Below are 144,179 nucleotides of genomic sequence, written 5' to 3' on the forward strand. Positions count from 1 at the left end.
CATCACCAATAAATTCTACTTAGAAATCCTCTTTTTCAGCTAAGTTTCTTGACCAATATATAATATTTCACTGATTTTATTTTTCACTATAACTGGCTAATAAAATATCAACAAATTTCTTACATTCTTGGCAAAGTCTTGAACTCCAGCATTGAACATCTAATCAGACAACATCTTTGACAACAGTCACATTTGAGCTATGTTTGGGTAATCTGAGTTAGGACTAGGGAGAAACAAGTCTGCAAAAGAGAGATAAGCCAAAAGCCCTGAACAGAAGTAAAATTTTATTTTTGATTTATTTCTAATTTATTCAGGGCATAGTTTTGTTGTTTTTATACAGGCTCTACAAATCCCTCAATCAAATAATTATGACTGATTTAATTTAAAGGCACACTATCATTTGGTTGGTGAGAAAGGAATACACTATGTCTAAGTGATATTGGCATGGCATTTTGGATATGGTTGTCATGCGGTAAACACCTGTCTGCAAGGAGCTGCTGAAGTGAGGCAGCCAACTCCTGTCATATCAATTCTGGAATAGCTGTCAGATGCCGCTGACATTTAGCTATTGCAGTGACTTGGATTAATCTAGAACTGGCATGGAAGCCCTGCTTGAAGACTAGGTATGTCATTCCCAACAGCTAGATTCATTAAATTCCATTTTTTCTTGAAACTTGATATACTCGTAATAGAATTTGTTTGTAGAGTTGTTTGTTTTTTAGCGAGTACAATTCATTCATTTTCTGTTTCTTTTCATGATCTGCTATTAGTATTGTCTAAGTTGTTTTCAAAAGAAGAAAAATGCAGGCTCATACTTTATGAAAACTTTTAACTTCCTTTGCTTTTCAGTTACCCACATCTTAATATTTCTTTTTTCACTGTCCTTTTTCCATTACAGTTTCCATTCAGTATTATTCTGTGTTAGTTTCAGATGTACAGCATCATGGTAAGACCATCATGTACTTTACAGAATGGTCCCCCTGATATTTCAAGTGCCCACCTGGCCCCGTACATAATTATGATATTGTTGACTCTATTCCCTATGCCAGACTTTACATCTCTGTCACTATTCTGTAACTATTATTTTGTATTTAATATCTTCACCTTTTTTACCCAGTCCCTCCAACCCCCTCCCTTCTGTCAATTGTCAATCTGTTCTCCGTATTTATGAGTCTATTTCTATTTTGTCTGTTTGTTTTGTTCTTTAGATTCCACATATAAGTGAAATCATATTGTATTTATCTTTCTTGGTGTGATTATATCACTTAGCATAATACCCTGTAGGTAAGGTAATAATACTACATTTATTTCATTAGTAAGATATTTTTTTAATCTGTTGTTATGCTAATCATTTAATTCCTTATTTAATTTTTAATAATTTAATTTATTTTTAAATGTAATGCATTTAAATAGATATTTCTAGGTTAACAATCTGCAGGGACATAGTGACACAAATGTTTCAATTGGGTATATTCTAAAACAAAATAAAATGTTAGGGTCTATGAGTAACTTGAGAGTAGACACCCAGTCTAATTATATTTAGATCCCCAAATATTTCCAGCTTTATGTTTGCCAAACAAAACATGTTTATGGGTGGTATTAGACAAGTAGGCTGGCACTTTTTAACATTTGAATTACATAGTCCCCCCCAAAAGTTCAAAGCCTAATTTATTAGGTGTTTTCTGTGTGTGTGTATACGTTTGTGTGTGTGTGTATGTATTACATTATCATGTAGATAAAATTTTTCATCTTAAAGAAGTGACCAATATTTTTACCATTCTGGTGATTATATATTTACAAAATTATTGTTGCATGAACAGTCACTAGCATTTGATTTTGTTTAGTTTTCCCTCCTATTCTTTGCAGTTCTAATTGAAATTATTCTTTTTCCTTTGTTTTTAATTTTCAGTTTTACTTTTAAAAAGAATAATTCCAAAAAGTGAAATTCTTGCATCAAAAGATGTGATTCTTTTTAAAACTCTTGAAACATTTTGCCAAATTACTTTCTAGTCTGTGAGGTATATGAGCCGCTACTTCAATATACTCTTGCCAAGCTTTGTGCCTTAGGTTTCTCACTTACAAAATGAAGATAATGATATGACCTTACAATAACCGTGTCACCGCATAGGGTCACTGCATTAAATGAGGTAGTAATAGGTAAGTTACAGGAATGCTATGCACATTTTTGCTATTGTTATTTGCAACTTTAGTAGGTAAAAATAGTTTTCCATTTTATTGCTTGTTTGATTATTAGAGAGATCGAACACATTTTCATATGTGTATGAGCCATTTTTGTTTCTTCTTTGGTGAATTGTCTCTTTGTATTCTTAGAACAACTTTCTAATGGGTATTTCTTATTCTTATACATTTTTGTGCACATTTATATCATAAGGGTGTTAACCCTGTATCTGTCCTAAATGTTTAAATATTTCCTTCAGTTTTTTTTGGCTCTTTATAAACTAATGTTGAAGTCAAATAACCACTTTTTTTGTTTGTATTTGTCCTTTTTTTAAAAAAGGAAGTGCATTCATTTCCTGTGGCTGCTTTAATGAGTTACCATGAAGCAGGTGATTTAAAATAATAGAAATGAACCTGAATAGACACTTCTCCAAAGAGGACATACAGATGGCCAAGAGGCATGTGAAAAATGCTCAATGTTGCTAATTATCAGAGGGATGCAAATTAAAACCTCAATGAGGTATCACTTCACACCTGTGAGAATGGCTCCATCACCAAATCAACAAATGACAGGGCTGGTGAGGATGTCAAATGGCATGTGCTTGGTGAGGGAGAAAAGGTGAACCCTAGTACACTGCTGGTGGGAACACAGACTGGTGCAGCCACTATGAAAAACAGTATGGAGGTTCCTCAAAAAATTAAAAATGGAGCTGCCTTTTGACCCAGTGATCCCACTTCTAGGAATATATCCTAAGAATCCTGAAACACTAATCAGAAAGAATATATGCACCCCTATGTTCATAGCAGCACAGTTTACAATAGCTAAGATCTGGAAATAGCCCAAGTGCTCATCAGTAGATGAGAAATCTCAGAGGGAAGGTGGGGGTGAGTGGGAAGAGATTAACCAAAGAATTTATTTGCATATATGCATAACCCAGGGACATAGACAATAGTGTGGTGAAGGCCTGGGGCAGGGAGCGGGTGGGAGTTGAAAGGCGTTAATGGGGGAAAAAGGGGACATCTGTAATATTTTCAACAATAAAGATAAATTAAAAATAATAAAAAAAATAAATAAAATAATATAAATGAGTTCACTCATAGTTATGGTGGCTAGAAGTCCAAAACATAGTGTTGGCAGGTTGGTTCCTTCTGGAGCTTCTGAGAGATAATCTGTTTTCTTACTTCTCTCAGTTTCTTGTGTTTGCCAGCAGTCCTTGGCATTCCTTGGTTTGTAGATTTCTTGGCATCACTCCAGTTTCTGCCCCCTTCTTCACATGGCCCTCTCCCCTGTATCTGTTTCCAAATTTCCCTCTTCTTACAAGGACACCAACAATATTAGATTTAGGACTCATCTTAAGTCATTATGACTTCATCTTGAGTTGATTACATTGGCAAGACACTACTTCCAAATAAGATAGCATTCATGGGTCTGGGTGGACTTGAATTCTTCCAGGGCACTATTCAATGTAGTATCATAATTAATTTCATATTCCAAGGTCACAAAAATACTCACCTAAATGTTCTTTATGTTTTTGTTTTGTTTTACATTTATTTAATCCATCTGCTTCTCCAATATATTCTAACATAATTAGAAATTCATCCTTTAGACTGAAGTATATTACCTTGAAATTTAAGAATCTTTTTATTTTTTTAAAATGTTAATAGAAAAGTAAAATACCAAATGTACCATTTAAATCAAAACTTAGGAATTTCACAGAGAGAGGGAGAGAAATAAGAAAAAAATTGAAAGGCAATTTCATGATTCAGCACTTGCCTAAGAAAGAAATACATTTATTTCCATTGTTGCAAAATAAATACTCCTTACTTAGAAATTTTACAATTTACTAGATGATCTTCACCTCTCCCAGTCTCCCTAATATTTACACAGTTTTGTTTTTTTCTTTTTCTTTAATCCTCACCTGAGGATATTTTTTCCATTGCTTTTCAGAGAAAGTGAAACCGGAAAAGTTTTTTAATGTGTTAAAAATATATAAAATTTACTCTCTTAACAAATTTTTAAGTTTACAGTACAGTATTACTAACCATAAGCACAATGTTGCACAGCAGATCTTTAGAAAGTTTTCATTTATCGTGAAATTTATAACCATTGAACATCAACTTGCCATTTCTCCCTCCAACCAGCGCCTGGCAACCACCATTGGACTTTGTGCTTTGATGAGTGTGACTACATTACATACCTCGTATTAGCTGAATCATGCAGAATTTCTTTCTATGACTGCTTATTTCACTTAGCATAATGTCCTTCAGCTCTATCCATGTTGTAGCATATAACAGGATTTTCTTCTTTTTATGGCTTAATAATATTTTATTATATATACAACACTCTCCTGCCAGCTTTGATGCATCTGGTTTCATGCTTGTTTGGGGTGCAGGAGTCTAATAATTCATATCTGGATTTCTCATAAAAGTAATCAGTCCTTAAATTGTTGTATTATCTTTTTTTTTCTTGTATTGCCCTCAGTGTATCCATGGGAGGAAAGAGAGTCTGGGGCTTCTTATTCTGCTATATTGCTGTTGTTACCCTTCTTTTTTCTTCTTTTGCACAAATTACACACTCAACATGTATGAACATTATAACAATTGAATCCACACATGTGCTCAAAATGAGAAAGAAAAAAAAATATTTTAAATGAACAATTTAAGACTTAAAAGATTGACATCTAAGATGCATCTCTTCTGTCTTTTACTTTAGTATCTCTTCCTTAACATTGCATTTCTTTGTTTCACTTCTTTCAGCCTCCTAATTTTTACTGGAAAATTCATTTTTTTTTGTTTCTTAGCTCTAACATTGCCTACAGAAGGACTCACTTTTTCATCTCTTGTGTCATAAATTTCTACCTGGATGTTTCCACCTTGATATTTCAAGGTACAACAAATTCAATATGTACAAAATTGAAATCTTTACCTTTACCCCCATATGCTCTTTCTAAATAATTTCCTCTTTCATTTAATGACATAGTCATCTCTTCCACAAACTGAAAACCTCTGAAAACATCTTTAGTTTCTATCACTTACTCTGTAGTTAATCAGTAACTGAACCACATGGATTCAAGCTGTTAGGTTTCTTTTGGAACGTGAACACCTATTATATTCACTACCATTCTTTCTCTTTCCCTGTAATCCATTTTCTATTATTCTAGCAGTGATCCTCCTGAAATCCAAGTTTTATTTGCTTAATCATCTATTGAAAGCCATACCCCTGCAACTATAAACCTTTGTTGGCCCTTTTACCTATATTAGTGCCACACTTATAGTCCAAAAATCATTAGGATGACACACAAAGCCCTTTTTTTAATATTTTGACTTAACCTTCCAGTGTGGCATTCGCTGCTTATTGGGACACATGCTGTGCTCTGAACACACGCTGTAGTTTCCATTACCTACTGAAGCCCCTGTTCTTGTTCACACCTCTTTGTCACTGAACATATTCTACCCTCTGATTGAAATGTCCTATTTGGAATTCTTTGCCAAGAAAAGTAAGGAAATAATTTATCTACTGGAGTGTATAAGTATAGCCTTACTTCTTACAAAAATAATTTTAGGTCATTTATAAAGATTTTTAAAAATATGTATTTTTTTAATTATTATTGATTTCCGAGGGAGAGGGAGATAGAAGCATCAATGATGAGAGAGAGCCATTGATAGGCTGCCTCCTGCACACCCCCTACTGGGGATCGAGCCCTAAAACTTGGGCATGTGCCCTAACCTGGAATCAAACCATGACTTCCTGGATCATAGGTTAACACTCAACCGCTGAGCCATGATGGCTGGGCTAGGAGCTGGGCTAGGCTGTTTTTATAATATTAGAAATAAAATATGATACCTGAGAGGCTATGGATATCTGTCTAAGAAATGTGTCAGTGAGTTCTCCTTGGAATTAATGTCCTTTCCTAGCCCCCTCCCGCTGAGTATGTCCTGGACTTATTGACTTAATTCCAAGGAACAATATATTGAAGAATTGACGAGATGCCATTTTCAAGATTAAATTAAAAATATTATAGCTTTGGCCTCGAGTTCTCCCTTGAGCTCTCACTCTCATTTGGATTGATTGCCTGGGGAAAGTCAGCTGCCATGTAATGAGGCTCAGAAGGATTAGTAACTTGGAAAGAAGCTTGTAAAGTTAGGGGAATTTTGGGCCTTTATTAAGCCCATAACCTCTGAGACTATTCACCATGTTCATCTAACAGACAGTTTTGAAGACCTGCCAAAGGTCCCGAGGACCAAGACTCCTAAATATTATCAGCATCCTTGAATTGACCATATCCCAGTTGAATTCCTAACCCAAGAATGAATACTGTCTGACATCAAGCCTTCAGGGCACCTCAAAAAACTACTTCAACTGGCCAATGATATTTCTGGGGCTTGTGTCAGCAAGAAGTCAGGAGGTAGTTCTTTTCTCCTCCATTCACACTGTTCCTTGCCTCAAACCCTGAAGACACTTGTTGAAGTTTACTTGGCTCACGTTGCATACCAATCAGAACACCTTGCAAAGGGATTGACAGATAAGAGTTTCAAGTCCCGTCCTGTAGAGAGAAAGGAAGTCTGTTGGCCTGTAGGATTCACCCATCACCCCTTTCAAAATGTGGGCAACATTCCTTTACCTCTCAGCACAACTACTACAGAGGCCACTGTTTTTCAGCCCTTTTGCCTTTTATTTTCTTATACTTGGCATTTCTCCTCCATCCACAAAAAGACTAAAATTATATCTTTTACAGCATTTCCTTTTCTTTCCCTGCATTTAGGGTACATTGCCAGCATTTTACTAACAGGCCCACCTCAGACATTTTTAATGGGCTCAAATTTTGCCTTATAAGACAAACATAAGCCAAACCAGTTTTGTTTTCAAAAGTCATTTATTCTATCTTCCTTTCTCCTCCTAGTCTCAAATTCCAGTATTGATGTGGGACCGGCAGCGGCACTGCTCTGTCCAATGTTGGGTTGGAGGGCTGACATAGATTATTCACTGGGCATCTGTAGCCTCACTTAACCTTTCTGTTAGCTTTCCTCCATCCAGCTTGGTTGAGGTAAGCAACTCTTCCTCCTAGCAAAGGTTTTACCTAGTATATGAAATTTAGAAGAATCCCTAAGGTGCTGGACACCGAAATCTAGAACTCCACATCAGGAATCTAAGGTGGCCAGCAGGAAGAGATGTTCCCAACCCCACCACCCCACACACCACTACCATCAAGCCAGGTTTGCCACACCTGGCTCAGTTTTCTACTTTTAATATAAATAAAGTTGGTCCAATGCATGCTTTAGAAATCCATCATGTCACTACAGTTGGTTTTGGCTAAAAACTAAGTCTAGTTTATTCTCCTCTTACTAGTGAAAATGAATTAGCTCATTCTCTCTGTGCATGTCTCAAAAATATATTTTATAAAAATTTTTTTTATGTAGGAAAAATGTATTTCTATTTGGTTATATAGCCAAATTGCTTGAAAAAATGTTTGAAAAACTTGTGTTATGTCAAGATGCTTCTCTATATAGTCAATAAATATATAAAATCTACAATGAAATACAAAAGGTAAAAAGGTAAATTGCCTTTTTTTTGGCATCTTAAAATCTTCAAAGAAAATTGAAGTATTTATAAATCCTTATGAATAGTGCACTTCACACATACACATCAAAAATCAGCAAAGAATAAATGATGCTCATAAAAAAAGGCTTTTAACATTTGTGTATTTGAGCACTAAAATGGAGTGACATGTGAGAATTTTATTCTTGGATAATTCTTTTATCAATTGTTTGATTTAATGTAACAATTATTCATGACATGATGCAATTGGAATGGGTTCACTAGACAAATAATAGCCTACACTTCTGCTTTTTCATTATAATAGATAAAAAATTTATTCAGGGATATATAAGAGGCACAAAGTGCTTTGTTGAATGGAATGTAGTATAGAAAAATTGCTCTCTGTCCAGACTCTATTATCTACAAAGACACAGTAATGGAGGGAATTTTTTAAAATCCTCATTGAGGATATATTTTTATTGATTTTTAGAGACAGAGGAAGGGAGAGGAAGAGAGAGAGAGAGATATCAGTATGAAAGAGAAATGTTGATGTTTGCCTCCCATATGTGCCCTGACTGGGAATTCGAACCAGCAACCTAGGTATGTGTCCTACTCAGGAATCAAACCTATAACCTTTTTGGTGTATGGGATGACAGTCCAAACAACTGAACCACCCAGCCAGGGCAGGAAAATTTTTTTGTCTTATCAATAAAATAGAGATTGGAGACAGGAAAATACTATTTTTTATGTGCCTCTTACCTGTTTTTTCTTCTTTATGTAGGCATTGTTAGATATCCTCTATATTCCATGTTCCTAGGGAGCATCATCTCTATTTCTCAGTTCCTATATTAGCACATTTTCATCACAGTTGGTAGAGTTATTTTTGCTATATCAAAAATTTATCTATCAACTCAGAGTGCTTACCAGAGCACAAGTTGTCCACACTTGTCTGGGCCAAATCAACTTTACATATGCAAACATTAAAGAGATTAAAATGAAATTTAAAAAGTAGCAGGACAGGATATAACTGTAATATATAATAAATGCATTAATTGTTAGGACTGATAATGCATTAGGAAAGCATAATCTCCCACATCCAGGTTATATCAGCTATTTTTCTGTCATTCACTTTCCAGTCTTTAATTTTTCTGTATCCTACTCTTAATCATTGGTGGATTTCAAATTACTCTAAATAATTGGGAATCATATGATACAGAACACATAGAATTTGTATGAGTATACTACATGTCATGAAATGCCTAAATTAGAAAGCAAATAATTTTTTTACAGTATACTTAGTTATTTTCTCCATTGTTGAGAGAGCTTGAGAGTTTTTTTATTTTGTACTGAATTACTAGCAAAATAAAATTCAAAACATATTTACGCCTTTGAAGTTAGTGTCTCCAAGGTAAAATGGGAAATTTAGAACTATTTTTGGTATACCGTTATTGCAGTTTCATTTCCAGTTGTAACCATATATCGCCTATCTATCACCATCCCTATTAGCTTGCAAATGAGTATGCTGTCTTTAGTCATAAATTTAAAGGAATATTGGATAGAAGTTGTGTAAAACAGAAAAAAAAAATGAAGATTTAAAATAAATTTGATGGCTATATTCATTGGTGCAGCATGGAAAAATATAATGCTTGCTTTATTGCAAAGTTTTCTTCTAAAGACTTGTTAGAGCTTTTACCTTGTATGGTATTATATTACTATACTTACTTTCAGCATTTCCATAATAGTACAAACTTGTGGGGATGTACCGGCTCTCCTTTTGTTCCCTAGATCTACTTCCCACTCAGGATGTAGATTGTTTGAACTATAGCAGTGAGCTGCTTTGCCCTCCAGCGTCTTGTTTGGTTTGACTAACCAGAGAAACCAGCAGGAGATGGCTGACACTAAGGAGAGGGAAAAGAATGGGTTTGGGGTCATTTTTCTGTTTTCCTTTCTGGTAGTTCAAACCTGGTTGTTGTTTTTTGTGTTTGTTTTGTTTTGGCTTGGTTTTGGTTTGGTTTTGCTGTTTCCCTCTAACATAGTTTGTATAGGGCAATCCACCCCATAAAACCGGTGTAAGCCTTTGGGAAGCACAAGAGTAATTGGAAGAGAGAGGGCAGCTAGCAGAGAGTCTAAACTTAACCCCAAACCATCATCAGAAATGAAAGATCACTTAATATGTGAAAATAGAAATTACACAGCTAAGATTTCTAAGGACATATCAGATGCAAAGATTATGCCTGAGTTTGGGTGGTAGTGGGGAGAGAACAGAAAGGGAGAGGCATCCTGTGGAAGAAGCAAGATGAAAGGAAAAAGAATAGAGGGAAAATTTGAGATATTTCAAGGTAAAAAATTTTTTAAAGAATATTTTCAAACGCACAACTCATCTCCCCATTCTTCACTTCCCCCTTAAGAAAAATCTAGTAAAGAACCACACTTTGTTACGGAGATAGATGTGGGTGCTTTTCAACCAAAGTTCTTATAAAGCAACATTTTGTCAGCCCTGCGCACAAAGATGCAGAGAATCAACGCTCTTCGAAAACTGTGACAAAATTAAAGTGGAAATGTGACGTTATACTATTCAGCCGGCAAACTGCCCTGCAACAAACAAGCAAGCAGTAGTGAGGCAGAAGAAATTAATAAAAAAGCCAGAGAAGTTCCTTAGAATGGAAGACAGGAAAAGAAAAAATCATGTTTAATAGGTGTTATTAAACAAGAAAAAGGAAACGGCAGGTTTAATTTTTATTAATGTAATTTATTTTGTATATATACCTCATACCCAGATAATATAAAATGCAATTTTCCACAAGTGCTCATGATACATTCACAAAAAAATTATTGTATAATAAGGTAAAAATAGTGTTTAGCACCATAGAGTAGAAATATTTCAAACAACATTCTTGGATCAAAACACTGTAGAATTAAGAATTCTTAACAATATAAAGAACAATTAAAGAAACTAACCCCTCCTTTTTAAACAATTTTTGGGTAAAAGGGAAAGTACAAGATCAAAGTAAATAATTTCTAAATAATAATAATAATAATAATAATAATAATGAAAACACCACATATTAGAATTTGTGCATACATTTAAAGCTGTGATTACAGAAAAATAATAATACTAACATCTTTTATCAATAAAACTTTTCAAAATTGAAAATAAATCTATTCCCAATTGAAAAAACTAAATAAATAATCAAAAATTAAATGAAAAAGCAGCAATCAGTAATAAAACATAAACAGTAATTGTGTAGATAGAAAATAGATATGAAACGGAAACTTTTAAGAAATTTACATATCGAATATCTATTTGAAAAAAATAAAAATATAAGCTAAAGGGTAACAATAAAGAACATCATGAAAGAAATAACAATTATATAAAATAAATAATGACAAGAAGAAATAACCATTGAAAAAGAAGAAAAAATATCAGAAGAGTCTGATAATGTCGATAAATATTGAAAATGTTAAAATGAAATCTATTCAAATACTTAAAGTGCTTTTTCTTAAGGGGTACACTTAAAAGTGCCATTTCCTGGATATGATGACTTACACCTAAGACAGATATTCAAATAGAAAAGATACATTGATATTTAAACTTGTTTTTAATACTAGTGTTAAGAATAATTAATACTGGTTGTTGTAATTACTACTAATATAGTGTCTATACAGATCATTTACTTGTCCTTGCTATATTTACATATATATGCCTTGGAAGGTATGGCTTTCAAATTAGACTTATATTCTTTTTTTATTTCATCTGTGATATAAAGTTAAAACATAGTAAACATCCAGAATAATTCAATAATGCAATATTTTATTGTCTCCAAATAGATTTCATTAAATATCAAATATAGTTTGTCAAGATGTCCCCTTCATAAAAGATTAATTAACACATTATTCTGTAATTTAAATATGGATCAATATTTATCACTTACTTTAAAGATCAGCAGATGGTCACTTCCTTGATTGTCTTAAGAACTGTGCAATAGAGAACAGGTTTGAAAAACTGACTGTGGGAGTTTGGCGAAGCTTCCATATCTGGCTCTATGGTGGTTGCTCCTGTTGTTACCATTTCTCAGGCAGTTGAACATAGAGGGGAATCCAGTTCCTTTTTAGAAAAGCTGACCCATTATTTCTACTCTACTTTCATCTCAGAGCCTAGTCGCACAGTCACACCTAGCTGCAAGGATCATTGTATTCCTAAGAGGAATAAGTGGAGAATAGACTTTGGGGTGTCTGTCAGATAACTCTTCCATAGAAAATCGATTTACCTATGATTAGAGTATATGATGATTGATGACTTATTGTGAAATGAAAATGAACCAATACAGTGATTCCATCCATAGAGTGCCCCCGCTTATGCTAGGGGGACTCAACAGGATTCCCCCCCCCCAAATGTATTGATGGCGTTGTTTATGTCAAAGCAGTAGTGGGTGCACTTCTTCAGCTTGACTTGAGTCAACTGATTTCACAATATAGAAAAAAAGAAAATTATTCATAGTGTTATATTAATTCCTTACCATAAAACTGATATTCTGAATGTAAATAAAATGATTTGTTATTCTGTAATGGAGGTAACCTGCTAACTTTGCATTGATAGAATTTAGTATCATGGCTACACCTGGCTCCAAGGGAAGATAGTCAATGTTATTTTCATTTAAGCTGAGCATTGGGAGTTCAATAACCAAGAAGAAAATGGCAAACATACCCAAATAAATTAAAAAGAAGTATCATCTGGTAGCCTGTGGTTAAATTAGATTAAAAGTATATCTATGTAATCCCAGAAAGAGCTGCAAAACCTTATACCCAGCTTGCCATTTGATTCACCATCTAGTGCAAGTGTTTGTCTCTTTCAAGAATAATGTAAAAATACTTAGAATATTTTTAAATTATATGCTACAGTATATTATTGTGATGCAATGTAAATCAAGTGTCAAATTAAGCTTTAATAGCCATATAATTTTTGAAAACCCCTTCTACTTGTCTATAAAACTATGATTTCATTTTCAGTTCTTTAAACTTAAAGGTTTAAGGGGACAAAATTACTATGCCTTGAACCTGCAAGTGACAACGTCTAGCAGCTAGGGTACCCATCAGTGTCACTGATGTCTTTTAAAAGAGTGAAAATGTTGACCTGTGTTCCCATGAATGCTGCTCAAGACATCCAGCTTCATGTGAAGAAAATGTACTTCCAACCTGTAAAATTATTTCTGATAAAACAGCAAACCTCCAGGGCTCTAGTTGATCAAAACAGTTCTTTAAAGATGTTCCTGAGAGAGACCATTGGATCGTCTGTCTTGATATCATCACCTATTAACCATTTCTAACTGGGTTCTTCACATTTTGGTATGTCAGAGGGAAAAATACAGATTTCAAGTATATTTGCAGTTTTTTCCCCATGTTCAAAGCATAAAGATGCACCCTAATTAAGCAATTGGATTTGTATAAATTTAAAAATAAAGCCACTTTTAGTTCTTTTGCAAGATAGGTATTTTAGTGTTTTATCCTTAATGAATAGAAAGGATTTCACTACCATGAAAACATCTACAAATTTAAAAAATGGAAAGGCAGGGAAAAAGAAACCTCTGCTATGAGTTTGTAAACCAGTGAGTAATAGTAATATGTTACAAAACAGACTTATGAGTTCTGAAGCAATTTTTCAATTCTTAAGGAACACTTTTCCCATTACTGTAACTGTTTTATTTTGCTCTGCTGAATTTGAGATTGAAGTCACTTTTGCTTCTTAGTAATTAACAGATAAAATCTGTTATGATATGTCATTATAGATCATTGCCAAATGAAAAGCAAGCACCAGATGGTGTGCTTTATGTTAAGCTACAGTGCACATGCATTAGGACTTATTTTTTTCTCCCAGGAAAATTGCAATTTATTGTAGAGAGATCCTTTACACTGTGGAAGCTGTAGGGCAAGAAGCTGTTTTTACTCGCAAGAAAGCCATAAAAAGTATGGCATCCTCTCTGGCTTTAATGCTCTGTGATGGGCTACTTTAAGAAACAATATGCTTCATTTATTGTCTTGTCTTTTTCTTCTTTCTCATCTTTTTATCATATGGACAACTGAAAGGGACAACTGAAGTGAAGTTATAGGAAGTCTAATTGCCTATCAATTGTTAATAAAAATATCAGAGAATCTAAAAGTCACAGAAATTCTTATTAGCCTTTCCTTTATTGACATTCTGACTATTATATTCTGAGAAAAAAATTCCCCATTTCTTATTCCCCAACAATGATGTGTCTCTTACAATTTGCCTCTCACACATGGTGCTTTCATCAATATCCAAGCTCTTCTTGTGGCCTTTGAGCCACATACTGAGAGGCCTTTCTCATCACTCTTTCTTTATCATAAACACTCTTCCCTTTGTCCACCGCTGCCCAGCTTTACGGACCTCCTTACTATTCCTCAGGGCCAGCTGTCCCCCCAGGTTAGGTTTTATACTCATGACATTTCCCTCAGCCTTGTCATCTCCTCCAGTGTCTGGCTCCTTTTCTTACTTTCGATATTGCTTTAAATATCAGAGTCCACACCCTTACCTCCTCTCTGATCCTGACACTGAAACATGTTCCCTTGATTTATGCTGGTCATATATTTATATTCTGATAATTTATTGTATGTCTTCCTCACTATATTTAAATGGCAGGGACTACATAATCTTTATTCACTATCACATACCCAGGCCCTGTGTGCATCTGAAATTCAATAAATATATACTAATTATAAATAGCTAAAATCAAAAACATAAGAAATAATAACTATTTGACCGACTCTCAAGTAAATTTTATATATAGTAAGTACTTAATTATCAATAGAAAGACTACCACATCTACTTCGAAGGTAATTCAAATTGAATGGAGTCTCTTTTCCACCCTCCAAGTCCTTGGCCATTAACACAAGCAACAGAAGTGTATAGAAGGAGTTATGATACTTTGCATTTGTGGAAATGGTTCATCTGGAGAGCTGATTAACTTAATTCAATCAGGTGAACCATTGCTTACTGCCTTTACCCAGGACTCAGTAGAGTAATTATTTAAAATTTATCAGAATGGATTGTGGTTAAAAATGTTACTGAAATGAAAAGCTATTCAGTAAAGGATTTTAATTTGCTTTTCAAGATGTTTTTAAAATCATTAATAACTATGTAAATAACAACTATTTTAAAAGTAAGAAAAAAGCAGTATTACCACCCCAGAGATTTTTGGGGATGAACATTAGTAAGCAAATTAAAATAATCCAGTAGAGTAAAACTTTTATCTCCCTTTCTCTCATTCAAAAGGGTATCTTAATTTCTGCATTGTGCTTAGACACAGGTTTCTATCATTTAGTCTCATTGGATACATGATACTGAGCAATACTAGAGGGCGTCGTCTTAAAAACAAATTCAGAGAAACAAAACTCTGTGTACCTTGCTTTTAATTTGAGAGTTGTTTTAGCCTGCTAGGGTTACCATGACAACAACAACAACAAAACCCAAAACAGACTGTGTGGCTTAAATAACAGAAATTTATTTTCTCACAGTTCTGGAAGCTGGAAGTCCAAGATCAAGGTGCTGGCAGGATTGGTTTCTGGTGAGGCCTCTCTTCTTGGCTTGCAGAGAGTCACCTTTTTGCTGTGTCCTCACTTGGCCTTTTCTCTGTGAGTGCACTTCTGGTGTCTCTTCTACTTCTAATGAGGACCTATTGAATTACGGCCCAACCATATGCCTTCATTTAACCTTAATTATCTTCTCCAAGGCCTTATCTCCAAGTATAGCTCCATTGGGAGTTCAGGCTTCAATATATGGATTTTGGGGGACACAATTTAATCTATAACAGGGGTGTTTACACATTACACTTTCTAATCATCCATTCAGAAATATGAGATATTTTGAAAAGGCACAACATGAAAATATAAGTATGACATCTCAGAGACCCTTTACTCATAAAGTATTCATGATACTAGTTAAGTAATTGAAACTTAGAGAAGGGGCAGTAAAATCCAGAAATGAGACGTATAAAGAATATAAGGACTAATGTGAAATCCTTTTATACCATTGCTAGTCCACCATATCACAAAGTATGTTCAGATGAATAACAGTCTGCACTGATTCTGCTTTAAAAAAGGTATTTCTTCTTTAAATAAGTTTGGTGAATGATGCTTACAAAAATGCTCTTTGTGAAGGTTCACAATACGGAGTGCTCTGAGAAGTGCTCAAAGATCCCAGAAAGTCTCATATTAATCTAGGTTACTGTTCTCACTTCTTGTTGAATTGTGTGAATCCCAAAGATATTTCTGCATAAAATGCACTGAAAAAAAATCCCAACTTAAAGTACCATTGTTCTAAAGCCCAGAAAACAGATAAGATCTGTAATATTAAATGTTAATCTTCTACTTGCTGACTTACCTGCACTATAAGGAAGTATGATGCTTAAATGTCCTGTTTATTGTATTGTGGCTATTTCAGAGCTTTTGTCTGTGGGGAATTTTAAATGCAAACCTTTCTGTAACTCAGCTTTAAAAAGTAAAATGAAAAAGGAAAGTTTAATACTATAGAATGAATAGAAGTGTCAGAATGGAGATTCAGTATTTATGGTGAATTATCTTGCTTTTACTGGCTGCAGTCAAACCTTTGAGGTTAAATAAACAGTTTTCTGGGATCGACTGAGTCTGCTTCATTTGTACATAAACATGCTCAAGAGCCATAACGATATTAGAGGTTTTGGAGTATTGTATACATCGAACAAATGTGCACATTGTATCTGTAGATATTATTTATTCAACATTTGTCATGCATTTCAATGAGTAAAAATCATATGTGCATAGAAATCATTTCCCTTGGAATCAGCCAGAGATTCTTGTCTTCTTTTGAGAAGAGACCTGGCAAGAGAAAGGAGTATCTGAAGCGTTCAATGCCATTCAAGTTCAGATAGTGAATAAACTTGCTGTCAGTCAAAAGTTAGATATATTAGGAAAAAACAACTTGTAAGTAAACATCAGTTCAGTTAGGTTGGGGAAAAAAATGAAAACAAAAGCACAGCCGACTCACAGGGGTAGCCATGGACTACTCCTGGCCCTACTCCACCTCAGAGGGCAGAGAACAGTTTTGAGTAGGAAGGCAGAAGAGTATGGCCTGCTCTTTGACCCTGCTGTCCCTAGATATCTAGAATGCCTTTATGCTAACCTCAAGGAAAAAGTTTCCTTTTTTAAATTTTATTTTATATTTTGTAGATGACTTGAAACTCTATTAAACAGTTTTTTGCACGGTACAAATATTATGCATGTTTTTAACCTTCAGTATTCAATTTTTATACCTGGGCTTATAGCAAAAATTATAATAAGTGATACAATAAGAATTGATAAAATATTTTTTCAAATCACTAATGTGTTTTTAGTAATGGAAAGCTAATTGTTAAATGCCAGAGAAAGCAAAATGAACTGTCTTATAATCCTTTAATTGTTTTTGTATATTTGTAATTTGCCATTTGTATTTTCTTTGTTTAAGGATTATTTTAAAGTTTCTACATTAAGTAAAACAGTATATGGAAAAAGAAAAGAGAGAAAATATTGTCAACCTACATTTATACACTTTGAATAGCATAGCTAAAATTTACTGAGCCCTGTCTTATTTTAAATATGAAAGGATTCTTGATCATTCCATGACAATTATTTGAATATGCCCCTATGGCTGAGAAATAACTATCTGAAGACAAGGCATCCTGGCTGTAGTAGTTAATTTGTGGAAATGAATTAATAATTTTTTCAATAATTATCACATTTTATTGAACTTTTCTTAGTTTAAGATGCAATCAAACATTAAAAATATGAAATATAACTTATTTCTCTAATGTATACTCTCAAGTGCTTCCCTGCATTTCCTAATTAAAACAATTAAACTGTTTTTTATCATTTTTATGATTTTCTGCCAAATTTATTTCAAAGTTAAAAAGTAGTAATAATAAACCCAAAACTTTTTTGTAGAGTCTCAAAATAGAAAATTTTAAATAGAGAATTTTTTGATCATCAAAATGACTGTTTTCGTTACTTGTTCATTCAATGAATATTTGTTATGTACCTGAGAACCAGCCTTTTCCTTGTAGACCAAAGATACTGTTACAGTTCTTTTTTTTTTTTTTAAATATATCTATTTATTTCAGAGAGAGGAAGGGAGAGAGAGATAGAAAGATCAATGGTGAGAGAGTTGTCACTGATCGGCTGCCTCCTGCATGCCCCCAACTGGGGATCGAGCCTGCAACCCGGGCATGTATCCCGATCAAGAATCAAACCTTGATCTCCTTGATCTTAGGTCAATGGTCAACCGCTGAGCCACGCCTGGCTGGGCACTGTTATAATTCTTATATTTCTTTTTCAAAAATTATTTTAATCAATTATTTTAGAGAGAAGAAGGGAGAGGGAGAGAGAGAGAGAACATCCATATGAGAGTGAAACATCAATCGCCAGCCTCCTGAACTGGCAATCCTTAGGTGCAGGAGAATATGCCCAACCAACTGAACCACACCAGCCAGGGCCAATTCTCATATTTCTATTTGTTAAATATATTCAGTTGAAATTTATCATTTATCATTTGGAATGACCAGTTATAATTTTAAAATTATTTTGGTTCTTACTATATTTAAACTGAGATTTTCATAGCAAGTAGCAAAAGCAAATAGGTATTTCCCCCTATAATAATGCCTGGGAATATATTCAAAATCACATTTTGCTATAAAATGTTCTTGCAATTAAAATGGTTTAAATCTTTAAATTTATAATACTTTAAAATGGGAGAAAACAAAGATCGATTGGCTTTTACAGTTCTGAAAATGCTAAACAAAGTTTGCTTTTTCTGATAAACATTGTCTTAAATACTAATATTCTGCTAAAGAATATTTTTCAAAAACACTTGCATTAGAATGAGCTATTTTCTAAATTCCCACAGGAGATTCTTTAATTTCTAAAATATTAATGCATATCCATTGCATCTATAATGCAGGTTTTTACCATCATACTCATAGGCTTAGGGATTGCAAACATATATTCTAGGCACAGACTCAAATGAACTTATAGGATTTATATAATCAAATATTTAAAAAAAAGATATTTTTACTTGAATCCTCTCAGTTTCAGAAGATAAAAAAACTTCCAATATTTCAACAGTTTAAAAAGAGCTCTTAAGTGAACTTTAAAAAGAACACCTTGTAATATTTAATGGAATACCTTACAAAAATGTGACCTCAGACTTGGTCATATTGACCTTGAACACATCATCAGTTCTTTCAAGAATAACCTTAGGGAACTGATGCATTTTAAGTGAGTTGCCAACATCTGTGATATAGTCCTTAGATATGCCTGTTTCTAAACTCCCCCCCCCCCCCCGCCCCCATTTACTTAAGACAATCAGACTCTAGGAGAACTCCTTGCTACAGAGAAATTTGTGTTAGCAACCTGAGTTATAAATTGTGAGCTGGTGGTGGGGGTGGGGATAAAGAGGGAGGTGAAAGCAATGGTTTTCCTGAATAAGGACATCAGTTGTCTCCACAGAGTAGTCCTTTTCCAAAGGACACATCAGAATGTTGTTTGACGAACAACAGAATTAGCACCAAAGAGTTGATCTTCATTTTGGAATGGAAGCATCAAGTTTTGGTAGCTGAATTTCTTTGCTTTACTTGTATGAAAGGCTGCAGGTTAGAACAAAAAGAGCATGTTATTTCAAATATGCAACTTGCTATCTAGGCAGCCAAGGTCTGTCACTGTAAAATAATAACAACAACAACAACAACAACTAGTAACCCTAACCTCAAAGTATTCTGTGAGGAGGATATATGTTAAATTCTCCCCCTATAAAATGCCATGCTTATAAAATGCTTTAGCTATTTTAAATGAGAAAAATAAAATAGACTGCATGTCAAGAATGAGAAACATGATTAATGTAGAAAAATTATTTAGAACAGCATTTTTCAAATACATTCCTATTGAATAGAACTTTCTGTGGTGATGGAAATATTTTATATCGTTTATGTTTAATATGGTAACGACTAATTCCATGTGATTCTTATGCACTTGATACATGGCCTAGTACGACTGTAGAATTGTTGTTCTAATTTAATTTAATTTAAATTTAAACCCAAATAGCTCCATGTGGCTAGAGACTACTTTATTGGATAATGTAGATCTAACTATTTAAAAAATATGTGTACTGTTCCTCATTGGAAGAGATTATGAGAAGGGTGTAGTGGCAGGAATTTTGAATACTTTTGCACATCTCACAGAAACAACCAGAGCAAGTAGAGTAGCAAAAGGACAATCCCATAGACAACATTTCAAAACAAAACAGTTAGGTGACAAAGAGTCTCCCAGAATCTCAATATGTGATCCCACAGGGACATACTACTGACAGTTACACAACCCATATAACGCCAATGATGGAGCATGAAAATACACAGGAAATAAATGTGGCAACAGATGGACTTGAGATCTCCAATACTATTAACAATTACTTGAAGGAAAGCATGAAGGAGTCATTTAAGAACAGCTAAAATCAGAAGACTTCGCCATGCCAACAGTAAGGGAAAGTAGGGGGTCCACAGTAATGTCTAAGTTGTATGAAGCAGTCTACACCCCATGAAGCTCAAATTTAATAAGCCAAAGCTAACTTCTAAAATAGTCCTCACTAGGGAGAAACTGGAATAGAATCTAAATTAAGCAAACCAGGACCAGCAGAGACAAAGGAAAGAGCCTGAATAAAAGTGAGGAAAAGGGACAAATCTTAGCATTCTTACTAATAAGAGTAAAAATGACTCATATCCCTCATTTTAAAACACATTTATTTTCAATATTTAGTATGTTTCCCTAGATGACAAATATTTAACCTCTGATTTTTTTCAACCTCAGCACTCAGGGTTTGGTTGAATATATGCTTTATTATACTACATTTTTCCTAACCACATAAATTTCAGCTAACACATCATATTTTTTAGATATCATAGGTAGAGATTCTTGTCCTGTACAATTTGAAAATTGAATTTTTCTGCTATTTTTTTATTTCATCTAATAGTTTCAAATTTATTGGTAAGAAGTAGTGAATAATATCCTCTTAGATTTTAAAAATATCCATACATTTTATAATGATGCCCTCTTTTACTGTTTCCTTTTGAAATTGGTATTGTAAATTCTTCTTTTAAAAATTAGCCTTGCCAAGGTTTTAGCAATTTTATACAAAGACATGAAGATAAGAACTAACTTTTGCCAGTCCTCCATCCTGTTGTATCTCTACAGAAGTTAGGTCTTTCCTTGAATTTCTTTGAGCTTTATTTGCTCTCATTTTTCTGTCTCATAGAGATAAATGATTATGTAATGGAAACTGTTAGTCTAATTAAAAACGTTTAAGATCAAATTTCTGTCCCACTACAGTTCTAGCTGCATCTCATAGGTTTTGATGTGTCATAGTACAATTACTGTTTAGTTAATTATTTTCCATTTGGATTTACTTGAGCCATGAATAATTAAGGAATAATTTCCTGATTTCCAAACATAAAAAGATTTACTAGTAATCTTATTTTTTACTGATTTATAGCTTAATATGTCTAGGATATTTTAAGATTTAAGCCTTTGTAATTTGGAGAGGTATACTTTATGTTTCAGAATGTGGGTAATACTGTTAATATCATATGCACTTGAAAGTAATGTGAGGTTTTTGCTTGTTTGTTTTTTGTTTTGGTCTGGTTATTTTTTTACTAAAAAAAAAAGTGCTAACATCTCCCACATTGATGTAGTCTTGTCTTTCTCTGTTGAATTCTAATTCTTTTCAATCAAATATTTCTCATTAATTTGTTTCTTTCTCTCCCAATGCATTTGGCGACACTGTTTATTTTTCCTAATGTTCACATAGTGGCGCCCAATTTTCTTTCCTTAATATATACTCAGAGGATATACTTTTGAATACTTTTTCATTTCAACTCAATTCAATAACATTGTTTTTATTTCAGGCAGTTAATGTTTGTTTATAGCTATCCTTATATATGCTCTTCTCTTATTTTGTTCTCTATTTCTTCCCGTATTTACAAGTTTCCATCTGAGATCATCCATGTGCTTGAGAAACACTCTTTAATATTGTATTTAGAGCAGGTAAGCTAATGATAAATTATCTCAGTTTTTGTTCTGAGATTTCTTTCAGCTTCTTTTGTGGATGATATTTTTGGTGTCTATATGGTTCTGAATTAGCAATTTGTTGAATATGGAATTCCAAATTGGAAATTGTATTCTTTTTTCTCCTTTTTTTATGGAATTTTTTGGGGTGACATTGGTTAATAAAATTATATAGGTTTCAGGAGTACATTTTTATAATACATCATCTGTATATCATATTGTGTGTTCACCAGTAAAGTCTAATCTCTTTCGGTCACTATTTATCCCTCCTTTACCCTTTACTGCCTACCCCTATTCCCCTTTCCCTCTTATAATCACCATAATGCTTAATTATTTTCTTTCAGCACATTGAGTATATCATCCTCCCATCCTTGCTTTCTGTTGTTTCTTTTGATAATAATACTTTCAGTCTTATTATTGCTCTTATGATATTTCCTTTTCTTAGGTTTTTCAACTGTTTTACTATGAAGTGCCTGGGTATGGTTTTCTTATTGTGATTTTTAAGAACTTGAATATATGGGTGGATGTTGTTCATCAATTTTGTTATTTCCCTGCCATCATCTCTTTAAGCCTGGTTTCTGCCTCATTGTCTTTCTTATCTCTTGGGATGTATTTACACATTTTTTTTATGCTTCTCATGATATCCTGCATTTCTGTTATAGTATTTGCTTTATTTTCCATCCTATTGCATTTCTGTGTTTCATTCTGGATATTATATTTTTCCTGATCTATCTTTAATTCTAATTTTCTTTTCAGCTCTGTTTAATCTTTTATAAACAACTCTATATTATTCTTAATTTCAATTACTATATTTTTAAGTTATCAAATTTTTTTTATTATTATTTTGCAGTACTCTGATGAAATTTTTGTTGTTGTTTTTCAAGGAATATTTAATAAGGTAGATAACATACGCTTTTCTAACATGTGTTTTTATATCACTGAAGCTAAAGCAAAATATCCTGTTCATTGGGTGAAAACAGCCTGCTTTATGTGTATACACTGAATGCAATTTAAAAATACAGTAATTATAATTTCAGATGTTGGAATTTGAATAGGTGCCAGTGTTCTCTCCTTTCTTCACATGGGAAGAGAAAATTTCTTTAAAAATCATTTGTAGGTTGGACAAAAATTCTATAGCTGTATTTTTAGAGTCACTCTGTAGGGTGTTCATGATTCAGATGGTAGAAGGGACAGATACATATATAAAATAATGCCTTGGTTGTTGTTGATTATCACAAGCGTTTTGTCACTAAGCAGAATAAATGTTTTTATGAGATTTTAGTTATTTCCAGGTAAAAAGGTAAATAACTGTTCACCATAGAATTTTGACTGCATTTCAGAGTCTGTACATTTTGACAATTGGTATTGCTTTTCGTACAGGTGATCACAGCACAAATTTTTTAAAAACATCTTATCATTTAGATATTGTTTTATTATTTTATATTTATGTAATGCATTCTTTGTGAGTGATTTCTAACTATGCTTTTGCAATAATTATTTTTCAAGAAATTAGACAGTTATTTTGACACTATATTTGCAAAGATTGGCAGTTAGGAAGGGTATCTTTCAAATTGCTCAACTTCAATAGTCAATCATGTACATATGAGATGTCAGCTTTATTATTTTGCCTCTTATAATTACACTCTTTCATAGAAGACACACCTCTATAACTTTCTAAATAAAATACACCAAACATTCTATGAATAAACTTATCTAATACAGTAGTAATTTTTCTTCTATATTTTTTAAATTAAAGAAATAATTTACTATACAATAACAATATTGCTGAATTGTTATTAAGTCTTCTAGGCGATAAAAATGGAGGCACTTGATATTAAGTATATTATATTATATACTTATATTAGTGCTGTATATGATATATTATTATTGTAAAACATTTCCAAATATACTTTCTAAAAGAATGAGGGCAAGTGTAGTCCACTGCAAGTTGAGAGAGGCTCAGAACACATGTCCACTGGACATAGACTCACAAGCAGTTAGACTTGACAATTCCACTGCTGACAACGAGACAGGCTGACCTTAAAAAATTAATTGGAAGTTACACCACATTAAAGACATGTTGACTCCTTTAATAGGTATTGTGAGGCAGAGAAGCATCTATCAGCCTTCCAGCCCTAACGACTCTGTGGGTCGGTTAATGAGATGTAAACCCAGCAGCCAATTCAGAGAGGCAAAGGCGAATGTGCTGATAGAAAGAGGAAACATTATTTTTCCTTTTCTTATTCAATTTTCCAACTAAGTAGTCTAAATACAGATTATTTACCCAGATGTATTTTATAATTGTGCTAAAAATGAATTTTCTAGGTTTCAGCAAATAGTTACTAATTTCATTAATGGCTTGTGTTTTTCACCTTCGCTGTCTTGTTCATAATTTCAGGCTCATTGGTATTTTTTAAAACAAATGATTATTTCATTGACTACTCTATTTAAATATAACCTACCATAAGATAAGGAATGTCATATTGCTTTGTCTCCTTTTTTTAATTTTTGCCCTCATTGTAAGAAAGCTTCTGGACTGAAGAATTTAGGGGGAAATAATCTATATATGCTTTTCAGAAAATAAAAGCATGAGTATTATCTGAAGTTTAAATTGGGGAGAATATTCACCCAACACCTTCAATACCTCCTATAATGACCTGTTTCAGTGGATATTTTTAGGCTGCTGGCTTTTTTACATAACATTCGGAACAACCCTTGAATTATCATTGTAACATTCTATGTGCTTTTTAGGGCATATGAGAATCTCATTGAGCTCATTAAACTCGGACCAAAATGTTCATTTTTTTACCTTGAAAGCTATTCATATTGACAGTCCATTAAATCCTGTCAATAATTTCAACAGGTACAGAACTCCAGCTATAGCACACTTTATTCAGCTGAAAGTGTTTCTCTGTGACTTGAACTTATTTTGAAATTTTCTTTTCTTTTAACTCTTCAAAAACTATTTATTTGATAGAATTCAAACATTTGACAGCAACCGAATACACAAACTCAAGTGTGCTAAATGCAAGATGTACAGAGAGCCTTGCTTCTCTCCAGCAGCTCTGGGCAATGCTGCAGGATGGCCCTGCCTCTTCTGTGGCCTGGCTGACCCAGCAAGTTGGAGTTTCTGCTGAGGCCAGGGCTGCGAGGGCTTGAGCTCTCCCTCTGCTTGAACAGTAGGGCCCAGCAGCGAGGAGAGGCTCTGCAGCACCCCAGTCACCTCTACCCCACACCCACACTGTGCCTGGGAAAGCTGGAGGGAGTGAGCCCTGGAGAGCCTTGGTAGTTCTGCTGTTCTTTCATTTCTAAATGCATATCTGTGACAAGATGTGACAAGTTAAATGTAGGGTACTTGTGTTTGCTTCATTAACACAAAGCATCCAACAAAAATGCTACTGTACTTTCTTTGTGTTTTTTCACACAAACTGTCTATCATGAGATTTTAGGACTCTTAACTTTTATTAGCAAGTACACTGCGACATCAAAAAACCATGGAGATTTAAAAATTCTTTGTTGATGTAGCAGGTTTTCAAATTTAAAGTATGTAATTCATTTTAAATTCATAGTGTACATATACCAGCTTTACCCGTGCATTTTGGTTCATTTTAAGAAATGTGTGAGCGTCCACATTGAAAGATGGGTTGAAGGAAGAGGGACACAGAAAACTTTGCTGTTTTACATTACAGTGCTTCTCTATATCTTTGTGGCATTTTGGGACTAGTGGAAAAAGAAACATTTTGAATCCAGTGGTGTCTAAAGTATATTATATATGAGTGCGCGGCACAGGGAATTCTGGTTGATTAGCAGAGCATGCCGGTTTCAGACAATGGAAGCATGGATGCACCTGTTATTTTGCATGGCAGATTCAAGTGTATTTCTATGGACATTTTTTTCTTTTAGACCATTGGAATCAAGTAAAACCATAATCAGAAATTATATTTTTACGAGGTGGCTAGTTTAGACTCTGGACAGTAGAAAAAACAGGCACAATTCTTTGATTACATAGGATCTGTAAAAACATTATAAAAGATACAATCAGTTGGCAAATAAGATAATCTAGAATGGATAAAGGTTAAAACATACTTTTAATCTAAAATGGATAAAGATTTTTAAAAAACTGTGTGTGTGTGTGTGTGTGTGGACTAGAAGTGAATTGATATGTGGAATCTGTGAGTTCAGAGTACGGTGATGTATTTATAGTTGCCGGAGATGTCATATTTACAGCTCCATAGCCTTCATTGGTCTGGATTGGAGAGGAGAGCAGAAGGATAATGCCTCGCCAGTAAACTGGTTTCCTTAGGGCCGTCCTCATCGCAGTTATTATCATCTTTTTTGAAAATTTGACTCAAGTCCTTACGAATATATGAGACGGTTCTGTCCAATACAACCTATTATTAAGACTTGGGGCTCTCTTTACCTTTTTAATTGGAGAGGATTCACCTTTATGATAAATATGAGACTACTTTGGTGAAGGCAATCAACATTCCGAGGCATCAACTTTTCCATGAAATAAGCAAACATTGGCATTCTTCCCATGTCATGTTCTGTTTCCCATTTTTAAAGCAGTTGCTTTTTAAAAGAGTTTCTTTTTAACTGTTGTTTTTCCTTTTCTATATCCTGGAGGGAAGGAGAAAACAAGCTTGTATTTTTCTTTCAGTTTGGAAAGAGAAAAGTATTCCCCCCAAACAAAAATATTGACAGTCAAGAGGTCCAGAGAAGATCAGTAAGCCAGAGCCGTCAAAGACATAAATAAGAGTCTTTTTTTTGGCCCAAGGGATGTAAGCAGATATATGCAGTACGCGCTCCATTCTCAGTTTTATTTTCCTGGGGGTGACATTTCTTAAAGTGATTGACAGAATTTTTTTTATCACTTCTTTTATTATCAGTTAGTGGTTTACATGTGGTTTCCTCCACTATATTTGTAATGATAAGGTTATCTGGGCAATTTATTAATAAAAAGAGGCAAATTACAAGAATTGCTGGATTAATTGTCTCTGTCTTTCTTAAAAAATATGTTCTCACAAATTAACAGCCAATAGAGATGTGGGTACATGGTTGACCAGTATTTACTTGGAGTTTGTTTAATATAAACTAATAAACAATAAAGAAACAGAAATACAAAGTAATTTGGGAACCACTTAAATGATATAATGATTGTTCCAAAGTTGCTTAATACCAAAATGATACAATTAGTCTATAAATGAAAATTAAACAAGTGGTAACTGGGCTCCTCTCACTTATGTTTGCCTAAATGTTTAGGGTTAGAGACAATGACTAAAAGAAAATAAGATCTGCTACATCTGTAGGACATAAGAAATTTAACATCCTTATCAAGGCTTTGGTGTTTAATACAGGAATAGAGAACGATTTTCTTAGAAGATAGACTCCTTTAATTCAATGTTCGTTCATTGATTCAGTCACTCACAAAAGCAAAATGTTTGTCAGGCACTAGAAATACAAAGATTAATAGTCAATATAGCTTTTGCTGTCCAGTAGCTAATAGTTCAGTTGGGAGAAATATAATTATCTATAATAAAATAAGAAAATACTAAAAAAAAAGTACAATGTACCATGGAAATACAGATGTCATGTTTGGCTTTGTTTCCTCAACTTGGTGCCTCGGATGAAGGAAGCAGTGAATGAACTTTAGTGATATTGTGTTCAATGTGGAAGGAAAAAAAAGAGGCCCTGCCATTGCTAGCTGCTTATTATCACTCATATCTTATCAATATGATTATTATAATATTTTCTAAGTGTCTGGTATGAGGCATTATCAGTGAAAAATAAGGGTAGAAAAACTCCTACCACTCACTTTTAAAATTGTCTGTTGGCATTGGGAAGAAAATGTTCTTAATGAGATTATATGCTGAGAAAAAAAAAAAATAATAATGTTGGCTCTCAGGAAGAAATGTACATGTAATTAGAAAACAAATAGATTTATATAGAATAATTGTCAAAAAGATCTATGTACTTTAAAAACAACATTATTTGTAGAATTTTTATATATGATTTTATATCTATACCCATGTAGTGATTTGGTAAAATATCACTACTTAGCAAAGTCCTGAATGAATTTTAAGATTTTATCATAAATAAAAGAATAATAATAAATGACAATTTTATTTTAAACTGAGCTATAGTAAAAGTCTGATAAAATAGAATTAAGATTAGATTTATGCTCATTTCACCACTAATATCTTGCATAGTATCTACAGATGATACTTGCATAAGTATGCATATATATCTTTATAAACATTTAAAATTTTATTAAATCTGTATACTTATAAGACATTTAAATGATGTCAGAAATAAAATACAATGTCCAGTTCATTCCTAAAATAGCAATCAGAAGAACTAATATCTAATAACCTTTTGAAAAAACTGTAAAAACAAGAGGAAGAATAAAAAGTCATATTTTATAAAACAAAAAAAGTACTTTTTCTAATAAAACCTGCAATGTAGAGGAAATAAACTAGGAGAAAACTCAAGTCAGCACCCCAAAAAAGAGGTGTATAGAAGCATATTTTATAATAACTTGGAGTACTTTATCTTTCCAAATTAATTATATTTACATTTATATGTTTTCTATTTTTTAGAGTTTTTTTAAAAATTCAGTTTTATCTTTTTATATTACAGTATCTTTCCATGTCGTTAAATAGTTTTACAAAGTATCTTAATAGATGCATAGAATTTCATTCAAAGAAAACCATAGTTTATTGATATTTAGCATATTTCCCAATGTTTCCATGATATTGTCTAGTTGTACTTTTTCTGCTCCTCCGATATCAGCAGAGTCTGTGTTGTTTGTGTCTAGTGATGTGATTCAGTAGCTAAAAGTTTTTCTTGATAGATGCAGGGCTCTCTTTTGGGAGTAGAAGTGCTGAGAGGAACAGAAAATACAAGGGGCAATAGCCAAGAAAGAAAGGTGGAGTTACCACTAGAGGAGCCTCGTTTCATGCCACAGTGGTTGGTGTGGCGGCAGAACAGGGTTTAATGAGAATGCTGAGTTGTGTATCTACTTCATACTATTTTCTTTATGTATATCATCTCGCTTAATCTTCTCACAGTCCCATGACACATGCACAACAGTTACCCACCATTTGTGACTGGAGAAGCTGAAACTCAGAGTCTTTGGAACCCAGGCCCTCTGAGTCCAAAGCTTGAACTGTAAGTTATTCTAGCAAGCTACCTGACTATGCCTGTATTCAAGGAACAGCAGAAACAAGTATGAGAGTTAGTGGTTCCTGCCCAAGTTTCCATTTGGGACTGCTGGTTTATATTGACATCGTAAATCCTGGGATGGAAGTAATTTTGAAAGGTCACCTAATCCATTCACCCCGCCTTAAACTTTCCTGACAGATGAGGAGCTACCTTAATTCTCTACCCCTTCAAAAAAAAAGTACAGCTCCCTTCTGTCTTTTATTCCTGGATTTAACTGCCCCTAGTACAGGAAATCTCATCTTTTTTTTATAGCATAAATCCCACTCAATGCTATTTGAGCTTGTTGCCTTTTGCTCTACTTCTTGAGAACACATAGTGATGTCTAAATAACAGAATTTCCTATAGTTAAAGGTGAATACTGAAAATGTCTCCTTTTTCAAACTATATAATTTATGTGCTTTGAACTTATATTAAAAATACTTATTTTTCAACATTAGTTGTCTTTTATTTTTCTTCTTGGTGTTAAGAGTTCTTTTCCTCTTTTCTGTATTAATGGGCTCAGATCAAAGAGTTCTAGAGGGAGTCTGACTTGGTTTTGCTGGCTTTTCTAGGAGACCTAGGTTTAAATCCCTTGAAAAAAATTCCACAGCTGCCCTGTCTGTGGTCTTCATTGACAATGTCAAAACACTGTGAGTATCTTTTTGTATTTTTTCCCCTTTTTTTTTGGTGATTCTCATATGATCACTTGTTTTATTTTAAAGACTTTCAAAAGCTTAATCAAATATGAGTATAGATATAGCCATTCTTAGTGGGTAAGGGAGTTCTCCAATGCAAATGACCTTCTAGCTGGATATTTATAGACTAATGATATCTTTTAAAAGTCTGCTTACCATTCCATTTTTCATCTTCAGCCCTGTCTGTAGTCTCATTTGATTCACATTGTGCAGCTAATAGAGCTTCATCTCTAGTCAATGTTTCCATCTTAAATTTAAATGGGAGTAATGCAGTGAAAAGTTCTTTTTAAATGATTAGGTTAATAATCTGGAAATTATGGCTTTCCAAATAAGGCATTCCCAAAGCTCTTTATTTCATTTTTAGGACTACTTTTTTTGTCTTATCTTCAGATTTCCAAATACCTAATATAATGTTCACATGATTAATAATTCTAAATATGATTTACCTTCTCTGTGCTTTACTTCGAAAACAGTGGAGACTATCTTCTCAAATGATTCAACAGCTGTAGATCTTTCTAGAGGTCACATTGCAAGTTGGCATTTGTCATCAATCACGGCTTTAATTAAAACTCAGGCTATAGCTGAGTAAACTTTCTCCTCTGCTGTTAATTTTTCAAATATTTTTACCCTTGTCTTTTTCTTCTTAAAATACATTATTATAATAATAATATAGTTTATTATATATTTTGTATTTTACATTTCTTGGCATACTTAGTATTAACATTTTAGAGGGAAAAAAAAAGTATTAAGATTTGAGTGTTTCCCTGTAGCCAGAGGCAAAGTTGATTATATGTGCAGTATCAATCATTGTAATATGCAAAATATCCTGAGCATTTACATACAAGTTAGATTCTGAATTCTGTGTATAAGAATAAGCTACCACTATCTTTGTATTTCTATTATTTCTTGTTTCCAAAACAACAACACAACAAACTGCCATTTGCTCATTTAAAAAAACAAATATTATTTTATTTTTACTGTATAGACATGTAAAAAGCAATGAGATTTTAAAAAAGTATTTATGATTAATCAAAAGTATCCTATGAAAATTGACTGAGGGTAGTTTTTTTAGGATAGTAGCTCCACTTTTTCAGACAATAATATGCTCAGTGCCTATGAAATATGAAAAAGCATGCTATAAAAGAAACCTAGATGATCTGACTCACAAACTGACCCACTTAAGAGAATACCATAAATCTTCAGAAAACCGGAATATTCAACAGGTGGTTTTTAAGCACCTCAGAGATATTTCAGATTTGGTTCCAGACCACAACAATCAAAGGAATATTACACAAAGCAAGTTACATGAATATTTTTGGTTTCCCAGTGCATATAAAAGTTATGTTTAAGCTATACTTAGTATATTATGTGTGCAATAACATTATGTCTAAAACACAATGAACCTACCTTAATTAGTATTTTATTTTTAAAAATGTCAACAGTCATCTGAGCTTCAGTGAGTCGTAATCTTTTTGCTGGTGGAGAGTCTTACCTCCATGTTGGTGGCTGCTGACCTATCAGGGTGGTGGTTGCTGAAGGTGGGTTGGCTATAGCAATTTCTTTCTTTCTTCCTTTCTTTCTTCCTTTCTTTCTTCCTCTCTTTCTTCCTCTCTTTCTTTCTTCCTCTCTTTCTTTCTTTCTTTCTTTCTTTCTTTCTTTCTTTCTTTCTTTCTTTCTTTCTTTCTTTCTTTCTTTCTTTCTTTCTTTCTTTCTTTCTTTCTCTCTCTCTCTCTCTCTCTCTCTCTCTCTCTCTCTCTCCCTCTCTCCCTCCCTCCCTCTCTCTCTCCCCCTCCCTCCCTCCCTCCCTCCCTCCCTCCCTCCCTCCCTCCCTTCCTTCCTTCCTTCCTTCCTTCCTTCCTTCCTTCCTTCCTTCCTTCCTTCCTTCCTCCCTCCCTCCCTCCCTCCCTCCCTCCCTCCCTCCCTCCCTTCCCTCCCTCCCTCCTTCCCTTTCTTTCTTTCTTCTTTCTTCTTTCTTTCTCTTTACCCAAGGCTATTTTTTCCATTGCTTTTCAGAGAGAGTGGAAGGGACAGAGAGAGAAAACATCCATATGAGAGAGACACATCAATTGGTTGCCTCCCGCACACAGCCCGACCAGAGCCGGTGATCAAGCATGCAACTGAGGTATGTGCCCTTGACTGGAATCAAACCCAGGACTCTTCCGTCCACAGGCTGATGCTCTAACCACTGAGCCAAACTGGCCAGGCCAACTGTAGCACTTTCTTAAAATTAAGCAGCAATGAAGTTTGCCATTTCAATTTACTATTCCAAATGCTACAATTTCTCTGTAGCATGCAACACAGTTTGATAGCATTTTACTTACAGAAGTTCTTTCAGAATTGAAGTGAATCGTCTCAAACCCTGCTGAAGATTTATCAACTAAGTTTATATAATATTCTAAATTCTTTGTTGTCATTTCAGCAGTTTTTACAGCAATCTTACCTAGAGTAGATTCCATCTCAAAAAAACCATTTTTTTTTTTTTTTTTGCTCACCCATTAGAAGCAATTCCTCACTTATTAAATTTTATTAGGAGATTGCAGCAATTCAGTCACCATCCTCAGGCTCCACTTCTAATTCTAGTTCTCTTGCTATTTCTAACACATCTGCATTTGCTTCCTCCACTGAAGTCATGAACTCCTCAAAGTCATCACTGAGGGCTGCAATCAACTTCCAAACTCCTGTTAATGTTGATATTTTTACCTCTTCCCATGAATCACAAATGTTCTTAATGACATCTAGAATGGTGAATTTTTTCCTGGAGGTTTTCAATTTACTTTGCCCAGGTGAATCAGAGGAATCACTATCTATGGAAGCTATAACCTTATAAACTGTCTTTTTAAAATAAGACTTGGAATACAAAATAATGTCTTGATCCATGGGCTGAAGAATAGATGCTGTGTTAGCCGGCTGAAAACAACATTAATCTTGTACATCCTCATCAGTGCTCTTGGGTGGCCAGGTGCATTGTCAGCAAGCAGTAATATTTTGAGAGAAATCTTTTTTCTGAGCAGTAGTTCTCAATAGTGGGCTTAAAAGGTTCAGTAAACCATGTTGTAAACAGATGCGCTATATACAGGCTTTCTTGTTCCATTTATGTAGTAGAGGCAGAATACATTAACTTAATTTTTAAAGGCCCTAGAATTTTGACATGGTAAATGAGCATTAGCTTTAAATTATATTCATCAGCTGCATTAGCCCCTCACAGGAGAGTCAGCCTGTCCTTTGAAGCTTTGAAGCCAGACATTGACTTCTCTCTAGCTATGAAAGTCCTAGATGACATCTTTCAGTATAAGGCTCTTTTGTCTACATTGAAACTTGTTTAGTGTAGCCATCTTCATTCTTCATTTGATTATCTCAGCTAGATTTTCTGGATAACTTGCTGCATCTTTGCCATCGGTACTTGCTGTTCACCTTGCACTTTTATGTTATGGAGATGACTTCTTTCCTTAAATCTTATGGACCAGCTCCTGAAAAGTTCAAAATTTTCTTCTGTAGCTTCTTAACCTCTCTTAGCCTTCAGAGAACTGAAGAGAGTTAGGGCCTTACTCTGGATTAGGTTTTGGCTTAAGGGAATATTGTAGCTGGGTTGATATTCCCCATATTCCCCCCCTTTGCCCACTTCCACCCAGACTCAGCCCTCCCCTCCCCCTGGCCTTCAGCACATTGTTGTCTGTGTCCACGGGCTATGCATATACATCCTTTGGCTATTCTCTTTAATCCAGACCATTAAAACTTTCTCCACGTTAGTGAAAAAGCTGTTTCACATTCTTGGTCTTTGTGTGTTCAGTGAAGTAGCACTTTAAATTTCCTGTCTTAGCTTTCAACATGCTTTCTTCACTAAACTTTATCATCTCTAGCTTTTGATTTAAAGTGAGAGATATGCAGCTCTTCCTTCTACTCAGACACTTAAGAGACTATTGTGGGATTAAGTGGCCAAATTTCAATATTTTTGTGTATGAGAAAATAGGGAGGCCCAAGGAGAGGGGCAGACACAAGAGACCAGCCAGTCAGTGGAGCAATCAAAACACACCCAACATTTATTAAGTTCACTGACTTATATGGGTGCGGTTCATGGCACCCCCCAAAATTACAATGGTAACATTAAAGATCATTGATCACAGATCAAAATAAAAAATATAATAATAATGAAAACCTTTGAAATATTGCAAGAATTACCAAAATATGACACAATGACACTAAGTGAGCAAACACCGGTTTAAAAAGAATAGCACCAATAGATTTGCTCAATGCAGGGCTGCCACAAACCTTCATTTTGTGAAAAACAGTATCTGTGACATACAATAAAGTGAACCACAATCAAATGAGGTATGCCTTTATAAGTGGAGACTAGATTAACTCTACCCAAATATGAATTTTAAAAATCACATGTTTTGCTAAATATTGGAGTAGTAATAATTTGAGATAAACATCAAAGGGGTTAAACCCTTTGAAAAAACTATATAACTATTTAAAATATGCATAATATAAAATTTTAAATATTTTATGAAGTTAAAGTAAATCCTTTTTTATGAGTCAACTTGATAATTTTTAATTACATAAAATTATATTTTATGGTATTATATATTTCCAGTATATTGTCTTATTCTATTTGGGCTGCTATGACAAAATAACACAGACTGGGTAGCTTATAAACAATAGAAAATTATTTCTTACAGTTCTGGAGACCAGAAGTTGAAGTCCAGGGTTCCAGAGTGGTCGAGTTTTGGAGGAAGCAGCCTTCAGGGCTGCAGACTGTTGACTTCCTGCTGACCTTGTAGAAAGGTAAGGGAGCTCTCTTGGGCTTCTTTTATAAAAAAACAAAACAAAACAAAAAATAATTCATTAAGGTTCTACCCCTAAGACCTAATCATTTTCCATAGGTCTCACCTCCTAGTACTATCTTCTTGGCAGGTTTTCAACATATGACTTTGTGGGATAACACAAACATCCAAACTATAGAAACCATTTTCTTTTTAAAAATTGAAATTAATTATGTGTCCAAAAACAAAACTGCACTCAAACAAATCATGTTTTATGTAAAGTTTCATAGTTCTCAAGAAAGTTAAGAGCAACAGCTCTATCAACACGTTAAATTGTTTATAAAAATGTATAAAACTACCTTATATTGCTTTTTTAAACTTTTGCTGAAGCTTTAGATCAGCAAGTAATTTTATTTTATTTTTTTCAGTTCAGTGATAGTTCATCTATTTTAGAAATCCTGCCATACAGTAAGAACATTTAAAGAATGAAAAATGCTGAAGTATTATCAAATATTCTTTACTTTATATCCCAATGATTTTTATAGGACAGTTAGTGACTAGAGTCTATTCTAATGAAATATTTGAATTAGATTAGCCAATTTAGAATAAATAGTCAGTCGTGTTTCTTGTCAATGATTTCCTCAAGAGCATTCAAAATAGCAACATTCTTTTGAATTGACACAACAAACCCAGCATAATTTTTCTTTTATTGGATATAACCCAGGCTATAGAGTTTTTATATGAGGAAAACCTGTAAGAATTTCCTTTACTTGTACTACACTACCTATATATACAAATAGGACTTTCTATTTCCAAATATTTTAATTATTCTCAATAGGCTCAGTTTCCCACACAATTTTCATATCTAATTACCTTTTTCTTTCTTGATAAATTATTAAAATAACCTGTTTCTCTTTTTAAGATTTGTTAAATAAAAGTTCAGTATGTTTCAATTATCTTTAGGTCAAATTTATTAATATTGCCTAATGACAGTAAAAGGTAAGTTGTAAATTGGATGGCTTTGAGTCACATCAGTATTTAAAGTCCAGATGATGAAATGTTTAATTATAGATCTGGTGACTCTTACATAAAAGCCCATATAAAAGGAAATAGCTATACCACAAGGAGTCAGTACTGATGGATGAGTGCATTGGTAAAGCAAAGTAAATGGCAAATCATCAGGATCCATTCCCAAATGAGATCTTTCATTTTACCCATATGAGACCAAGCTGATGCCATATCAGGTAATGGTCCACATGAGGAGGCAAATGTGATATTGACATTTCCCATTGACTCAAAATAACACAAATATTCCACTCACTGCCTATCCCCTTGCTCAGTTCAGTGAGTGGCATAGGGAGAACTAATTCTCATATGTTTTTCATATATAAAAAATAGAGGATGTATGAGAGATTTGTACCGGAAAAAGAAAGCAAAATAGTGAATTTTTCTCAACAACTTAAAAAATCTTGTTATTCTTAATTTGTTTAGGAAGTCACTTCTTTTAAAAGGTAAGAAAACAAGCAAAAGAGAGAAGTAATGTACTAATTCTCACCCGATACAAGAGGCTAAACCATCAGGAGGAGAGACTAGAAAGTTCTCTATGGATTGCGCCATATTGTTATTTATAAATGAAAGGAATTGATGCTGTTCTGGAATTTAGCTTTACTTTATAACCAGTAACATAGGTTCTGATACACTGTGTGGATCCAAACCATTTTGATTTGAGTTTAACTTTTGAGCTAGCTCTTACTCACTTTAGTTACGTCTAAAATGAACCTGCATGACATATTTTAGAAGTATCTTGGTCTCAGAACTGAAGTAAATTCAAGTTTTCTTAAAATTCAGACTCTCACTACCCCATATTAATCATTTTTCTATAACTTGATATTTATACTGAGCACAGATTTCTGTTTCCATGAATATAGAAAAAAAAAATAAAGCAAGCAAGAGGCTTTCAGTGAAATGTAAATCAATACTTTGGCAAAAATATAACCTGTTAACTTTTCTTTATTCCTATCCAAACCCCAGGCTAATAGCACTTCAATATTTCAAGCATTAAGTAAATCTTCTATAACAAAACCATACTTTTGAAACCAAGCATATGTCTAGTTATGATTTGTTGTTCCCACATAAATGCAGAACATTAACTACTTCCCATTGCTATGGCTTTACCACAAGCATGCTTTCTCTAGTCTGTGAACCTAAAATATGAAACAGGCTCTTCTCATAAAGGAGGAAACCAACTAAAAACAGTCACTGTGGCTTGGAAACTTTACCTTTCCTATCCCACAACCACATACAAGAAGACCGTCCCAAATCAATGCTTCTGTCATTTTATTTTATTTTTTTACCTTAAAGAATAGTAGTAAGATAGCATTTTTCTTTTCTAACTTTATTGTGGTAAGGTTCTGTTATACAGTAAAAATTTAATCAGAATTCATACCCACTAAATCTCCATGTCTCTGATGGTACCGATTCTCTGCTAGACTATACCTGGCGTTCTTTCTAAAATAGCAATGAACTGGCAGGAAACCTGTAAAGGCTCAGGAGACTCTGAGCAAGTCATTCGATTCCTATGTACCAGTCTATGGAAAATGTTACAATCGTCTCTTTTCTTTAAAAAAATGAAAATAAAAATGTAACTTTTAGACAGAAACCAACTTTCCCACATAATATTGTTTGTATAGAAATCAAACAGTTTAGTCAGATACCTTTAATATATGAAAAAACTTGAGGTGCTCTGATTAAGCGATGATTGGGAACTTATGGGCTGTGCCCATGTAATTTCTGCATAATCCATTATGTAGAGCAAATTGAGTTAGTTGGGTGCACTCTATCTATGTATTTTCCGTCAATATTCTGCATTTGAGACAAAGAACTACTAATACTGAGAACATTTAATGCCTTCCAACTATGTGTTGGACAAAATAAGAAAACCTTTTCTCTTGCTGGATTTAAGGGGTTTCACTTGTTGGATGGATTTTTGGTTTCATCATTATGATGGGAATTCCTGCTTGAGTGTTTTATTTAGGAGCAAACAACATAATTTTCCATAAAGAATATCTTTCATTTTGAAACTTCTTACATAGAAATGCAAAAACAAAGGGGGGAAAAGCACCTGGAATAAAATCTTGCAATCATGAATATTTTATGAGGTCTTTTAGAAATTCTAATGTAAAAATCAATGAAATTGATTGATAACCATTTTTGTATATTTCAAATGGTTATGTGTACTTTTGTCACTTTCAAATATGAATTGTACTCAATGCATTATTTTTATATTTTGTGCCTCTATATGTCAACATAACTGTAAGCATTAAGGGAGTCTTGGTGATACTTTATCTAATCTTATTTTATTTCAGTGTTCGTACTTTGTCCTCAAACCTCTTCTCTGCAGGAGGTAAGAAGGTTAACACAAGTGCCAGGCTGGGCATCACATCAGCAGGCTGATTGCTGTCTTTTCTCTGAAGCATTAAGACACTGCTTGCTTGATTGGCAAAGCAGGACTATGTCACCATGTCCATGCTTGCTGTTCATTTTGTTTTTCGTTTTATGTGATTAAGCTCCATCAGGAGGATTTTCAGGTCACCCACAGTTAAATGTTATTCCAGCTGATGGGCACTTTGATCAGCTTGTCTCACAACTTTTCTTTGAAAATTGCATGTTCTTTTTCAAAAGATTTCTCAGGAAAAATGGTTTTAAATTAAGTCATCAAAGAAAAAAAATAATGCACAGAGGCCAATTAATATACTCACTGACATGGCTTGTGCTCTCTCTTCTTTCTTTCATCCTGACCCATATAGTTAATTTAGAGGACACGTATTTAATATGTGAATAAGAGGAAAAAGAGAAGTCCACTAATCTAAGACTACCCCTGCTCTGGCCTTAGAAATTATGGTCATTTCACTGATAATGATTTTTACTGTACAGAGAGATTTTATTTTCTTACCCTGCTTTTTGCAAATATCTATAAGTAAATATTATTTACTTATCTTAAAGGTGTGTAAATGGATATTGGTCTTCATAGTTATAATTACATGCATTCTTACTTTTGACTCTTTTAATATATCACCACTGTTATACTTTAAATAACAGCACAAATTACCAAACACCCCAAAGGCATTGGTATCCTTTCAATGAGTTGAAGATATAGTCCCAGGTTAAAACACACTTGTAATGAATTCTACACCTGCATAGTTGAAAAGCATTTTCTGTATTGGGGTCTCCAGGGCTTTTCAGGTCTGTATATTATAATGCAGCAATTAAAGCAAGGTGTGTAGTAGAGTAGCATTCTCATTATCTGAACAGAACACCATCTTCTGAACTTGACAGAAAATGTTTAATTCTAGACATTTAAGTATACTGTCTGGGACATTTGCATTAATAAAGGGGAAACCATACAGTGGGTCATGTTACTTTCAAAGAGATTAAAGAATGTATAATGACAGAGAAACTCGGGGGACTTCCTTATTACAAGAAAAGAAGGTGGGAGACTCTTACATGGAGCTTTCAAATGACTGTGCCGTGTTAAGCTGGCATGTGAGGAAAGAGATTAACTGATGGAACTGACAGCATGAAGCTGCCAGAAAACTAACCATGCTATTTCCTGATCCTACTACTGCTCATCAATGTCAAATCATAAGTTATAACATCCTAAGGGAGACAAGAGAGTTACAAACTATTAAAATGATGATGTTGGGAAAAATCTCTATTAACACTCAATTTTGATACTGTCCCTATAAGGAAAAAAAAGTAATGCCTTTCTAAATTCCTGGGCTGCAGACATAGAATTGATAGCGATTTCATTATTATAACGAAGATATTATTATGTACCTCAACATGTGATCACCATTTCCAGATTCTAGTGCCTAACTGGATGAAACTGGCTCTTCACAGCATTCCTCAAAGAACTTAAAGCTAAATCAACTTATTAATAAAAGTAAATAATTGTGTGACACCTTATAGTGTTTTCACTCTAGATACCTAATTTGTGTTCCATAATAAGTCTCTTGGTAGTTAAGTCAGGTAGTCCTATTGTATCCATTTCTTATTGCTCAGAAGCTGGGACTTTTATCTACTAAATGACTTCCTTAAGGATATCAGTAAGTTATGAATGCAGGTATCAGATATAAGCCTTCTCATTTCCAGTTGTTTGCTCTTTCCTTTGTATGATGCTGCAACTTAAGTAACTCTTCAATGATATGATGTATATGCATCTAATGCCAGACACACTTGATGACGTGTATGCTTTGAAGGCTGTCCTCACGTGCACCTGGGTGTGAAAGGTCACTCTAACATTCTCTGTTTGTTGTGGTTCACAGTGATCCCCTATGCAAAATGGCAGTGTGCTTCAGAAAACAGATATGCCATCAAAATCAGTTTCTAATGAGAATTAAGTTAAAAGCTTCTGGCTTAAAATGGACTGGTCCCTAAGTTCAACCCTCATTATCCACTAAAAGACCTGTGAATACCTAGGGAAAAAGATGGCTGTTCACAGCATAAAAAGATTGTCTATATTAATGTCAGACAAGCTAGATTTCAGAATATAAAATAATACTAGTTATAGAAAGAATACTTTCATAATGATAAAGGGGTCAGTTTACCAAGAAGGCACCCCAATCCTAAATGCCTCTATACCTAACAACAGAGCTTGAGAATACAAGAGGAAAAATCTGATAGAATTGAAAGGATAAACAGAAAAACTGAAATGATGGTTGAGACTTGAATACTGCTCTCTCAGAAAGCTGGCAATAAATCAATAATGTCATAGAAGAATTGGCCAACATTATCTACCAGATTGATGTTTATAGAACACTTCATTCATGACAGCCAAATACATATTATTTAAAACATTAATCTGTAGATATCGTCCCCCAGACCCCAAATAAACCTCAATAAATTTAAGAGAATAGAAATCATTCAAGGTATGTTTACAGATTATAACAGAATTAAACTAGAAATAAATAACGGATTAATATCTACAAAATCTTTAGTTATTGGGAAGTCTCAAGGACATTTAAAAATATTTGAGCTGAATAAAAATAGAAAGTCATTTCAAATTTTGTGGCACTCCTGAGAATGAACATTTTAGCATTCAGTGCTTATTTAAGAAGAGAAGAAAGGTCTCACACCAGTAATGTAAATCTTCGCTTTAAGAAACTAGAAAAAGAGCAGATGAAAATGAAAGTAAATAGTAAATGGAAAAAGAGCAGTATGGCACATACATTTCTGAAAGCACCACCATGAGCAATGGTCTGGACGTTATTTGGTACAGAAATTAAGAACGACATGAGGAGTAAATGGAGTAAAATAGGGATTATGAATAAAACATGTTAAACTTCTGTATGCTCGAGAACTTCTTGAGTTTTTTGCAACTGTTATCCCCCATCGACATCAGTTGTAGAAATTGTTGTCAATTTCTTCTTCACATATCCAGATTTCTTCTCCTGTCCTGCTGGATGTCATCCATACATGGCAGTAGACTGTAGATGGAGCATAGTGGAAAACCACCCAAACAATAATAATCATGTCAAACAATGGTATGGCACCCACTCTGTGCCATAAACAGTTCTAAATGCCTCCTGTATATTATGACACTTAATTATCTTAACAACCCTGAATGATTATTGTTATCACCATTTTACATCTAAGAAGCTGAGGCACAGAGGATTGAAGTAATTTTCACAAGGTCCCAGAGCTGGTAAGGAGCAGTGTAGGATTTCACCCCAGGCAGTTTTTATCATTATGCTAAAAAACAAGAGTTACAATTCTTTGAATTTTTATACATATTTTTTCCATATTATTTTTCTTTCAATCAACCCTTGAAAGCTAAACCTATTTAAATTGTGCAAAAATACACAGCTCTGGTCTGACAGTGAGCTCACTGAATGTTATGGCAGCAATTGGCTGGCAGGAGGACTTCTCATTTGGAACAGGATATGGACCACTGATTAGTTTGGGAATCCAAATTACAGAAGTTCCCCTTATCTGTGGTTTCACTTTCCACAGTTTCAGTTACCCTCAGCCAATTGCAGTCCAAAGATATTAAGTGAAAATTTTAGAAATAAACAATATATAAGTTTTCCGTTGCACACCACTCTGGGAACTGTGCTGAAATCTGGGGATGTCAGGCACCGTCCCTCCCAGAGTGGGACTCCAGCGCCTCCATGCTGTACGTGCCCCCACCCTTAGGTCACTTAGCAGCTCTCTTGATATCAGATCCACTGCCGGGTATCACATTGCATGTGTTCAAGTAGCCTTTATTCTATTTAATAATCACCCTAAAGTGCAAGAATAGTGATGCTGGCAGTTCATATATGCCAAAGAGAAGTGACAAAGTACTTTCAAGTGAAAAGGTAAAAATTCTTGACTTAATAAAGAAAGAAAAAAAGTTGTGCGCTGAGGTTGCTAAGGTCAAGGGTAAAATGAGTCTTACCATCGTGGCATTGCAAAGAAGGAAGAATAAATTCCAGCTAGTTTTGCCATTCCCCCCCAAACTTCAAAAGTCAAGGCCAATGTGTGTGATAAATGCTTAGTTAAGATGGAAAAGACGTTGAATTTGTGGGTGAAGACATGAACAGAAAACATCTTTCACTGATGGCAACACCTTGTGCCAAGAAGCACTGAGCCTATAAGAAAACTTCAACAAGGGATCCTGAAAGGAGTGACGCCAAGCTATTTACCTGAAGTAAGGGAAGGTTACACAGGTTCAGAAATAGGTTTGGACTGAAAAGTATAAAAATTACTGGAGAGAAAGGCCACACTCACATAATTTTTATTAAAGTATATGTTATAACTTGTATTTCATGTTATCATTAATGTTACTGTGCCTAATTTATAACCTAAACTTTATCTTAAGTATGTATGTATAGAAGATAAGATATATATATATAGAGAGAGTAGTGTAGTACTATCTGTAGTTTCATGCATCCATCAGGTGTGTTAGAACAGAAACCTGCAGATACTGTACTTGGATTTTAGATTTTTAAAGGTAGATTTGATTTGATCTCCACATTTTTATGTTTTCCTTTTTAAACTATCATTTACTTTTATAACTTTTAAATCCTCCAAAATTTTAGTAAAAACTGGTTTATAAAAAACTATCAATAATAATTAAAACTAGTTTAATTTCACACAATATATGTTGTAATGATAGATGGTGTCCACAAAGTACTTTATTTTGCTATCTTGTATTCTTCTTTTAAAATGCATCTTTCATATAACTTGGCTTTTTATTGCACAGCCAGGTTATATTGTTGTTTCACCTATTAGTTACTTACTATTTGAAAATTGACAATTCAGAAATTGTAGTACATGACATATGAAATTGGTGTTGTGTGGAGATTTGGACATGGTAATAAAACACTTTAGGAATAAAGAATCATATTGCCATTCATATATGAAATAAGTATAGTAAATATTAATAAAGTACATATGAAAATATATTTATGCACTTTGGAAATATTTTGCAAGGATCTCATTAATCATTTTCCCAAACTACTTGAAATATGATTAAATGTGGCACAAATCCACAGTTTTCTGAAGAGTTACTATTTAGAACCATTAGCAATTGGTGACTTTGCCTTAAGCTGTTAACATTGAAAATGACCCTTCAAGCTAGATATGATTGATATGGATGACCTTAATGCATTAGTATTGTCAGTGTAACATTTGTCAAAGTTACTATAATCAAAAGACAGCCAACTGTTAGAACTGCAAGAGAGTGGTCTTATAAGTTACATGTGAGTATGTCTTTCTCTGTGTAGGAATTTGTGGTATATGTTTCAAGAATAAGGTCATTAGTGTATTGTTATAGCAAAATTAATCAGTACAGGTTGTTTGATATTCCAGATTGATTTCAAATGAGGATACTGGCTAGCTAATTCATGCTTCCTCGTGTTCCTATTGAAATATTCATGAAATTATGTAATAGAGATTTTCCAACTGCAGTGCAGCTGAGAACTAGGAATAATATCTGGCAATCTTGCAGATCTCAGAAACAATTTAGTAACTTCTACAATGAAAACACAAATAACACGCTATAACTCAAAAGGGTGAAGCATAGGCTAAGATTTACTTAAATATATGTTTAAGTTGTAATTATAAAATAGTATAAGAAGCATAAATGGCCAAAAAGAAAGAGAATGAATAAGTACATTATGACACATCTGTGTGACAGATTCTTATGCACTCATTAAAATGGTGATTTTGAAGGACAATTTGAAATAATGTAAATAGAAGCTTAATATATATAACATAAACCTATTTGTTTACATTGTGAGCGAATATATGAGCATAGAAATAAACAATAGAACACATATCAGAATATTAGTGGTTATGTTAGTTTACTAGTGATTTTATGACCTTTATATTTTTCATACCTTTGCAAATGTTCTATGTATATTTTCATAATTTCTTGTATGTATGATAAACATAAAACATAGGGTAAATGTCATACTTTAATGTAATATATTTTGAATCCAGTGTTAAATTATTGCTATGTCTCTGTCCATGGATTTCATAAAGAATATTTTCTGCATAAATAAAAATGTTTATGTCCACAGGGTATCTTGTGTTGCCCTTGGAAATATATACCCTTTCTCAGTACTGGTTCCTATTTATCTTTATTTTACCTCTTTTGTCAGGTTACTGCTGACATCTAAATACTGAGAAAAACAGTAGAATAATAACTTAATTTTTCTAATAGATGGGAATATGGGAGTAAAAACAAAATGACTATGGCATAGTTTTATAGCTACAGTTTGCAAAATAGCTTGACATGTGGAAACTAAAAGCCAAAATAAATCGCTATGCAATTTTAAAATGGGTATTTATAAAATTATTTTCCCCAAATTATATAATGAAGTGAAATGTGAGTAGCATATTTGTGCATAGTTTAATTAAGTTCAGTAGGAAGTTTTTATTATTTCCCCAGAGTGCAGCAGGCAAAGGGTATTTTTTACTTGGCTGCTGTGAAAATATTGTTTAAAGATTTATTCTCCACATAACAAAACAAAAGACAAGATTATTTGAAGGACTCTGTTTCTCTGTGTTGCAGTGTGATTGGGCAAGGTGATGTCACATGCCCATAAACAATTATAATCAGGAATGTTTACAAAACAAATTAAGAAAAGAAAAGCTGCCACAGCTTTTGTTATAACTGAGGTGACTTACCTCCTTTTTGAGAAACTAAATAGGCTATTTATTCCATAGAGCAACATAATGGAAATTTTCACACAAGAACAAATCTTGTGAAACATACTGTACTTTTTAGCGTATGGTTCAAAAAGCTGAAGGTGAGGACTTGGCCTTTTGCATTTGAAGTCACTAGGGTAAAAATGAAAGGAGACGCTCTGGGGCAGGGTGATGGGGGCAATCAATGCATTAGGAAGACAGAGTTTTCATGCCACTTTTTAAATGCTGATTTTCATCATTGCTCTCCCTTGGAGACTAGAAATCAGTGTCAATGAGAGGGTTATACTCTGTGGCAAAGGGAGGGATCACAGGTGTTAAAGTTTATTGTAGGAATATCTTCAATATTCAACAAAAAAGAGTTTGTTCTTTGTTTTACTTAAAAGACCTATTGCATAATTACCCAGGTTTGAAATCTGATTGTTCCTGGCTCCTGCCACTTGAATTTTGATAGGATAAAAGACCACCAATTGAGATTTTAGGAGCTTTAATCTTATCTATAGCTACAAAGATTACTTGGCTCATAGCTATTATCAGAAGTAAAATAGGGACACAATGGATACAAATTTTATCTTTTCCTTTTCTCCTCTATTCCTCCTATTTACCATTTGGGTGGCTAATCAACTGATTACTAGACCTAAAATACCCAGATCACCAAGTTGAATTTTCCTGGAAAGATTTTATAATAGAAAGAAAAGTACCCACTAAATCTTTAAACTATGTTAAAAATGCTACAGAAATGTAGGTGGTAACCCGAAGCAATCACCCCCCTGAAATTAATGGCCTAGCAAGTCTATGGATCTGAGTTAATAGTGGTTTTCAAGGGTCTGAGAAGTCCCAGCAGTGTTTGAGATCTGGTGGGCTTATTAGTTTGCTTAAAAAGTAATTTGTAAACATCTAGAACTTTTTGAACCTTGAAATTTGAAGCATTCTTTTTGTAAATAAAAATATAGTAGCAGAAAAAGATAAGGAGTTTGGATATTGAGAGAATAAAAAATGAAACTGATTCTGAAACTGATTCCTGATTCTGTCGCTATATTTCTGAAAGTTTGAATATTGTTCAGCACACTGAAACAAGGATTGCAGGTCAGAATTATTGAGCCTGGTATCTAAAATCAAACCAGAATCTGCAATTATTAGAAAACCTATGAGAGAAGTACTATATATTGAAATATAAAAATTTATGTGGCAAACTTTTATTGTGTACCTGTCGTGGCCACGTGCTTTACATCTGAAATTTTAGACCTGGACACTGAGGCTCAAGAGATGTACGTGTGTATATATTTATGTATCTCGAGTCATACATTCTGGAGATAGCAAAAATATATGAGATTATGCTGTTATTCCTTCCCTACATCAATTCTTTTCTTACCACTAGTCTTCTATTTTTCCAATATTGATTTGTTTATTTATGTCAAGAAAGAGAGAAAGAAGAAATAGAAAACTAAGAAGCAGCAAAGGTACATTTTCTGTAGTGTTGTGATCAGAATGACAATGATGGTCTAACTCAAGAGGAAAGAGGAGTGAGAGTAGTGTAGGGCAAAGAATGCTTTATTTCCTCAACATAACATAATTATAATCATAATCTAATTGAAGTCATTAAGGAATTTCAAAGTGAAAACTATTTGCTAGAATAAACTACAAAAGAGAGAAATGATGAAAAAAAGTATTGATTTATTTTTTCTTTTGATTTGTTTTTTGGTGTTCTCCCTTAAAAACTAAAGTTGCTGAAGGAAAGGGCTTTTTTTTTGCTTAAATTCATTTCAACATAAAAGATTAAATACTTGAAAATCAATGGCCTAGGGAGAAGATATACTTTGTCTTCTCATCTTTGTCAATCAGTCTTTCCAATGCAAGTGTGGCTACCAATGGTATATGTATATATACAGATATATTTAGTTAGGTTACAAAATAAAGAGCAAAACATGAATTTTCAAATGTCTGAGTCAATCTCTGAAGCAAGTAATGCATTGGTTTTCAGGGAATTTATTCTCTGGGAAGTATTATGGATGATGGTATCTTATGGATGCTGTCCAGGTAATATCCAATGAATATTTTTTAATTATGTGAAGAACAATTTTATTTGTAATGTAATGTTTCCATTTTAATTTAGTTGTAAACTACTTAGTAAAATACTTGAATAAATTGACAAGCTTTTACATTAAATCACTTAATATGTTGTGAAATATTTAATCTTTTCTGGCGTAGGGTTGGGAATCAACATAGAATTAATGCCTACCTGAACTTCTGTTACTTGGAAACCAAATTTGCCTAGAGCACATATTCAACTTAATGGTATTGAGAATCTAAACTGTAATGCTTTGCCAAAACTCAGTTAGGGACTTATCAGAGTCTACCATTTATCAGGGTTACTGTGTATGTCTTTGTTGTTTTGATGAAGTTGTGGGCGGTTCTAGAGCAGATTTCCATCTCTGATTTATCTACAAAGCTTTTCATTCACAGAAGTAATTTAATATTTATTTGTTTAATTACATTTAACAATTTAAAAGAAAGGATATAGGCATAACATCAACAGTATTGTTTAGCTTTTCAATTTTTTTCTTGATTCAGCAATTTGATTTTTAATGTAAGAAATTATGTTTTCAGACCAGGAACATATTCCTTTTTGCTCTCCTTTGCCTTCTATGCAATTCTTTGCCATCCTAGCAGGTATCTACTGGTTGTTCAACTTATGGAGATTTCATTTTATATCATTCTGTATGTTCTGCTAACTTTGGAGAATATTCCAGTTTATATTCAGCTCAAATGTGCCTTTTCCCTGGAGCTCCCAAATATTTTGTTGCTTTATTCTTGGGTCTCTCATAATATTTTGTTCATTCTCTGTCAGCATTTGTGTCACAGTGTTGTAGTGATATATTTACATGTCTACCTTCATAAAATGTGTACTTTCGGGGGGCAGTTACTCCATTTTTATTATTTCATGTCCTATTGTCCTACACAATATAAGTGAAAGTTTATTGAGACAATGAATGTTTATGCTTAATATCCCATATTTCCTTTTCAGCATTTATTGCATTATATAATAAAAATTCATTTTCAGCATAATGATCTCAAAGCACTGCTTGATTATCAAGGTAATTAAATAGAATTAAACAGTTCATTGACTCAACTATGGCAGTAAATAAACAAATACTTGAAAGAGATCATTAGTGAGACTGAGAGGCAATGGAATTGTGTTTTGGGGAGCCCAACCTCTGCAACCAGATTGCCTCTGGTCACAGCCTGCCTCTGCCTTTTATTGGATATGAGCTTGGACAGATTATAACCTCTCTGTCTCGGCTGCTTCATCTGCAGTGTAGAGCAAATTGTCCTCAACACTAGGGCTGCTGGGAGGTTCAAATGAGTTAATACGTGTGAAGCCTTTACAGTTACGTTGGACACAGAATAAGTGCCATTGAAGTATTTTCCATCTCATACTGACAGGACCATTCAATTAATCACGCTGTCCCTTCCCTGAACATTTCAGTTCACGAATATTTAACCATATAGAGTCGTTCACCTGCTTTCTTTGTGTTATGTGTACGTATTGTTGGCATTGGAAAGAGAATTTCAATGGATATTGAAATCACTAGAAAGGAAGAATGAAGACAGTGAGCCAAGGAGAGAATAGAGGATGGGGGTCAGCCGAGGAACTGGACCTGCAGGACAAAAACTGTCTCAGACACAACTACCCAGATCCAGGAAGGAATCAAAGCCAGGTGGCAGCTGATGTGGCATTTGGAATGTGATAGCAGAACTCAGTTGCAGTTCACTAGTCTCTTCCTCTTAAATAACATCATGCATTTTAATGGTTTCGTACTGAAAGTTTAAAGGCACATTTTATAAGTTGAAACTGCCATCTTCTCAATTTCATTTGTCATTTGAATGCCAGAAGCTCAAAGCTTCCTTTCACATAATTCCCCTGAGAAAGCAGCCTTATTGGAAAATACTTGTTTTCATCTGTTCCCATGAATATATACATTAAAATTCAAAGGAATAATTTCCTTTGCCTCCACATTGGCAAGTTCTACCCCTCTGATTTTAACAACTGGATTTTATATGAGTTTTGACACTTTACTTTCTCTAGATCCTGAATTTGAAGGAAAATGAGATGCATTTGTAATATTAGTTTATCTTCGTTACTTCATTACTCAAAGAAATATAGAGCCTCTGTTTTCTGTTCTGAAAAACAGAGTATTCTATTCTCTAGATTGTAAGATTTTATAAGATTTTGTAAAAATGCTTTATAGTAAATTTATTAAAAATAAAATTTAGCCCTGGCTGGTGTTGCTTGGTTGGTTAGAGCGTTTTCTTGTGCACCAAAGTGTTGAGGGTTCAATTGCCAGTTAGAGCATATGCCTGAGTTGTGGGTTCGATCCCCACAACTGGTGTGTAAGGAAAGGCAACTAATTGATGTTTCTCTCTGGTTTCTCTTTCTCTCTCTCTTCCCCTTTTCTCCTCATTCTAAAAAATCAATACGCATACCTTCAGGTGAGGATTAATGAAAACAATTAAAAAGATAAAATTTAACTGGTATGTATTGCAATCTCAACTTGATAGGGAAACAAATAATAACCATCAACCATTATTTAATTAGTGCTGCTGTACCCTTCCTAAAGGAAATCCCTTGTGTTTCTGGCGTCCAAAGATGCCCTCTGTTATGAACCATACATTTGAATAATGTGAAGACCTCAGGAATATTCTGCTGCCGTCCCAAACCCTTTTTGCCTGGGGTCTTCTTGCCTACTCAGCAGCCCTCTTCACAGGCGTTTCTTGTACTTCTTTTTTTTGTACGGTCTCCCCCTGCTCAAATAGGAACAGAATATAGAACAGTAATGTCTAACTGCAAAAGGAGGTAAACTATGCCAGCCTTCCCTTTTAGCAGGTATCCCTGATATCTGCCCAGGGGCCCCTGTTTCCTTAGATTTTTCTCCTGTCAGGTGCGTAGCTCCACTTCTTCAGATGCTACTTACCCATCAAGTCGGTATTTTTTTTTTTTAAATCTCAAAAGAAGGAAGAAAGAACTCTCAGGACGTTTTGTCCATTAATGTCCTAAAATGTCTGTTTCCCGGGTATGTGCTCACACAGACGGGGTGGATGTGCTCATGTCCATGCATCAGCTGAATCATCTCTTACCAGCCGTTGCAGGGGATGTCTTTTTCCTGTCCTCTCGAATCTGGGATATTGATGGCACACGTTGTCTTCAGCTTTGGGTCTATAGCTAAAATTCTGAGCTACTGGAAAATGTCCCTTCAGAAATTGTGTTCTTACTATTCCTGAAGGAATTTTAGACAAGAACGTAAATTGGAAGAGATGCATTTGAGACAAGAGGCAACTCTGCCTATGGGCGAGGGTGACTCTGGCTGTGATTTACATGTGCTGATAATAATATAATAATAATAATAGTAATGATGAAGATGATTATGTAATATTTACAGAAGACTTATTCTTTTCCAGGAACTGTTTTAAGTGCTTTGAAGATTCTTGTTTAATCCCCAAAGTAACTCTATGCGGAAGTCCTATTGCACATATTTTACACAAGAAAGTGAGACAGAGAGAAGGTAATTCCTCAAAGTCTTACAGTTAACAACTGTGGAAACAGTCTTTGAACATAGAAATCTGGCTCCAAAACCTCCTATCTTACTAATATATTATTATGTCTTATTAAATAAGATATAACTAAAATAATGAATCTTTTATATTGAGCATACAGTATGTTCACTTTTTAATGAAATAATCCAGGTTACTGAGTGTTAATAAAAGTGTAGTTTTACCCATCCGTTTATTTTTGCATAAAGTATATAGATAACATTTGCTAGTTATCTTTGAAACTGTATATAACATAAACTTATAAAACTTAAACCTTAAATAATTTTTTAAAAAAATATATCTTTATTGACTTCAGAAAGAGGAAGGGGGAGAGAGAGAGAGAGAGAGAGAGAGAGAGAGAGAGAAACATCAGTGATGAGAGAGTCATTGATTGGCTGTCTCCTGAAAGCCCCTGATTGGGGATCAAGCCCGCAACCCGGGCATGTGCCCTGACTGGGAATCGAACCTGGATCTCCTGGATCCTAGGTTGATGCTCAACTACTGAGCCACGCCCATCTGGGCAAACTTTAAATAATTAAGGAGAGTTGAAAATGCTGTAGCATTTTAGGAAAACTTCAATAATGGTTATTGAATGGATTAATTTAAGTATGCAGATTTAAAAATAAAAGATTAAATGTGTGGATTTTATCTTTTTATTGCATCTAGCATCTGTATTATACTTAGCTATGTTACAAGTATTTTCCCTCTACCCAGTTAAAACAGCTTATCTTCTTCCAATTCAATAATTAAAAAATCTGTTGTATATTTTCAGATGGCAAATTCTTAATACAAAAAAACCTTTTTGATTTATTTCACAATTTTATTTCTTTCTTCCTAATATTCTAATCCATTTACAAATATAGTATGTGCACAATTAGTCAGTGGGATGGTAAACTGAGAATCACTGGGCAATCCTTTGAAATAAATATGTTGTTGAGCACAAATATTCCAAATTAATAAAACTGCTATGATCACTTATGTTCATAACATCCTTAAAAAATGCATAACACACATATTGAAAATCCTTCACAAAATATATTATCATTAGACTCAGACTATCCCATTAAAAAATGTAATTCATTGTGCAAGATTAATAAGAAAGTAAGCTAAAGGAAAGAAAACATTTTCTTAAAGTATTTACTAAGATACAGACCCATTTTTTAGGTTTAATTTTTAAAAACCTGAGCAAGTATATAGGAAGTAATTTTTCTAGCTGCTGAAATTTTCCTAGCTGCTAGAAGTCATCATCCAAGAGTATTTTATTAGCATTGCTTATTTATTAGAAGCCAAACTATTTGGATGGCTTTGGATGGTTTGATACAATTAGTGATTCTTACTGAAAACAACAACAAAAAATGCATCAGTCAAGAGTAATAAAGAAAAGTAAAAAGAATCTCTGATACATTGGTTTTTTTTTTTGTATATTTTGTTTAATCCAATATACCCAATATGTTATCATTTTAGCATATAAACAGCATAAAATTAATAATGAGATACTTTACATTCTTTTTAAAAACACTTAGTCTTTAATATCCAGGGTTTAGTTAGCAATATGGGGATGTGGCTACCACAACGAACAGCACTGGTTTTATTATCTTTTTCTTTAAGCTTTCTGGTATAATTGTAAGTAGCCACCCTATCCTACAGTCTTGAAAGCCTCATGCCTTACGTACTTTTGTTGCCAGATTTCCACTTGTGGTTAGTAACAGATTTTCATTCCCCTTTGGCAAACTGTAGGCCACAACCAATCCAAGAATCCTCTTTGCTCTAAGAATCTGTTGTCTCTAATCTATTCCCAAATACTAATTTCTTCAAAAGAGCTTTTGTCGTAAGAGACAACACCAAATCTGGAGAAGTTAAGAAGAAATTCTTTTCCTGAATGAATAATGATTTGTTCAAGAATATATAGAAAAGCTGGAGAATCAGTCTCAGAAAATAAGCAGGCATGAAAAGGGTAGGAATCAGGAATTACAGTCAAGTTCATGCTCAGGATGCCACTCTTGGCACCTCTGCAAGACTCTCAATACTGCTCTGCTAAAGTCTTTAACTGTACCCGCATCTTTGCAGATTCAAGGTCAAAGCTGAAGAATTTCATTGGTCAGTTATCATGAGTTGGCACTCAAAGGGATCAGGGAAAGGGGATACCTGAATCTTTCAGTTTCTGTAGCAGAAGATAAACCTTTCTCATCAGTTAAATCAAGAAAATTCTTTCCAAATAAGATAGGCGGTAGGATAATGGATGATAGGGTAATGAGCAATAGGATAAGGAAGTCAACTGTTTACTACAAAACCCCCAAGAATAAATGAAATAAGTACGTTGTCTTGTTTATGGCAAATGAGTTTATGAATTCTTGTAAGTGTACTTAATAAAAACTAAGGCTTTAACGTACTTAAAGTGAGACTATTATTTTTCATGATCAAATTTATGCTGCTAAATATTTTAAATTTAAAAAGTAATTTTTCTGGCTTTAGTGATTAAAAAAAAAAAGTCATAATTCTTTCTGAGGTAGCCATTGTTAATAGTTTGGAGGGTATTTTCTGTGCCAGGAGTAAAATTTTGGAGACGTCTCTGACTGAATTGTTTTGTTTTCTTTTTCTTTTTTTAAAGTAATTTTTTATTTTTTCAATTACAGTTGTCATACAATATTATATTAACGTATAATCCAGTGATTAGTTATATGACTTACAGAGTGATCATCCTGATAAATCTAGTCCCCTTCATATGATACCATACATAATTATTACACTATTTATTGACTATATTCCCTATGCTATACCTTACATCTTCATCACTAATATGTAACTACCAATTTGTACTTAATCCCTTCACCTTTTTCACCCAGTTCCCCAACCCCCATACCATCTGACAACCATCAAAATATCTCTGTATATATGAGTCTGTTTGTATTCTGCTCGTTCATTTATTTTGTTTTTTAGATTCCACATATAAGTGAAATCTTATGGCACTTGTCTTCCTCTGACTTACTTCACTCAGCACAATACCCTCTAGGTCTATCCATGTTGTTGCAGATGGTAAGACTTCATTCATTTTTTATGGTGAGCCATATTTCATTGTACATATGCACAACTTCATCTTTATCCATTCATCTATTTATGGACACTTATGTTGCTTCTGTATCTTGGCTATTGTAAATAATGCTGCAAAGAACATATGGGTGCATATATCTTTTTGATTTAGTGTTTTGGATTTCTTCAGATAAATACCTAGAAGTGGAATTGCTTTTTAGTCTTTTGTTACAGCCTTTGTTTTAAAGTCTATTTAAAGTCCACTTTTATGAAATATCTTTTTCTGTCCCTTTATTTTCAGTCTGTGTGTGTCTTTCGATCTGAAGTCTCTTGTAGACAGTGTATATAAGGGTCTTTTTATTGGAGCATTTAATCCTTTTGGAATTACAGTAAGTATTAATAAGTATGTATTTATTGCCATTTTATTATTTATAATTTTTATCTTTTTTGTTGTTTTCTCCTTAAAGAACACTCTTTCACATCTCTTATAATACTGATTTGGTGGTGAGAACCCCTTTAACTTTTTCTTGCCTGGGAAGCTCTTTACCCATCCTTCAATTCTAAATGATAGCTTCGGCAGGTAGAGTAATCATGGTTGTAAGTCCATACTTTTCATCACTTTGAATATTTTGCTCCAGTCCCTTCTGGCCTGCAGAATTTCTGTTGAGAAATGAGCTGACAGTTTTATGGGAGCTCCCTTGTAGAAACTAACTGCTTTTCTCTCACTGCTTTGAAGGTTCTCTCTTTGTCTTTAACATTTGGCATCTTAATGATGATGTGTCTTGGTATAGGCTCATCTTTGGGTTCATCTTTTTTGGGATGCTCTGTACTTTCTGGACTTGTATGTCTGTTTCCTTCACCAGGTTAGGGAAGTTTTTCATCATTTATTTTTCAAAAAGCTTTCAATTTCTTGCTCTCTCTGTTCTCCTCTGGTATTCCCATGCTGTGAATGTTAGTAAGCCTGATGTTGTCCCAGAGGCTCCTTGACGTATTTTCACTTTTTTTGGATTTTTTTTTTCTTTTTGCTGTTCTGATTAGGTGTTTTCTGCTACTTTGTCTTCTGAATCTCTTTTTCAATCCTCTTCTTTATGTACTCCACTGTTGATTCCCTATAACGTATTCTTCACTTCAGTTATTGTATTCTTCATTTCTGACATTTAAAAAATGTTTTTACCTCCATTTTTATGTTTTCTATCTCTTTTTTGAAGTTATCACTAAGTTTATCTACTCTTGCCCTAAGTTCACTGAGCATCCTTATAACCAGTGTTTTGAACTTTGCATCTGGTAGATTGCTTGTCTCCATTTCATTTAGTTCTTTTTCTCGAGTTTTGTTTTGTTCTTTCATTTGGGACATATTTCTTTGTCTCCTCATTTTGTCTGCCTCTTTGTGTTTGTTTTAATGTATTAGATAGAGCTTCTATGTCTCCCAGTCTTCATAGAGTGGCCTTATGTAATCATTGTTCTATGGGGCCCAGTGGCACAGTCTCCCTGTTCACCCAAGCTGCACTCCTAATGTGCCCATTGTGTGAGCTGTGTACATCCCCATGTTGTAGTTGGTCTTTATTGCTATTGGCATCTCAGTGGGGGGTATTTACCCCAGTCTGATTGGCTGCAAGGACCAGCTGCAACTATTGTGGAAGAGCTGCTGTGCTGTGGCTGACCCCATAGAGCAGAACTCACTTCAGTAGAGGTCTTGTGCTCAATGAGTCTGCCTTTTGAGTGTGTCGCCCATGGAGATGGTTTGATGGTGCTCTGGCATGGTCTGAAGCTGTCCACTCAGTGTGCTGGCTCTGAAGCCTCCTTGCAAGTGCAGGCCAAGGTCAGTCACAACCTGTGCCCTGCCTTGAGCTACCCAGCATTAGCTACAGAGTAGTCTGCAGATGGTTGCTACCTGTGCTGGGCTTGGAGGTGCCCGGTAAAGGCCAAGCTAGAACTGAGACTGACTGCTGCTAGTGCTGGGCCTGGGGTCACTTATCAAGAGGTACAGGGCATGCTGTGGCCAGATGCTGCTTGTTTGGGATTTGTAAACCTTTCAGAGATTTTAGAATCGTGCCCAGTATGAGCCAAGAAAGGCAGTTTGTATTAAAAAAACAACACTGAAAGCAGTTTGGGTGGGCCCAAAAGTTGGATGGGGCACGGGCCATAGAGAATCACCAGGACAGGGTGAACAGTGTTTGCCAGGTTGATGGAGACTCAGATATGACACCCTCTAGCACCTGCTGGGGAAGAGTTCAGGAAAGAAACAAACAGTGGCTTCTGCCAGCACTTCTTTCTTGGAGAAAGCTGCCCCTCCACTGTCACGCCAAAGACAGACAATTCAGTTCCTTTCCATATGTCCCTGGTGCCTTTCTAGCTGCTGCTCCAGCATTGGCACTCAGAGCAAATGAATCTGAGTAATTCTCTGTGCAGGTCATTTAACAGAAATGCCTGGGACTCCCACAGCCCTCCACAGTCCCCACTGGTTTTCACATGCAGAAGTTGTGAGGACTTCTCTTTCTGTCAATTGAATCCTGGGCTTGGGAGCCTGGCATGAGGCTGAGACCCCTCACTTCTCAGGGCATCCTCTGCAGCTGATATATTGCTCTCAATGTTTTTGCATGGGTGTGGGGCCAGCCCATTCTGTGTCTCTGCTCCTCCTACCAGTCTTGGGGTGGCTTCATCTACATATCTTTAGTTATAAGACTTCTGTTCAGCTAGATTTCAGGTGGTTTTGAATGATAGTTGTTGTTTCATAGTTTAGTTGCAATCTTGATGTGGTTCTGGAAGGAGGCAAGTACCATGTTTACTTACTCAGTATCTTGACTAAAAGCCCTACATTGGTTTTCTTATAAGTTTGAATTTGTAGAAATCTGAGGATTCTCATGCTAATGTCCTATTTGGGTTATTTATTTCTGTGTAACAAAATACCCCTAAGGCATATGGCTTAAAACAATCATTTCATTTTGCCAATGACTTTAGGTCAGAAATTTGGGAGGAATTAGGCTGAGTACTTAGTCTCTCATGTCTGTAGCTCCTTTGGGGTGACTGGCCCTAAAGATTCTATTTCCAAATGTGACTCTTTCATAGACTTTAGTCTTTTTCTTTCACTTTCCACAAGGTAAATCATGCTTTAGATCCTCCAGTGGATTAGTCTTCTTAGAGCATGGCAACCTCAGGATATTTGGGCTTCTTACAGTGTGTGGGTCAAGGATCTCAAGCATCGAAGTAAAATGTGTCAGTCCTCTGAATTCCTCAACAAGGATGTGGCATCATGTCCTTTCTGCCACATTCTATTGGTCAAAGCAATCTCAGTCTACCCCCGATTCAGGATGAGGGGCAAAAAAGCCCCCACCTTTTTGTGGGAAGTCAAAAGATCTGTGGCAATGTTTCATTTGAGATATATAATTGTTTTATATATTTTTATAATATAAAAAGACAGTTATTTTTTTTAAACTTCTTAGTTTTGCTTTTTTTATTTCAAACCAGTGTTGCATTGGTTAACATATGGCTCACCATACACTTTCTAATTAGAAAGCTTTAAAAAGCTCAATCCCCAAATGCTAGTACAAACAATAGCCTGGCAAAATGTCACCTGAATTCCTCTCTCTAATACACAGAAACTAAGCTGCGTGGACGTGTTTTCCCAACACAGAAAACATTATAGTAAACAAGGGATTTGAATTTCGATATTTATCCAGCTTCTCTGAATCCTGGGCTCGTTTTTGCCTCAATCCTCTGCCAGGAGTTCTGCTGTTTTTCTTACACTTTGGCTCCCCACCTCCCCTAAGCTAATATGCACTTCCTGGAAAGTTAGAAGCATTGAAAAGTAAATTTAATTCTACCAACTGAATAGTTTCCCCTCTTCATCAAAATGTGCATTTGCAGTTGACAGTTTAAAATATCTATTTATAAACACACACACACACACACACACACACACACACACACACACACACATTCTTAGCTGTCTAAAAGAAAAGCTAAGAGTAAAGTTTTCATGTATGAAAAACTTTAAACACCCCATACTTTTATGTACCACTTAGTCTGTGGTCATTCCTGCATTTGGCCTTTGCTCACTCTTTGAAATGCACTGTCTCTTCCCTCATTTTTCAGCTCTTCTATCTGTTGAACGTTCTTACTAAGAGCTATAGTAAGCTATCATTATTCTTTTTGTGTTTAAGTAGTCTCTCTTTTAGTCTCAACTGTTCAAATATCATTCATGTTGCCCATGATCCATCTAAGGGTAATAGTAAAGTGACAGAGTATGCTAGTGAATATCATAGCATACCATTCTTCAGAGGGCTCTTGAAAGCTACGTAAGAAAATATGGTGAGATTTCATATATATATATTTTACATATATATATAATATATATATATATTTTACCCATTTAATTTAGATGTCTTGCTACTGTACATTACAGTATTTTAGAGAAAGTGGCATTTTTCATGATTTGCTTGGCCAGTGCACATTTTTCTATCCAGTGGCATTGGTGTGTTGTTCCTTTTCTGGATGTTGTCACCTGTGCTAATTGAAATGTTTATAAAATGCTGATTCTGAAATATTGCAGCTTAGCAGTTCAATAGTTCTATAATGGGCCCTCTGTTTTATTAATAAAATGATTTATAGAAATACTTAATCTCACTGATTTACCATTAGTATTAATGAGTCTAGTTATTAAGCACTCTATTTCCAAAGGCTGTGAAAACAGGTCTGGCAAGTGTGTAGTATTTCGCGATGAGTTATTTGTGCCGAGATAGAATCAATGCTGTGGGAAGCTTATTTCTCAAGTGGAACAGCATTATTTATGAACATGTAACTTGATGACTCTTTCTGTAATTTCCGTACCATTGCTTTCTTATTTACAAGAAATTTAATACCAATTATGAGAACCATCCCATAGATCTTTTAAAGACTTTTAGATGATATACAAATATATTTTTCATATTAATTAAACTAAGCTCTGACAATAAACCATTTAAAAATACTTAAACTGGTCCTTGCAGAATACACAGCTTTATTCTTTAGAGAAACCACATTTGTAGTTTCTATACTCTATGGCAAATGTTTGAGATAACTATTACCATTTACCTAGAGATTCTTCTTTAAATAACAAAATGAACCCATGAAACACATTTGTGCTATTTAACACAGTTTTTTGCATATTGAAATATTGCAGGTTTTATGGGCAGAATTTAGTTAAATATCATAAATATATTTGTGTGATGTCTCTTCAATATATGATGGCACACTTTAGGTCCCTAAAATAGATGGATGTTGAGACTTTTTTCTCCTTTGCCAATCATGAACAAAATTATTTTAATTAGTTATCTTGGATATTAAAGAAAATTATTTTTAAGGTTTCATCTTAAAGCACTGATGATATTAGAAATGTTAGTGCCTCTTTGAGATTTTAGTGACTATTTTGAATTAAAAATTTGCTAAAATAAATGAAATTGGGGAGGGGGGAGTAAAAATATGTCTTTAGTTACGAACTGTCAAAAAATGAGATCCCAGACTATTCAATAGCTCAAAATGGCATCAAGTAGCTTTGCTGCTATTATTCTCTCTTTCCAGCTTGTAATGTTGATATATGGTATGTCATAATAAAAAACTGGCATCATCCAGTGACATAAAATACCAACATTATGTGGTTTAGCCCACTGAAATGGTATATTTCCTCTTTCTCTTGTTCTGTTTCCTCCTTGGAGCAGAGTTTGTCTTTGTATTATTTGGCAGCATGTGGATATGATTTATGTTCGAGAGCTTGATGATTAACCAGAAACTTGGGTATTTTATGAAAAATCCCTTTCTATTAGTTAAGCAAAATGTGCTTACTTTTTTTCCTACAAGTAAATTAGTGGTAGCCCATGTTTTATGACTAATTTTGATTTCAAAGTTTTTATTCATATTTTAAAAGGTATTTAGAAGAAAGAGATTTGATACTTTGGCCACAGTTCAAAGAAATGAGATATGATTCAGGTAATTTTTGGAGAAGACAGTTGTACATCTTCAAATTTTATTTTGCTTTTCAGTAATTCCAAACTACCCAAATTAAGGGAGCAATATAAGTTTACAAAATTTATATTTTGCTGGTATTGTAAAATGAGTTCTTTAAAGATGTTTGCCTATATAGTTTCAAATTTGTCTGAAGCAATCAAAAGGGCAAAAGACTTTTAAATTGCAAATATTTATTGTGCAAAGGGATCAAAATGAACCCAACATTCTTAGGGGCCCGTTTTGATAAGGAATGAACATCATTCCTTTTATTAAGACATTTATAATTTTTATGAGGTTTTACAAGAAAATTTGAAACCTGAACAGATATAAATTAGTGTATTACTTTTGGGAATCTATATATGAGAGACAGACCTATAAAGTAATAGAAGAATTGACAGAACTTGGACTCTAAATAATATAAAGTCAGAATTTTTAGACGAACCCCATACTGACATTTGTTGGTATAATTTTTGAATGAAATTCTTGACTTTTACTTCTCTTTTTTCTACTTACACAGAATGTAGTTAAAAGGAGAGCCTGCACAGTGTTACATACAAAATGAAATAAAACTAAATAAAAATAAAATGAGTAGTAATTTAAGCTCACATTGCTTGGCTATTGTTTTAATTTACAGAAAAAAAGGAAGTATAGGCCTATAACTTCTTACCTACAATTCTAAAATGTATAGAGCTTTATAAAGGAAAGCTCTTTTAAAACTTATTTTGTTATAAATCCTGACCTGAACCAACACAAGTCTATTTAGAGTCTTGTTTAGTCCACTCAATGTGAATGTTATAGAATTTTCTGAAGAAACATTAAGGTGCTATATAATAAATAGATATACCTTGTGACATTTGTGAAATATTGAATCCAAATTCTGACACACTTGCTCCAAGAATTTCACTCAGGATAACTTGAATGTAGTACAAATTTTACATGTTATGTCAAGACAAATCTCTCCCTTAGTATCTCTTCATTCTTAACACCACTTTGCATTTTCTATAAGGGGTTCTGATGGTGAATCTGAACATCATGATATGGGTTAAAAGCTGGAGAAAGCTGATTAGTCAGCCCATGCCTTCTACAGGACATGTTTTCTTCTTTTTTATTTTTTCCTTTAAAGGAAATAAAATGTACAGTTTCAGAGCATCAGCCCTAGAGGCAAACTGACTTGAGTTTGGCTATGTGTCTTTGGGCAAGTCATTTTAACTTTCTAAATCTCTACTATCCTTTCCATGAAATAGTGATAAAAACAAAATTATATACCTTGTAGGTTTGATATAAAAGCAATGACATATTGCATAGAGAGAATTTAGGCCAGTGCCTGGTTCCTGCATGCATTTAATAAATAGCTATCAGCATGATAAATAAATCTGGTCTGAATCAAAACAAAGATACTTTGATGTATCCTGGATGCATAGGGTTGTAATGTCGAATAACCTCTAAAACTATTTCCTAAAATGGGTATTTCTATGACTGCATTCTGAAAGAAAAACCTGACCTTTCCTCCATCTTTTAACCTGTGGTACTTATGCTTAAAACTTTAACCATGTCTTAAATTAGCTTATTTTGGGAGACACAGAGAAGCGATATGATGAGCAGCCTATACTATTGAGTAGAATCGCAAGTTACAGAGCATTCAAAACACTTCGTAATGGTTTCCAGTCCACAAACTCCAGAGGCCACAAATTCCCCCAAATCCCTGGCTGTGTTTAAACTAACTTACAATAAAAGTGGCTGATTCTTGTCACAACTTGTCACAACTCTCAGGGAGAAAAATCAGGTGAAAATTAAAGAAACAAATCACTTGCTGAGTAATTTATTCATAGATATTTTGAACTCAGGAAGGCCATATAAAATTAGATAATGTAATACACCCACCAGTTTATTTTATATATGGGAGAACAAGACCCAAAGATGCTAATATGTTTACCTAATGTGGTACATAATAAGTAGTAAAAATAAGCCTAGAATTATTTTGCCAAGCTAGTTTTCCACCCTTTCCACAGTAGAACTCTAAATGTATTATTTTTTTAAATGTGTAAATGATAGACTCTTCCACCTGAGCAGGAAAACAGTGTGGCATTACAAGAATAAAATGAATGTTATTATTTGAAATTTGGACAATTTCTTATTGTAGCTCTCTCTTGTGATGGCATATATCATTGCATGGAAACGGACTTCATCATGCTAGAGCCCTCTAGCAAAGCTTCACATGAAAGTACTTTACGTTTGGTTGGCTTGCTTTATATCTCAGCCTGCTTTTATCAACAAAAGACAAAATAATAGAAAATATACTGCATTAACATCAAAATTCAGATATTGCAAAAATGAAATTGGAAATATGAAAAGTGTATATTTTCAAGATATAGGACTAATAAAAATTGTAAGACTAAACACATAGTATTAGGAAAATGTCAAATCTATATTTGTTTATTGGATCAGAAGGTATATTTATATATAGTTTTTTATAATTTCATTACTTATAGTAACTTCTTGTATAAATATTACTTTAAAAATAATTTTTTTATTTTTTGTTATTAATTAAGTAAATTCCAAGGAAGATTTGACACACACACAAACACACAGACACACACAAATCGGTAAAGGTAATTTTAGATATGAACTTATGTTTTCAATGTTACTGTTAGGTTGTTGAATATGTTTGTATTGTCTTGTTAGGGTTCAGAGGCCTCCAGAGTAAACTGAGTCAGACTGTTCATGATCAGATGATATTTATTCCACCTTCTATCTGTTGGACCTAGAAAAGGTTAAGCAATACCCTTACACCAGTTTTCTCATCTCTAAAATGGGAATAATATAGTACTTACCTCTTAGCATTGTTGCGGGGATCAAATATGACAGGGCATAAGGAAGTAAGTGCTCCATACATACTAAATATTATTACTATCATTACCAACCTAAATATGTAAATTTTCCAAGTTATGTCAACTAGACTAAGAATGAATTTAATTTTGTTGGTGAGATTGCAAATTCAACAATTTTGGTGGGTAATTGTGAAAATATATCAAACACCTTAAAATATTTTAGACCATTTAACTCTAGGAATTTACTAAATTTGTAAGTTAATTTATATTAAATTATATGTGTGCATGACAAAGGATCTTGTAAAATGTTATCCTGAAAGCATACTTTATAAAAAGTTAAATAACATGTGGAATGTACTATTTTGAAGCCACAAAAATTTTCTTGAAGTACTTGAAAGAATAAGCAAAATATTCATATTCACTGAATCATAATTATAATTATAGGAATTTATTCCAAATATTTAATCAAAGAACTGCACTGATACTCACTTATAAAAATGCTCATTGGAAAACTTTTATAAGTATTAAAAAGGAGATAAAAACATGTCCAAAACTAGGGGAATTGTTCATGAGAATCATACCATATAACATTATAGAGTCACTGATAAATTTTTATAGAATATTTAAAGATATAAAAGACATTTTTACAAATTGTTAATTGCGGGGAAAGAAGAGTATAAAATTATCACACTTCTGGTCATAAACATATGTATACATAAAATACATATTTATAAATTATATGGGTGTTTCTGCTTCCTGACAATATTGGGAACTAATGAGAGCTTTAACTCCTGACTCCCTTCTTCTAAATCACTGTTCTGGAAAATATAGTAGTAATAGAAACCATTGATTTGAAGTTAACTAGTTTGGCCAGAGGGTCTCACTGCAGGATAATTTTAAGCTCTGATTTTTTTCTGGCGGTAATGATCACCTGCCTTTCCCAAGAACATTAGCACAGCAAAGGCTCCTGTTGCAGTAAAACCTAGCGGACTGCTCTGCTGTTCTGTGCATCCTCTCTGCTACCTCAGACCTTCCAAACTTCAGGGCTGGTAGATTACAACCCAGGCGGATGCCTTCTCCAATGAAACTTTTTTTTAATTTCAATTACAGTTGACATTCAATATTATATTAGTTTCAGGTCTACAACATAGTTGTTAGATATTTATATAACTTACAAAGCGATCCTCTCATAAGTCTAGTAGCCCCTTGACACCATACATGGTTATTACGATATTATTAACTATATTTCCTGTGCTGTACTTTATTTCCCTGTGACTGTTTTGTGACTGCCGATTTGTACTTCTTAATCCCTTCACCTTTTTCATCAAGCCCCCATCCCTCCTTCTACCTGGCAACCATCAATTTGTTCTCTGTAACTAGGCGTTTGTTTCTGTTTTGTTTGTTTATTTTGCTTTTTAGATCGCCCCTGTAAATGAAATTATATGGTATTTGTCTCTGTCTGACTTATATCATTTAGCATAATACCCTCTAAGTCAGTGATTTTCAGCCAGTATCCCGCTGCACGAGGGTTGCTGCAAGAATTTTTAAGACGTGCAATACCTGGCTGTTTAGTTAGGGGCACTCACCTCTTTTCCCTTAGATTGTCAAATTTTAAAAAATTACAACAATCAATACAACAATAGCTGTCCAGTGTAAATTAATCAAAAGTGTACCTTTTTTTGTCAGTCATATGGGCAAACAATATACATTTTGATGTGCCACAGAATTTTAGTAATTAGTTTATGTGTGCCATGAGATGAAAAAGGTTGAATGTGCAAGATTTGGACAAACCAAGTTTACTGACTTACTCCTTTCCTGTGCACGCAAAAATATTGCTTGGCTTGACTTTTGTTGCCAGAAAGAGATGGGTGAAGTACTAGGAAATTACACTAAAAGTTATTTGAATTATTTATACTGATAAAACCCAAAAGGTTTAACTTTCAATACTACCTGAGAGGCAGTGTGGGGAAAGAAGAGGACAGATCTTGGATACATAGTGTCTAAGTTTGTACAAGTGCTTTACTATCCTAGCTGTGTGGGGATGTTTATAAATATAACTAGTTGCCTCAATTTCACTGTGTAAAAATGGGGATATTATTATAGCTAATACATCCTCTCATTATTAGAATTAATTGAATTAGTATGCATATCAAACTTCCAATTTTGTTCGGCAAGTTATTGCTATAATATGATAAGTCACATTGTTTTATTATTAATCAAATGCTGATACATACTCACATCATTGAAAGAGCTCTATACCTACCACCTCTGATTATTTACTTGTCATTTTATTTATTTGAAAGGGGTGATGTGGATAAATATATGGATTTATATATTTCTGAGAAATTTTTGTATTCCAAGAAAATTCAACACTCCTCATTTAGAGGAATCACCACCCTCCTAGCCTAAGTGCAAAGAACCTATATATATTTCTCAGTCATTGGCATCTAAGTTCTAATTTTTCATCTTATGTCAAATATAAATAATTTTATTATAAAATATAGAAAAATGATTTTATCATTTGTGTAGAGGAAACCATTGAATGAAACAACTACTGGGTAAGGTCTTCAGGAGGTTCCTATCTGATTGGGTCAGCTGCAGCTATTTTCAGGTTTGTTATTTTTCTGTTCAATACTTATATGCACACGAGACAAGGAATCGGGTTAATATTGGTTGTGTGTTCACTCTTTAGTCAGGGAAAGGTTGAAAACTTGAAGGACAGCCCACCAATCTCTATGTGCCATGGAAGTGGAAGCTCTGAAAGACGATGGAGGCACAATCAGAGGGGATGTTGCACTTGTACACAGCATCCTTAATCGTAGTAAATTATATTACTAAAAGTTAGGTTCCTTAAAAGCATAATGTAGTGTTCAGATACTCAGGTATCCAGTGATCTAGTTCAAATCATAATGGGAGTATTAGAGCAGATTTTTTAAATTTTTTAATTAAATTTATTGGGGTGACATTGGTTAATAAGATTATATAGGTTTCAAGTATACAGTTCTATGATACATCATCTGTATATTGCACTGTGTGCCCACCGCCCAAAGTCAAATCTTCTGTCCCCATATATTTGACCCCCTTTACCCTTTACTACCCCCCCTTCCTTCTGGGAACCACCATACCATTGTCTGTGTCTATGAGTATTTGTTTGTTTGACACTATATCTCTTTTAGTAAGAATGTTATACCTAGAGTTGAGCCTTCATCTTAATTTAAACTATATCAAACTTCAGACATTTTTCAGCATGCATAATTCTACTAGTTGTTTTTGCATTATAAATCATGCGCGCAAATATAAATTAAACAGAATGGGATAGAAAAATACAGGTAGGAATTCTAATATTTTCTCTCTGTTCTGTCTTGAGTGCCTGTTTCTTCTGTGTTGGACTCTGATAGAAACCACCGCATGCATAATATATCAGGTATCCTATGTAAATGCTAGATCTTCTTTCCATCAACATTGTATAACATCACGCAGTCACAAGCTGGAGGTGCACCTAAGAGCAAGCGTTTTGCGTTAGAGTGCGACGGCAGATGCCTGTGCGTGGGTGATGGAGGAAGCCGCAAGCTATGTGCCTGTTCGACACGGGGCGTGCTGCTCCAAGCTTGTCCTTCGACCTGGGAGCTGTGCCTCAGAACCTTCCCTAGGACCCCCCTGGTGATTCTCTAAGACACCGCTTAAGGGGGTAGGGCAAGGACTCTTTCTTTCCCAGAATGCAGAATCCTGTGGTGGGCCTTTTTATTTCCCCTCAGAACAAAGGCACTGTGCTTATTTATTATTTATTATTTGTTTATTGGGTGTAGCTTTTGCCTCCTCTAGAAAACCTTCTTTTGTGTCGTTACCAGGTCTGTAACTCGCCATTAGCATCAGAAACAATGTGCTCTTTTCTTTAGGCGGGGGAATGAACAATGCCTGTGCATCAGGTACAATTGCTCCAGTTCAGCGGTTAACAGGAGGGGCGTCCTCATAAAAGAATGAACAAATTTTGCACAGACTTGGGTTTCTGAGGATCTCAGAAGCCTGACCTGAATAGGTTTTCTTACATAAAATATGAAATGCTGTTCAAGCTGTTGTAGATTGTTGAGTAAACAGTTAAGTGAGTAATCTTAGGTTTTGCAGGTTTTTGAAATGTTGGAAAGATCTATTTAGTTCTGATGTGGTACATGATAATACAGTTAAAATTCTTTTTGGCAGATCTATTTTTAATATATCCAGGGATATATGATTTTATATTTTTAATAGCTCATGAACAAACATCCGGAGCTACTGTTACTAAACTAAACCAGTACCACAAACTCCGAACATTAAATTTCCTGTTCTTTTTTAAAGATATCAATGGAATATTCAGATGTTAAAATATTTTAAAATTACACAAAGAATATACCAAAAGATCAAAACAGCAGATGTTTTATTAAATAGATATACAGTTAGGGATGAGTGCTTTTTAGAATTCAAACAAATAATAGTTTCACCAATATATTGGACAAAAAGATAGTTTTTTACTATTTTTAACCTATAAAAATAGTACTTTCACATGGTCCAATCAAATATATTAACAAAGTTTTGTTAGTAAAGCTTTCTGCCAGGACTTCTAAATGGACATGTTGTATCATATCAGGTATTATGAAATTATGTGATAAACTGGACTTCATTTCAAGTTGTTATTTTATGTTTACTAGTTTTGAAAGCAAAAAAATCAAAATGTTTTGTGCTTTAAGCAACTGTTTAACATGCATGAAGATAATATAAACCTATTTCTTCAAGAGTTGTGAAAGGATGAAACCATAATTCAGATTCTACCTAAATTACCATAAATTCTAAATCTGTGCAGTATAATGGTGACATACCTTATCTATGTAATAAAAAGGTGGCAATCCTTTTTGCAGGCAATATGTTATATCAGCATTAAGGCTCTGCAGCATTCATCTTAGTTAATTTTTTTAAAAACTGCAAAATAAAGATATTTGTCATATTAAAAAGTACAAAGCTACTACTCTGCCTCAGCAAGACTATGCAACAAGCTCTGGAGCCCATGTTGTCACATCACTGCCTATCCAAAATGACAATGGATAGATCAAATAAAATCAATGTACATGCTGCTATTCTTGTATTTTTCTGTGCACATTTTATAGCTTCCACTATTCTTTCTTCATAATCCTCTGATAAGGGATTGAGTTGCTATTAAAAGGATTTTTGTGACTTTCTGAGACGAAACAGGTTGCCTACAGATGCATGAGCATGGGGGGGGCTCATGTTGAGTGAATTCCCAGGACAACCTTTAAGGAAGTCCCTGAGGGGAGTTTCCTTTAAAGAAAAAAAAAAAGAAAATTGCAGTTAGAAAAAGGAACAAAAGTTTATAGCTTTTATACACAACCTGTAACAAGTAAATAGGAAAGATTTTTAAACCAAATTGAAAATGCAAAATAAATTGTGGCGATTTAAAGCTATTCTCCTCTAAGGCTGCCTTGTATTAATTAGATGTCTGATTTCATCGCATAATGTATCACAGTGATCAATAGTCCCTAATTTATTCATCTGTCTTTCCTGCTAGAGTATTAGCTTATAGAGGGCAGGTTTCATCTCTGATTCAGCACGGTATATTTCCAATCCCGATCAGAGTGCCTGGGCACTCAGTAAATACTTATAGAATTAATGGAATGAGTAAATATATTAGTATTATATTTAAACAAAGGTATGTATATAAATTTGAATGTGTAAATACCTTTTCTTTTTGCTAAAATTAATCCTTTGGGGGAGTTATGGTCTGGCTTATTGGTGTGATTTCTTTCTCTCTTCCCCCTGTGTAAGAACATATGAATTGTAGGCTTGAGAGTGCCAACAATAAAAGCCACTTCAACTTTGTATTATAAACAGAAAAGAGGTTTTGACGATTTTTGCGATGATAATGTTACTCCTTATTTTTAACAGCTGTACTTGTAATGAGCTGGAACAAAAGACTCATAGGACCATTGAAAATTAAACAATTTGATAAATCATACCACCTTAATCATATATAGGAAAGGCTTTCAAAATATATTTAAAAGTCTATTGGCCTTTTGTAACTGTGGCTATGCTTTAAATATGAATTTTCTTGCTGGAGTTTGAAATTATATTCACAAAAATGTCAGCAAATGAATGTAGCAATATTAAGATTCAATGAAAAATTATTTCTGATAATCTTGCTTAAAATGATTTCAGAACATTATATTTTAATGAGCTTTAAAGATAATTTAATTTGATGAATATTTGCACTTATTTTCAGTGATTCTCTACCCCTTTACCAAGTTTTAGTATAAAATATTGCTCAAGGTATGTGTACTTTATATTAATTTAATTATTTTGAGAATACATGACAGAATAAATTTAAAAATCTGAAATCAAATAAAATGTCTTTAAATTTATATTCTATTTAGATTGTCTAATTTTTACTATTATAGCATAATAAATGCTATCATAGGCTCGATTTGTTCTGTTTCTATTTTTGAGCCCTCATAAATATCAGTAAAATAATTTTTTTTAATTGTATGAAATAAACACATTATTTTCTTTAGTAGTGAGATGTATGTGGTACACATTTATCTTTTATTTTAAATATGATAAATTTAGGTTAGTTTCTTTTTCCTAGCAGTTTCTTTGAAGGCAGCTGCACTCTTATAAGACCCTGGACCCATATAAGATAATGTGAGTAAAATATATCCAAATTCAGTACATTATAACTCTCCATTTAAAATACAGAAATTCAAAAGTAATTCATTTTACACAACTTGCTCCCACCATCATCTTTTTTTTTCTTGAGTTAATTTTGATGATGCCTCTACAGACTTTGGTTCAACAATAATAATTTGAACTGAATTCTGTAACTCTCTTAGCAATGAGATTAATTTTTGAATAGTTAAACCCCTAAGCAATAATTTCATAGATATAATTGCAATCAACCACACCTATGCTATTACTATATTAAAATTAATATTTTATCCATAACCCAATAAAAGTAAAATAATTCACTGAGTTAAAGAACTCAAAAATTCCTACAAAATATACAATATTGTTCATAGATGGCCATAAAAATCTATATGTCCATAGAGTTTTAAAGCTAGAAAAGACTTCTGAGTTTATATAGTTTGTAAATTTTCTTTTTTCCTTTTTTAGTTGAAAAAACTGTGGTTCAAGAATGATAAATGACTGACAGACCAGAGCTATGTCTCATTTCCATGATAATGCTCATTCTTCCAGCCTACAAGTGTTTTACATTACTTTATTTCTGATACTGAATTTTCAGCTAAAGTTTGATTTTCAATCCGCAATTGTATCTCAATAAATTCTGCGCAGATGCTCCACTGTTACCATACACTAAGAACATACAAAACTAAATCTACTTTCTTACACTTTCATATATGAGTCAATTGTACTGAGACTTGAAATTTGAAATCAAGTCCTACTCTCCTTTCCTATATAATTATTCACCAAGTAATATACTAAATATACATGTATAATAAGAATAGTTCTAAGTACTTGACATGGATCATCTGATTATTTCTCACAGGAATCTATAAGGTAGGTAGTATTAGTCTTCCCACTTAAATTATCTTAGATGATGGAACTCGATCATAATCACAGTTAATTATTAGTTTATAAAGCTTTTAATTAAGACAATCTGATGTCACAGCCCCCTCCTATGACTACTATAATAACTGCACCACTAAAGAGTTTACTTAAAATTTCTGCTTTATCTTCCTTTCTTTCATTTCTCTATGGTGACTGATTTCACAATTGAGTATTATAAGATGCCTGTGGAGGGAGATGGCTGAAAAAGATGTTCAGAGTAAGAGTTGATATACTAGGAGTCTGTTCAGGATGATAGATGAGCAAAGGATAGAGATGGATCTCATTTTGAAAAGCTGACAATTTCAAATTTTAAAAAGTAGTGAAGTAAAATAAATGTGGATTACTAACAAGATATACTCTTTTCTGGAATATCACATTTCACAGCCTTCAACACTTATATACAAAGAAGTCATTGACCTTATTTTTTTATCTGAAATATCTCTCTCAGCTAAGATATCTAGCTAATTAGCAGTTTTATTCAATATTTTTACCGGGTTTTTTACATCTAATTAAAATCCTAGGTAAAACCATAGGATACATTTAGGGAATTTATGTATGTATTATTAAACAAATCTAAAAGTAGATAAACCAACACGTTGAGTTCAGGCATCACCTAGTAATGATGTACAATATGTATGATGTAACAAACAATTAAAATTTGTCTTAAGGAAAGTGCTAACATTAGTCCACAGCTAAAAATGTCTCTGGAAGGTTAATGCTTTAACAATGTTGGACTATACTTCTACAACGATCTGTGTGGGGAGTTATTTGTTTAATAAAAGCCACTATTATTATTATTACAAATTAATTAATAAGCAAATAATAATAATTATTAAGCAAATCCCCAAACTTCCCACTCTGGCAGCTATCCCAATGCTAGTTTTTTGCAGACCCTGCCCACAGCAGGGGCCTTGAGACTTTAACATAGGTGCAAATGGAAAGGAAGTCTCCCAGAGGCAATACGTACCACAGAGAATGCTTTGGGCAAGGTACACTTTGATTAACTAAAAACACAAAATGATTATTGCCAAAGAGGTGATATTATAATAGTTTTTATACCATTATGTGTTCTATATTTTGGCTACATTATGGATTAAGTTGGATCTTACAAATAATCTTTATAGTTCTGAGTTATGAATCAAGTCTTGAATTCTGTCCCTAAATTGCAACCTTTCTGTATTTGGAGTTTTAATGATAATAATAATAATTTTATATATAAAATGTAGCCTTACTCTGAACAAATTCCTGAAATTATAACCCAAGTTTATCATAAAACTAGATAATCTACATCTAATATAGAAATTCCGTATTACTGAACTAAATGAGTCAAATTTTTAAAATTCAGTTTCTTAAATGTTTAAAATTTAGATTATTTTAACCAAGTTAATTATATGGGCTGCAAGGTTAATAAATGAGTGAATATAATTTCATAGTGTAGGTGGTAATCAATATACTTTCCATATATATGGGTCTGGCAAATATAATACTATGCAGTTGTTTATGGATTTTAAAATATGTAATATGCTCATTTGTCTACTAAGTATAACAATTTAATATTTATATCTAGTAAGATTGTTATATTCATGTACTAAATGATACTGTTTTTGTTTTTAGTTTAAAGATTTAATAAAATCATCTATCAAGGCTCTCTTCTTATATTCAGTTTCAATATATAATAGCTAAGATCTGGAAACAGTAGATGAGTGGATAAAAAAGCTGTGGGACATTTACACCATGGAATACTACGCAGCTGTAAAGAGGAAGGCTCTCATACCATTTTGGACAGTATGGATGGACCTGGAGAAAATTATGCTAAATGAAATAAGCCAGGCAGAGAAAGACAAACATCACATGATCTCACTTACATGTGGAATCTAAAGAACTTAATAAATTAATGAACAGAATAGATTCAATGACATGGAAGCATAGATCAGACTGACGAATGTCAGAAGGATGGAGGAGGGTGGGTGGGTGGAGGAGAAGAGATTAACCAAAAAACTCATATGCATATATGCACAACCCAATGGAGTGGAGAGGAACTGGAAAGGGCGATGGGATGGGGTGGAATGGGTCATTGGGAGGAAAAAGGGACATCTATAATATTTTATTTAATTAATTAATTTATTTTTATTTATTTTTTATTTTTTTAAATTATCTTTATTGATTTCAGTGACAGAGGAAGGGAGAGGGAGAGAGAGAGATAGAAACATCAATGATGAGAGAGACATTGATCGGCTGCCTCCTGCACGCCCCCGGCTGGGGATTGAGCCCGCAACCCAGGCCTGTGCCCTGACCGGGAATCGAACCCCGATATCCTGGATCCTAGGTCGATGCTCAACTTCTGAGCCACGCCCGGCCGGGCTGTAATATTTCAAACAGAATTAAACAAAAACAAAAAATAAATAAAATAAAATAGTTCACTGACAAAAGAAAAAAATCAATATACAATCACTATCATACATGTTTAACTATTTTCCTTTTCTCTTTTACTAAAAATGTAGTTATACATATTTTTAAATGCCTGTTATCCTTTCTTGGATCACTTCAGTTTCTACATACAGACATCACCATTTTCAGGTGAAATGCACACAGAAAGATGCCAGGTCATCTAGAACTTGTATTCCTGAATTTCAAAAATCAAAGATCCTGCCATTTGACTTGACAGAGACTCTATATAAGCTGTCACTCGCATTAAGACTTTTATCCTCTTACTAGACCAACTCTTTAGGCTTTGAAAATATAGGAATATGTGGTTCTGGTTTGGGTAGCTTATTAATGCCTGCACACTAGTGGAGCAAGACCAGAACTGTAAATTCCGAGAATTTTTAAGATGCTTAAAATGCAAATATTTATTTTAGTCAACAGTATTCCTCCTGAAATAATATTTAAACTATAAACATTAAAACTAAAGAAGAAGCTTTGAAATCATTGTAAACATATCCCTTTAATATAAAGAAAAAATGAATTCGGTGAGAAGGAAAATTAGTGGTCTTTGGATACATATTGCTCTTTCATTCTGACATGTATTTTTATTTATTTTTTATTTTTTAAAATATATCTTTATTGATTTCAGAGAGAGGAAAGGAGAGGGAGAGAGAAAGAAACATCAATGATGAGAGAGTCATTGATCGAGCCCACAACCCGGGCATTTGCCCTGACCTGGAATTGAACCCAGATCGCCTGGATCCCAGGTCGACGCTCAACTGCTGAGCCATGCCCGGCCAGGCCTGACATATATTTCTGAAATTCCTGAATTAGGTAAGGGGATTGCTATAACCTGTTTTTATTTAATATTTCTATTGGTAACATAAAATGTATTTCTTCTCAATGCATTCATTTCTCTGGACTGCTGTAACAAAGTACCACAAACTGGTGGTACACAGAACAACAGAAATTTATTCTATCCCTGTTTGGGAGCCAGAAGTCTGAAATCCAGATGTCAACAGGGCTGGTACCTTCTAGAGCCTCTGAATGAGAATCTGTTTCATGACTTTCTCCTGGCTTCTGATGGTTACTGGCAATCCTTGACATTTGTTGGCTAATAGCTGCATCACTTGAATCTCTGCCTCCATTGTCACAAGGCCTTTCTCTTTTTGTGCTTCCATGCATCTGTCCTTTTCTTACAAGAACACTAGTCCTTGAATTAGGGTCCACCTTTATCCAGTCTGATTTTACCTTAATTGACTATATCTCCAAAGGCCTTATATCAGAATAAGACCACAGTTTGAGATTTCAGGTGGACATAAATTCAGGGTGTGCAGGGCATTGTTTAACCCATTACACTTAGGATTTGTATCAGAGAGTTTAGTAATTATTGATGGTATAATCCACATGAAACTTGGTGCACAAATATGTTATTCTGTGTTCTGGGATGTGTTATAATATGTTAAAGTGTTGGGTTTCTGTTTATAAATATGGAAGCTGATAATTTTCAAATACGTTATAGGTCTTAATTAGATCATGCAAAATAAGAATTGATAACTATTTTGGACTAAGGATGTTCAATAACAATAATATCATTAGAATAAGAATAATTATCATATTTGCTAATAATCTGATGTGTGATCTTGGGCAAGTCACGTGCCTATCTAAACGTTGTGTGATTCAGCCCAGCCTCGGATCCAGGAGATTGAGGTTTGATCCCCAGTCAGGGCATATGCCTGGGTTGTGGGCTCAATCCACAGCAGGGGGCATGCAGGAGGCAGCCGATCAATGACTCTTTCATTGATGTGTCTATCTCTCTTTCCCTCTCTCTTCCTCACTCCCTGAAATCAATAAAAATATTAAAAAATAAAGTAAAATAAAAGTTGTGTGATTCATATACAAGAAGAAGATAAACTAGAATCATAGATCAAAAAAACAGTAGCCTATGGGTCAATTTGAACTATGTACATGTTGTATTTGGCCAGCAATAATAATGTAAAGCAATCAATTTGATGGCCTTTAAACAAGATTTGTACACTTTAGTTAATCACAGTTCTTATCCCTTCTTAAAATGCCATATTGGCTACTTCATATTTAAAACCTTAGAGATCCTGAAAGCATCTGAGTTTGTGGCTCTAGAGTTTTCTAACTGTATAGTCTCATGATTCATAAATCATAGGTTACTTTAAGTGAAAAGTCACATTCTATGACTAGTTTATCACATTCAAAAAATGCTATAAATTTATTTCATTCTTTAAAGGACAGCTATTTAATAGGTATAAAATACTATTGTGCTGCAATCTCTTTCTTGGTTGAAGTACCACAGTGTATTAAGTGGACATCTGCATTTAGTTTTTTATTATGACTTCAAGATTATTTCTTTGAGAGGTTAAAACCAATTCAGCTCCTATCAGTGGATATGAGTAGTCACAATTGCCTCTGCCCAAGGACACTCATGTAAATCAAATGTTAATTTCATCTCTGCAAGGTGCCATTAAAACAGCAATAAACTGTCTGCCCACATTCCAGCTTTGTGAGACAACATGCATTTAAATATTTATTTTTATATTACTGGCCTTCTGCTCACTTGAGAAATTTCTATAGGAACATTTTTACTGCCAATGTCTGTCTTCTTTCTCTCTCTTCAAAGTGGTATCCAGTACCAAGAAAAGTCTTATTTAGGACTGACACAGAGGCCAGTAGTTGGATATCTATATTCTAAATGCTAATATAATTGAATATCCTATTTATAGATAGGCTTTACATATAATGTTATAAGATGTAGAATTCTCCCTTAAGGAGGGAATGAATCCTTCATGACACAAAAAATGTTTTGGATCTAGCAGAAAAGACAAATAGCTATAAAAAATAGTCTTTTAATTTATAGTTGTTACAAATGCTATGATAAAAATTATGTTATTCATTAGAAGGCCTTTTCTAGGAAGAGGGCTTAAAAGAAGCCCTTAAAAAAAGGACACTAATTTTTAAAAATTTTATTTAAATAGAGAGCACATACCCAATGTAAGGATGAAGAATCTCATAAGTCATCCTCATATCTCAGACTTCTCTTTTGCACTGAGCCTTTTGATTGCCTATATCCTTGAAAGTTTTGGTAAAGCTTGACACTAGGTTAAGAAACTGGATAATACCAATCACAATGTCTGTCTTTTAACTCCCTGATAGAATAAAATCTATTCCTTCTTGGATATAAGTTTATAATCAATATTTTATCAATTATCTAAATATGTATCTTAATAAATTAGGAAAAAGCTAATAAATCACTTCCCCTTAAAATAAAAGGAACATTAAAAATAAGTACAAAAATTCATGAAACTATACAAATGCTCAATGTAGAAAATCAACAAAGTCTAAAGATTTACTTGGAAATATTAACAAAACTGATCAACCCTTAGAATGCTAAAGAAAACATCACTATAGAGCCTACATATATCAAAAAGAAAAATAGGTATGGAGAATATTGTACTAATTAAAATTTAGATAAAATAGAAAAGTCTTGTATAAACACAACTTACCATAATGGAATGAAGCAGGAATAGGAAATTTGCACATGATATACTTAGGAAAGTTGTGAAATACATAATAGAAAACTTTCATACAAGGAAAGGTGACTTTTTTAGAGTTTTCCCAAACATATAAACCTAAACCCAGATGACTTTTTCAGTGGATCTTATAATGTTAATTTAGGAAAAACTTTAAAAGAGGAAGAATTTTATAACTAATTTTATAAGCCAGCATAACCTTGATTCCAAATTTTAACCATAATATATAAGATTATAAAATTACAGGCCAGTCTCTTTCAAGAAATAGATGCAAGAAGTCTTGGAAAATATAGCCATTTGAATTCAACAATATAGGAAAAGGGAAACACCTCAAATGAAGTTAGACTTATTCCTGAATCACAATATTAATCTACCATTTGAAAAATCAACTAATTTAGTTCTTTACATTTACAAAATTAAGGTGAAAAATCCAATAACCTTGCTAGATACAGAATTTTTTTATTATTATATTCACTAATCATTCATGATAAAACAAATTCTCCTAGAAACCTAGAAGTAAAAGAAAATTTTCGGAAGGTGATAGAGTACCTATACTGAATTTATAGCAAACGTCCTACTCTATAATCTTTCCCCTGAGATTGGAATAGAGACCAGAATGCCCGGAGACCCCAATCCCATTGAATGTGGCCTGGAAACCTTGGTCACATTATAAAGAGGGGTGAGATTAAAAGCTGAAAAACAAACTCTGAAGTTCTAAGAGTAACTTTTCTAAAAATCCCAATCTGGTTAAGTCATTTCCTTGTTCAAAATTACTCAGTGGATAAAGCTAAGTGCCTTAGCCTGCTGTATAAGGTGCTTCCCGAGCTGGTAATCATTTACCTCTCCTGACCCCCTAATCAAACCCTCAGCCTCTGTAACATCTTCCTAACTGAAGAGGAAGTTAAAGCAGCTGGAGTGTGATCCACTTCTGTGATTCACTGAGTCTCTTAACAGCTTATGTTTTTGAAAGATTTTATAAAGCTTGATAATAGCTAGCATCTGTGATTCATATAAAGAATTATTTTACAAACCAATCTATTATGTTAGTATACAGCCCTTTACTCATTCAATGTAGGTGCTGTTATTAACACTTAGGATATTTTATTAACACAGGAGGTAAGATCTTTGTCATTTTTTTCCATGGATCTTTAAGGTAGAGGAAGTGAACATAAATAAGTTAACTAAAAATTATTAAGATTTCAAATGGTGTTAAATATTAGAATATAATTAAAAAGAGAGTACTCGCGGCAAGGAATATATTAGATACGGAGATCAGTGAATGGACATTTCACCCCTGAACAAATATTTCAGTAACATGTATGTGAGATACTTAAAATGATGTGAATGAAGGGTGAAAGGGGTGACAGTTACAGGAGAGTTGGTAAAGGTCTCTGATGAATTGAATAAGGACATGGAAGAGTATCCAAGGCTAATTCTTGGGTTTTAGATTGAGCGGTTGTGTAAATGATAAGATTATTAATTGAAATGAGTTGATCTAAACAGAAACATGTTTGGGAAGTGGGATTGAAAGGGGATCACAGTTATTTGGCAATAAGTTTGAGATACCTAACCACCATATGAGAGGAGACCTTGAGTCAAAATTCAGATGTATGTGTCTGGAGTTCTGGGGTATATCCTGATCTTAAGAGTCATCAGCATATAGATTCTGTGTGAAGCAGGGAGCTGGGTAAAATTGACCAGGTACTAGTGTTTAGGGGAACAAGGGAGGAGAGCAAACACTGAGTCCTAGGCCATTCAAATATTTAAGATATGAGAACAAAACAAGAGATTTTGGTGTGATAGAAGACAAATAAGAGACATGTTTTAAGAAGGCAGAAGATAAAATATAACAAGTTACTGAAATTTTTTAATGAGGACAAGGAATCATTAGACTTGGCAAAGTGAATGTTGGTGACCTTGCAGAGTCCTGAGGAAAAAATATGTAATTGGAATGTGATCAAGAGAAAATGGGCGGCAAGGCAAAGAAGGCATTAAATATTATATATTCCTTTAGCTGTAAAGGGCTGCAGAGAAGTGAAGGAGCAGCTGGGGAGAGCACTTGCGTTACATGTATATGTTACTAGAAATGATCCATCGAAGTGGGAATATTGTTAGTAGATTAGAGAAGGTGCACATTCTGTTCAGAATAATTAGAGTGAGCTCCTAGATACAAGTTAGAATTTAGATTTGAAGAGAGAAGGGACTGTTGGTTAATATCAACCAGAGAAAAATTCAAAATAGAGACATACAAGTACACTTGTTGGTATGAAAATAAGGTAGGTATGTTCTGATCACCTTCATTTTCTAAGATAATTAGGGAACAAAGTCCTCATTTGAGGGGAACAAGTACACTGGGGTATTGTGGAAGACTAGTGACAAAAGAAAAGACATTTAAAACATATTTTGGTTAGGTGGAACATTTCCTCAGAAACTCTATTAGTTGTCAGCTAGTACCGAGGACAAATTTGACATTGGGAAGACAAAATAAAGTGAAAACAGTCATCTTATTTGCATGTTCTCTTATATGGTACAGGCAAGGAATCAGAAAAATCTGGTTAAACCAGAATTGTCTTTGCCAGCAGGGTGCAACTGAGGAAGAGGCGGGTAAGAGAGCAAAGTGTAGGAAGTATTGAAATGAGACGTGATCAAGATAAGGAGACAGTGACAACATGAAGGAGGTGCTGAACAGGAAAAAATTAGAGTCATTAGATACTGATGTGGAGAAAGGCCGGATGCAATAGGTTCTCTAAGATGATCTAAAAAATAACCTGTGCTCAAAGAGTAGGATAGTTGTTACGAAGAATTTAGATATGGTTCTCCTACTGGAGACAAGGACTGGAACAGGGATGCTCTTACAGGGCACCACTAGTGTTTCAGATTGGAAAATTCTCCATCGTGTGCAATTTACCAGCATACTGTAGACTATTTAGCTTCCCTGGCCCGACATACCAGCTGCCAGACAGATCCCTCCATTACAATAGCTAAATACCCTTAACATATGTCCAAACCTTTCCTGAGATTATCTTCCAGGTGAAAGCCTCTGGTGTGTGGTGGCAGATCTATGGATCCAGCTCATGGAAGCAGCAGAGTCATTTCTAACTACTTCCCTCCTTAGGCTTGCCATGCACTCTTTTTGCACCTATGTCTATTAACTATTAATTTTAAAATGCTAAGGACCAAATATGTCTTTTCCATTCTATGTCTAGCACAATGTCTATTCCACAGAAATCACTCAAAGGTATTTCTGGTAAATTTAAAGAACGAATGAACGTATTTGCCCTTCTTTCCTTCTAAGTTTGGCTGGATATCTTGCAAATGCTTTTCATGAATGATTGAATATTTTACTTTCTTAATAAGGAACTAATAACTGTATAATTTCCATTTTTGAATGATAAAAAGCTCTTTTCTATCTTGTTATCCAGTGTAGACCTTGAAGTATATTGGACTTAAATTTTTTTGTCAGGTTGAGTGCTTTCAGATGAACACATACCCTCTTTCACAAGGTCCGGCCAGTCCCTGTTTCTTTACCTCAGTCCTGCTTCATTCATTTACATGACCTCTATGGACCTTGCAAGTATTTGAGTTTGAGGTTCTTAATATAATCTAATTTCAGTTTGTAGTATACTTATATTTGGCCTAACTAAAAAGAATATCTGATACATGTGGTCACAAAATAAATATTAATTGTAAATAACATCTATTTGATTTTCTTTACTTTTCTTATATCTAAAGAAAACTATATTAGAATATACTACTATTTAAATTCCAGATTCATAGAAATATGTGTGCCTAATTTAAAAAAAAAAAACTTGTGCTACAGTGCATAATATGCTTGACATATTTTATTTTTAAACTATAGTTTCTAATTATATGAATATAACCCCTAGTTAAAGACTTCAACATATTAAATATGCATTAGAGATGTGTTATTAACTCTCGTTTGCTTTTTATTAAGAACATATTTTTAAATTCTTTTAATGTACTTAAAATTCCATAAACTAGAATAACTTGCATTTCAACTTCTATTACTTTTAGATTTTCCCAACTTTATTTTACTCTATTAAGCTACCATCAGGTTCTATCTCGCTGATTTCTACTTTTAACTTCAAAATGTTATATGTATAATATAACCTACAAGAATAAAAAAAGCATCTGGTCTATGTAATTCCATATATATCGCTGGGTAATAAGGTGCCTTGATAGGTTTATCTAACTAATGGGGTAATTTTTCCAACACCCATCTCAACAATTTTTCACAAAATACATTTGATAAAGTAAAGGAGATTAAGAGTGAAAATGAAGACTGGAAAAAAGTATTAAGTTTTATCCTCACATAATGTTTTAATTTGTACTCAATGTTTTCAAGACATAATCTTAGGTGCTTTATTATGGTTAAGCAATTCTGTTTCCAACCTAGCTTTTTAACATATGAAATCAAAGAGTTTTTTATTTAAGTCATAAAATTATTCTCTAATTAATTGATGGAAAAAATGAATAAAGTGATTTAAACCAATATGAACTTTTATGAATTTCACTAATTATTGCAATAACTTTGGAATAAAATAAAATTATCCATGCAGTAGGCAATGAATTTATACTTAGTATCGCCATGACTTCACAGGTGTTAAATTAGCCACAAAGGAACTCTTGGGAGCAATCCAAACTTAATAAGAATGGACAAGAATGCTATTTTAAAAGGTACATGAAGCCAAATATCTGGTATATAACCCTGATTCAGTCTACAATAATGTGTCAGTATCTCTCTGCTATTTTTGTAGGTAAGAATTATATTTTTGTCTCTATTTTTAGTCTTCTTTCTTTCTCAAAGAAAGCTGAATTTTAGAACTGGGCTAGTTTCTCTCTTCTTTCTCTTTCTCTTTCTGTCTCTCTCAAAAAACAAACTATTTTTAGGCTTCAGGTATTTGTATCATTAAACCCATGTGACAAAGCATATTTTGAAAGGGAACATGTCTGATAAAATGGTTTCAAACTGTGAGCATGTGGGTATATCTTTAATTCTGGAATAACACAACAATTCGGTCTCAAAAACCTCTCAAAGTGGCTGACTGTCAGGCTTTAGCACACAGCCGCTTAAAGCTGTCCCTCGATAGTCAACGATCGCTGTCTGCCATAACCAAGGGGCTCTTGGCAAAAGATTCTCCCAACGTATGGGGCTTTGGGAGCCACAGCCTTGGGCTCTGTTGAAGTAGTAGTGTATCTACCATTCCAGAAAGCCCAGGATTTCCACTGACAAGAGTATATCCCTCCCTAGGCAAGCACTGTGGCCTGCAGGAGTGCCAGCAAACTCCCACAAGGCTGTAAGGCTAGGACACCAGTTGCCAGGTTGACAACTGTGGCTACCAGCATCAAGCAGTTGATGTTAAGCCAGGACTGCAAAAATATCTTATGAAAATCTGTAAAAATATCTGCATTTGAAACATCTTTGTGCCATCAAGTAATCTTTACATAACCTCTGGGTCATCAAATAGCCAGAAGAACCCTAAAGAAATCAAAGTTCTCAGGATTTAAGTTGAGGATTAACTGGTCCTACACTAGACCACACCTGAATTTCTGTTCTATTCTCCTTTTAATATTAGCTACTATTACTGATTTTGTATCAAATATCAGATTCTATATTAAATGCCTTACATACATTGCATTTTGTATTCTTTACAACAACTTCTTATGCAAGGCAATACCACACTCAATTTAAAATTTGTGAAGTTGACTTTAAGACAGGTTAAGATATTTGCTCAGGGTCAAGGTCAGTAGGTAAGAGAGCTGGAATTTGAATGCATGTTTTGTAATAACTGAAGCTGCTGTGCCATCCTGCTTTTCTAGTGGCTTTGCAATTTTTATTCTGATTCTCAGGACTCATTGGAGGTTTATAAGACTTTCTACATTGTTCTAGAAACTCTGGGTCTAGGCTTATTAAGGAGACTTGGACTAGAATCACAATCAGTTCTGATCAAATTTTTAATAATTTTTGGAACATCAAGGATGTTGGGTTTCTATTACTTGGAATCATTTTCTTTGAACTCTTAACTTTGGATAAGCCTGCCAAGACCACATATTATGTGTCAGGACTAGACATTAGGAAAATCAATTGCTTAAGAGAAGGATTTAGATGAACATGGTGCAATTACATGTACCTGGCAACTGGCTTTAACAATGACATGAAAATAACATTTGGAATCTACATTATGTTTGTATAATACTGTTTACCCATGAAAAATATTTACCCATGAAAAATAGTTGCTATTTCATGGACATAGCCTGTATCATGAATATATATAGCTATATAATTTTCATTACTTTGAATGTCAACTGTCATATGTATTAAGAGAGACACATAGCTGAGGAGCCCTGTTATGATGCAGACACACAGAAAGACTCATACCGTGGCCCAGGGAAATTTCTAGTTTTCTATTCCAGAATACTAAGTTAAATAAAGTGGATATTTTTGAGAAAGTTAATTTTATTGTGGAAGAGATTATTTATAAATATATGATAGTTCATTTACTCATTTCTTAGTCTAAATGTGTCTTTTATAGCACATCTTTATTCATTTATTAAATGTATGTTAATGAAATATAATAAAAACATGTATAGGAAACAGACAGATAAAATGCTATCACCTGTACACCCAAAAGCATAAATGTTCCCCTTTTCAGACATCAATTACTTAAACATCATGACACTTGCAGAGAAGGAAAAACACAACTATAATAAATATTTGCATGTTTCGAGATCCTAAATAAATCAGGATTCTATATTCTGCTCTCCTCCAGAATTAGTTGTTAATGAAATGACAGGAAACTATAAAATAAAGGCAACAAATGCTTTATTCAGAGATTTTTTTCTAATCTCTTTGTCTTGTGTTGAGCAACTGAGAGAAGCATTCTCTGAGCATTCTACTGAGAAGAAAAACAAAACAAAAAAATAAACTGAGAAAAAGATATAACATAACATAAAACAGAAACCTTCCTTTGTCCTCCCTCTTATGGTGCCATTTCCAATTGCTTCTGTGTCTCACGGCTTTTGCACACATTTCCTCTCTGCTTTAAACTCTCACTCGCCTCCAGTTAACTCTCTCATGTCCTTGCCTGCAGCATCACTTTGGAGGGAAACTGGGCTGACTGCTTCCAGTCTGCACCAGGCTCTCTATTGCAGACTTTCATAGAGTTGTGGAAATTTCCTTCAGAGCCCTATCTAAGTCTGTAATTGAATAGTCATTGATGTGATTATTTGAATATTTTTCTCACTAATCTGGGACAATAAAGACCATGTCTATTTATTTTGATCCATTTTATTCATATCATTAGCATACTGCCTGGCACAGAATTGTCAATCAATCATCCTTGATTGAGTTAATAGATTAATGAATAACCTAAACTGTTGTCTATATAAAACAAAAGAAAAACTACCCAAATTATATGAGAGAATTCATATACTCATAGTTTTGAATATACTTTTTTTCTCTTCCTGGGATATTATAGTATTTATCCTTTAAGATTCAGATTAAACATTATCAATACTATATATACCTTTTGTGAAATATTTTTTATTACCCAGGAAGTTTTAGTTGCTCTTCCCCCAAGAGCTTTGGTTTTTGATTATCCTGTTATATTTCTGCCATTAAGACACAGTCACTGGCCTCAAAATGAGAGCCATGCAGAAAAGACCTGAACCCAATCTGTACCTTGAAGCTGAGCCACCCAGACAACACAAGAGCAAGAACAGTAACCATATGCTGTCGTAAAGCCACTGGAAGTTTGGAGTCTTTTATTAAACAACACTACTGTAGAAATGGCTGTCTAACAGAACCATTAACACTTTAACCCAATCACACATCAGAGTAATCAGGTTTGGTTTATACTAATTGTTAATATTAATACATGTGAATGATTATTTTCCTACAGTTACAGAAATACTCGGTCATATAATGAAATATGCTCTAAAGTAATTTAAAATGATTAGAACAAATTTTTAAAAATGGAAACCTTTGGAAAATTGGATAACTTGCTTTGCTTTGCCTCCAGATACAACTTCAAAACTATTTATCCAAGCCCTATCGAAACTCAAGTCAGAAAGAAAGGACTGTTTTTAGATTTTATAGTTTATGTTTAGTGATAATTTACAGACTTAATGACAGACATTCAGAATTATGAATCACTGTATTCAAGGCTCTTTGATATCACATATCACTCAAGGTTCTGTATGACCTAGGTTTTGCATGACTAATTTTTTCTTTAACTAATGCAGCTAACCCTTTATCTGCATAAAAAGTAAATAGAATTGAAGATCAAATGGTGTCATATAAAATGGTCTCAATGGGGTGTAATTAGTAATAAATTTCTGATTTCCATCTATCGTAAAAATGGTTTTGCTAAGTAAGGTCTGGGTTCTTGGTGGGCATTAAATAGCCATGATACTATGAAACAGTATAATGCCACATTGATGTGGGTGAGATGGCAGTGGAGGGATCCCCAAAAAGTGACCACATACCATACACTCTGGCTTAGTTGGGATGGGGAGTGTTCTTCCACTTCTCTCTGTCCTTGGGTCATGAGCTAGGAGCCTGTAGCCATCAGCACTCAGAAGAATATTGGCTTGTGCTAACGCTCTTTCACCTTAGACATTTGTGATTTGTGTATTCTGGCATTTATTGATTTCTCATAGGCCAGACACATCGGCAGTTTGATTATTAGCTACTGTATTGTTCCTTATATGAGTCACATTAATATTTCTTCTCAACAGTGAGTAGAATTGAAAATGGATGAGCACTCCTTTAATCATAGTATTTTGGGGGGTATGATAGTCTGATTTTCCTATTGCTATCATCAACCTGAGATGAAGGAAAGATTAAATTGAAGTAACAGTAGCATGTTCCTCTGTAATCAAAGCTCAGTTGCTAGCAAAAGACTTTCAAATTAAAACTGGTATTTAATACCCCTGAGTGATTAGGAATGAGGAAATCAGAATACATATAGAGAGATGCTGGATTAATTCTGGCTGATATTTTTTATGTTCACTTTTAAGAGGGGATGCAAAGCAGTGCTCTCATTTTTTGAGGTATGTGGGAAGTGTGTGTAAGGGGTGAGGGAAGAAATTGAGAAACTGAAGAAGAGGGGTAGCTTTCTAGTTTCTCTTGAATATATTTTTCATAGCGTCTTCAGGAACTGCTCAAGGGGTAATATGTTTCTTTATTTTCTTTATTTAAAACAGTTTCTTGTCCAACATCTCTTTTTGGGCACAGTTGACATTGAGGCCAAAGAATTTGAGAGCAAGTGGAGGATTATTTTTGTGTATAAATTGTTCTCTTAGGATAAATACAAATTCCTGCATATTCTGTGATACATAGTCATCGCAGATATTTTTATTTTTATCTTAACCTAGGGTCAAAAAGAGAAAAAGTTTATAGGGCTTTTTTGGCTTGATCAACCACAGACTTATTTCCATCTACACAATAAAAAATTCCATTAAATTATCTATTCAAGAAAACAATCAATTAATGGGGGTATTTGTGGCTCACAGATTTTAAAAGTATCATTGATATATTAACGAATCAAAAATACCTATTGTCTAATAAATTAAATGGGGGCTATTTCACTACCTAGCCAGTCTTGTTTTTGACAAATATATATGATCAGTTTAAGTGGACACTATTGTCATTTCTGCCTGTTCACTGTTCTCCAAGATAAATCCCTTGCTAATATAAATGATTTCTGTCTCTTTTAGACATACAGGTGTTAGAAGATAAATTTACATTCAGCAGCTTTATGGAGTTGAATATTAGATATTTAATTTTAAATTAATTTAATTGAATATTCAATTTACTAAATTTTCTTGAAGATAACCAAAAGTTCAGGACTGCAAATGCCTACTTTGCTAGGGAGATAATCGACTATTGTTGAAAATCAATTCCAAGGAGTTTGTTATAGTGAGAATGAAGATTATGAAACAAAGGAGATATGGAAAAAAACTTACTTAGTGTTGTCAGAACAGAATGAGCTGTACAAATTCACAGTCTATTGTGGAAGTAGAAAATGATTTTTTGGCAATGTCCATGAAGGTCTGAACTTACTATGCTAAATTATGCCTCATTATCATTTCAGTGTACCATATGAGTGTTCTAAATCTTATATGGCATAGACCAAAATAAATGAAGTCAGGGAGAGGCCAATGTAGTCAAGAAACAAATCTATTTTATTCCATGTAAATATATATATTTTCCTGTATTCAAAACACTGCCTGTTGTGATAATCATAAATAAAGAGATGGTTGAATTAATAAAGAGATGGTTGAACTGACTTTAACTTATCATGTCTTAAAAAAAAGAGCATCTTCAAGCTGTAGATCATCCTGTCTACATGAAAAGTGGCCTTATTGTTAACCAAACACATGACTTAACAATATTATGTACGGGGCATTTTTTAGTTTATTTTTACTAAAAAGAATTATAATGACAAAACTATGCAACTCAATAGTATAAATCCTAACATCATTTGGCTTTTTAAATTTAAATTAGTTAAAATTAGATACAATTAAGAATTTAGTTCCTCAGTCATACTAGCCAAATTTCAAGTACTCAATAGCCTTATTTAGCTAGAGACTATATTATAGAACATTTTTATCACTCTAGAAAGTTTTATTGGACAGTGTTGTCATAGCAAGAGTTAAACTGAAAACACTCTGGTATTAAGCTATGTGATAACTCCTAAAGAACTAGGTTATTATATTTTATGGTTATTTTCCAATAAGGAAGTAACATGTATTAAGGAAAGTTACATTGGTTGAAAATTCAGAATAAATTTTCACAAAGATGAACAACAAGAGTTACAGGTGTAAGTTAGATTCTCAGTCTAATCCAGATAGTTTATTTAACTCTAATAGTCACTGAACTATATTAACCATCAACAACAGGACTCTCAAGTTTCTCTGAGCTTTTCAGGCTTCTGGCAGAGTTTGTGAGGAGTGAGACTGTATATACCACTGGCATATCTCTACATTTAAAACTATACAAGGAAGCGGTAAATAATCTAATGTATAATTCAGTCTGATGAGATTTATGGATTTGTATACTAAGCTTACATACAACTAACAGGAAGGAAATTCCCCCCAGAACTCAGTGGTTACAGTAGATTGTGTTTCCAAGGAAGACAATAATATTGACTCTCTCCGTTTATTTATTTAATTTTTTAATGTAACATTTCCTCTCCCTATCAAAAGTGGAATCTCTTTTCTTCACTCTTGAACTTGGACTGTCTATATTAACCAACCTTCCAGATTTCCCCAGGAATGCCCAGGTTTTGGCATTGAAAGTTCTGGGTCCGAGGAAACACCTTGACCCCAGGCAAAGAGGGGTGGTTGGTGAAGACAGCTATTCCTGACTCCCTTTGACCAACAGAATGCCACATGAGTCAGCATCAGTGTGGCTTCTGAGGCTGAGCTGTAAGAGATCTGTAATTTTCTGCCTTCACTGCTTGGAATACTCTCCCTTATACCTAGTTCCCATGCTGCGAGACTATCAAAGAAGTTACATCAGGAGGCCCACAAAGAGGAGAATAGAGGTCCCTGGCCAACAGCCTCAGCTGATCTCCCAGCCAGCAGCTAGTCTAAACACACAGCCCTATAAATGAGGCCATTTCTAAAATTTTAGCCATTACTGTGCCCCAGATGACACCACATTAAGTAAAAAGAACAGCTTGGTCAACCCACAGAATCATGAGAGATAATTAATTGTGGCTGTTGTTTTAATCTTCCAAGTTTTGGGATGGTTTATTATGCAGTGATGGATAATTGAAACGAGTGACAAAAGGTCAGCAAGTACTCAGAAGTAAATGTCTAAACATTCAATACTGTGTGGGGCAGAAAAAATACTAGACTTGAAATCACTATGTTGATTTTAAGCTCTAGATCCTAATTTGCTAGCTGAGGAATTCTGAACAAATCACTCTAATTTCCTCATCAAAAAACTGGAGGTTACAGTGCCTTACAAAATATTGGGAATTTTCAAATAAGACGATGCATATGAAAAAAATGTTAAACCGTGAAGCACTGCATAGAATACAAGATAATTTTAGTATGTCAGTCATAACAAACAAATCAGTTATCTTGTTAGTAAATTTAATTATAGCAATATACTTGTTTAGAATATGAATCTTATTAAAGGGAAGGCCCAACATAAAGTGGTGGTTGGTGAAGAAAGCTATTTCTGACTCCTTTTGACCAACAGAATGCCTCATGAGTAAACTTCTGCGTAACTTAGAGGTGAAAGTTGCAGTTGGTGTTCATAATAGCTTATTAGTAAAATCTTTGACTTCTATACCAGTAGAGAAGAAAGCAACAAACCCTATTTCTAGCTTAGCCAGGTACACTAAGGTACTTTGTACATTATCAAAAAATATCCTTTAATGTTCACTGAGAACCTATAAAATTATTTTAGATCTGAGGTTTTGCCATGCTATATTTCATTTTGCTATATTAAAGTTTACTTTGGTCTTACTGTGAAATTCTCATTAGTTTTCTGGGTTTCATTCATTTTCTCTATGATATGGATAATGTAAAGATGATGATGAAACAGGGAAAAGTGACTCCCTTGGCAGAGCGGTCTTTAGGAAAATAATTAAATAGGAAGTGTTGTGTATTAGAGAGATTTAATGAACACGAGATCTGAAATCAGTTGGGTCTTTTATTGGTCATGAAATTTACTTAATTGTTCTTATTGGTTAATATACAGAAATATTGAATCATAAAAAATGAAATTGAAAATTCAATAAGCCTTTAATAAAAAAGTTAATCTTCTAACTTCCAGATCTTTCTAATATAAAAATGATGCTAAAAACAGATCACAAGAAAACCATAATGTTTTGTATGTCAGAGGGCATTTCAGAGCATGGAAGACATAAGGCTGAGTTTTTAGCAGACAAATGTATTTTTTATCTTTTTCCTGGTTAGTATAATGCTGGACATTTTTAAACTTGTTATTGAGGATGCATTAAATTTTACTGCTGAAATTGAGAAAGGAAAATTACACACACAGAGTTTTTAACAGGTTTTTGTTTCTAACAGCTTTGACACTATCCCACTGATTTTTGTCCCTGCCCTGATGAGTAGCCTTGAGAAGAGCCTGTTGTCTGGAGTCTAATGTTGCAGCAATTAAATTCCCACAGGAAGCAGCAGCTTGAGGAGATGTGATTAGATTGGAGACACTGATGCTTGTTTTGATTTTGAAAATGCATCATCGATCAAGGCTACTGATTTCAGCAACTGCTCTAGCTGAGGGGAGGTGTGAGCTTAGCTTCTGGCTTTATATTTAATGTCAGGAAAAAATGAAGTCTTCCCCTGCCTGTCAAGCCTTTAGCAGATAATCCCAAAAATGTCAAATAACCTTTATTTCCCAGAGGTCACCTTGATCTTTTTCTTCTCATTGTGACCTCAGAACAGACCTATTTATTTTACATCTGACAATCAGACCATGAGAAAACAGCAAATTTTAGCTTTTTTTCCAGGGCTTATTGGGATTTTTTTTAGTTGTTACTAAGCCCGCCTCCCTGCCAGCAATCGCATGTTCTTTGTGTGTATCTATGTATGTGTATGTGTGTGTGTGATGTTATCAATAGTTCAAGGCATATCAAATGAATTGTAAGTATGTCATTAAAATCAATTGATTTTTATTAGCAAAGGAAAACATCATTTATATTAGACTTCCAAATGAGACTACCTAATCAGCACATTTGTAGTTAACAGGCAAGACTTTCTCCAGCCATTTTGGAGCAGATTCCCATCTCCCATAATTATCAGCACCCTAAGTCCCCTAAGATATTCTTCAATGACTGCACATCAAAAATGAAGTTGAATGAGTCCACTCATGAAATTGACTGTATAATATCTTTATTAACATGGAATTGTCCCCTAATACAGGTGCCTCTACAAGTTAGTAATCATGTATTGAAATTTAATTCACAGAATAACATATATAATGAATATGCATATAATGTAATTGTGGAACCTACTGATTATCTGACCAATTATATAAATAAAGTTAACTAATCTATACTATTGAAAATCCCCCAGCTTTCCCCTAAAATAGCCTCAATATTATTCGTCTACTTTAACTGCCAAATTATCTATTCTGAGATTGATGTGTCTTTCAATTTAATTTCAACATTACTTTGGAAACAGAAACTCAAACAGTTAAAAACTCCTTTTTTGTGTTGTTTTTTTTTTTTTATAATACAGAATGTTGAAATAAGTCAGGTCTTACCATTAATATTTATATTACATTGAAATATATGTTCTTTCTTACATGAAAACAATTCCCTCTCAAAAAACAAAAAGGGTAAAGTACTTTAAAAATTAGGATAACACAGTGATCAAGTGTGTGTATTCTTGATCCATACACAGATGGATTCAGTAGCTGACTCTGCCATCAAGTTTTGTTATTTTGGGAAATATACATAATCTTATTAATACTCAATTGCCTTAACTGCAAATGGGGATTATAATAATTCTTAACTCACAGGATTGTTGTGAGGATATAATTAGATAATGCACGTGAATCACTTCATTTGAGTGAATGGTACACAATAGGAGGGCAAGAAATATTTCTGACTGCTAGGCCAGCTGTACAAGCATAATTTATAGGAAATAATATCTTTAAATGTTACTTCACTGTAAGAACTAATCCTTGTTCATTCATTTGTAAATGTTTTCTTGGGTGCCAACAGTGAGTCAGCAATATACTGGATGATCAAATTAAGGTAAGACAAATTAGGAACAAAGAACTTGAAAAGGGGCAAAGAACAATGATGCACACATACATATAAACATACACACAAACACAGAGGAGCAATGGAGAGCTTCACTAGGTAGGCATTGTGGCAATGTCAAGAAAGGGTACCCAAAGTGACCTGGTCCTCTAGACCTTCCTAGACAAGTGATGACAAGCTATGTCACGAATCAGTGAGACTGACTTGAGAGTATATTTAAGACAGAGGGGCTACCAGTGTTATCAAATAACAGGTGAGAAACAGCATAGTGTGAGACTGTTACTAAAAGCATGAGACAGAGAGTGCAATGGATGAGATCTGGAGAGATAAGCAAGATCCTGCCACTGAGAGCCTTGAATGTCCTGTTAAGATGCTCTGAATTGTTCTCTGGATGATGGGTATCTAATAAGCAGCAGAAAGGTAAAGTCAAACTTCGCATTCTAAATAGGTCATTCTAGCAACAATGGGATGGATACATTTATAAGAACCTCTGAGGCTGACTTAGACCAGGTCCTTAATATTTGTAGCAGAAGATGACTTATGTCAAGAACCTCAGTCAAATAAAGAGGTTAAATTAGTATGCCTGACCTATTTTTTGAAGGGAACTAAGACAGATATTCCCTTCTCTCATAGCACATATACCATGACTGGTCCTCCTACTCATCAGATGCTACTTCTAATTCACTCCATCCAGCCCTAATTAACTGGTTTCAATGATACCACTGCAAAAAAATGAAATATATATGTATTTTTAATTTCTCCAACTCTCTTGAAGTGCATTGATATTGTTTTATTGAAACCTGGCTACAATTAGAGACAACTACTTCTGAGTGGGAAGGGTTTCCTCTGTGTCTTCTCTGTTACAGAAACAGAATCCTTTGCAGCCACAGTTGGCTTCAGGGAGTAGATTTTAATAGTAAAAGATCTGAATGTTCCATTTATGCTGGTTGGTAACAGATCAGATTTAGAAGATAAAAGGCAGGTTCTGTAAAAAAGTCAAAAATCAGAGCCAATCCATGGAATGTTAACTCTGTGGAAACATCCGCTAAAATTCGAGCTAATGTCGGCAACATATTTTTTTATTTAATGAGGGAAATTCAAGCCAGAAAGATGGAAAACATCTTTTGGAGGTGAGGGAATGAAATAGAATTTATTGTGCCTCTGATTATGTATACATGAGATGTGGCTGGCCAGGCCGGCAGGACTCACAGAGTTTGCTCAATACTGTAAATATATCCATGGCCAGGCAGCACCTGCACGGGTGGCTTAGTTCAGGTTTTCCCTGGGTTCTCAGCTTCATGGGACCCTTGCCTGCCTTCTTCTCAGTGCCTTTGGCCTCAACCTCCACCAATGCTCCTTGAGCTTCTTCTGAGCCAGAAAGGCTTCCCCTGCCAGCAGGTGTCCAGGATGCCCGTGTTGGTTTCACCCCAAGATTCTGGTCTCTGCTCAGTATTCTAGAGAATATTGCTTACAATAACATCACACATGCACACATACATAGATAAACACAAATTTATAAACAATTGAAGTTCCAACTAGAGAAGAAAGACACTAAGGATTTTATGTCATGAAAAAAAATCAGGGTGAAGTGAGTTGATAATGGAAATCATTAAATTTGCATTGATAATGGAAATAGACTCATCCATCAAAAACACATAGAGGAGTCATTTCAACATGTGGTCAGGAAGCTCTCATGGGTATGGTTATAAAATTTTGATCAGTACTAAACACTTATTTTTTCAACCACTCAGTATACAATAGTTTGCAATGATGTTTGCCATGTATAACAGTGAACAGAATGGTTTGAAATCAGAGACATAGCTAATGATCTCAGGATTAATGGTCTCAGGATTCTGTGAGAACTTTACCTCCTGGGTTTAATAGGCATACAATACATACATGAAATCAAGTATACAATCCTAAAATACTGACAAAGGGAATTGTGTGATATTGTTGAATATTTTATCTGTTATTCAAAAGGTATTCAGTACTACTATAGATATCATCCGTGGTTGTGTTGGATTATGCCAATCGGACTAATTTTTTCCAGAGTATCATCCAATACACAACATTGAAAAAGATGATACATCACACACACATACATACACATATATATGTATACATATATACATTCTCAGTATATACATATATAAATACTCAAATATGTGTCTATGTGTGTATATACTCATATATATATGCATACACACACACACACAAATGTAAATATATTGAGAATTTTTTCAAATAACAGGCAATTTCAAATTGGGATATCTTGTAAACAACAATAAAAATTTTAAAGAAATGTTTAACTTTCTAATAGAGTGAATACGAAACAGAGGTATATTCAAACTACTGGATTATTTCTCATGATTTAGGAACATTGAAGTTATTTATTTAGATACAGTAGAAGATACACCTACCTGAAGTTTAGGCAAAGCATATAAGAGGGTAGTGAAAACTTTATTAACAAATAAAGCTATTAAGTAGTATGCATCTGAAGACAAAGGATGATTTTATTATGTTGACTAATAACTCTGCAAAAGCAAAATTAATTTTTCCTTCTGGGCATATGGAGACAATTGATTCAAATACATTATTTGAAATTTTAAAAACAATGCCTTTTATTTTATTGTGGCCTTTTTGGGTATTGTTTTCTTTTGTTTTATTGAAATTTAGATGATATTAATTTTTACTTAAATGTCATAATATTTTTTAGTATATAGGTCATGTTTTGCATCAAGAAAAGAAAGAAAAAAGGAATAAAAGAAGGAGGGAGGAGAGAGTGATAAAGAGAAAGTGAAATTGTAAGAAAAAAAGGAAGAGATAAAAAATATGAAGATGACATTTTCCAATAAATAACATTTAATTGCAATGCACATGTTTTTATGTAAGTACTGTTTCACAGAAAAAATACTGTAAGCTTAAGTACAATCTCAAGAGTGTCAGGAGACCTGATTAATTTTGCTCTCATTCCCATTTTCTCAACAATCTTTGTCTTCAGAGTGGATAAATGCAGTGTCACTCTGGGTTCGCTTGGCAATCTTAAAATTGTCACAAGAATGGATTGGGTGCCGTTTTCTCTTCTTGTTACAATCTTTGTCATGAGCTCTCACAGACCTTTTAATGCTTGATATGCTCTCATTCTCATTACATATTCTCATTCCCATAACAAAGATTATAATGAAAGAAGAAAATGTCATAAAATTAATCCATTCTCATAACAGTCTGTAACGAGGGCAGAAAATTGAGCAAAATTAATCCGTTCTCATAACAATCTGAAGATTGTAATGAGAACAGAAAATGGCATGAAATTTATCCTTCTTGTGACAATCTTTAAATTGTAACAGGGCAGGAATGGGACACAAGATTAACAAGCCCTTGGGACAAAGGCTTTAACTAGAACTGAAAATCATAAAAAATTAATTTGTGTGTGTGTGTGTGTGTGTGTGTGTGTATGTGTGTGAGACAAAGGCCTGAAAGCCTGAAATTAGAATGCCTGGCTCCACTGAAATGTCATAATAAAATCGGTAACTATAATAATTTGCCTTAAAATACGAATGCCTGACACCTTTTTTTAAATGGTGAATTAAAAACAAATACGGATGGTCACTCTTCAAATAGACCCTTGAGGACAAGGCTGTTTTAGTAAGTAAGATAGTAAAGAAAGTGGCATTTGTTGAATTCATAAATAACCTATTTGTTTCCCAATAACTTTAATTTAAATATCTTATTTTAAATGAATAACATAATATATTTAGCCTAATGTAGAGCAGTAGTTGTATGACCACAAATCTTAATACATCTGTATATACAATTCACCCATGTATTTATGCGTGTGTGTAAAATAAACTTTAGCATATTGTGACTTATTCCCACTAGCAAACATTAGTAATCAAATTTCCAGGTTTTTGGTTTACATTAACCATTTTTTTATAATTTACCTAATGTACAATTTCTTCACTTTTAGTCACCTAATGAATTGGTTTCATGATTGCCTTTTAAAATGCTTTAGTTTTAAATATCCTTAATTTCTAGAAAAAAACTAAGGTCAGACAACACTTGGCATAGGGCTGCAAATCTATTCAAGCAGAACATGAACAGATTTTTATTTACCTCTATAATTGAAGTATAAACAATGTAATGAATTAATGCACTAATTATTCTTACTTATGAGGGCACACATATTTGTGCATAGAATGGATTTTTAAAAATACTTGTTTAATACTTATATTAAAACATCCACTATAAATTCATTTATGAATATGTGTATACTTTGTAATAATTATAAACTTTTCCCCATAAATACAGGGCTTATTACAAACAAGTGATAATTTAAATTGCTTAAACAACAGCTAGTCATTTTAAAGATCTATATTAGGAGTTAATCATGAATGGCAGTAACATTAAATACTTTTTAAAAGCTTTATTTTTATACATCAAAATAAAAAGCTTCACTTATATTGTTGTTTTTCCTCTTTTAAGGCTGTACCTCCAATGACATTGCATAAGATTGTGAGTATATCAATGAAACTGTAATAAATTATTGGGATAAAAATCAATTTTGTGGTATTTTCCTGATACTTTAAAATATCTATTTGAAAAACCTCACTGTTATATATAATTATATCAGTGATTGAAATACATTATTGAACATCAATTTTCTTAAACATAAAAGATAATATTTCAATAATTTGGAGGTATAGTTATCATATTTTTGACTTGGGGTGGTGAACACACAATACAATATACAGATGTATTATAGAATTGTACACCTGAAACCTATATAATTTTAGTTACCAATGTCACCCCGATAAATTCAATAAAATGTTTAAAAAATAGTCTTATTTTTAGTTGCCGCTATTAGGTTTTTCGTATCTGGAGACTAGGCCTGAATAATTTGCTAAACTATATCTTCTAGTTTTTTTTACAAGAATATACAACTGTAACTACAATTAAGAATGCTTTTTTGATAAAAGTAAAATTAGAGTCTAGGTCAAAATAAGTAAATCTGGTCATGGCCATGGCTCTGTATTTTGAGAAACATGCAAGGCCTGGGCTTAAATTGCCACCCATTTTTCTACATCCAGAGGGAAGATAAATATAGTCATTCATAGCACTTGTGAAACCTTCAGAAAGTAAACCTTTTGCTTCATGGAAAAGTGAGAAATTTGGGAGGTTGCACTTTTCATCATCAACAAAAGCTATTTTTGCAGACCAAAGAAGAAATGAAAAACTTTTCATTTATTTAGCTTTTCCTGGAAAGGTTGTAAAAGGTCTTATCATGAAAGTCGCAAAGGAAGAGCTGTTCATAGAAAGCTTTTAAAGAACAAACATCATAAGCACAGATTTATATGGTAGGTGGAATATTGTAGGAATTGTACAGGGGGCAAACACCAGGATATGACCCCAGAAAGAGGAGCCTCTTCTCTGTACTTCTCCCATCATTCTCACCTTTTATGTACTTAGCTATAGGTATGTTCCAATTTAATGTACTGGTCTGCGTGGAAATCCAAGTTTTCAAGAAACATATACACGAGTGGAAGTTCTTTTAAAAATTAGCTTTACTAACTAGTACACCATGGGGCAGCTTTACAATATATACTAGCATAATTCCAGTGTGATACATGCTATTATCAGAGTGTGTTCATCATTCAAGATGGGCTCCTTCATACGGTATTGGTATGATGCTCTGAAGCCTTTTTATCTGAATTTATTGATAAATACTACCAAATAACAATACATCCTATTAAGAAATACAAATAGCCATGCCCGTATAGGCAAAATGGAGTATTTTTATTAAATAAGCATAATCATTAAAAAACTTTCACATGAAATATATGGAGAATGTTTTATGGTTTTTTTAACTGTCTTTTAAAAATTGCTTTCTAATGGGAGAAATGCAAAGATACTTGTGGTAATTAGAGTGGCAGGTGGAAGGGAGCCTTCAGGAAGGAAGCAGGGACTTGATCACACAGGAGGGAATAGAAGGTGGGGCACTGTGCAAGGAAAGGTGGACAGAGTCAAAAACCTCCAGATGAGAGTGGTGTTAAAGAAGGAGCTGTGGACTTGATTGAATTGTTTATTCTGTGTATATAATAGAAATATTTTCCTCTGTGTCATATATAAATTATTAAATTGTTTATATATTACTCTCTAATTCACTTGCATGAATGGAATTTTGTTTCTGGAGCTTGAAGAACAAAATAAAATTATATTGGTGACATTGAGTTATACACATATATAATGGAGAAATGACAATAGTCAGAGGAAAAATAAATTAGCATTTAGTATTCAGCTAGTGAATAGAAATTTTACTAAAATAGAGACAGACTTGGAATGTATCTATGTTTCTTTAGTAAGGGTTACCCCTCCAAAGTGTGTCTGCCTGGGAGTACAGATATTGAAATAATGAATAGATTGAGAACTTTCCATCCAATTTCTATCTAAAGGACCTCTTACCATTGATCCTACTTTTTCATTTCCTAGGCATAAGGAAACACTGTATCATCCTGAGAAGGCTCTCCAAGTGGCCCTTCCCCTTTTGCCATGGCGAATGTAAGGGGTCGTTGTCTGTAGTCCTAGATAGTCCTTGTACTCCACTGGATTTTTTACTCTGAGAGTGGTGTTCCCTGGGAAACACAGTCTCCCTTCCTTAGTCCAAAACTATGGATCAGTTTGTCCATCTGCTTCAAATTTTACTTTTGATGATGATTCCGTCTGTCATTGTCTTTACGTATAATAGGGATGTTTCTCAGGGACCTAATCTGCTAAGGCTTGGGCTCTAAGAAAACTGTTTTCTGATTCCTATGTTATTTTGACATTTTTCTGTTTTCCACAACATTTTGCCTACCATTTTGATGACAGTGGTGGAGGTTCCTATTGAGTTCCTTTAGTTTATTCTGTTCTGTCCCAGAATTTTCTTTTTCTTTTTTTCTTTTTATCAGCTACATTTTTTATTACAGTGGCTTTGTAGTGTAACTTTATATTTGGTATTGTCATTCCTCCAACTTTGTTCTTTCTCAAGATTGCCATGGCTATTCGGGGTCTTTTATGGTTCCACATAAATTTTTGGAGTGTTTGTTCTAGATCTGTGAAATACACCATTGGTATTTTAATAGGAATTGCATTGAATTTATAGATTGCTTTGGGTAATATGGACATTTTAATGATGTAAATTCTACCAATCCATGAACATAGAATATTCTTCCAGTTGTTTACATTTTCCTCTATCTCTTTTTTCAATGTCCTATAGTTTTCTGGGTACTTCTGTCCTATAGGTTTAGTCCTAAGTATGTTAATTTTTTTGTTGCAATAGTAAATGGGATTGCTTTTTTAGTTTCCCTTCTGTGATGTCACTTTTGGTGTATAAAAATGCCAGAAATTTCTGAATGTTAATTTTGTATCCTGCTACCTTGCTGAATTCATTCATCAAATCTAATAGTTTTTTGGTGGAGTCTTTGGGTTTTCTATGTATAATATCATATCAGTCTTATTTCTTTTCCAGTTCGAATGTATTTTACTGTTTCTTCTTGTCTGATCACTGTGGCAAAGACTTAGTAGTACGTTGAATAAGAGTGGTGAAAGTGGACATCCCTGTCTTGTTCCTGTTCTTAGGGGAAATGGTTTTAGTTTTTGGCCATTGAGTATAATGTTGGCTGTAGGTTTGTCATATATGGTCTTGATTATGTTGAGGTATGATCCCTCTATTCTCACTTTGCTGAAAGTTGTGTGTGTGTTTTTTTAATGTATCTTTATTGATTTCAGAGAGAAGAAAGGAGAGGGAGAGAGAGAGAGAAACACCAATGATGAGAGAGTCACTGATTGAGCCCACAACCGGGCATGTGCACTGACCGGGAATCGAACCCTGATCGCCCGGATCCTAGGTCGACACTCAACAGCTGAACCATGCCCGGCTGGGCTGCTGAAAGTTTTTATCAAAAATGGGTGTTGGATTTTGTCAAGTGCTTTCTCTGAGTCTATTGATATGATCATGTGATTTTTGTCTTTCAATTTGTTTGTGTGATGTATCACATTTATAGACTTTCGAATATTGTACCAGCTTTGCATCCCTGGAATAAATCCCACTTGGTCATGATGTATGATCCTTTTAATATATTTCTGGATCCAATTTGCTAATATTTTGTTGAGGATTTTAGCATCTATATTCATCAGGGATATTGGCCTGTAATTCTTTCTTTGTAGTGTCTTTATCTGGTTTTGGAATTAGGTTAATGTTGGCCTTGTAAAATCTATGGAACATAATGAAAGCTGTCTTGAGAGGGAAATTTATAGCACTATAGGCCTACCTCAAAAAACAAGAAAAACTTCTAATAAACTATCTACAACTTAAAGACTTAGAAAGAGAACAACAAGAAAAGTGTGAAGTAAGTAGAAGGAAGGAAATAGTAAAAATCAGAGAGGAAATAAATGACATAGAGACTTAAAAAACAATACAAAAGACCAATGAAACCAAGAGCTGGTTCTTTGAAAAGATAAACAAGGGTGATGAACATTTAGCCAGACTCATCATGAAACAAAGAGAGAGGACCCAAATAAACAAAATCAGAAATGAAAGAGGTGAAATAACAACTGGCCCTACAGAAATACAAAGGATTGTAAGAAAATACTATGAACAACTATATGCCACCAAGCTGGACAACCTGGATGAAATGGACAAATTCCTAGAAAAATACAACCTTCCAAAACTCAATCAGGGAAAGTCAGAAAACCTGAATAGGCCAATAACTACTGATGAAGTTGAAGCAGTAATTTAAAAAAACACACAAAAAAACTCCCAGCACACAAAAGCCCTGGGCCAGATGGCTTCACAGAGGGGTTTTACCAAGCTTTCAAAAAAGAACTAACCCTTACCTTCCTCGAATTATTCCAAATAATCCAAGAGGAAGGAACACTTCTCAGTCACCTTTTTTGAATTTAGGTTTTATGCTCCTCTGTTAATTTTCAAACTAGGATATATAAACATTATTAATTAGATATTAAATCTCTACACTAGAATTAAATACTGAGTGTGAATATGAATCAAAACACATTGAAAATTTATTATTGCACTTTCCAAATAAAACCCAATATAATATGTTCAGCCAGCAAAATGATCGTTGTGTCTTCCTTTAGCAATGCTAACATCATAAAGTGGCTCTGCTGTGCATCTTAAGTAGTGCAGGTAGTTTCCCCAGGACTTCACTGATGATGTATAGCATTGCACTAAGACTTCATTTTAATAAAGATGAGACAGGTGACACATTGAGTCCAGAGACATGAATGGATAGAGAGTGCTTTGTTTAGGTATAGTAGAAAAATATCACTTTATATGTAGGCATTTATTTAGCCTTTATTTCAGAAAAATACCACATTATATATAGGCATTTATTTAGCCTTTATTTCAGGCATTTTGGCAATTCCACCCTGTCACCTCTGACAGCTGTTTTTTATAAGCAAAGCCTGTCTTGAAAACTAGTCCTGAGTCCTAATAGCTTTGAGACTTCATAGACTGCTTTATCAGAGATAAGAAAATAAGCATGAGGACTAAAACTGAAGTTAGGGAGGAGAATGTATCAGAAGGATGGAGGTGGGTCACACTTAAAAAAAAAAGATCAAGAGGGATCACTTCCCCCCCCCCCCCCCCACTCTTCATGTTTTCAGGTTCTGCTATAAAGCCAAAGATCTGAAAAAAAGCTTCTGTTTCCTTTGTCTCATTTTACACTTATTTGTAGAGTATAAATTGATTTTGGTGGAGGGAAGTTTTAAAATAATTGGACAGAATAATATTTTTAAGTATATATTTTTTAATATATATTTAAATATATATATTGTATAGTCAATACAATTTCTTTTCCTTGTACAACTATGTTGAACATTATGAAATAATTTTATTTCAGAACCGTTTTAAAATCTATAATGAAAAAATTAATAGAATGATTAGTAATAACACAGATACCTAGGTGCATATAAAGGAAATGTTCAAACAATAATACAATTTGTTCATTTATTTGCTTTTTTAGTACCTTTAGTATAATATAAGGAATTATTTTTTTCCATTCAGTTATGATTTCTCTGTAGTTAGTAATTTTCTTTTTCTTCCTCTAGGTACAAGGGATGTCTAGTCCATTTCAGAGCACCTCCACCAAGAAAATAGAATAAAGGGGAGAGGGAAGCCACGAGCTTAATGTTTAAAATTTAACCTTTTAATAACTTGCAATTAGAGAGTATAACAACTATGCTATTTTGCCAAGACATCTATGATCTGTTGTAATCAGGGGGTTTAGCCATTACAGCATTAGACATAAAATAATTAAAATAGGTGAGCATCGATTACTAGAAGTGATGGTCTGTTTTCTGTCTTGCTTTGTACAATTTAGGAATTGTACAAAGGGGAGGCTATGAAACCATGACTAGTGTTGGCAGTTCGTTCAGCTGATCTCATTTATTGTTGATGCATATCCAAAAGGTTTCCAGATATTGGCATTTTTAATGTTATTTTTGTTCTCGTTTCCTTCTGGGTAGTTCAGGCTCCTCGTCCTCTCCAAGCTGTCGTTGTATGGCAGAGGAACCATTGCTGGATTACCTCCGCATTCCCACACCAGTCCCTCTTACCCCAAACCTGCCACTGCTGTAGTCCTTACACAAAAGTAAAAAGACCTGATGAAGACTCTATCTACAGTTTGGTTAACATATGAAAGCAATATCCCTATTTTGTTTCTGAATGAGCATAGGCATTATATTTAAATATTCTCTAAGTTAAGTTTTAGGAATATTCATAGATCGTAAATGTTATTAAAACAGTGGTAAAACTCTTTGATATTAATGCATTAAATGTGAAACTGATAATGAATTACATAAATGATTATACTAAATATTTAGGGAGAAGGATCTTGGGGGTATGCACTTAAAAATCCTCTATAGCCCGGCCGGGCGTGGCTCAGCGGTTGAGCTTCGACCCAGGATCCAGGCGATCGGGGTTTGATTCCCTGTCGGGGCACATGCCCGGGTTGCGGGCTCGATCCCCAGTTGGGGTCGTGCGGGAGGCAGCCGATCAATGACTCTCTCATCATTGGTGTTTCTCTCTCTCTCTCTCTCTCTCTCCTTTCCTCTCTCTGAAATCAATAAAGATAGATATATTTTTTAAATCCCGTATAAGGTGTAGTTTTACTTTCTACTTTACTATGTCTTCAGTTTGAAGAATGTTCATCATTGTTTAAGAAAATAAAGCTTCACTAACAAACTGTTTCAGCTTTTAACTCGAGTACTTATGAACTGAGAATCAATGAAAGAATTTGAGAAAAAGTTTTATTTGTGATTGCATAAATTTTTGTTTAGCTTAATCATGTGAGCTAGTTAATTCATACTGATTATTAGCAAAGTCATACCATAGTGATAACTAGAAAATAGCTCATTCATTATTTTGCTTCCATTATAAAATCATAAAAACATATCTTGATGATAGAAATTTTATTTTAGCTTTTTCTTGTAAACTCGTCTCTGTAACCGTCCCTATTTAACCTTTATATTGTAATTCATACCAACGGATTTTCTTATTAAAAAAAGGTCATTTAAAAATTATACAAACAATACATGTAAGCATATTTTAAAATTAAACATTATATACATCTATAGAGTAAAAAGTGTATTGGTTAGAGGTTCCATAGAAATTTTATTCATATATATATATATATATATATATACACACCTATATACATATGGTATCATATTATACCTACTTAATTTTTTCATTTAATATGTTATTTGGACAAAAATAAGGCTGGAATATGATAAAAGCATATGGAAAACTTTTCTTTGAGGACTTCTTAAATTAGTTACTTTTCCAGTTACTGTTGCTGCATAAAAACTGACTCCAAAACTTAAGGGCTTAAAGCAACAGCAATCATTTTATTACCTCTCACAGTTTCTGTGGGTCAGGAATTTGGGAATGGACTGGCAGCATCGTCGGGTCTCAGATCTCTCTTTAAATTGCAGCCCGACGGTGGGCAGAGTGGAACAGCAGGCGACTGGAGCAGCTAGGGGCTTTGCTGGACATCTCTTTTTTATGCAGCTGCAGGGTTTGTTGAAGCGATCTCTCCAGGCGGGCTGATGTAGGCCTCCTCCCAGCAGGGTGGCCTGAAGGCAGTTAGGCTGCTTATGTGAGCTCCTGTGCTAGTGTTCACAGGAACAAGAGAGAAACTCACTTACCTTTCATGATCTAGCTCTGAAAGTCACATAACATCATTTCCATCTATTCTTTTTGGTGAAAAAGACACACATATAATTTGCCTGTCTACAGGCAGGATGAACATCCATCCTGGTTTGCCTGGAGAGCATCCCAGTGTTAGCACTGAAATGCCACGTTCTGGGAAACCCCAAGACAGTTAGCTATCCTACCCTTAGTTAACAGAAGTATTTAAGTTTAATGCATTCCTTCAGTAAAGTTCAGCAGTCTTTTATTTTATGGCTATTGATTTTAGGGTTCTGTACCATAAACCTTTACGTTTTGTAAACCATGAAGTCCAGTGTTACATTCTAGAAGACTGCTTTGGTTTTTTTCACCATTTGGTTTTTAATTTATCTTTAATTAATTTTTGCGTTATGGTTTAAAGGAGCAATTAAGGTTTATTTTCTTCCATATAATATCTTTAAATTATTTTTTGAAAAGCTCCCCCCAACAAATTGGAGTGGAATATTTACTTCAAATCAAATTATATGTATAATTTTTTTCTTACATGATTTCCATTTAGTGGACATGTCTTGAAAGTCCTTCACTTTTGTGTTCTCTTTTTCAATATTGCTTTGGCTATTTTAAATCCTTTACATTTTCATGTAGATTTTGTAATTTGCTTGTCAATTTAAAAAAAGGTTTCTAGGATTGTGTTGAACTATGTATCAATTTGGAGAGAATGTGCATCATGTAGATACCCAATCTTTCAATCCACTAATGTGGTTTTGATGTGCAATGATTTCAATATTGACTTTCACTCAGTAATTCTCTGTATATTCCAATTTCAAGGTCTTATTTACTTTTCATTATATAATTTCCAAATACTTGATATTTCACTTCATTTTTCCTTGTTTCATATATATGTATATATAATCATATATGTAAATTTTTGTGCAAATGTATGTCATATGTATATTATTTTTTGTATGTTGACCTTATGTCTGGCAAAATTTATGTCATTTAAAAGTAAAACCAGTTTAGTTTCATTTTTTCCAATTATAATTATTGTTAATCTTTTAAATCTGATCAGTAGCTGGAACTTTCAGTAAAATTTGAACAGTAGTGCTAATAGTAGATCCAATTTTTGACCTTGTGAGAAAGCATTAACATTTTATCTTTTAGTGTAATATTAGATACAGATATTTTGGTAGATAGATCCACTTAGTCATATTAAAAAATTTCTCTTCTATTCCCAGTTTCATGAGAATATGATCTTTAACCATGAAATGGTGTCAAATTCTAACAAATGATTTTTTTCTGGCTGTTTTGGTTTTTATCCTTTATTCAGTTAATATGGTGAAATTATAAGGAACGTGTTCTCATAAATAAATCCCACTTTATTATCTGGCATTAACCACTTGATATATCACTGGATTAAATCTTCTAACATTCTTTTTAAGAATTTTTGTGTCTAATTTTTCTTGCTTTTAATGTCCTTGCCAGGTTTTTGTATCAGCATTTTGCTGTTACATAAAATGAGGTAGCAAGTGTTGCTTGTTTTTCTATTCTATGGGAGATTTGGGGGGAACATTTCATATTTCTTCCTTAAATATTCAAAGAATGCATGAGTGGAACCATCTGACTCAATTCCTTTTTTTTTGACAAGGATATTACGTTAAAATTTCTCAGCAATATTTTTCATCTGCATCACTTAGGGAAATGAGAGATATGTGTTTGTTGAAATCTCCGGGCCAAGCCTTGCGCTGACAGCTTGCTCAGGCGGTGGCAGGGCACCGGAAGCCTCAGGGGACTCCTTATCTAACTGCCTCCCGTGCCCAGCGCCCAGAGCCGGACCAGCTGGGTGCTGAAAATGGAGAGCCAGAAGGCGGCATGCTGCAAGCCCGTAACTAGTCATTTTTTTTGGTTTGCTAGATTTAAATATTAAATATTATAGAATACTGGATTTGTTATCTTTTACAAAAAAATGATTAAATTGCTTTTGGTCATCCATTTTAAATTTTCTAGAGTAAAAAGTTCTATTTAATATTTTCAGCGCTAGTTTATTTCAGATTCTCCTTCATTTTGGAGTTGAAAATATCACTCCGTATATGTACTTTTTATTCATAGTTTATAGTCTTTCTGGAGTTTTACTTGAAGGTCCAGGATGTGATCCAAAGTCATATTGTTCTGGCTGAGCTTGAATTCCAAACGGCATCTCTCAGTTTTCTATTGCCTCTCAAATATTTGCACATTTCCCTGGCTTTCGAGCGGCTATACTGTGCTAGGCTTTCTCAGATATTGGGTACTGTTTCTCTGAAGCCTTCTCTCCAGGACTCTGTCTCTCAAATGCCACTTGCTTATGCCATAGCTACCTCCTCTGCCCATTGTAATCTTCCTCTTCTAGGGCTCTCTGTTCCCACACTAGGATGTGGACACTTCTTTCAAGGAGGAAGGTGTTGTGAATGTTGATCTCATCGTCTAAGTATATCTTATCCTATAGATTTTGGTCCTAAATTGGTTATTGTCCAATGCCTAAAAAACTTTTTAATATAGCTTTTTTTCTTCTTTTATCCTTTTGACTTTAAAGTAAGAAAATAAGCCTGATACAGCTTCTATATCATGACTGGAACTGCAAGTTGTGTTGGTGAAAGTAAGAAGGACTGTCTTCATTTATATGGAAATGGCAACATTAGCAGTTTTCCCCAGGATGTAGATCCCAATCAGACCTGAGAAGTTCCTTCCTGAGTGTGGAGGGTATCAGTCTGTTGGTTCAGCTGCTTCATTCCCCAGCAGCAGCAATAGGTTTGGTTCTTCTCACAGGGTCAGACTGTGTCCCAACAGCTTAGACTTTGACTCTCCCCTAGGTTTTATAAGTGCTGCCAAAGGTTTATCTACAGTTCTGCACCTGCATGTTCCCTTGTCAGCAAAATACTTCAGATACATGTGGGTCAGCCTCCAATGACCCAACTCAATCTCCATATTAGAAGAGTCCACTTCTTCTTTGCTTTGTTGTTTTAGGTGGCCTTCCTGTTTTAGCTCTACATAATTGTGATACAAACATTCTGCAAGTATGAATGCATCAACTGTGTGTTTTAGAACAGATGACAGAATAAAACCAAACATTCTGTTCGGCTGCTGTATGTTACAACATTAAAGCACAGCTTTCCAAGACACAGGAATCAAGGGTGGAACCTATTTGTGTCATGGCTGATACATAAGGATCCAATGCATCTGCCACGGAGGTGTGCTTTCTATTTGTTTGTTTTTAATTTTCATACAAAATAATTTAGTGTCTCCAGTGAAAATTCTATGGAGATTTAGGTGCGAAATCTCTTGTTCTCATGAACCTTAAATTAGAGCCTTCAGAAGCTCTGTGAGTTATACAAGTCATAGAAATTAGAATTTGAACACAAAATACTTAATAGAAAGCATGCCAGTAAAACATCAAATAAACATAGAATTTCTATTCTAATTCACAATTTTAGAGCTCCATGGAACAGTGTTCTAAACCTATGTTTAGGTTATCAAGGCAACACTGCAGCTGCTATATTTAGGCGGGAGAGGATTTCTCTTCTGATTTACTCAGTTATTGGTAATTATATAACACACTTATAAAAGATGCTTTTATTCTTCTTTTATATGTCTGAACTTTTGAGGCATTAATTAATAAGATTTTACTTTTGACTTGATTTCCAAGAGGGAAATATACATAATATAATAATACTTATTCTAAAATTGTGCATTTTTCCAAAGAATAATTGTAAATTTTAAATAAGGACATTTCCACATGTGTGATACTTAAATGACATCACTTTCTTAGCCCTCAAAGTCCTCCTACAGGGGATATTTATATTATTTTAAGCCACTTTGGCCAAAGAAATACAGCTAATTACTTTAAGCTTCATCTGAAACTTATTGTTTACAAATAAAATATAATATCAAATTTCCAGTATGTGCAAATTCTTTCAATATTATTTGCATCCTTAGTGCTAGCCTGTTACTCAAAAAGTGTTGCTTTTGTTTTTTAATAATCCAACTGTTCTTAAACACAAATATATATGGGACATAAGGTACTTGTTCAAAGTATATGTCCCTTGTCTTCAATTTCAGAGATTCCAAATACCAAGTCTTAAGTGGACTCAGGAATATACAGTATAATATTGGAAATCTGATCCTAATGGTCCAAGGATAACTTTTGATAAATATTACTTTAAGTGCTCTAGGGCTTTAGGGTTGTTGCTTAATGATTGTGAGACTCATTTTCCCATATTTTAGTAGATAGAATAATTGATCTAGCTCATGTTTTGTTTTGTTTTCTAATGTCCTCTTTTATTTTTTTATTAAATTATATATAAAAAAAGATCTAGCTCATGTTTTAAGTAGACTTTTAGATATATGGTAATGATGACATTATTATCTTATTTCTGTATTTAATATCACTTGGGAATCATAGGACTGAGGATGAAATAATGATAAGCTTACTTTATACATTTCTGATGATTTATACATTTTTTTTCTTAATTGTTGCTCACACAAATACATCATCAGAGAAAGAGTCAACTCACTTATTCAGCTAATATTTATTTAGTACTAAATAGGAAACAGGCAATATGCTAAATACTAGATTATAACACTAAAAAACAAATAAAAATCTTTGTCTTTATGAAACTTATATTCTACAGTGACGAGAAAAGAATGCAATAGTGGGTGTGAGCCAAGTGTAATTTGGTGAGACCATTAGGTAAAAATATGACTGTTATACGCTAAAAAAATCAAAGAAATCAATGTGATTGTGAATAATAAGAAAGGAGGAGAGCAATAAGAGTTAAGGCCAAGAATCTTAGAGAGCTTTGTAGACCACCAGGAGATCCTCTGGCTTTTAATATGAATAAGATAGCAAGTTATTAAATTTCCTGATTAGAGGAGTATTATGATCCAACTTAGTTTTTACTAGGCTAATTTTGTTGCTGTTTTGAGATTAGTATGAAAGATCAAAGAGCATAAGTAGGAAAAAAAAGCTAGAAAATTATTGAAATAAGAAATATTAAGTGACATGAGCCAGCTTGGTACCTGTAGAAGTAGCAAAAATATATCATATCTCTATCTTAGTGGTAGAAATCATATTTGCAAACAGATTGGATATTGGATTTGAAAGAAAAAGAGAAGTAGGGGGTGACTCCTGAATATCTAGGAAGATAAATTGACATTTTCCTGAGATGAGGGCAAACATGGAGAACATGTTTTCTTGGAGGAAGACTATTAATTCAGTTTGGGCTTTTTGCGTTTGAGAAACCTATTACCATTCAATTGCCTATCTGTATTTGGAGATGAATTCAAGGGCCTAGAGTTCAGGAAAAGATTCAGATTGAAATAATAAATTTGGGAGTCTTCAGCATATACATTAAATTATATCCATGAGGCTGGAAGAGATCATCAGTGGAGTAGACACAAAGAAAATTAAGAGATCCCAGGACAGAATCTGAAGATGTAAAGAAGAACTTAGAAGGGAGATTGAGAAGTATCCAGCAGTGTAGGAGTAAAAGCAGAAATGTGAGCTATCCTGGTCACCAAGTGAAGATGGTGCTTTAAGGAGAAGAACATGATCAGCTCTGTCAATGCTGAATACATTAGGCAGAATTTACCATTTGATTTATAAATGTGAAAGTCTGTGATCTTGGTAAGAACAGTTTTTGTAATGTTATTAAGATATGCATAGTAAGTCTGATTGGAATGGGTTCAAGAAAGAGGGGGAGTTAAAGAAATTTAGATAGCAGCAGATTTAATCAAATTTTTCAGAGCATTTAGTTTTAAATGGAAAACAGAAAATGGACAGTGAGTTAAGAGAAAAGTAAGGTTCAGAAAGGATTTATTTAAGATGGAAGAAATGGAAATCTCATTGTATCCTGGTAGAAAAGAACCAGCAGAGAGATACAAGAAGTGTGATGAAAGAATGAGAGGCAGAATTGCTAGAGAATTTTCCTGAGAAGGGTGAGGCCTAGTGCGCAGAGGGAGATGGTGGCCTTACTTAGGACAGGCAGTTTATCCCTGGTAATATGGCCTTAGGCTCAAGTAGAATATGAAAGCAATTCTGTTCTGAAAGTTCATGGATTTTCTCTTCGGTTTTATCTATTTTTTCTGTGAATTATGCAGCAAGGCTATAAAGTCACTGTGAGGATGAGCGGGAGGTGATGGAAATTTGAACTGAGAAGAGAAAGTAGGTGTGGGACTGCGAACAGATTACAGAAATTGTAGTAGGATTACTCTGGATCACTAGGAACTTATATTTGGATCATGAATTTAAGCTGAAACCAGTCAACATCACAAGATTAAGTTGTGGCTTACCTGCTGTAGTCAAAGGTTCAAATCTTAGTTCCATTCTCTAGGTTTTCACTATACTTGCATAAGCCTTTCTCATGCATAAGTCAGGTGTTAGTCTGAGACTTGTGGGAGTGGTTCAACAATTCAGAACTCTAAGCTTTTGCTGCCTTGATTTTGGTCTTTCCTGGGCATGTGTGATTAAGGCCTGAGTGTTCATATACACAGAATTATGGGAGTGCTTTCTTAGGTCATCTCCCTTCTGTGACTGTGTACACTCACAGTCACCTGCACGTGGTCCCCATTGCTCCTATTTTCAGGCAGATGTGGTTTCTATCAGAGATTCATCTGCCTTAGCTTCTTTTTTCATGATAGTATATGACCAGGACCACACTCAAGGCAAAGACACAGGAAGAAAAAAATAAAGAAAACAAGAACAAGCCCTCTTTTCCTTTACTTCTCCAAGTTTTACTCCCCCTCCACAAGTCTTGTTTCCTTTTAAGAATTATTCATTAATAATTTTGATTCTTGTCTTTTGATGTTATTGAGTCTCACTTTTAATAAGCATGAATTATAGGCTGTAGTGTGTTTGTTTATACTGTCAGACTGAACCCAGAATCTCCCAGCCTTGTCTTTTGAACAGAAATAATACAAAATTTTGTAAACTCTTCCCTTGCTAGGTTTTCTACTATGCGAACTGATTTGAGGGGAAAAAATTATAGAGCAAAGGAGCGAAATAGAGCAGAGATACAGAGAAGAGGCCAGATGGACAGAGAGGATACTTATTTATTGAATTTTTTATAAACTTAAATAAATAGATCCATTCTTTTCTGAGGGCCACTCATTCCTGCCCTTCAAGTTCACGAAGATTTCTTATATCCTTTAAAAATATTAACTTATTTGTGCTTATTTGTATTCACAGTGGATTATCTTATTTGTAACCTCAGTTACAAATATAGAGGTAAGATATATAGACTTAAAAAAAAATGTTTATTTTAAATTAAAGGACATTTCTAGCCCTTTTCAAAGAGTAGAAACTCTGGGATGGATTCAGTACAAATAGAATCCTAGAGGACACATACTTGGGCCATGGCTCCAGGGCTTAAAGCTTGATAAGAAAAGAGAAAAATCTTAGAAAACTCATTTTCATTGAGCAAATTCTCATTTGTATTTCTTTTCAATCACCTTTCTGTGTTAATGCTCACTGAGTCAATTTAATATGAATTTAGCATCTCACAGTTCAATTTCTACACCATGCAGGTAGCATAAAATTGGATGGTACACTGCCACTGAGCACAAGGTTGAACTTTTTCTCTTGTGAGTGCTCTTTTTTCCACCAGAATGTTTAAAGAAATTATAACCTTTCATGTTTGTTTCTCCAGATTTTCCATAAGACAGGAAGCAAGGCTTGGGCTTAACGTGTGCAGACTTAAAGCATAAATTTTGTTTTCTAATAGACACTAGGCTCAACCTTTAGAGCCAAATTTCAACTTGAAAACTTTGCTAGTTCCTTGAAAATCAGCTTCCCCCTGAACACTCTAGTTTTTCTTTCTTTCTCTCTTTCTCTCTCTCTCTCTTTCTCTCTCTCTCTCTTCTCTCTCTCTCTCTCTCTCTCTCTCTTTCTCTCTCTCTCTCTCTCTCTCTCTCTCTCTCTCTCTCTCTCCCTTTCTTTCTTTCTCTCTCTCTCTCTTTCTTTCTTTCTTTCTTTCTTTCTTTCTTTCTTTCTTTCTTTCTTTCTTTCTTTCTTTCTTTCTTTCTTTCTTTCTTTCTTTCTTTCTTTCTCCTTCTTTCTTTCTCTTTTATTGACACCTGGGAATGTCTCTTTTTCTGGCCAAACTTTATATTTTTCTTTTACTTATATCTAATGTATCCTGCATTTTTTCATGTAAATAGATGAAGTGTTGACTTATCAAAATCAGTTGTATTCATACTATACTTGCCTTGAATATTCTATGAAAATTCACGTGTCTGGTTCCAAAATAAATACATGTAGAGTAAAAGCATGTTATGGGACAAATCTCCTGTCTTAAAAATAAACATACCCCCTTTTTCAAGCCTGGGATCTTAGATAGTTCCCCGGGTTTGGCACTCTTGTTCTGGGAATTAGTTCAGCCAGTAATCCATGGAAACACCAGCACAATGAGTTCATGACATTAAATCTTAAAATTGTTTAGTTAAGTTCCCATGGTGCTATAAAAAGTGTTTTGCTCTTTTTCTTTATCCATTTTTCATTTTTCCTTGAAATAAAATGCAATTCAATTGTCTTGATGTCACTTTTGCAAGAAAATCCAAGTGTTACTTGAGTTTTGATAATATTGATCACCTTTGAACATATCAGACTGTGGAAAAATGACAAGTGAATGAGAACCCTTATCTGATATTCTTAGCTCCTAGATAATAGGCTGATGTTTCCTCGTACTTATTAACTCTACACCTATTTCCTGGGACATACAGTAGATTGAGGTTTTTTTTATTTATCTCTTTATTATTATTATTTTTTAAAGTATATCTTTATTGATTTCAGGGAGAGGAAGGGAGAGGTAGAGAGAGAGATAGAAACATCAGTGATGAGAGAGTCATTGATCGGCTGCCTCCTGCATGCCCCCAACTGGGGATTGAGCCCACAACCTGGGTATGTGCCCTGACCGGAAATAGAACCCTGATCTCCTGGATCCTAAGTCGATGCTCAACTGCTGAGCCATGCCCAGCCAGGCGAGGTTTTTTAAATATTTGAAGTAAGTTATCTCCATTTCTCTCTCCCTCGACTTACAAGTATGCCAATGGAAGCTTCTTGACAGAGACAATGAAATGTTCAATCTCATTTCTGCTTAACATACAGCCATCACAAGTTTTTAGATCATTAAAACTACTGTAAATAAACTGTAAACATAACCTTTAATGGTTAGCTCTTAAAGAAGAGTTCAGCTGCTATTAGTGATACTTGCTTCCTGGAAAAGTCTAATCTCCCCTTATTAATATAGAATCTCCCCACGTTATCATCTCTGAACACATTGAACTTTCTGGAGAAAAGATGGGAGTTTGGAAAAGTCAAAGGCAAAAGTCATATTCATTGGGGAATAAAGCCAAAGCCTGATATGACAGAATAGGTCAAAAGTGACTTAAGAGCTAGGGACAAGACTGTGGTCCCTTGGTGCATTGTAAGTAGTCTTATTACTTTTAAACCAAATAACTCTACATTACACTGGCCAATACTTTAATGTTTATAAAGTGATTTCATTTACAGTGATTGATTTAATATATGTACAAAGGGTAGGGCATATTATCTTTACTGTACCAGAAGGAAAACTTGCGGTTTCTTTCCATTTTATTAGCACTTGGCCTTTAGAATGGAAAAAAGATCTGGAGGACTGAACCAGTTTCCTGATTCACAAAATTGCTTTATGACTCTTATCAAGGATGGAACTTATCCCAGTATAATCAGTCAAGGATAGCAGCAGGGGGCAGGTAATAGGGATCCCTCATTTCAGAAAAAGAACTTGAGAGAGAGGAAGGTTTCTTTCCTGGAAGCCAAAGTTGGCTTTCTTCTGGTGGATAATGTTTTCAAAAGAGGAAGAATTTTCATAAATTCTTTCCAGCGTAGACAAGCTAAGGCTGCATTCAGGTATTCACTGAAGTATGGTGTTATTAGTAGGTCCCCGGTGAATGGAAATTATTTGTGGCATACATGGAATTCTTAATAAACATTCTAGGCAGGCTGAAGGGTACTTTACAGTGTATGTGAATTTATAGGCAAAGAAACTATTTCAGTTCTATGCTCTGGAACGACTTCAAGGGCCCAAAGCAAAAATCTAAGTATTTATTCAAGATAAGGAACTATCTTAGATATTGATCCTGGCATTTCTCCATGTTCAGTGGTTTCTTAGATCAACACTGTTTGGGGACAGAAACAGAACAAACCAAAACCAAAACAACCAAACAAAAAGACCCTCAACTTTCTTCTTATGGTTTTTGCTTTCCTACTTTGCACTGCCTATCTCCCCTCCATCTCATCCTGCCCCCTAGCTCAAGAAACTTTTCATACAGGAAATCTTTAGATTCTGATCTATGGGTCATAGTTCTTGGATAAAGATTTATGTTGTCTTTGGTTTTACTCTAAAGTGGGTTTACCAGCATTTCATTGTTGTTTTCTTGATTTAGAGCAGCTGGTATTCTTTATACCTTTTCGGTTCATTCTGCTGTTACTTACAAATCATTATTAAAAGCAGTTATTATTTCTTTATAACATAATACATAACAAGTTGATAAAAATTCAATGTTTACTGATAACTAATGTATGAAAATGAAACTGCCAATAACCAGCTTTTTATACTTTTTGTAAAATTATATTTACACAAATAGAAGAATATGATGCATGGTGTTTATTTTTTAATTTTACTTATGTATATCGTTGAGAATGTTCCAAAGCAAAGCAATTATAGGTTTAGAATTTTAAAGACAGCCTTGCATTTCATGGTTTTGATGTACATAATGAAACAAAAAGGATCCCTCTTTCCAGGATTTTATAATAGTAAACGATGATATAATGATTAAACTTGTACATCTATCTTTGGACCCAGTAAAAGCATGTGTGGATGATAAATATTTGAAGAGGAATTACTAGGTCAAAGGTCAGACACCTTTTAAATTTAATTATTTGTCCAGTTGCCCCACCAAATCCAGAGACTTTTTCTCTCACCTGTGGCATGCCAGTGCCTCTTTCTTCATGTCCCATTGTGCATTATAACTTTTTAGTACTGGCTAGTCAGTAGGGAAGATTTTATTCTAATGCGGTTCTAATTTGAATTTTATTGATTATGTTGAGTACATTTTTATGAATTTATGTTTTGTGTACATATTCCCATTCTGTGCTTTATCCATTTATGTTTTGGGTACTTGCTCTTTTTCTCTTATAAATTGTGTCATGTTTCTGTATTAAATAAGTAGTTCTGTGTCTATCATATTTGCTGCAAATATTTTATATTCTTATTTTGACCAGAGCATTGTGACTTTGTAGGGATTTTGATGGCATAATGGTCTATTTTAATGTAGCCACATTTATTCTCATAAGCAGACAAAATTCTACCATCTTACTCCAGTTTTTACCGAGGTGTCTCTAATTTAATGTATCATATTTTAGAATTCCATATAAGATTTTGTTTGAAAACACTATATATCTTAGTAAAATATCAACAAAAAACCTCTGCCTTCTTTTATTAATTTAGTCAGTCCTGAACCTGATATTAAAATTTCTCTGCAATATGATCACAGACTATATTTATAGTCTCTCATTAATAGAAATCTGTATTATAAATCTCAACCATATTTCCTGTTCCCTTTCCATGGTCATTATTTCTTGCTTCTATTCTATTTCTTTCTGCCAGGACTGCCTTAAGTAGTCTTATTTTTATAAAATCTTACCAGATTCCCTTTTTGAAAGGCATTATAAGAGGAAACAACATGGGAATTCAACAAATATTGTTGTTCTGAATTCTTAAATGGCTATTACAGACTTATTGAATGGATTGGAGTGAGAGAGTGTGGTTTGTGTCTTAACTTCATTACCTAAAGCAGTGTGACTTTTGGTAAAATGGAGATATATTCCTAAGACTGTAGTATTTTTAATTTTCAATGTTTTTAACTACAAAACAGAGACTGTACTGCCAGGTACATGTGAGATTGAGTTAAATAATTTTAAAATAAATAATTTCTGTAAAAGCACTTTTTATTACAAATTTCAAAAAAGTCTTTATTATTATGCTCCCTTAAATGTAAAATTGGATAGATAAGTATTCAAATGTTTAGAGTTTCTTCTTTTGCATAATTAAATTTACATTTCTTTAACAATTTGTTAATTGAAATTGACTTGAAATTTTGTAAACATATATTGTTCTCAGTCACTAATAAAGTTTAATAGGTCATTCAAGGACAGAATCCATTCTTTCCCCTAAGAATTCCACTCTATCGAATTATATCTGTAACTAAAAAGCTGGTGCACTAGTCTGTTAATTAGCTACATAAGTCTAGTAATTGTGATCTCAAAGTATTTAAAATTTTTCAGGCTCTTTAGACTTTAAACCTACAATTACAAACACTGAAGAAATATAACTGTGATACAGCTAATTCGTTATCTAAATCAGCTCTGTTTCCACTTTCTATGAAGAACATGGAACGAAATTCTTGGCAAACGTGTATAAAGACTAAGTGTAAGTCTAGAAGATTCACTTCTAGATTCAAAATTGAACATTTATCTTTCTCCTCCATCTGACGAAATTTCTTTCTAAGGGGTCAGAATATAATCATTTATGCAAGAGCAAAACATTAGTGGCCTCCATCTCCTGCCAATTCTGCTTCCTAAGGAATCTGCCACTGTCTTACCTGAGTTTCCTTCACCTCTTTCACCTGGGTCATTATAATCATTTCCTAAGTGATATAATCACCTCCAGCTTTTTACCCTCTTACCGTTCCTCACAGTGCCACCTAAAGTGCGCACTGTGCCACCACGGTCCTTTCCTAGGCCCTCACACTTTCTTGCTGTTCCCTGCATTCGTGAGTATTCATGCTCCTCTCTAAGATCTGTGAAGCTACTCAGGAGCTTGCCGCAGCCTGCTCTCAGCTTCGGCAATATAAACAGCAAATCCTCTTAACAGGCAGGTTATTTTTCTATATTGCTTTGGCTGACCCGTTGAGTTGGAATTTCCTTTCCCCACTCAGCGGGAGGTGTCCTGCTCGCATACCCATCAGTATATTGCGCGTCCTGAGTGAGTATTCTCCCAGCCAGCCTCATGGTTACAGATGCCCTCTCCTTTCTTTGTGAATCCTCCACATGTCAACATTATTGCTGTTTCTGTATTGGTTTTCGAGCTGCTTATTATTTATTTTACATCAAATTTGGGCCTTTCTAAGATCAGACATCAGCTGTTTCCCAGGGCTGTACCTTTCAGCCTGTGGCAGATCCCTGGCCCTCTGAGCATCTTTGCTGTTTGGAAAGAATAGTGCTGAAGGAGGGGCGCAGATGACCTGTGAGGAAAGGGGGGAGAGGGCCCGTGCGATGGTGCCCTCGCATTGCAGTGTCTTCTATTCTTCTCCCACAGCGCTCTTGCCATTTGCAGTGAGCCTCATGGCTCGTGGGTTGTTATTACTGAGGTCCTCACAGAAGAGATATTACTCCGTTTCTGGCTGCTCTCTGCAGCACTTAGACTCCGTTATTTCCCCACGGGCTTCATGTCCTTTCGGTTTTTTTCACACTCCCCTTTTCTTCAGTACTATCTGTGTCGAAGGACTGATGCCAAGTAATCAGCTTCACTTCTTCTGGGGGAAAAAGAAAAATCCCAGCCCAAACCGATGGTTTATTTTATAGACAAAAGCATCCCTCCATATTTTCTGCAAAACCTTTGAAACATTTCAGCACAATGTGGCTGCATATGCCAATTGATGAAATGCCAAAGCTCCATAATGGAAAAATAAGAAAAAGATCAAAATTCTTTTCACCTAAGAAATTGCTGTTAGTTCAAGTAGCACTTAACTGGTGAAATGAGTATGTCCTGGAACAGAAACTTCGTCTTTGGCAGCTGCAGTGCCTGAGACCCACTGGCTGTCCTTTGTTCCTGCTTGTTCAGAGAGTCTCATTTTCCAAGGGGGATGATTCAATTTAGATTAAATTCCTCTTCATTTTTTTTTTATCATGAAATGAGCTGTTGGGTGGATCATATAGGGCTCTCCCACATGCAGATTCCTCATTATTTAGCATAATGTCAGCTGAGCTTGCTGACAGCACCTCTGTGTTCTGCCACCCACATTTTACTCAATGAACAGAGTTCAGTTTTACAGCACAGAACAGAGAGGAAGCGAATGTGGGCATGGAGTTGAGGAGGCAAAGCAGACGAGGTTGGCAGATGGTAATGATCCTTCTAGTTATACCCTCAGAAATAAGACGTAAAAAAAAGGACCTTAATGTGACACTATACAAGAAAAAAACTGAGGCAGCATATCCTGAGTTGAGGAAGGCATTGTGGCACTTAATATACAACCACTGGGGAAAGGTTTCTGAGAACTCTTTTTATAAGAAAAAGTTGGGTAAAATATGTACATCTGTCTACTTCCACTTGCGTAACATATAATGAGTTCTGAAAGACAGAGAAGAGACTGCAGTCCCATTGAATATGTAGCTAGATTATGTGGCACCCAATCAATGACATCCCCCCGCCATGCCTACCACTAACCAAGGGTGGTTCTCTTGTTTATTCACCATGCAGTGGATGGCTTGTTTTTAGAGTTGGCAAATTTAGCAAATAAAAATAAAGGACACTGTGTTAAATTTGATATTCAGATGAGAAATAATTTAAGTATAATATATCCCATGCAATATACTAAAATATTTCTTGTTTCACAGAAAATCTAGTTTAACTAGACATCCTATATTTTATCTAGCAACTCCGTATTAGGATATTAGAAGTCTCTTAAATAGGCATAGATTTTTTTTTCTGTTGTAGATGCGTGCGTTAACGCAAGATGAGCAAATGCCAGGCATATAGGGCAGTTTCTTACAAATACCAGGCGTTTTTACCTGGACAGAAATATTGTCAATATACCTTGGTCTTCTTGAATCACAGTATGTGAGGCAAAAGACTAGTACAAGACAGACCACTGTTGAATATGTGTACCCTGAGATGTCCAAATAACACACCTAAGCCTCTGCCCTGAAGGATCTCTTGTATGGAAACCAGAGACATATTCAAGAACATTTATTGCAAATTGTTTATACAGGTAAAAAACTGGAAACAGCTGATCTGTCCATCACTAAGAAAATAAATACAAACATATGGTCTATTCTTTGATGCTGAACACAGGATAATGTGATTAATGGGTGGGCAATGTAAGAGGTCTGACATTTATTAAAAGTATAAAATATGCTAGGTACATTTCAAACATGACCATTATGAGAAGTGGCGTTTACTTTTCCAACTTTTGAGATGAAGCTAAGAGAGAGTAACTTGCTGATTGTCAAGCTAGCAAGTGCTGAAGTTGGGAATCATGTCTACTTCTGCCTTACTTCAAAGCTTTTTCTCTTTTTATTTCACTTAGTACCGCTCACTTCTACAAATATATATCTATCCCATTTTTCATAGATTGATAATTAACTTTTGGAAAATTTAGCCTCTTATATTTAGAGCTTTGTTGAAATTTTACTTATTCTGTATGATTTATATATATTGTTAGACATGTGTGATTTATCTTTTTGCATCTAAGTAAAAATCTATATTTAGCCCTGGCTGGTGTTTCTCAGTGGTTAGAGAATTGGCCGGCCCAATGGAGGGTCTTGGGTTTGATTCCTGGTCAAGGGCATGTACCTAGGTTGCAGGTTCAGTCCCCGGCCCCAGCCTGGGTGTGTGCAGGAGGCAACCAGTTGATGTGTCGCTCTCACATCTATGTTTCTCTTTCTCTCGTTCTACCCTCCCTCACCTTCCTCCCTTCCTTCCACTCTCTCTGAAAAGCAATGGAAAAGAAAATATTCTCAGGTGAGGATTAACAAAAAAAAATCTATATTTATGTGACTAATGTAAATGTATGGTTAAATATAACTGACAATGAGTGTGAGTCAAACAACATAGTTTGTGTAAAACATAAAAGAATGATTATATTCCTTTTGTAAATACTTTTTAAAAACAAGTTTTACAGAAATGAAAATTCAGGTACACAGTATGTGATATTGAAGGTTAGGTAAATTAAAATGATTAATTATTTAAATTATTGGTTAGTTTCTATATTTTATAACTGAAAGAACAGAATTAAACCTTATTCTGATAAATTACTTATACACAACTCACAGAACTCAATTTGAAAATATTAAGTAGAATTTAATAAGATAAAATATTAGCATATGTATTCTTGATGTGAAGGAAATGGGCATTTTATTTATTAATTTATTTAATTTCTTATAACCTGGGAAAAAAAGTAATTTCTTATAATTCACTTGAAGTGGAAGAGAACTCTGAAAATGTTTTCATTCATCAAAAGCTATTTATTATAGCTTTAAAAGTGAAATTATGGATAACAGCCCTAAAAAAATAAATGGACATGAAAATAAAGGGGGAAAAACCTGGATAAGCATTAACTAATTGTTGGACTCTTTAGTTCCCACTTTTCTTTACATTATCCTTATGCATTTCTGAATTCTGATTTGAAACGTTAAGTATGATAGCCTTGCACAGTAAAGGTAAATAAAGAGGGAAAAGTGAGATTTTCCATTACTACTATGAATGAACTAATTTAAGATAACATTTAAATATAATTAATATTTTATTCATGTGAGAAATTATTAACCATTAGTTTTTGCATTTATAATCATTATCTTTATTGCAATGTTTATGATTGTTGAAATGTAGTATAGATTATTACATATTAATATTTGTATTGTAGCTGCTCTTCATCTGCCTTTATATCCATGAATGACTATTAATATACTAAAGAGAAAAAAATAGAATATTGAAATACATTTTCATTATATATATAATACATTTAATCCTGGGTTACATGAATAAAATAATCTTCCTCTACTTGAGTCAAATATAAAACTTCAAATAGTAATGACCAAATAAAATTAAATGCTTAACTAGAAAATGTTATGTAGAATGCGTTCATATACTTTAAATCTATGTTTTATTAAAATGATTCAGTTTTGTGTAAAAATTTTGGTAATATGCAAGTCCAGTATACTATATTTTAATAGACTCAATATAACAAAATGATAATATTATTTTTGTACCAGAGCATATGTATGCAAAATTACATTAAATAATAATTTTAATATAAAATTATGAGTGAAAATGCAAAATAGTTAAAGTTAATATAAAGGAAAAAATTATATGACCAGAAATTTTCACAATATCTTGGCCATCTCCTCAAATTTTCTACCAAACTCCAAATAGTAACATCTACCAGGACAAGCATTATATTGTCTTCTAATTACTTATTCTATCCTCAGCATCTAGCATGGAACTTGACACATAGTTGTTGCTCAATAAGTGTTTGTAACTGAATGAAGGAAATATATGAATCAGAACTTTTCTAGTGTTATGTGTGTTCAGGTATACACACACAAAATAGTTTTAAGTTTAGACGGACAGTACACAGGGAAATAGTTTTTTAAATATTTTTATATGTATTGGTAGGTTATTTTATAAAATTTTGAGCAATTTGAATAATTCTCTGTGTGAAACTGCATGTTTTCGATTTATTAATTGGTTAGCATAAAAACTTTCTGAAAATAATTAAAGGTAGGATTGTTTTTTTAAAAAAACTTGCTCTATTTTGGATGTGTGAAACTGTACAATGTATGCCACAATCGGGAGGGTTCTGTAACAGGTGCTTGGTAATGAAACATTATCATTTATGTTAATGAAATTTTAGTGTGGGCTAGTATGTAATCTATTTAATTGCACTCTAAGCTAATTCCGTTAATGAAATATATCTGTGCATAGTATCCCTGTACTTAGGCTGTGATTGTCCAGTATCATTCTTTTACCAGTTTTGTGAATTATTGAGTTTGGCTAATTAAATTTCATATTATGAGTTATGCATTAGTAAGTATGGAAGACAATGCATCTTCTTTTTATAGAGATAATTTCTTGGTTATTTGTTTAGTGCCTACTTAACAAAGTACACGGGCATCACAAATTCTTGTTCACTTTCAGAAACATTCAACACAACAAAAATATAATCTAGAAAATGGATTTCGAAGAATTTATTTCATACTGTGATAATATCTAACTGACTTCTAATTTACTGTCTGTTCCTTTAAATGGAATACAAATTTGTTACCAAACGATCAGAGACCACATTAACAACACACAATTGTGATAATATCCCAAAAGTGTGGCTTTCAAGGAAGACTGGGGCATCGGTGGAAAAAATCCCAGATGATTCTTCACAGTGATCAAGAATGTAACTTAATAACTTTACATTATTTATCTTTATTGTTGAGACCATTACATATGTCCCCCTTTTAACCCCACTGATCCCCTCCACCCCACATCCATCCCACCCCCAGGCCCTCCCCACACCAATGTCCACACCCATGGGCCATGCCCATAAACATACAAGTTCCCTGATTACTCTCTCCCCACCCACATCCCCTCCCCTCCTTCCCTCTGAGATCCCTCAGTTTGTTCCAAGCTTCTACGTCTCTGGATCCACTTTGTTCATCAGTTTATTTTGTTTATTGTATTCCACATATAACTGAGATCATTCGGTACTAGTCCTTCTCTGACTGGCTTATTTCACTTAGCATAATACTCTCTAGTTCCCTCCATGCTGTGCCAAAGGCTAAAAGGTCCTCCCTCTTCATAGCCACATAGTACTCCATGGTGTAAATGTGCCACAGCTTTTTTATCCACTCATCTGATGGGCACTTGAGCTGTTTCCAGATCTTAGCTATTGTAAATTGTGCTTCTATGAACATAGGGGTGCATAAGTTCTTTGAGATTGGTGTTTGGTGTTCCTTAGGATATTTTCCCAGAAATGGGATCACTGGGTCAAATGGCAGGTCAATTTTTCATCTTTTGAGGAACCTCCATACTGCTTCCCATAGTGGCTGCACCAGTCTGCATTCCCACCAGCAGTGACTAGGGTCCCCTTTTCTCCACCCCTTCCCCAGCACTTGTAGTTCCTTGACTTGTTGATGGAGCCATTCTGGCGGGTGTGAAGTGATATCTCATTGTGGTTTTAATTTGCATCTTTCTGATAATTTGGGAAGTTGAGCATTTTTTCATGTCTCTAGCCATTTATATGTCCTCTTTGGAGAAACCTTTATTTAGGTCCATTGCCCATTTTTTAATTGGATTGTTTGTCTTCCTTTTGTTAAGTTGTCTGAGTTTCTTATATATTTTGGATATTAACCCTTTTTCTGATTTGTCATTGGCAAGCATGTTCTCCCATACAGTGGGCTCTCTTTTCATTTTGTTGATGGTTTTCTTTGCTGTGAAGAGGTTTTTATTTTGATGCAGTCCCATTTGTTTATTTCCCCTTAGTTTCTCTTGCCCTAGGAGATGTATCAGCAAACATATTGCTATGAGAGATGTCTGAGATTTTACTGCCTATGTTTTCATCTAGGATTTTTATGTTTTCATGCCTTACATTTAAATCTTTTATCCATTTTGAATTTACTTTTGTGTATGGTGTAAGTTGGTGGTCTAGTTACATTTTTTTGCATGTATCTGTCCAATTTTTCCAACACCATTTATTGAAAAGACTGTCTTTACTCCATTGTATGTTCTTGCCTCCTTCGTCAAATATTAATTGACCATAATGGCATGGGTCAATTTCTGGGTTCTCTGTTCTATTCCACAGGTCAATATGTCTGTTCTTGTGCCAGTACCAGGCTGTTTTGATTACAGTGGATTTGTAGTATAGGTTGATATCTGGTATTGTGATCCCTCCCACTTTATTCTTCTTTCTCAAGATTGCAGTGGCTATTCGGGGTGTTTTTTGGTTCCAGATAAATTTTCGAAATGTTTTTTCTAGATCTGTGAAATATGCTGTTGGTATTTTAATTTATAGATTGCTTTGAGTAATATGGATATTTTAATGATGTTAATTCTTTCAATCAATGAACATGGTATATTTTCCCATTTGTTTATTTCTTCCTCTACTTCTTTTTTCAGTGTCCTGTAGTTTTCTGAGTAAAGGTTTTTATATCTTTGGTTAAGTTTATTCCTAGGTATCTTATTTTTTTAGTTGCAATGGTAAATGGGATTGTTTTTTCAGTTTCTGTTTCTGAGAGTTCATTATTGGTGTAAAAAAATGCCATCGATTTCTGGGTGTTAATTTTATATCCTGCTACCTTGCTGAATTCATTTATTAAATCTAGTAGTTTTCTGGTGGAGTCTTTAGGATTCTCTATGTACATATCATATCATCTGCAAATAACGACAGTTTTGTTTCCTCCTTTCCAATTTGGATGCCTTTTATGTTTTCTTCTTGTCTAATCCCTGTGGCTAGGACTTCCAGTACTATGTTGAATAAGAGTGGTGAAAGTAGACACCCATCTTGTTCCTGTTCTTAGGGGAAATGGTTTTAGTGTTTGCCCATTGAGCATGATGTTGGCTGCAGGTTTGTCATATATGGCCTTTATTATGTTGAGGGATGATCTCTATTCCCACTTTGCTGAGTTTTTATCAAAAATGGGTGTTGGATTTTATCAAATGCTTTTTCTGCATCTATTGCTATAATCATGTGATTTTTATCTTTCAATTTGTTTATGTGATGTATCACGTTTATTGATTTGTGAATATTGTACCAGCCTTGCATCCCTTGAATAAATCCCACTTGGTCATGGTGTATGATCTTTTTAATACATTGCTGGATCCCATTTGCTAATATTTTGTTGAGGACTTTAGTGTCTATGTTCATCAGGGATATTGGCCTATAATTCTCTTTCTTTGTAGTGTCTTTATCTGGTTTTGGAATTAGGCTAATGCTGGCCTCATAAAAAGAGTTTGGAAGTGTTCTTTTCTCTTGGAGTTTTTGAAATAGTTTGAGGAGGATAGGTGTTAATTCTTCTTTGAATGTTTGGTAAAACTCCCCTGTGAAGCCATCAGGGCCAGGGCTTTTGTGTACTGGGAGCCCTTTGATTACTGCTTCAACTTCATCAGCAATTATCAGCCTATTTAGACTTTCTGACTCTTCCTGATTGAAAGGTTGAATTCTAGAAATTCATCCATTTCATCCAGGTTGTCCAGCTTGGTGGCATATAGTTGTTCATAGTATTTTCTTATAATCCTTTGTATTTCTGTTGGGTCAGATGTTATTTCACCTCTTTCATCTCTGATTTTGTTTATTTGGGTCCTCTCTCTTTGTTTCTTGATGAGTCTGGCTAAAGGTTCATCAATATCATTTATCTTTTCAAAGAACCAGCTCTTGGTTTCATTGATCTTTTGTATTGCTTTTTAGTCGCTATGTCATTTATTTCTGCTCTAATCTTTATTATTTCTTTCCTTCTACTTACTCTGGGCTTTTCCTGTTGTTCCCTTTCTAAGGTTTTGAGTTGTAGGGTTAAAGAGTCTATTTAAGTTTTTTCTTGTTTTTTGAGGTAGGCTTGTAGTGCTATAAATTTCCCTCTCAGAACTGCTTTCATTGTGTCCCATAGTTTTGAAGTTGTTGTGTGTTCATCTTCATTTGTTTCCAGGAAGTTTTTTATTTCTTTATTGATCTCTTTGGTAACCCATTCATTGTTTAAAAACATGATTTTCAGTCTCCATGTGTTTAAATATCTTTTAGTGTTTTTATTGTAGTTGATTTCTAGTTTCATGCCATCGTGATCCAAGAAGAGGCTTGATATGATTTCAATCTTCTTGAACTTGTAGAGACTTGTTTTGTGTCCTAACATGTGGTCTATCTTTGAGTATGTCCGGTGTGCACTTGAGAAGAATGTATATTCTGCAGCTCTGGGGTAGAATGTTCTGTAAATGTCAATTAAACCCATCTGATCTAGTGTGTCATTTAGGGTCTCTGTTTCCTTGTTGATTTTTTGTCTGGAAGACCTATCCAGCAAAGTCAGTGAGGTGTTAAAGTCCCCGAATATGACTGTATATCGCTGTCGATCTCTCCCTTAAAGTCCTCTAGAAGCTTTTTTAATAAATTTAGGTGCTTCTATATTGGGTGCATATATGTTTATCAGGGTTATATCCTCTTGCTGGATTGATTCCTTTAGTATTATGTAATGACCTTTCTTGTCTCTCGTTATGGTCTTCATTCATTTTGAAGTCTATTTTGTCTGGTATGAGTATTGCTACCCCAGATTTTTTTTCATTTCCATTTGCATGGAAATTTTTTTCCATCCCTTCACCCAGATTTTTTTTCATTTCCATTTGCATGGAAATTTTTTTTCCATCCCTTCACTCTCATCCTGTATGAGTGTTTTGTTCTGAGGTGGGTCTCTTGTAGACAGCACATAGTTGGGTCATGTTTTCTTATCCATTCAGCCACCCTATATCTCTTTATTGGGGCATTTAATCTGTTTACATTTAAGGTTATTAATGAAATATACTTATCTACTGACATTTTGTTTCTTTATAGCTGTTTCTCATTCTTTTTATTTCTACGTCTAATTATAGCAGTCCTTTTAACATTTCCTGTAATGCTGGTTTTGTAGTGATAAAGTCTTTTAACCTTTTTTTTTTGTCTCAGAAGCTCTTTATTTCACCATCCAGCTTGATTGATAATCTTGCTGGATAGAGTAGTCTTAGTTTCAGATCCTTCTTTTGCATTACCTTGAATACTTCATGCCATTCGCTTCTGGCCTGTAGAGTTTCTGATGAGAAGTCAGATGACAGCCTTATAGGAGCTCCTTTGTAGGTAACAGTTTTCTTTTCTTTAACTTCCTTTAAGATTCTCTCTTTGTCTTGGATTTTTGACATTTTAGTTATGATATATCTGGGCGTGGGCCTCTTTGGATTTCTCTTGATTGGGACTCTCTGTGTCTCCAGAACCTGTGTGCCTTTTTCTTTGACCAGGTTAGGAAAGTTTTCTGCCATTATTTCATCAAACAGGTTCTCTAACCCCTGCTTACTTTCAACCTACTCTGGAACTCCTATAATATGAATATTGTTATGTGTTATGCTATCCCACAGCTCCCTTAGACTGCCCTTCTGTTTTTTAATGTTTTTTTGTTTTGGGGTCTCTAATTGCGTGATTGTTTCTGCCGTCTTCTAATTTACTGATCCGATCCTCAGCTTCTTCTAATCTTGTGTTTATTCCTTCTAATGTATTCTTTATTTCTGCTCTGTCATTCTTCATCTCTGACTGGTCATTTTTCATAGTTTCCAAATCTTTTCTCATGCTGTTGAGCATCTTTACAATCAGTATTCTAAACTCTATATCTGAGAGGTTGCTTATCTCTGTTTCAATTTGCTCTTTTTCTGGAGACTTCTCTTGTTCTTTCATTTGGGGCTTGTTTTTTGGTCTTCTCATTTTGGGTAAATGTAAAGTAGATCTGCTGGGATTCTCAGTCTTTTTGGAGGGTCTCTGGTACAGGCCAATGTCAGATGCAGTTTATGATTGGCCCTAAGTACCTTGTTTGGGGCTATCAACAATCCCAGGCTTGAGGTCTCCACTGCTGGGGCTGGATGCATTTGGACAGGACTGAGATGCACTCCAAAGTCTGCTTTTCTAAGGCCCTGGTCCCAAAACAGATCAGGCAAAAACTTAAAGCACCCTGAGGTCTGCCTCAGTCTGCAGACTGGTTAATCTGATTCTCTTAATGAGCCTGAGGCAGTAGAAGCTCCACAGGGTGGGGCAGCTGATTGTTATCAGTCTCTTAAGAAGCCTCAGGCTGTAGAAACTCCTCTGAGGAGGGTGAGAGGCTCTCCAGCAGGGTGGGGCAATTGCTTTCCCCCTCAGGCCAAAGCCAAATATTTGCCTCCCAAGAAAGATGTCCCCCACTATCTGGGGGAATGACTCCCCATACTCTCCCCACACAGCTCCAGTCCACTCCACTCCCCCTCCACCGGAGCCCAAGGTGAGTGGCTGCACATAAAACATGTGTTGGCTCATTAAAAGGGTGCCTGCAGTTCCAGCTGCCTCTCCCTGGCAGAGAGAAACCTGGCTGCTTTTCACAGCCAGATGTTATGTGGGCAACTTTCTCAGTTCTGGTGCTCTGGGCTGGGAAGCCCAGCCTGGGGTTTATGCCCCAGAGTCCCCAGTGGGACCCCCACAGCTGAGATGTCCCTCTGGACCTTCAGCTGCTGCCTGTGGGAGCCCAGCCAGCCCTCTCCTGTCCGCACTTCCTACTGGTCTCTTTGTGGGGCCTCCACTTTTCCTCCTTGGTTATGAGGGTGCTCTCCAGCTCGTCTTCAGTTGTTTTTCAGGATGGTTTTCAGGATGGTTTTTCTATGTTTTAGTTGTAAATCGAGATTAGTCCCATGAGAGCGTCAGTGTAGCTTCCGCTCAGCCCACCATCATCTTAGATCTCCTATTTCTGAAATTTTAAATACAGAACTTTTAACATTTACACAGTCTTCTCTTATTTTGATCTTTTAATTTCTCTAGAATATCCCCAGCAAGGTCACAAATTCAGGGGCTTTTCATTTCATTTTAGAACATCCTGTTCAGAATTTTTATTCCTGATATTTTCTCTCAAGAAAATAGGCACAAAATTAGAATCAGCTTGTTACAGGTTCTCTCATTAATTGGTTCCTGTACATAGTGAATGATACATCCACCATTCTCTAAAATTATGGTTTATTAACAAATTTTCCCCTTTAAGCCTGTGTTTGAACTAAGGTCCTGAGAATCACACAAGTCTTACAAACAATAAAATAGAACATTTACATGAGTTTATTCAGGTAAATATTGTCACTTAGTATCAAAATGATACACCATGGATGCTTTTAAACTTTTGTATTAAGGAGAAACTTTTGGAAGGATTCTTTAATTCAGTTGTATTGAGGGTGTTTTTTGAGATTGCCAGATAGCTCTGTTGGTTTTCAATATTCATTTTTTTTCTTACATCCATTTTGTGTTAAATGAACAATACTTTCAACTGCACTAATATATCAAAGTTATTGATTCTTTCAAAGTGAGTTGCATAGATGTTTCACTTCAAAGCATTTTAATACATACATAATACCTCTCAGTCTCCTTGCCATGAAGAACTAGTGAACTTTAGGCTGCTGCTTGTTTCAATATTGCTTTCGCTTCACAATTACGTATAACTCCAGAGAGAGAGTATGAGAGTGTATGGCCCATTCTTTGGCAAGTATACACACAATTAAAGTCAGGGCTACCTCCCTGACATCCAAGGTACAGAGAGATGCATTGAAACTAACAAAGCGATAAAAGGGTCTGAAATTGAAGCAGTTTAAGAAATGACAGTTTAATGAAAGCAGTGTAAAAATACTATCACTCTGATGGAAAACATCTGTCCTCCACGAATCTTGAATGATGGAAGGTTGTGCAGCTCTTGAGGAATGTGTTGCCAGCCTGTGGTTATATCAACAGCAGGTCAGGCATGGCCTGTCTCCCTTAATATAATAGTTATGACTGTCCAAATATATACCGTTCCAGCTGATACTTTGTCTTCAGCATTGCAATAGGTTGCTTTAAAGTCCATTTCGTTTCACTGCCTGTTGGGCTGTTTCAATGGAATGTGGGAATAATGCTACTAAACTGTAAGGAGAAAGAAAATAAATATATCATTGAGAGCTGTTCATAAAGCAAAAACTTTAAAAATATCATAATTCTGGTTATTACAATGATCAAAAAGAGACATGCCCTGCTAGTTTGCTTTAATATTTTATTAAATTATAGTTGAAATCAACAGTTCATGATTTCTTTTGTTTTTATTCCAATAGTCTTTCCCACTCTCACCACCAAATCATTTATTCTGGATAGCAAAAATTTATGTGGGCCACTAAATGTTTATAGCAACAGTGCATTAAACATCATCATTGTGTGATGAAAGGGTTAATGTGTTTCTTCATGGTATCTGAATTCCTAAGATAGACTTTTACAAGAGAGAGAGAAGAGTTTCTTTGTATTTCAAATTGACAATAAGCAAGTGGATTAGTCTCATTTCACAAATTTGGAAGAAAATGGAAGCTAATACTTTCATTTAAAAATCACTATTTTTTTCTTGTCTCTCATTCATCAAAGAGTAGTTTTTGAAATGAAATTCTGCAGGTGAAAAGCCTGTAATGTGGAATAAACAATTTCCTTGACAATAAGAAAAAAATGAATTGCTTCTTACCTGCAAAAGTAGTTAATCTAGGTTCTATTCAGACATGCTGAACGTTTAGCTATATGTGAGTTTAAAGTAAATGTGAAAATTTTAGTGCATGGGGTCAGTGAGTTCATCTCTCCATTTATCCCTGGGATGAAATGGTTCCCGTTTCTCCCTCGGATGAATTGGTCAGGTCTGTCACAGAGATTGTAGCCATTCCTTCAGCCCTGCCTACCACAGAACTAGAATCACATCTACTAAGTGTTCGCCAGTTGGGGACGGCGTAAAGGGGAACATGAACACACACGTGTGTTCACTATGTTACAAAATATGACTTCCCCATTTGCCTCAATGCCTTTTCTAAAAGAGCATTAAAACTGATACTGTAATTTGCATGGTATCAGGTTATTAGTCTCTTTACTGTGAGCCACTTCAGTGTTATCGCAGGAAAAGCTTTCCTGTGCACGTTCAAGGAAGCTTACAGGGCTCCTGGGTGACTCTGAGTCATGCAGATACTGCTCCAAAGTTTTTATGGCGCCTTCAGGAAAACTCATATTGGTGAAAACCTTATTTCAGAGGGGAGTTCACTAGGCTTTTCTAGGTTATGTACAATAGTCATTTACATGTTGAAATTATTTGATGAAACAGTGGTTATTTGGAGACTTCTAAATATTCTTACATTGTATAGTAAAAATGGTGTGTGTGTTTGTGAGACTGACTATGCTCACAATAAGTGGAATAACCCAAGTGTGAAACTAGGTCAAATTTCCTATCGACCTCCCTTAATTCAGTTTTGTAACCCTGCTTATTCATGTATTTCCCCAAACAAATCTAGCTTAATATTGAACTTCGAATACCTTTTATATTTAGGAGAGAAAATTTCTATAAAGGGTTTAATAGAGAAATTTATGATTTTTCTAACACATACTATTAAAAGTGATATTTTTATCCATCACTGTTTGATTCCTAATGAAATTTGAATTTTTATGATACATCAGGAAGAAAAACTGAACTAGCTGCTAAATATCTTTAAAAACACTCTATTTCCTGACCTTTAGTTCAGGGCAGTTTATAGTATTTGTCATTTCAAGTAAAATGAATGTTCTGAGAGCATGTCAATCAATAATAGAATATATTCAGTTTATAAATAAACTATTAGTTTTGCAAAGCTATATTTAAACCTAAACAGTAATAAAGAAAAATCTAAGAACTAGTTAATAAATGGTATTCTGTGGATGCCATTTCAATATGATAATATTAAATATAAAAAATGATAGTTAAATATATCCTAAAATTATATTATTCCATCTCTGCTTCAGTGCTATTACATTTTCATCAGAATTATTCTTATATATATGTCATTTCTCTTGTGTTTTTGAACAGAACTTTTCAGTTCTTCTCTCTGCCATTGAATGATGGGAGTCAATCTACCACCTGACCCTTATCATTTAGCATTTCCTTTTACGTAATTAAGGATTCATAATTTCAAGTAGCTCAACATATCATCTTTTATTCTGAGTAACCTATAATCTAGATTTAAACCTTTCACTAATAGATTAGTCTTTTCTATGATAGTCTCTAAGTCTTATTTCTATAGACTAGAAAATAAAGTATTGTTTTATACAAATCCAGTCTTCACACAGAGAGTATGGTGCAGAGTGTGTAGTTTTAGTGCAGTATGCCTGGCTTACAATCTTAGCTCTCTCCATGGTGTTGGGCAGGGACTAATGTTTGGTAGATTCTCAAAGTTTTTGTTCTTTTCTTCCACAATATCCAGTTTATCTACTTTTATTATTTGCAGGGTTAAGACAAAGTCTCGTAGAGGTCCACAAAGTGCAGATAACCCATGATGGAATTGTAATTTCACCACAGTCAATAAAAAACTCAAAGGCATGACCAATGAAGATTTAATTTTCACTGTATCATTGATATAAACAAAAAGAAGTATCACTTTTTCCATTCCTATTTTGCTTTGTAACTCTAAAAGTTTGCTTAGCATTTGAAGTTTTAGCCATATCTCTAATGAAGTCAAAATAATGGCCTACTTATTACGATTATTATGGTATTATCTTTCATGGCCCTCTCTGAGGCTATTAAATGAATAATTTCCATGTGCATTATTATGCTTTGTGTCCAGGGGCCAGATGCCCTATGGGGCATCCTCTGCTTAATGTAAGATTAAGATAGTGACTATCGCATTGCATGTTGCCAATCTAGAATCACTTAGATCCATCAATTATTTACAGCCAACACACACAGGGAGAAACACTTCCACTCCATGTGAGATTCCAAAGCAGAAGCTCTCATCAACTTGAATGCTTTGAAAGATACTCCCTGAAGCAAAGACTGGAGCTCACACACAGAGAAGGGAAAGCACAGGAGGACCCTGAAAGGCAGTGAAAACAGTTTCAAGGACATTTTAATTTGTTTAAATTAGTGTTTAAATCTTTTATTATAATGTTTAAAATCCTGGCTTTAAAGATAATTCCTACATCAAATTTCACTGTAAACAATCATATATTAATATAACATATTTATCCAAAGAAAAGTGGGAATAGATATTAAATAAAAAATACAGATTAAGATAATTTCTATTGCAGTTGGACCTTAAGATAAGATATTTTATTATTGAGAAATTATTTTTAATGCTTGCACTTACCATTGGGGAACAATTATGATGGTTTCAAATTTTAGGACTTTTTCTATTTCCTTCTGTTTATAGAATCAATTAAAACAAAAATATGATGGCATACAGACTCTGGTATTGTATTTTTGCTCAATACATTATTTAATGGCACCCTGTCATGAGAAACTATCTTTGCCTTCGCTCCCCCATCTTTTTTAATCTGTCAAATAAACCGGGAGATTTCAATAACCACAAGGAGATTTTAGTCAATTATTGGAACCAATACCATATTTTATGGCAGGAAAATGTTGCTCATTAAAGATAGATTGTATTCTTTCTTAATTTACCTGGTTATATTTTCCTAAATAATTAATAACCCCATACTATTTTCAAGGTCTAAAACACCCTTAATAAATTAAGCAACCCAGTTTATAATATTTTTCCTATAACAGCTGGAACAGACTAAGAGAGAAATCTCATCAAAAAGGCAAATAAGCATATGAAATAATGGTCCACATAATATGTTATGAGGCAAATACAAATTAAAAAAGCACTGAAATCTGCTACACACCAATTAGAATGGCCAAAACCCAGGACACTGAGAGCATCAGATGCTGGTGATGATGTGGAGCTACAGGAACTCTTATTCTTGTAAAATGGTACAGCCTCTTAGAAGACTGTTTAGAGGTTTCTTACTAAACTAAACACATTCTAACTATATCATCCAGCAATCACACCCCTTTGTTTTTACCCAAAGGGGTTTAAAATTTGTGTTCCACACGAAAACTTATGTCCACACAGGTCTTTATAGCAGATTTATTCATAACTGCCAAAACCTGTAAGCCACAAAAATGTCCTTCAGTAGTTTAATAAACTGTGATATAGCCAGATAATTAAACATTATTCAATGCTAAAAACAAATAAGCTATCAAGACATAAAAAGGCATGGAGGAACCTAAAATGTATATTATTAAGTGAAAACCCCCAATCTGAAAAGGCTCATATTGGATGATCCAAACTATATGACATTATGGAAAAGGCAGAACTATGGAGACAGTAAAAAGGTCAGTATTTGCCAGGAATGGAACCAGGGGAGAGATGAATAGACAGAACACAAAGGATTTGTAGGGTCCCTCCAATACTTTATATGATATTATAATGATGGATACATGTCATTATACATTTGTCCAAACTCACAGAATATGCAAGGCCAAACAAAAAATAAACTGTGATGTGAAAGCAGGGAATATCTAGGAAATCTCTACCTCTCCTCAATTTTTGCTGTGAAACTTAAACTGCTCTAAAATTATAGTCTTAATAAAACTTCTAAAAAAATCATGACCACAGTTTAGGTTATGGATATATAGAGTCAACAATAAAAAATTATTTTAAAATATTGTTTCCAATGGCAGATAATATAGGTATGGCTCCAAAACTCTAATGTTAAACTTAAACTGCTCTAAAATTATAGTCTTAATAAAACTTCTAAAAAAATCATGACCACAGTTTAGGTTATGGATATATAGAGTCAACAATAAAAAATTATTTTAAAATATTGTTTCCAATGGCAGATAATATAGGTATGGCTCCAAAACTCTAATGTTAACATAAGAATCTTAGAGAATCATATTATTTTCTGGAAAATGCTTTCTTCCCCTTGTTCCCCATTTTATGCACATAACTTTATCAATAATATACATGGAAAGCACTAATTTATTTGAGATCATGTCAAACTGAGACTATTTTGCTTTTTAATGATGTATGTGTGTGTGTGTGTGTGTGTGTGTGTGAGAGAGAGAGAGGGAGAGAGAGAGAAAGAAATGGAGATATGAGATTTTTTTTAGAGGACCATAAGTTGATAAATGTTGGCTCTTTCAAATTCATGTTTAGGTATTTGTGCTTGTTGCATACTATTATATAATCACATGTAAATATATTGCAGATGATAAAAAAGATGGCTATAGTAGTTAATTTTTATGGTCTACACAGCACTGATTCCTTTTAGTCCAAAGCGTCCTCTTGAAATAGGTGCTACATTGCTCTCATTTGGGAGATGAGGAGATTGAGGCACAGAAAGACTGTCATCCAGCCAGCAAATGGAAAACTTGGGTTTGATCTCAAGTATCATGAGCCGCCCATGCTCTTCACAACAAGGCCACTCGATCTCAAGTGAGTGTCTCATATGAGACACTTTGGAATCATTTCTCAAATGCAACAGATGTTTAGAATAGCATCATTTTCCTCTTGGGACAAAAGCCCTGTGTAGCAGAAAATATTATCCAGCACTACTTTTGTATTTACATCTGTGATTTCAGTTACCTTACTTCTCCAAGGAAACATTTTTCAGTCATCTTAGTCTTATAAAAGTGTACTTCTAATCAGTACTTGAAAAAAGATGTAACAAGAGAATTACAGTCATTAATTTTTAACTAACCATATATACTACAGTTGGATATACTATAAAATTTCTTTGAAAGTAATATCAAAACTACCACAATTTTATGATTACAGTTCTTCTGAGTCTTACCTATTTACACATAGGGTATTAATCATATTTTATTTTAGCAGTTGTTAAATATTTTTTTATATTTGCATTTAAAAATAATTAAGTTATGTAAACACTTTAAAAAACGGCATCAAGTCCATAAAGACTACATAATGATATAGAAAATACATACTAATAGTGGGAACATAGACTGCATACTGTATAAATTTTATATTGTACCTATTGGAAAGAGATAAGATATAAATAAGAACTGGAAGTAAAAATATGGAAGTTAAATTAATAAGGTTCAATTTATCAATCATTTCAACCATGGGTTGTACTTTTGTTGTTGTATCTAAAACTCACCACCGAACCCTAGGTCATGTATACTTTCTCTTGTTTTGATTTAGAAGTTTTAAAGTTTTACATTTTACATATAAGTCAATAATCAATTTTGGTTTAGAATTAACTTTTGCTAATTTGACATACTGATTTTGTTGAAATTTAAACAAGGATTAAGAATACTAATAAAGTGTATATCTTGATCCATAACGTATATTCACCAATGCTTCATGATCATATTTGATAAGCATAATTCATAATTTACTCATTTTTGTTATCAATCATAATACTACTCTTTCTGCTTTGACTTATGGTTTCTTATTATCATTATGAATACCACTTAAATACCCAGTCTTAATTCATGATCATTTGTATTATGTCTCAAGTGATTTGATATCTTGAAGACTATATATTTCTCTCATTAAATTTTGACATTAAAATATGCACATAATATGCACAGTTTACATTAAAATATAAAAATCATTTTTCAAATAAGAACTTTAATTAAAAAATATGCTAATGCTTTTATTTATTTTTTAATATAACATCTGGGTAGCTTAATATAAAATGTTATCAAGTTTCTCCCTTTTATTAATTTATTATATTAGTACAGTTCTCAAACTAATTTTTTAAAAAAATATATCTTCATTGATTTCAGAAAGAGAGGAAGGGAGAGGGAGAGGGAGAGACAGAAACATCAATGATGAGAGAGCCATTGATCAGCTGCAGCCCGCAACCCGGGCCTGTGCCCTGACCGGGAATCGAACCCCGATCTCCTGGATCCTAGGTCAACGTTCAACTGCTGAGCCACACCCGGCTGAGTTCAAACTAATTTTTTAGGGCTTTAAACTATTAGTGTTCCTGATTCCTTCCCATTATTCAATGAATAATATTTTAAACCTAAAATGAAGTTTATTACAAGTAAGATGTAGCTGTATGTAAGATACTGTTTATCATGGAATATCTCATTGCAATGTTCTTAGAGAGAAAAAAAAAGAAAAATGGTCTATTTCAGCATATTATTGTTATTTTAATTCATACTTCACTGATTCACACCTGTTGAATCAGAGTGAGACCATTTAATGAATTAGTTCTATTAATAGCATCCGTTACTGATTCAGGCAAAAGAATGATTAACATATTTCCACCAATACCTTAATTTGTATGTACAAGTTTTGCTAAGTGGAGCATATCAAAATTATTTTTTCTTCTATAAACTAACAAAAGCATGAGGTATCCTTAATCTTTATAATCTTCAAAACATAGCTACCAGTTCAAACTTTTTTTTGTCATAACCAGAGTATTTGAAAACTCATTTTTAACTTTTTAGAAATCAATCATAATGATTAGAACTTTGATAAATGACCTATGAAGACTGTACCAGCTCGTAAAGTACAATTTATCTTAAATTAAAATGCTCACTTATTTGACAAGACAATACAATGTACTATGTCATTCCCTGAATTATATGAGTATATGTGTCAGTATAAATTTTCTGGCAACGATAATAAAGAATTCTATCATTCATTTTTCTCCTGGAGAGAATCATCGTTTCTTATTCATACTAACGCAGCATTTCCATTACTTCTTACAAAAGCCTTGGCAATGCTTCAAAATGAGTGTTATTACAAAATATTCTATTACAGCATGGTAAATATATGACTTTCTTTTCCATTATGTTCACAATTCTCCAAAGAGGACTTTACTTTGATTATGCTGATCTACTGTCAAGCGAGAAAAACCAACTTTCAGATTTTGTCTTGCTGAAAGAATGAATGGCTTTTTCCCTAGAAGTCCCCTTATGCACCAGACTGCATTGTCATATTGCAGTTTTGTTACTGACATCTCTTTCTTTTCACTTTAGCACTTGAATGCAAAGCTTTGGAAAGGCATTAACTGCCTGGACAGACGGTGACATGTTTAGAGGCCAAAGATAATAATTAACATGCATTAAATATTGTGGTAAGAATAAAAATCTGAAACTCATTCATTTTTAATTACAAACAAGATTGAATGATAAAAGTAGCTTTACTTATTGAAGAGTTTATGTTTTCTATTGCTAAAATAATGCAAATATTTAACAGTGCTCACAAACGTATACTATTTATGAATGTTGAAATGATATAGTTTACAGTTTTTCTTAAACTTCATTAAAAATATAATTAACTATTCACAGAAAGGTCTTTGTCTATGTCAGTCATTACTGATAACTGCTGTAGTGTATTATATTACTGATATACAATTTCATGAGATTAACATTATATATAATTTGTATTTCATTACTGAGTTTTTATCAAAATATACAAAGCATTGTAACAAAAAAGGCAGTAGTTGTGTGTGTGTGTGTGTGTGTGTGTGTGTATTAGGGAATGGGGGACAAAATGTATATAAGAATTAAGAAAGTTTCTGAGTATGCATGATTTCTGTAAGGATCAAAAAATCTGTGACATGAGTTCTCGATTATACATTGATCATTTACTTCATAGCATGCATGGGGGTTAAAGTGATAACTAAGATATTTAATTGGTTCTTGGAGCTCACCAATTAGTTTTTCTCATCTTAGAATTTTCATTCTCAACTCAGCCTCTTTTACACTTTTATTAAATTTTTGGTCTTCAATATAACCATTAGTAATTTGATTCCCCTCCCCCATCACTCAGTCTTTTAGACATCTGTACACTGCAAGATGACCACATCAATTTTCCGAGCTATTCTTGTGATTCTACTCCAATAACACCAAAAACTGTACCAGACTTTCCAATCTGACAATCCTCAATCTAAAGTCCTTTCGTCACCAGCTTTCTTCATTCTTCCTCTTAAACTATTAACTCCATAGTTCTTTGAGAATGGCTTAAACCTCTTACTTCCTTACTTAAAAAATGAGTTAAACAGTTTATTACATATGCAGAAAGGCAAGATCAGCATGGTGTCAGCTCCCTGCATCCCCAGTCCCACAGAATGACACCAAATCCTATGGGTCAGGTAACAAATGATATGAAACACGAGTCATTATATACATTGAGTAGTTGGCTCTAGCAGTTGTATACCCCAAAGAGGGATGGAATAGAAAGGGAAGGGAAGCAGAAGGGAAATATCCCTGTGGCAGCCTTCCACAAGACAGAGAACCTCTGGAAGATAGGGAGGTGACTTGCACATTGCTCCCACCATGCTCCAGAAATGATCGGAGGACACTACATCAAGATTTGGATCAAACTGTGGTTAAGTCTTGCAAATGTCTGGCTTATGTGGAGATGTGCAAGGTTGCCAGGATCTGTTTTCCTGCACTCACACAGAAGTTTCCACTCTTCATTTTCAATTTTCAATCCAAAGCTAGGCTTCCATTATTTCCTGCCTATACCTGGTACTGTTTCCCTAGTGATTCCCGTAACTAAAAATTCCATCCAATTTCAAAACATTCTTTCTGTTGACCTTAGGACTAGCTATACATAGATCGAATCTAAGGATAAAATTAATCTGACCAAAAGCTATATTTATGGTTTTACATTGCTTGTGGAATAAAGTAAGACATCTGTAATTTTTAAGGATTTCACAGCCTCACCTCAAACCACTTTTCTAATCATTTTCAAGCAAGTATATTATTCCAGTTAATCCTATTGATTCACCTTTTCCTGAGGATTCATACTACCCTGCAAACTGTTCTGCATGTTGATCTTCTCTCCATATAATAAAAATACCCATCACAAGTAATTCCTTCTTCACCCTTCCTTCTCTGAACTATAAAACTGAACTTTCTCATTTTCAACTTTCCAAGTGTCTAGTTATATCCTTTATATGATATATTGCTGCTAACTTGTCTTACTGATATTTTCACATATGTAGTATGTGTCTCTCCTTCCTTTAGAGTTCCTTCTAGTTCTTAGTACACAGACTAAATTCAATAAAAATATGCTTCAGTGACCTGGTAGTACCAAATTTCTTAAAACATCTATTTTAGACTCATAGTATGTTACCACTCCAATTAATAGGCATTGCTGGGTTTTCAAAGCACTGAGTCACTTCAGCTACACCCTGTGGTTAAAATTCCCTTCTTTGAGCACTTCTTATGTTGGTTTATTGCTAAACTAATGAAGAGCAAACTAGATCTTGACATTGTCCGTGTTTCTACTAGGTGTCATGTAATTTCCAACAAATCACCATGGCCAACAGTACTAGTAATGGACTTGTGCCTGGTAGCAAAAAATATTGAAGTCAATTTGTGTCACTATAGAATTGAAAAAGAATGTCTTTTTGTTCCTTCCTTTTTGTACTCTTCCCCCTCATGGGTACCATAATTTGGCTGCTTTTGTGATGTTATGAGTTAGTGCCAGGAGGGAATGGATTTTTCTTTTTGTTCATTGCTATATTTCCAGCATTTAGAATAGTGCCTGGTATACATTAGGCACAGTTTTTGAATGAATGAATGAGTCATTCATAATTTTTAATGGAATAGCCCCTTCACACTTTTGCTCACAGCCCTATTTGTCTCCTTAGACCCAGATATTAATCCATGCTGACAGAGGTGGGAGGGGGAAGAGAAAGGAGTATGCCAATACACGAATGTAAGTGATATACGTCATAACATTGAAGTCCCAAAATTACCACCCTCGAAATTGTGTTAAAATGAAAAAGGTGGGACCCTCTTTTCATGAGATGAAGTCTATTCCTAGAGATTCCACCCTTGAGCAAGTAAATTAATTATGGGTGGGCTGTCACACTAACTGGCCAGATACATCACATATGTCTGAATTCCAGATATGGCTTGCACCCACTCGTGGTGGTGACTAGTGGGTGCAAGCCATATCTGCTGCACCTCAACCACATTCGATATTTGTTCATTGCTATATTTTGTGGCTCTGCTGCTTTATATATATTTTAAAAGTCTGTCTTTGTGGAGAAAAAGGTTCAAAATATTCCATAAATTATCTTACTGTAAGTGGAATCATGCATTATGTGAGCTTTAGGGATCATTGCAACCTCTGAAGTTTTCTACATGAGGTAACATAGTCCCAGAAAGATAATGTATTTTTCTAAGGACACCTCACTGAGAAACAACATGACCCAGTTTCCAACTTACTACTTTTGTACTTCTTAATATTTCCTCTTAAATTCTTGAAATTTTCCAAGACTTGTAAACAATAAAGAAGTCTTATTTAATAAAAAATATCAATTGATAAATTTATACTATTGATGAATAATCTAAAAATTAACTTAAAGTTTAGAAAAATTTGAATTCCATGTACTGAGAGAACAGTGTTGTAAAACATGATTTGTTGCTTCAGAAACTTAGTTTTTCTTTCAAATATTTCTCTCTCTTTGCCTTTTGTGAATATTGACTTTAAAAATTGGGGCAATGAAAAACAGATTAGTGGTTGCCAGGGATTAGAGAATTGGTGGAGAGGAGGGAGGGAGGCATGGCTATAAAAAGACAATAGATGAAATTACGGTGCTGATGGACCTGTTCTGCATCTTGACTATAATGCAAAACTCCTGGCTGTGATAATGTACTGCTATCTGCAAGACCTTGCCATTAGTGCAGACTGCCTAAAGGACACATGAAATCTCTATTTTTTTATGTATATATAACTTCATGGAGACCTGCAGTTATCTCAAAATAAAATTTTTAATTTAAAAAGTTTAAAATAATTAAAAACAGTAATGATTTAGCCTTTTATGAGTTGGAGCACATGCTGTAATAGAAATAACTAAAAATGGTACCCAGAGTATTAAAATTACTATCTGTATAAGATGTTTGGGAAAATTATTGAATTTATTTATAGAGGTCAATAGTTTATAGTGAAAAATATACTTTGACTTGTTGGAAATAAACAAAATTGTACATGATGATAGAAAGCCTGATATTCTTAGGACTAGTTCGGGGTTTTCTATTTTCCTTTTTCATTTGCCCATAACTTTAATGTAAATCATGTGATCCTCATGTTAGTCTTCCTATATCATTTCTTAGGTCCATGTACATTTCAGTTGCTTTAGCAATATCATTCAATAATTTTTTTCTTATTCTGCTTTAAATCCAGATCCAAAAAAAAACAAAACAAAAAATCATGCTAATATTTTTTATGATATATCTATGTTATTATTTAATTCTTAATACTAAAATGTCACTCCTGGCAATCTCATATAAGATTTGACCATTCTTACATCCTCTAGGTATGAATGTCCCCATCTGTAAATGTGGGTGTAGGGATGAGTGATCACTATCACTCCTTCTTAATCTAAATGCCATGGCTCTCTAGGTTAGCTTCTTATATAATATCTCAAATGCATTAGGCTTCAGGAATAGAGTGGAAGCTGCCAAAGTGCACCAAACTGACAAGTGTCACACATTTGTGGTAAGAAACGGTCCTGGATGAGATTTAGTTGGTGAGACTGGGAGACAAATTTTAAAAATCTCTCCCATACCAAAATGTTCTAATTATCTGAATTGCAGGTTACCTATGGTATCTTAGCAGCAATTACCGTGGGTTATGACATAAAATTTAAATTTTCATGGAGAATTAGGAAGCACATCCCAGAATTGTATGGCTAAACCTTTTGTTTGCTATTTATTTTTCATGTCTAAATATAAAAGTTGAAGTATTACTTATTGTTTGTTTGTCTATGTTTTGTTTTTAAGCTTGAGCATTTTCATCACTGTATATGGAAGGAGAAAACCGTCAAGAAGAATGTCTTCATTCAAACGTAAAAACAATTGCTCTATAATAGAAAAAAGAGGAAAATTTTGAAGGAAGGATATGTGTAGTAAGTTTTGAGAGAGAAGTTTTCATTCATATTCCTAAAGTGTGAAAGTTGAAACCCCTTTTTCACTTAGTCCATTGGAAATGATTTTGAAAATCTACTCAGTCTCTGGCCACCTCAGATTAGGACTTTTTCATGCCAAGTACAGACCTGTCAAAATGACTGCTGTTTCTTAATTTTTCTCTTCCCTTCAGTATGTCTCATGTCCATAGCACTTCGAGCTCTTTAGAAAGCTTCATCCTCTCTAACTACCCAACTTATGCTCTCCCTGGTTCAACCCTTTTAAGAATAATAAGACAGAATAAAGCTTCTTCATCAAGTTTAGATATTGATTTTTTCTGCTAAGAATGCTAGTTATTCCAGATATGCCACCCTTAGAATAACTTCCTCCCTAGACAATGATAATCTACAAGGCATAGAGATCACTATCAATGACCTCAATTCAGAAATGAATAATAAATTAGTAAGTCTTAAAACATAAAAAAATGGGGGAACCGGTGTAAGCCTTTAAAGGTAAAAAGACTGAAGAAATTGTGAATGGAAATTTTAAGGAAGCTATTGATCTTTTACTCAGAACAATTATTTTTCTTGATTAATTATTTTTATGTATTTATGTGTTCATGTCTATGGATGATCACAAATGTTTCAAAAGGCAAGAATAGCTACAGTCACAGAAATTTCATTGCTTACTGGTTAGAAAATGAACAGTTGATATTTTAAAAATAACACAAGATGGTGCCCAGCCAGGCGTGGCTCAGCAGTTGAGTGTGGACCTGGGGTCCAGGCGATCGGGGTTCGATTCCCGGTCAGGGCACACACCCGGGTTGCTAGCTCAATCAGTGACTCTCTCATCATTGATGTTTCTATCTCTCTCTCTGCCTCTCCTTTCCTCTCTCTGAAATCAATAAAGATATATTTTAAAAAAATAAAAATAATAAATAAAAATAACATAAGATGGTAAACAGAGCAATATTATTAAATGTATTAAACAAAGGGACAGGCTTATCATTTCATTTTGTCTATAAACAACCAGATTCTTATGGAAAGCCTGACTCTGGGAGGGTAAGATTGTCCAAAGTGTGAACAATTGTCTTATTTTGTCCTATCTAAGCATATTTATTTTAAAATCCTTGTTATATTGCCATTAAAAATATTTCCCAGTATCTGGCCACCATTTTATTGGTCCGAATAAAATGAAATTTGAGCCCAGCCGGGCGTGGCTCAGCGGTTGAGCGTCAACCTAGGATCCAGGCGATCGGGGTTCGATTCCCGATCAGGGCACAGGCCTGGGTTGCGGGCTGCAGCCGATCAATGGCTCTCTCATCATTGATGTTTCTATCTCTCTCTCTCCCTCTCCTTTCCTCTCTCTGAAATCAATAAAGATATATTTTAAAAAAGAAGAAAAAAAAAAGAAATTTGAAACAGTAAAACTTTGTAATAGAAAGGGCAAATGACATGAAAAATATTCTTGAATTTAAGAAAAAGTACTTGTACTCATTACGCTAAATAAAATAAGGCAAGCTACAAACCCAGCTTGATTCAAGGTCTTTTGTTATTAAATTTGTTTTACTGGTTGTCAAATATTACAAATGCAGTTTGTCTATAAACCCAGCCCTATTTACCAACTAATTATTAATTGAGTTAAACATAAATACATTAAGCTTCTTTCTTCTTTTAAGACTATTAAAAGTGATAATGTAATTTGAGGAAGCATCCTCATATCATGAACTCTGATAACACCTACTTATGGGAACCAATTAATTATAGAAGACAAGAGTTAACATTTTCCAGGGGTGAAGCTATAGGCAGCCTAACCATATTCACAGCTGAAAATTAATATTATCTAAAACTCACGCTGATGTAATCATATTGAACTTTTTACTCCAAGTACGGTGTAAGGGATTTGCATAGTTTCATAAATAGAATATACAGGACATCCTTCTTAGACATCATAGAATTTAGTATCTTAAAAAAAAAAAGAAAAGGTTTTTAGTAGAAAATTTTCAGAGTGAAAAATATTATTTTGAACATTATATTTTCTTTGAGCCAAGGTAACATTTAATACTGCTTCTTAAGACTTTGGGACTTTTCAGCTTGATCAAGTTTTTACCACCTGACAGTTGCCATGGTCCCTGATCAAATTTAGCATGTCTGCTATGAACATCCTCATTGCAAACAAGAGATATTGCCAATGTATTAAGTATTGATTTAAGTTTGATTTTTCCTCATACGCTAGCCTCCATCTTCCTTCTAACAGAACCCTCTGAATAAATGTGTTGTCACGATTGGGAGTTGCTGTGACACCCCAGACCCTATATTCTCATTCTCGCTACCATGATTGAACCATGAGTGGAGCTTTCCTTTGCAGTGACTACTCAACCAGCCAACTAACCAGGTGCTTCTCAATCATGTATTAAAATTATTTAATGTTGAAATAGGAACATTCATTCAGTAGTTAATGGAATGATAAGCATAGTAAAGTTGTACTTCAGAGAGTCCTGGATCGATGACCTTTTCCTAGACCCATTATTGAATTTATAATCTTTCGGGGCCGCCATGAAAGAGAGCTTACATACTCAAACTATCTAAAATAGCAACTATTTGCCCTGGAAGTGAAATAATAAAAAGTCTGGTGTGCTCGCTCCTTACTTACTTTGCTAGTATGACCCTGGCTGTAGGCTTGAGGTCGGAGGCACCCGTAAACTACACACCCTTGGCTCATCCTCATGTGATCCTTCACAGGCGCGCTCTCGCACCTGGACAGTTTCCTGCGGTGCAGGAACAGTCAGGAAGAATGACTACCAAACAGAGGCTTTCAAATGAAATTGGCTTTAAACTATTACCTGTCTTCTTTTATGTGTAATGTCCTCTTTCATGTCCTAATGTTGTCATTGCCACAGAGAAAAAGCAAAGTACCTATGTGCATGTCTGAAAATATGACTTCAAGGCAAAGAACTGAAAACTAAGTAGATCAATGAAAGGAACAACACCTTGGACAAGGTCACTTAGATTTGATTAAATATATGAGATTGTTTAATACTATTTTGTGCAATTTAACTTATTAAAGTCATTCCTTTGATCATCACACTTAAAAAGTAAAAAATATGCCATGAATACTTTTAAGGGAATCATATTAAATCAGAAGGCAGGAAAACTTCCAAGTCTAATAGGTCAATAGTAAACTTGTTCTCTCTTGTTGTAAATAATGCATTTTTTTCTAATTCCTACCTAGCTCCTAAGTGTAAGACATTTGATTGCTCTTGTATTGTCATACAAGGAGGCAAAATTAT

Source organism: Miniopterus natalensis, chromosome 3, assembly GCF_054644295.1.
Source record: "Miniopterus natalensis isolate mMinNat1 chromosome 3, mMinNat1.hap1, whole genome shotgun sequence".
In the NCBI taxonomy this organism is placed as follows: domain Eukaryota; kingdom Metazoa; phylum Chordata; class Mammalia; order Chiroptera; family Miniopteridae; genus Miniopterus; species Miniopterus natalensis.